We start from the raw sequence: 143734 nt of genomic DNA on the forward strand, positions 1-143734 counted from the left end.
TTTAGAAATTGTGGCATAGAAATAAAAGATGGAAGAAATTAGATTTGTTTGCTCCAGGATAAAGAAGACTGAAGAGACTTCAGGAAAGAAGTCTGGTAATAACCTTCATAAAAGATGTAAAAGACTAACGCGGTATGTTTGAGCTTTTCTTAATGCAAGGGGCCTGAAGTTGATAATCCCTTGAGATGTGTCAGTTTTGCATTTCTATGCTTTTGTCTCAAGGCAGAAAGTCATTACCAACGTCACCAACAGACATTTTGGGCCTGGCGATTTTAGGATCAGTGCCATTGAACATTAAGATGGTTGTTTTCATGCATATATCTCTATATAAACCATTTTATTTTGCTTTTCTTGAGTAGTTCTTTGCAGGATACAGAGATAAAGATGGCCTATAGCCAAAGAGGGGGCAACTGTCTACCCTGTTACATCTATTCATTCACAAATTACAGGTGAACATACATAGAATTGTGACTTTGCGTGTGTGCATCTTTTATGAAGTCTTTGACTGCTGTATGTCCTTATTATTCCTTTGGAGATGAACAGAAATCAGTTTTGCTGACACTGGACATATTATTAAAACATTATGTATATTACCCTTTTTCTTTGGTGTTACAATGTCAGGTAAGGGCATTACCTTCCCTTTACAGGGTAAGGGTATCACCTGCCCTTCACAGGAAGAGGGAGTAGGTAGAGTGAAGATCAGCCAACTACTTCCAGCTCTGTTCTTACACCAGGGTCACAACCGTAGGCAAATGGCTTGAGCAATGTGTCTAGTGTTCTGAGACTGGAAACTGTGATGAAAGGATTGTGGGAGGCAGTGAAAGGACTAACGGTAACTGCCGTGTCAGTCTTCTTTCTGCATGGTTTATTGCTTCTTAAACAGAGGGCTATACTTCTTGTCTTATGCAATGTACCAGCATTAAAGCAAAAGACAGTCCTGCTCTGAAAAGCTGAATAGAGAAGGGTAACTTTGTTTTGCGGAAGACTGTGTTATTTCAGAATATGTTTCTTTCTGTTGGGAACAATCCCCTATTTAGAAAAAAAGGCGTGAAACTGCGGCTCCAGGGAACTGGAGGTGGACTGCCCCAGAGCCATGAGCAATGGGAGTCCCCACGCAGCAGGCTGCCCCACAGCTGTGGACACTGAGAGCTCCAGCTATCAAGGAAGAACGAGCCTGGAAGCCCTGAGAGCCACGGCTCCCGGCACTTCCCAGATCTCTGCCAAGGAACCAGGTCAGCAAGCTGTCAGGAAGCTGGGTAGGGTTCTCATTGAAACACTAGATTTTGATGAGTCAGCAAATGCTCAATTAAAAACATGTCTGAATTTTTCCAACCAGCTCTACTCAGAACCTAAACAAATAAAGGGTGTGGGGAGGAAATACTGTCCTTATTTTACACCAGAGGGACTGAGGCACAGAGATATGAAGTAATTTATGCCAGGTGCTATAGAAAGTCTGCAGACAGGAGGCAAACTTAGATTCCATGCTGTCCCTTAATCACAAGAGTATCCTTCCTCTAAGCTTAATTAATTTGCCATTACAATGAGATAAGTATTACTTTCATTTTATAAAGTAAGAAACCAAAATAACTTGTACAACAGCAGATAGGAAGCCTGTATCTGAGCCAGGACTTGAACCCAATGTTCCTAAAGCTGCTAAGCTCGAGGAGCAAGCCTACCTGTTTCTTTCATGGACAAGGTACACAGACAACATACAGTCAATCTTGGATGACCTTACTTACCTAACCATGCTAATTGCAGCGATGGTGTAGATTCCTACAGCAAAATACTTCCGTGCTACTGTCTTGTTATACTGAAGCCATACTGTCCATACAAAAAAGCTGTTTTACTATCAATAAAGGCCTTGTATGTGGTTGTGGGCAGTACAGAACTAAAACTTTAGATAGAAGGAGGTAACTAATGCTTCCCTAAACACTCATATATACAGTTCAGCTGGCTTTCCTGGTTCTGCTAAATGTGAGCAGCTATATCTATACCTAGCACACCACATAAGCTCTTTTCCCATGCCTTTTATGATCCCAGGTTTCTTAGGTTTCTGTATGTAAATATTAAGTTGTGCTTCAGCTGGATTTCCACTTTGAACAGAGCCCTAATTGTAGGCAAGAACTGTAGCATCACCTGATATTAAAGTCAGTTCAGTTTTTATCAATAGGCTTTGATTTCAAATGTCAGGGCTTTTCTTTGTTGTCTTATCTTTGCCTGTTTTAAAATTTGGGATTGAAATTTCCTAAACTGTCTTCTTTTAGGGAACATAGCTATAGAAAATACGCTATTTTGCTGGTGTTAGCATCCTTGTAACCTTTTTCTTTTCCACTACTTTTGGCTTTTGAAGAGGAATTTGAAATTTGGTAAGGTAGTGAGTAGCATTTAAGCTATGGACATGTCTTCTGCTGCTACTGTGAAAATCTGCACAAATTTGGCAAAGTCACAGACCAGACCTTTGATAAATCTGTTTGCAAGTACATAATAGAGCCCTCAGAGTTTACCAACTAAAATGCACAAATCCTGTTCTCACTGAACAGGCTGTATAGATGCTGTCCTTTCTGAGAGATGGCATGCTCTGTCTCCTTTGGGCTGTCCAAGGACCAGCTGGAGGGCCATGGTACCTTATTTCTGCCTTTCTCTCAGTGCTCTCTCTGCTGGCACTCGAGTGCCACAGAAGAGGCCACCCGAGTTACATACAAAGGGAATGAGAGCTTGACCAAAGGAGGGGAAAAAGGCAAAACAAAAACTGCTGGTCGAGGGTGAAGCTGTGGCTGAGAATTGTTGAGGAAAGACTGGACTGTGACCAAGTAGGCAGGAAGTAAAAATTAGAATTGCTCAAGCAAGGAGACTTTTACATACAGAAGAGAGGATAACAGGATTAGGAGCTCTCAAGGGAAATTAAGAGCAAACTAGGATTCACTAGGAAAAAGAGACTGACATTATGTGAGAAATCTGAATGGGATGCACAGGAGTCATGGGAGTAGAATTAGCTAGGTTTTCCTGGGAAGGAGATTGGAAAAAAACATGTAGAGACAGAGCAGAGCTGAGAACAAAAGATGCATTTTGGAAGAGAGACTGAGGGTTTGATGGGTGAAGGCTGGAAACAGGGTAAAGACTCTAACAAGAGGAAGGAGAAAACTTGGAGGCAGATGAACGGTGATAGGGATCCAGCTTGATGCAAAAGAGTCTGTTCATTAAAACATTCTTTCCTCCATGATCTGTAAAGAGTCTTGAGAATCACCATTTCTCTAGGGTCATCAAATATGTTTTAGAACCATTGGCAAAGTATGTTTCTCCTCCTTTACTAGTTTGGTTTATTAAATGGTGACATATTATACTAGACCTGTAGCAGAGAATCTGAAAGTTATTTTTATGGATAAATCCTATGAGACTGAACATAATGTCTCACATGGAATTTCAGGATTTATTTTTGGGAAAAGAAGAATCACTTGCAAAGTGAAACCTTAAAAGTTAGCAAATGCCATAGATAATGCTGGCTATGCTTGCAAGATAGAAGTTATAGAACAACTTTCATATGGGGCACAACTGAGTAAAAGTCAGTCTGAAAAACAGACAGCCTAGAGGGGATATTATAGAGATCTGTAAAAATCATGAGTGGCACAAATAAGAGAGTGGAAAGGGATTTTGTGTCTCCTTCAATGCAAGCTCCAAGGTATATAAAATGAAACTACAATGAGGCAGGTTCGAAAAAAAAGGAGATGATTCTACTGCTTGCCAAAGGTTGTTGTGGAGGCTAAAGGCCAATACAGGTAAAGGGAAGAATGGATAGGTACATGTAGGATACAAATCTGTTGGTGATTACTGCTGTATATATAGAAGTTGTATCTGTCTCTACACCTTGAACCACAAATGGGAGGCTCAGAGAAGGCTGGGAGAGCATGGGAGATATTTGCCCCATCCTTACTTCTTCTGTATCTGCCATTCTTATTGACTTGTAGAGGGGAAAAGTATAACCAGATCCTCAAGAAGAGATTTCATAGGAGGCAGAGAAGGACAGAAACCTGCCTCACTTAATGTAGAGCTGAACTTGAGTTTCCCTTTCACTGCAAGGGCATGATGCAAAAGACTGTGTAAATCACACCGTGAACACAACCATGCCCGCTGCCACCCAGGGACATAAGGTGGAAAATCCTCTTGTGGGCCGTGGAATTCTCTCAGAACACAAGCTGGCCCACTGGGCTTCCTCACCATTTTCTGGTGGTAAAAGACATAGTCTCTGCGTAGGACATGAGGGTGAGGAATGGAATGAGTAGAGCACAGGCATGTAGAGGTTTTTCTGAGGTGGACCAGCTAGATGTTGTACAGCCTTATCACGTTCTGTGTGAGGGGGAGCCAAGGAGTCCCCTGGGACAGAGGCACAAGAAGGAGCCGTGCAAGGCCAGAGTCATGGAGGGACAGGAACTACTACAAGTCTCACCTGAGACTGGAGAGTATTGCAGGATTCAAGGAAGCCTTCATCTCCTAGAGCAAACATGGAGAGATGCAGAAGGTTATGGCCACTCTTAGAGAAAAGGCACACATCTAGAGGACCTGTAATCTAAACTAGTCTACTTGTCTAAACTAGTCTAACTGTAATCTAAACTAGTCTACCAGTAATCTAATCCAATTATTTTTATGTGTTACATTAAACAATTGCTAAGTAAATGCATCTTCAACATGAGAGATGCTCATTATTCTTACCCTGCAGGTCACCCTCCTTGGTGATGGGAGGTATGAGTTTGATACCCTCAACAAACTGAATCCATGTCTAATCCAGTTCTCTATCCATGCGGGTGGAAAAAGGAGGTGATGTTGGCATCTCCTCTGGCCACACTTTAAAAAGTGTGTTACCAAACTCTTTGAGAGAATTCTGTGGGTTGTGGATCTCAAGTTGACAGAGGTGTTTCTGAAATCCAGAATGAGGTCCTGTGAGGCCATACTTAGGCCACAACGCCGTCTTCAGCATGTCCTTTTACTTGACTTTACACAAATACACACCAAACCTGCTAATTTTAATCAACTTCCTGCTCAGCCTGATGATTGCTGTGGATCCTGTTCTGCACTGCTTAGCTCTCTGCGTGACATGTACTGCATAGAAAGGCTAGGTGCCCACTCAGAGTCCTGGACTCCAGGAATTCAGGTGCTTAAATCCTTATTTGGATCTAGTCCTTTGGCCTTAATATCTGTGCCTCATTTCTCAATACATATAAAGAGAGGTAATACCAATAAATCATCTCCCAGGATATTGTTGAAGATCATCTGTGAAGGTTTAAATTCTAAACCTCGAGGCAGTTTGATTTGTATCTAATGTTATCTGGCTTTGCTTAGTCTAATTGATAATTGCAGTGAGTGGGTGACAGAATTGTGAAACACTGTTGTGTGACTGGCACTATGAGAAAATCTGTTAACGTTCAGAGTTGGAGCTTAGCGACACAGTTTATGGTTCCTTCTAGAGGTATAGTCACTGGTATTTTTCACTATAAGATGAAAGTCTGGTATTTTTCCACAATTTGGTGAGTTTGGCCACTTTAGAGGTGACAACCACTGGCAGAAGAACGTAACACTAAAATAATCAGGTTCAAATAATTATGCTCACACCAAACAGACTGAGCTCCTTAGGAATAGCAGACTGATGTTTTTTTCCAAAATTGCAGGCTTTTTTAGTCTTTTGGTTGTTCTACAGAAGAAAATAATACCTTAACAGGTTTGAAGTCTTACTTTCCTAAATGGACTCCTAATCACCCTAAAAGGGGTGATTTTGTTTCTTCCAGGTGAAAGTAAAATCACTAGGAATTAATTCTGCTGATAGACTGGCATTTTGGTTAAAGGAGGTGTAATTAGGGCCTATGCTTTCATAGGACTAGAAATTACAAATTGTAGCAAGGATCAGAACATTTTTCTTATTTTGCCTCTGTAGTCTAGAATGTGAAAGAACACTATTCAAATTCCTGCGGCACAATTCAGAATGATCTAGGATAAAAAGCGCCTATGAATCAAGTGAAGCGAGGACTTGGTGGCAGTGTCCCATATCTAATCATTGTGGCATACTCATTTCTTGAATTGAAAAGTTTGCGTTTCATTCAGTTGCAGACATTTCAACACCATATTACCATATCATACTGATATAATTATACTAGGAAATTAAACAAGCCCTAAGCCTTAGTACAAGAGACTATACTTTTTGTGTGACTAAAAACTAAAACAGTATCTATACATTTGATAACATATACTTGATAAACAGAGGAAACTGTACTAAAAGAGTCTGTTGAAAATATCAAATGATCAAAAGCAGAAACGAAGTGTGTCAACATGTGTGGGGGGGTGTGGGATGGTGATAGATTAAGAATGTGAAACAGCATCAAATGGAAGAAAAAAATCAAATATTAGTGTAACAAAAAAGGAAAAAGAAGGGGCATGTTAAAAACATGCGAAATACAAAATGTCGCAAAGAAAAGACAGGTAGTCTTATTTACTTATTGGTACTATAGGGGGAAAAAACATTCAAAGGAATTGAGGGCAACCATTCTAAAACTGGTAAAGACTACCTTTTTATATATAAGCCTAATGAATTAAAGGATCTCAGTGCTCATTTTTATCACTGGGGCAAAGGACTGAGTCAGATTCAAGATAGAAATAGCCATCTATGTAGAATAGCTATGTATATAAACACATATACCAAAGGGCCCCACAAATCCTAAACTGAAAGAATATTATTAAGGTTGCAAAGTCAACCACTTAAACATATCAAGAAATGCCAGATTAAGACTGCTTGTCTGAGTTGTCAAACTATGAGATTAGATACTACTTTTCCACTAGACTTCTATTGCATTTGGTGCATAGAATGTGCATTATTTCTTGATGAGCTTGATATTGTATTTTCCTTGTCATTCAAGGTGTGTCTTCAGTTCTTATTTATCACAATAGCCAAACCATCCTCCAGAAGCAGAATTGTTCATTTCTCCAGATTTTGTAATCATTATAATATCCAAGTTCTTCAAAAGTATGAATGAACTTATAGTCCTGTAAGGAAAGATATGATTTTACATATATGGAATCAGAGGCCCCAGATTAATTCCTTAATAGGAAGATTATTTTTATTCCTTTCACATTTTCACTGCAACTCATCTCTTCAGGCTGTTCACTGAGTCTTTAACCCCATCTCACAAGCTCACACTCTGCCTTAAGCCCAGCCAGCTGAATTTCCCTGTATTTTCCCAATACTCCACCATTTCCCAGTCCCAGTTCACTGTTTATTTTACAGACTGCTAATCTAAATTTTCCACTCCTGATTGCAGTCTCATTAGCCAAACACCCCTACCTGCTCGGAACCCTAGTCTCTCTCTGCAGTGGCCTTTGTGAAGCAGCAGGTCTGGATCCACTCTCCAACGCATCCTGCCGGTCCAGCCACACCAGACCACTCATTCCTGCATACCTAGCTCTGCTCTGCTGGCATCAGCTTTACCTTCTCTGTGTTGTGCTGGATTACTTTCTCCTCCCTGTATCGTGGTGAATTACTTTCTCTTCCACGTGGTCATGTCATAGGCATCACAAAACAGAAGCTTCCTCCTCAATTTTCTGTCCTATCTAGGTTTGCTTGGTTTAGAGCAGAAAAATTCCCTGCCAAAAGAGGCTATGATGGGGAAAGTGCCTCCGTTCTGGTAGTCCTGAGCCGAGGGTAGCATATGCGGTTACTCAGTGAGGACAGAAAACGTACACACTGATCAGGATGGGGGGCCCTGACAGAGAAGCTGCCATGACCCCTCCAGCCCCCCCTTTCTGGAGGGGGGAAGGAAATAAAGACCGTGTAGTCTCATTAGGGACACAGAAGCTATTATGCATGTCAAATACGAGTTCTCACTGCGGAGCTCAGGACCCCTGAGGCAGTTCGAAGAGAACATTGCCACAGTACTTCAACCTAGTATCGTTCCCCCAGTCTTATTTTACGGAACTATTCAGGACACAATTTTCAACACACATTAAAAAACAGCTAGCATGAGGTAAACAGCAAAGGACAAAGCTTGTCCCAGTTAAAGCCTGGCAAAGGAAGCAGAATCTTAGCAGAAGGTATTGAGCATCCACTTCTTTTGAAACAATGAGATCTTCACAAGCTTCAGGATAGAATGCACTTCTTTAAAAACAAGGAATAAATATTTCACTACGTGCTACGGCTTATTAAGAAACTCCTTCTCTGGGAGGGTTATTACACCATTGCTTTCTACAAGACTTACTGCATTTTCTTCAAAGGCAGCTGGTGCATCTGGCTGCTGCTGTCAGCAGGTTATTGGGGGCCAGAGGGGAGAGGACGCGGGGCGGGCAGCTGCCTGCTTCTGTGGGAACCCGGGGGAGTCAAAATGCAAACTGGTAGGCACGAAATGCGTACAAAGCCCTGACCATCACCGTGGTGGTAGCTGGCAACAGTAATAAGCACGGTTTTCTTAGTGCTCCGCTCACGGCAGTGCTCCACTCGGTGCTCTACTCACGGCGGAAAGTGTGTGTGCGGGAAATACATTTTCTTCTAACTTGCACTATGCTAGGTTAAAATTAATGCTAATTACAGCTAATCAATTATAAGCCTCACTTCACATGGTACCAAGTAGCCCTCCACCACACCATGAGGGAGCAGCCCGGCACCCCCCGCCCCGCAGGGCTGCTGTAGCCATTCACTGCGCGCCGGGGCCCGAGTGAGGAGGGACGGGGACGCAGCCCTGGGCCGGCCCCTGGGCACCCCCCACGGAAAGCCAGCACTGCCGGGTCGGCAGCGGCTGCGGGGCACGTCCCCCCAGGTCGCGGCCGAGGCGGAGCCACGGCACCGCCCGCCCATGCCGGAAGTCCCCCCGCAGCCGCCGAGGGGCCACCTTCCTGCCGGCGCCGCTCCTCCTCCGGCCGGGCAATATGGTGGCGGAGGCGGCGCGGGGAGAGCCGTGAGCCGGAGCCGGTGCCGGTGCCTGCTCCCGCGCCTCCCTCCCCTCCCTCCCTCCCGGCGGCCGCCGCTGCTGCTTCCCCGCCCGCCTGGCGGGTCTGCTCGGCGCGGCGGGCGATGTGGTCGGCGGGGCTGCCGGGCTGTGTGTGAGCGCCCTGCCCATGTGGGTGTCCCGGTGAGGCCGGGGGGGCAGCGGGAAGATGCTGCTGTCGCTGGTGCTGCACACCTACTCCATGCGCTACGTCCTGCCTGCCGCCGTCATGATGGGCACGGCGCCCACCTACGTGCTGGCCTGGGGCGCCTGGCGCCTGCTCTCCGCCGTGCTGCCCGCCCGCTTCTACCGCGAGGTGGACGACCGCCTCTACACCATCTACCAGAGCATGGTGCTCTTCTTCTTCGAGAACTACACGGGCGTGCAGGTGAGCCGGGCGGGGAGGGGGGCTTCGGCCTGGCGGCCCCCCGGGAGCCGGCAGCCGTTGGGGAGCGGCCGGCGGTGGTGTCGGCCGCGGCTCTCGGCTCGCCTCCCGGCCGGCGCCTGCCCCCCTTTGCCGCTCCCCCTCAGGCCGCTCCGGCAGGCGGGACGCAGCTCGCCTCGCAGGGCCCGTCCGCGGGGAGGAAGCGGCCGCCGCTGCCCGCAGGTGCCGGCTGTGGCCTTTGCCCTCACCGGCGGGGCTCCGGATCCGCAGAGGAGAGCCTTGTTTCGCAGCCGTTCTTGCTCCTCTGGTGATGCTTTTCACGGAATATTGGTGTTGTGTTCGTTTTGCAGGTTGGGAAAACGGAAGGGATGCGACACCGGTCGTGCTCTGTCAGAACTCGAATGGCAGCCTCCTTTGCACACTTGAACCCTGTGGCCTGTGTTGCACATCTGTAGTATTAAATTGGTAGTAGATAAGAAAACTATAATCGACTATTACTGTATTTAATACACCTATGAGTTTTTAATAAATAGATTACTTAACCTTTAAATTATTGCAGCATCTCAGTTCTCATGCAGTCTGCCCACTGTCAGTCTCGGGCCCTTAAATTTTGGATCAGCCATGTGATTATTCAGTATATCAGAAACTGAAGTCCAGGGTTTCAGGTTAATAAGTCGGAGTTGGAGGCCTCTCTTGTGTGACCAGAGGGGTATTTGCGTTCAAATAATACTACTTCACTTATCTCACGAAGCATTAACTGTTTGAAAGGTTACATATTTGTCTGCAATTTGAAAAGTAAATAAGGAGACTTTTAATTCTACATAAAAAAAATAATTACGTAAATGACAGGTGCCTAAACCTGACTTTCAAAGTTGTCTGAATATACAAAAGTGTATTTGAAGTTCGTGTAAGCTGTGGGTGCTTGAGAGTAAAGAATAACAAGTGCTTACATGTTGATTGGCAGGTGACAGAGCTGGTACAAGTAGGCCCTTCTTCATATTTACAGCTAAAGCATTTGTCCACTCTCTTACAAAGCACTTATTTCAAAATCAGGCTGTCTCCCCTAATTTCCACTCCTGAGCTGCAGTTGTAGGCCTTGCTTCATACCAACTCTCGTGGAAACCCCCAAAGCCAGCTAAAGATAGAAGAATTGCACAGTTTTACATCAGCGTGAATAGAACAGATACAAAATGGAAGTGAGATCTTCTTTTAGTGGTAATTAGTTTTTGATTCACCTTGTAACTCATGTAGTTTCACCCTTGCGTCTTGTCCAAATTAGTTAACTTGCATTGTGATTTACATATCTGTTTAAAAAAAAAAAGGAAGAAAAAAGGGAAGAGGGAGCAGTAGTTCACAGATTAAGTACTTACTGTTATATCTGTCTTCCTTTTTATGTAGCATCTTTAATGCAGGTATCTTGATGTGTAGTAACACCTTGGTCATTAGCTGCTGAAAGTAGCAGTATAGTAGTTTGATTCAACCCATTCTAAGAATGAGAGACAAAAATCAAGATATAAATTGTATCAGAAAAATTACTCGAATTTCCTAAAAATAGTGTGCACAGAGTAGCAACCACTTTGAGCTTTTGATAAGAACTTTTATCAAAAAAATGCCTGTGACATAGAGGTACAGAAAGGAAAATACTAACCAAAAGAAACAAAAAGGCAGCCATTGTCTGTTGACCTTTTTTCTTTTATTGCACCGATAAAACTTCATCCACACCAAAAAAAAATGGTGGGAACTGGAAGATATCCTCCATTTCTTTAAGGAGGAGAAACAGGGTGTCCTTTCAGACTTACTCTTGCAAACACTGAACGTGTTTAACTTGAAACTCACAGTGGAAAGTTAAGCGTGTGGCTGAATGTTTGAGATTGGGATGGTAACCTGAGAGCTACTGTGAATTGGCTGTTTTAAGGCATGTAATGAGACGCAGAAGTGTAGCATCATTAAACTTAATCCTGAAAAACAATGCAAGAATAGTAACTTGTGTGGCTTCATAAAGGCAGCTGTAGGGCTTTACCAGCATTAAGGCATTGTAATAGCCATGGGAAGGAGGAATTCAGCATCTTTTTCAGGTCTATTAATTTATTCAATCAGTTGAAGTATGTTGGGATATTTTTTGTAACTAGATAAATGCGGATGCCAACAACATCATCCATCAGAATACTGGAACTTGTTGCGTAGTCTCACTGAAGTCATTAGGATTATATGGGTGCTTAAGTGACTTACTGAATCAAAGCCTTAAGTGACTTTTTCTTAGTACTGCTGCCGTCTTACCCTATAGAAAAAGTCTTTAACATTATGTACTGTTTAGCATTATTTGGTTTATTATGCTTAGAGTATTTGTGGGTTTTCAATATGATAACACTCCAAGGCAGTTGTGAATATTTGAGATGTCCAATCTTAAAATAATAATTTTGCTGAAATTCCCAGTAATGTGAGTGGGGCCTTAATAGAATAAAGTTGGTTTGGATCATAAAAGTAGATTATTTTTTGACTGAATGAAATACTAGTGTATCTTGATGTTTATTTTTTATTTATTTATCTGTCAGGAAGTGATGTTTCTATGTATCATCTGCTATTAGTCCATCAAGTATCTAAATCAGTCTCCCCTTCACGACCATATGCACAAACGTATTTTTCTTCTTTTTTTTAATTCTCCTTGACTTGGAAGTTTTTAGCCAAGTTTATTAAAACAAAAACTAGTTCATGCTAGGAAGGCATTTTATCTTTGTAGTAAATGCTTTTCAGTTGTGAAATGTAACTAAATAAGGTGATAACCTGAACTGCATGACAGAAAATCTTGAAAGGCTAATAATTCCCTTTCTCTTAAGTATTTGACTTGAGATCTAAAATAATTACAGAGCTATAATTGCTGTGAACCCTTACCAAGTATTTATGTTCTAGAGAGAGTCTCATGAAGTAACTGTAAAAGTTTCTTACTTTCTCATACTGTAAATACTTTCCCTTTTTAAATTTTGGGTCAGACCTGTTTTTTTCCACCAAAATGATTTGTTTTACAAAGCCTAAGAGAACTTGAGCTAAGATGGAATCAGTTTAGACTTTCCAATAATATTAGAATGCTGTTAATGAATTGCCAAAAATAGCCATTTTGCTGACTATCATGCAAGAATTGGCTGTACAAAATTGAAGAACAGTATTTAGAGTACAAAAAGCAACCCAGAACATACCAATCCTGTAAATGAGGTAAACTGGACAAAACCAGTATGACTATAAAGTGAAATACCATAATGCTGTGTAAGTTTGTCAGTGTAATTGTAGCTTAGCAGATATCCATGAATTTTATTAAGGAGCTATAAATATATAAAATTAATCTATACATGGCATTATGACAGAGCTCTTCAACAATCTCCAGGATTATAAACTCATAGTAATGAAAATCGGTAAATGCGGTCTGTTGGAAAGTGGCAGAGACAATGGCCCTGCTTTGTCCCTGTGTTGCTTTAGATGCAAATGCAGTTGTCTTGGTTCCCACCTGTCCTGCTGTAAGCTGCACAAGTGCTACAGTACTCTTTTCTAGCAAGAATATATACGAGATGCTTGAACTCTATGTAAAGTGAGTAGTAAGTCTTAGAGAGCAAAGGATGTTAATTTTATCAGCAACGAGCCAAAGCAGTCACTGACACAAACAGGTGCAATTCAAGTGCTTTGGAGGACTTGCATTTGCTTGTGCTAATAGTAGATTTGGCCCCAAGTTTCTAAATCATCAAGGAGTCTGTGAACTGTGGTTGTGTTACTGCTTTTGTCTTTACTCTGTTAGGAAAGTCTGGTCTCTTACATTTCATACAGACAATAAACAGTTGCATCTTACCATAGAATGTGAAAACCACAATGACTGCAAATATACCTGTGATTAGGACGTTTGGAGGGCTGGAAGGACTGGTAATTCAATATGATGAATGCTGTCATCTCTCTGTGACCCTTACCATCTTATCCCAGTTGCTGTCAGGGTGATGAAGTTAATGCCTGTTGTGTTTGTGCACATGTTTCAGATCAGGTGAGGACTAAATGTTCTCCAATTTTTTTTTTGTTGTAATTGTGTTTGATATTTTGTATTGAGTAGTGGTGAAGAGATAATAAAGAAATCATCACTCGGACTGCTTCCTAAAGGATCATTTTCCATCTGAAAGGTTTTGACAATTGAATAAAATCTGTGACTGAATTCATGTGCATGGATTTTGTTTAGTGCTTGTGTCAGCTCTCTTCCCTACCCCCACTTCCTGCTGAATAGGCGTTTTTGGAAGTGATGCTTTCGTTAAAGGCATTTTGAAATTCTGGTTCTCATTGTCATTACAGGACTCTGGAAGGGCTGTGAGAATCAGATGCTACCTCAGTGTTGTTTAGCAGAGCTGTAGTATTTCTAACAATTACTTTAGAAAATGTGGGAGATCTCTGTTAATGCAATGTGCTTTCTGGGTTGGTATTGAAACTTGGACTTGCTGTGTCTCAACAAGGTTGAAAACTACTTAGGAGTAGAGCAAATTAAAATTTTGCAGAGATGCTGTGCTGCTGGACTCTTGATGATGCTTTCCAGTCGAGTAGAGTCTGGGCTTTGTTTCATGTCTTGGCTTCCTAGGAAATCTGTGAGGAGAGCTCAGTGTCTGAGCTTGGGATGGATGCTTAGTCTTCTCACTATTGGCCAATTTGCATTGGAAGTGAGGGTTACGAGATCTGTGCCCATCTTTATTCGCAGGACAGCAGCCTTCCCAGACGAGGTTATCTTTCCTTACTCCCTGCTTTCCCTTTTGAAGTTGTTCAGCTGTCCAGCAGGTAATTTGGGAGGGCCCAAGGTGGAGGTGGGAAGCAAAAGAGGCAGAGCAAGTCTAATGGCCAGGTTGCAGAGTACTTGCGTCAGGGAGATGCTTCTGGTTGCTGTTGGCGAGGTGTGTTGTCATCTCTTAGGAACCTGGTTCTTCCCTCTCCACAGTGGGGGAGGCATTGTAATCAGGCTTTATCAAGGCAGGGTGAAGGTTTGTCTTCTAACTGCTTTCTGTCAGTAGAAGTGAGTGACAGGGTCTGACTCCCCTAAAGATGAGGACCCCTTTCCTGGGCAAATGCCGTAACCAGAAGGTCAAAAGGAGACGTCACTTTTCACCCTTCTCCAGTTGTGTTTGGAAAGGAAGTGCTGGCAATTGCATTTCGGCATGAGCCTGGTTTTATGAACCTGCTTGAGTTCCCTGAGCTCTCCTCCCAGTCTGGCAGTTCAGGAGTGGGAGAGTACTGGGATGGTATGGGAGCTGAGTGGGAAGGCGCAGAGCTGCAGGCAAGGCAAACCTCCAAGCTTAGGTGGTAGCTGAGCAGCGTCCGAGGGCTTGCACTTTCCTAGCCCATTCCATGTAGCTTGCAGCAGCAACTCTTGTTAGCACCTGCTCATGTTGCTGCTTTACAAAACTGTTAGCTGTTGCGAGGCATGTTGAAAGGTTAAGATAGTCATGACGTGTCATTTATTTGCGATGGTAGAAACAATGAAATAAAGGTCTTGGGGGAGTGATAGAAATTTGAGGATTGGTGCACTGCAAAGATTGAAAAGAACCTGGTGAACGTAGTGAAGTGAATCAGTTTTGTGTGGTAAACTTTTGAAAGACGCCCAGTGAAACTTTCCTGCTGTGATACTAGTTCCATGAAGATGGTTTATCCTGGCTCATCTCATTAGAGATTTCAGGGTGCAGCTGTCTCCAGGCATATATGTCTTTTATAGTATACAACAAAGTCCTGTGTGTTATTGTAGCAGAAGTTAAGTGATACCTGCTAAGTCTGAGGGATGCGGCTTTCAAATGGAGATGGATGTCTAATTTTAGACTCTTACATTCAACTGTGGTGTGAGGCAGCAAAAATAGATACATTAGGTATGTAAACTTTGTGCTCTTTCTTTTTTAGATATTGCAAAAGATATATTTGCATGTATCTTAATTTTTGTTCTGTCTACCTTTGGCCATTTTTCTGAAGGTGAAAATGAAGTTCTTCATGACTCCGGTTTGTCAGGATATCAGCTAGAGTTCTGGTGTGCTGCAGTTTTGGCTCTGGGGCAATCTGGACAGAATTTAGTATGGGGAGATTCCACATTCAGTGCTGGTCCTGATCATCCCGCACCTCCTGCCTGATATGTGAAAAATAAAATAAATAAAAACTGAGGTCTGTTAACATTTTTAGAAATTGAGTATCAGCTACCTGAACCAAAACTGCTGTTTGGGTTCATAAACTAGAAGCTTTGTGTGAAGATTTGCCTAGCATATGTTTTCTAATTGGCAAGTAACAACTGAATCTTAATTTTATATCACCCTTATCTAATACAGTCTGCAATTTAAAACTATTACGTGTGTTTACATTTTAAAGTTAGCTACATATATTTATGAAAATCCTAAAAAGTCAACTATTTGTCAGGTAGGAAAAGCTAAGGAGTCAAAGAGCAGGTTTGAATGCACTTATAAATTCTGATTCCAAGTATCTGGCCAGCAAGTTTTACAATCTCATGGTTTGATTTTAAAATTTTTTGTTGAAATATATTTTAATTTGAGTATCTTAAGATTTTTAGTATATTCAGTTCTTAATATGTTGTCCTGATTTTGTATAATTTGTTACATTTGAAAATACAAATGGTATTTATCACACTTTTAAAAATTCCACTTTTTTTTTTAAACCTGCATGAGTTTTATACACTTTCCTCTTTTTGCATTTATTTAACTGTGTTTTGGTAGATACTGGGCCATGGAGTCTTACAGTGCTCTTCCATGCCCTTTCCTTCTGCTTACATAATATGTCCAGATACTTTATGTAAGGATGATTGTTAATTGAGAAGTTTTTTCTTCTGGTACTCTCCCATCAGACACTGTTCTTGCTAAGAGAAGATTCTATTCGTAGTGAAACATTTGACTCCAGTTATTTCAAACTATTTACCTCAGGCTCACAGGGTATACTTTTTTCTCCGTTTTAGTTGTGTTAGATAATGTAGGCTCAGATGTCAGGGATTTTGACATTACGATTATGAGGAAGCGTATCTTCTCAGGGGAAAAATATTCTTTAATCTTTGTTCTGTCAGTTTGAATTTATGCTATGAAGAGATTTGGGATAAAAAAAACAGGGAAATTATTTTCTTTTGTTCATTTCATTTCTGTCACATATTACTTGTCATCTTCCCTGTTATAACTAGCTCCTCAGTGTGGAACTAGGAAATCATACAGTTTATGCTAGTTTGATTTTTAAATGTAAAATTAGCTACCCATGATTTGGTCGAATCTGTATTTGAGCACATAACTATATGTGAAAAAATATAATTATTTTGGATGACTTTGAACTGCATTGTGGTAGTTGCAATAATTTTTCCTCTGGAACTTATGGATTGACTTGAAGAGTTATCCCGTCCCATTTTCTAACACTACTTGGGAATCTGAGGGCATGCATGTTTCTTTTTACGTAAGCAAACATAGTGCACAGTCCCAAGCAAGCTGCAGGTGAACTGGCGGGTGAACTGGCGGTGGTGTGCAGATATTAGAGTGGTATTAACAGTGGCTATTTTTTGAGGCTGATTCAAGTTTACTGTGTTCAGCTTTGCAGCCAGATTAGTTGCAGCTAGCTCAGATACCTCCCTGCATGTTCTCTTTTGATGTGTAATGATTCTTTGCCTCACCTTTAAAGTCCATAGTGCTTAAATTCTAAATACGTACTGAAAATGATGTGTGGAGGAGCTTTCAAAAAATTTTATTCCACAGTCACAAGCAGAGGACCGTCCTGGTTTCAGTTGGATAGAGTTAATTTTCTTCCTAGTAGCTGGTATAGTGCTGTGTTTTGGATTTAGTATAAGAATAATTTTGATAACGCACTGATGTTTTAGTTGTTGCTAAGTTGTGCTCATACTAAGTCAAGGCCTTTTCAGCTTCTCATGCTCTACCGACTGAGAAGGCTGGAGTTACACAAGAAGCTGGGAGGGGACACAGCTGGGACAGCTGACCCCAACTGACCAAAAGGATATTCCATACCATATGATGTCATGCTCAGTATATAAACTAGGGGAAAGCTGGACGGGATGCCACTGCTCAGGGACAGGCTGGGCATCGGTCGGTTGGTGGTGAGCAATTGTTTTTCATTTGCATCACTTGTCTTTCTTGGGTTTTATTTCTCTCTCTTTTTGTTATTTTCCTTTTCATTACATAGTATTATTATTATTATTATATTTTTCAATTATTAAACTGTCCTTATCTCAACTCATGAGTTTTCTCACTTTTACTCTTCTGATTCTCTCCCCCATCCCAGCAGGGGGGAGTGAGCAAGTGGCTGTTTGGTGCTTAGTTGCTGGCTGGGGTTAAGCCATGACAAGGACGTAGAGGTTTCTTAATCATCGACTTTCCCATGTGTGTCGACTCATTGATAACTTCACACCAGTTCTGTCTGTACTTGATAAAAATGCTTGTACAAGTATTACAAATAAAGATACATCAACTCCTCCTTGGAGTCCTTGGCATTTAGAAGCAAAGTTCCTATTATAAAGAGCTGTAGCTAGAGGAACACTGCAAACTGCCACAAGGTTTCCTGCTTCTGGCTGGTGTGGGGTGCACAGAGGATAATATTTCCAGAATGTGCTTAATGTACCAAGGCACCGTAGCTGCTATTTTGGGGGGATGGATGGGACACAGACATTATGTATTTTCCATTACAATAGAGTAATAAAGTAAACAATAGCTACATTAAATGTGGGTCACTTTTTCCTTTGTTTTAAGGAAATTACAAAAATCTGTGGGAAGAAATCTTCAGAGGTACCAAAGGCTTATAAGAGAGACTTATTTCTCTCCTAATGAAACAGGTGGAATACTTCCTTCCAGTCTTGTGCTGGAAGGCATGTTCAGGTTTTCTGTAATACTAAGATGCCAGATATTCAGAAAACCCCTCCTATTGAAATCTCAGTTTATAAATAATCTCCTTTCACATGTGCTATATATATTTGAAATATGTGCATTACTTCTTAAAAAAAAAAGTAATTGCTGATGATTTATGATAAAAGTTATTTAGATGCTCTAACTTTGACTTTCCCAAATGGTCACTGATTGTAATTGTGGGCTGCTCCATGGTCCATGCCATAGAACTGCACTGTAATCAAAAGCAAGTCATTTGCAGAAAGATCCAGTAAATTATTTAGGCACTGAAAATATGATTTTTTTTCAGAATTTAGATGCCAAAATCTTAAAATTATGTTCATAAGTCCTTCTCTTTTCTGTCACCAAGACTGAAGCAGTTAAGTTATACAGATGCCTTTTTTTTAAGGTTCCTCAGATAGCTAAGGAGTCCAGGCAGGAATGAAGTAATTGTGTGTGCTTAAAGCAAAGTTCCCAACCCATGTATAGCCCTGATCAGAATCCAGAAGCAAAGCTCCTGAATCTAGAGTACTGTTAAGTGATATTTAACATTTGCTGGCAGGACTGGGAACCTCAAAAAAAGTTTTAGCTTTTTTTTTTCTATTTAAACAAACAAAAAACAAAAGGGAATAAATTATGCTACTTCTCTAACTTAATGAGTTAGAGCAGAAACTCAACTTACAGGATACATCAGTTCAGTTATCTCTATGTACACATATCCCCACCACTTCTTTGAAAAAGATGATTTAGCAGTTTGTTTTCAGATGAAAAAGATGATTTAGCAGTTTGTTTTCAGATAAGAGAATCCCTACTCCATAGATGTACCTTCTAACAGCAGTGAGCAGCATGTTAGGGCGGGATAGGATTTAGGATCTGCATCTGCTTTCAGTGGGCTAGATTCTGGCAATTCAAAGCTGGTAGGCTCAGTATCACAGATTTTGTGACTCCCCTTCTGCATTACCGAGCTCCCCCAGAAGCCAAGAGCTCCTGCTTCTGTTTGATGTGCCATGGGTAACTACTGGAGTGGTTTTGTTGAATCTAGTCTGGGACTATTGTTTAAATAAGCGTAAACTACCTGAAATTGCCCCAACGTACTTGGTATTGTGGCAACTTATTTTCTCTGAAATTAGCCTTTTGCTCAGATTGGATATTCCAGTTATTATGGATGTTTCCCAGAACTTCTTTGCTCTACCACGTGCCCGTTCTTTAAACAATAATCACCACCTGAATCACCCTCTGAATGAGAAGCTGTGAAACTATACGCATCACTATGTAGGCGATGTTGGACTGGTGTAAATAAAGTGGTTAGTAATGTTCTCCTCTAAATCACCATCTGAGGCTTTGGGGAGGACTTGCATCTCAGCCCTCTCTGCAGCATCTGTGAAAGTTGCAGGCAGGTGGGCATTGAAAACAAAACTAGTCTGGTTAAACACATGATACTGCTTATCTGTTGATCAGTGTCTCATTCCTTTTACAGGATTGTGGGGGTTTTGCAGGGTTTTTTTAGAATTACAGTTACCCTGTTGAGAGTATTCAGAATAACAGGGAATGTTGGCATCATTTAGCCTGCTGCTGTAGCTAGATGTTCTGAGTATATACTTTTTAGTTAACTTTTCTCTGTATGAAACTGTTTCAGCTTATGCTCTAATATGTGTGCTAGTTATTATTGTGGTTTATTTGATTTCCTTCAGTAAGCTGATGGCAGTGAAACTATCAAGATTTCTCTTCAGACTGTCTGCCTACAGTGAAAATTATTTAATTCGTTATAAAACTCTAGAAAATTAGGCAACTAATTTCTTATAGCCTAAATATTTGCAAGTCTTTTATGCCCAAATACAAAAAGTAGTCAAATATGCACAGAATAAGACTCTAAAGCTGTATTTTTACTGATACAGATATTAGAAATTTTATTATAAATATGTTTTCATTAGCTCACAAAGTAACTGCATTTCCTTTAAGGTTTTATTGATTCTGATTCTTCCAGAAGGAGCTTTCCCTTAATTCAGGGGTCAATTATCTTCAATCCAGCTGAGAAACTGTAAAGCCTTTACATTCAGCATCAGAACTAGACTTCTATACATGTAGCTAGTGCCATTGAATGAAGCATAACCACTCATGTTTATAATAGTTTGTCAATTTAGACCATAAGACTAAAAGCTAGTATGAAAGCAAAAATGTACAGATTTCATACTTAACATCAGATGGTATGATTCAGTCCTGTATATATATGTTGCTAATATAGTCTTCTTACAAAAAGGAAATAAAATGGCAGTAACTGTATTTTTTGAAGTTCTCTCCTTTCTGGTTCAATCAAATGAAAGATTAAAAAAAAAAAAATTATGTATAGGAATCTTCTCAATATTCCCCAGAGCTCAGTCTCTTGGCAATGGTTTTCTTCACTGAACCCCAGTAAAATACATAGCTGCAGAATATTTGAGTGAACTCTCTGCTTCAATAAAATGGATTGCATTGTGATTTTATGGTTTGATGCTGAGCCTGAGCAGCAGACTTCAGACTTGTGCAATTATGTATTGAGCAGATAGTCTCTTTAATTAAAGCGGTTATGAGGTGTAGCAATAATATGACCATTGCCTAAAAACTATATGTGACCTAAAGGTATTTTTAGAAAAATTGTACTTAAAGGTAAACTCCTTTTTGGTTTGTTGTTTTTTTTTTTCCAGAGCTAGAGAAAAAGCAACTATAAACTAAAACATGAAAGTGCTTTCTCCTTCTGTCCTATTCATATTCCTTACGCTGTAGGCAAGTGAAACCCATATCTGTTAAATGTGAATAAAAGTGCTTCTCTATCTTCTGTGAAGAAAAATAAACATTTGAAATTCTTATAGTAGGACATCTGAAAACCTGAGAAATTTGTTAGCACCAAATACGAGTTCCTCATTTGTATCCTGTTTTGAGCCTGCTTCTTGTCAAACAGGGTAAATAGATTCTGTGGTCTGAGGTACTTTCTCTAGAAGCTCAAAGGAGTGGTTGTGTCATCAGGCAGGTTTTTAGACTAAGAATTTAAACAACTTTCCATAAGATGCTTGCGGCAGTGCTGCAGAAGTCAGCTTGCACAGGGTTACAGGTTGACTTCAGAAGCCGTATCTGGTAGTTGCTTTTAGTGGTTTGTTAATGCAAGCCCCACCCTTTCACCACAAAATTATATCCAGGCTTTTTAACAAACAGATGAGAAATACATCCTAGCATACTGTTTATTTTAATAAGCACTTACGTTGTAGTAGCGCCCAGCTAACAAAGATGCTCTTGTCCCAAAGAGCATGCAATCCCCATTATAAAAGTAGTCAGAAAGAAATAGTGAAATGGAGAGAAGTGCATGTTGTGAGGATAGCACAGCTGAGTATATGAAGTTTGTATGGCTGGTTTTGAGTGAAGTGTTGATGTCTTGGATGTTCTGTTTCTCCTCTCTTCCTCCAGGTGAGGGAAGGAATGTTCTCCTGCTATTATCCTACTGTTTTTATCCATCTTTGCAGTTACTATTGCCTGTGCTTGAAGCTACATTTTTACTGATCAGAATACTCCACCTTTTCTGCAAAGTGCCCCGGTGCACATCAGTTTTGTTGAAGTAACAGCAAAGAAGGGAGCATCATTTTCCAATTCACACCTGGTTTCTTTGAATAGAGAAAGGAGGAGGTTTAAGAAGTCTGAGGAACCAGTGTGCTGGTAGACATGTGATAGGACATCAGATGAGATCTACTGAGTTTTTGCCACCAATAACCAGCTGTGTTGTCTTACTGCCACTGAAGCAGAAGTACCAGATCTGCTTGCAGGTCAGCTCCTGAACTGCTCCCATTATCAGCCACATCCAATTATCATATTAAGGTAATCTCTTTGCTAGGAGTTTGATGTGGTCACCAGTTGACCTGCAAGCAGGTCTTCTGATAGTGTGATTACTTTTACCTCTTGAGTTATTTTTGTCATGGCCCTGTTTACTTAGCTGATGTAGCTAGTATGTTATTAAATGATCTATTTAGTTTTCTTCGGTATGTGCAGATTTCATAAGCAAGAAATAAAACTAACTCTAAATTGGGAGTGTTCACCTTGTTGCAGTGAAACCCTATGCAAATTACGAGTTATTCAGGTCTGGCTGTGGTGCTGTTTTACATAGCTACGTGACCTACCACGTTAACATAGCCATAGTTGAGTATGTTGCACTGGAAGAAGCAGAGGCTGCTAGGGAAGCTGAAACTGGTGTCACCAGATGACCCAGGAGCTCCCATTTGCACGCCTAGATCAGCCTATCACTGAATTAGTAAATTCTTCCATCAGGACAACTTGTTGTAACCTCCTGCCAATGAATCAGAGCTTCCTCTGGCCACGACACTCTGAGGTGTGTCTTGTGCCCCCTGAGCGTGTGAACAGCTTGGTGTATGGCATCCAGGGAAGCTGGGTACCAGCCTTCCCACAGAAGGGAATCTGTTAGTGTTCAGTTTCCTTTATTTGAGACCTCACTGAATTGAGTTTGACAGCACTGCTATGTAAACAGATGTAAAAGACCCACATTAACAGTAACCATATTACCCGCTGTTGTGAACTGGGCTGTGAAACAACCAAAACATGGCTAAAAACACGCATTTTAGTGTTCTGTACCCAAGTAACATTTGCAATGTTAGACTGTAAATCTGCATTTTAAATATTTTCCCTCAAATCTCTGCTTACTTTGGCTTGCTGTGTTGCTCTTCCTTTTAACTTGTTTTCTTTGCTTGACTTCATTGTGCCTTGTTTTTTTTTTAACAAAGCAGCACCTATTCAAATGAATAGGTTCCTCACTTGCTTCATTGTGGCAGACAGGACATTTATCTTCTCAGTCTTTCAAGCTGATACATAGGTAGAATGTATGTATACTGTGGCATTTGGAGAACTGCGCGTAAAGTATCTGAAACACCAGGTCCTTTAGCTTCTGAAACTGAAAATTGCCTCTGAAGTATGTCCTGCACCACTTCCCTGGTGCTGGCTAGTGAGTGCCCTGCAGAGGGGAAGACCACTCCCTCTGGTGCTCCGCAGACCCTGGGAACCGCACTGTTCTTTTGAGGAGGACTAGGAGTCTCTTAGCTACTCTGATCTCTTCAGGTTGCTTCAAAGGGGGCATGCACACAGCCTGGCACTGTGGACACTTGTTTCTGCATTGCTGTCCCTGGTAAATCACTCAAGTGCTTGCCTTCCCTGTGGTCCCCAGATCTCTTCTGCACCAGCAGACTGAGAAGTAACTAGAGACTGCACAGTCTCTGCAGCAGGGAATTCTGCAAAGTTAGCTACAAAACACAGCAAGGAGTCAGAGGTTTTCTGGAGACCATGAAGAAGGAAGAGTACTGTATCATTTCCCTCTGCAGCTATAATATACATTAGGTGCTCTGGTTCACCTCAAAGCATCAGATTGCCAGAAATCGAAGGCTTGCCCTGAGGGGAGTCTTCCCCTGCTTATCCACAAGCAGGTGAGTTCTTCAAACATCATCTCAAAGGGAAAAGGGCAATGTTTCTGCAGGATTCAAAGCTCTTAACTGTTAGCCCTCTGTTGCGTAAGGTCTGTGAAAATTTCCAGACACACAACAATAAAACAAAAATGCTTCGTTCTCAGAGGGAGAGCTGTGTGGCTGCCCACAGAGTAGGTGTCTCCTATGAAATCTGAAGAAAGCTCTAGAGAATGCAGGTTGGAAGTTCCCATTCTTACCTGGTTGTAGTAACAGTTGTATCGTAAGTTTGTAGCTCTCAGTTCCTAGCCGTGAACATCTAATACTTGAATAGCTGTTTGCTGTCCTTTCATGAACTGTATAAACTTTTTATCGAGATTACTGAAATGGACAGTGCTGAAGTGAATGATGCTGCAGTTAAATCTGTTGCATCCTCTTAGGCTGAGCCAACTGAGCAAACAAAACAGAGTCTCCAGATTTTTCTCACTCCTTCCTTTGCTTTGAAATAAAATATTCAGGTTTTTGTGTTTAATGAGAACTAATTATAAATAGGAAAAGACAGATTTTTTTTTTTCTTTAGTTCTGTACAACAGTATGGCTATGTGTTTTATCATGAGTAAAAAATTTTGGTCCATTACATGTAAACACATGTAACTGTTACGGTAAGACATAATGTTGTACATAGAAATTGCTTACAGTCATAATGAGCAGGTGTTCCTCTGGGATTAAAAAGTGAACTGTGATCCAATCTTAGTGAAATAAAAAAAAATACAGATTAGCTGTTATATTTGGCAGACACAATCATACATGTTTTTTTAAGGGAATGATCTTTTATATTTGTTTTTACTCATGAAATAGTCACAAGTGAATGCTTTGAATTGTGGGTCTGATTACACTGAGATTTTGACTTTGTACATTAAAGTGGAAATTTTTACAAGTTAAAGTAATAAATTGTATATTTCAATCCCTGTTTCTTGAGTGGGGCAGCTCTTACAGTGTCAAGGGCAGATTTTGTTTTCCTCTTGTTCTTATTTTCTTACATTTTAAAAAAGCACAGATAGCATTCAGGACCTTCTGGTTTAGTGATTTGTTGTACTGGGCCTTTTCCCTTCCTCTACAACAGTCTTTTCCAGAAACTGCGTAGTGGAGTCTTAACTTGAAATTAGAGAAAACAGAAATTAGTATTTATGGACCTAGTGCGTAACTGCTGGAAAAGTGTACACTTGAAAAATGAAGCTTTAACTCCATAAGTGAGAGTAGGAAGATAATTTTTTATTTCAGTGGAATTTTTGCACCTGAACTGTAAGATTAGACCCTCTGACTGCTACCTTGCACTAAATAGTGTGTGGTACCTAGAGTGTCAGCAGTAAGGTTATAAATTCTGCTGGAACTTTAAGGAGAAAATTATACCTACAGCAAAATCTTGTTTTAATATCTTGGATACTGTTCAGAATAGACTTGTCAACTGACTTGTTACAAATATGTTCAGTTAAAATTTATTGTGCAAATTTATTTTTTTTTTTTTGGAAAAAAGTTAATTCAAATAAGTAATCTTGTCTTTACTGTATGCTGGATGATCTCTTGTTCACATATTTACTTGAAAATCTCAGTTTGCCAATATCTGGTTTCTTACCTTGAAAACAAAATTTGATCAACAGTGCAGTTGCATCTTCAAAGAAGAAGGAACAACATGAATGTAAAACATACGTCTTTGTGGGATTTTTGCCTAGCATTACGATACAAGGCATTACCCATCTGGTATCATGGGTTAACTGAGAGGTGGGCAGATTTTCCAGAGATACTCATAGAGACCAGAGACCTTCTGTAAGGATCAATATGAGGCTTGGCATACTAAATTATATTAATCAAGATCCGAATGTTAGATCTTCCTGATAAAATTCCCAGATGGTCCAGACTAGGGAAGTGGTGACAATAAGTGGGTAAACCTTCCAAATAGCACTTTGGTTTTTGGTGAATGGAGTCACTTTGAAGAAGAGTGGATGTTTAATACAGCTAACTTCTAGAAACAAGGAGTACAGCCATTGGTATCGGCAGAGCAAGGGCAGAATGCTACCTAGAATGTACTGGTTGGAAAAACTAAGCTTTGTTAGATAATGAAAATATTTATTAAAGATAATTAAACGGCTGCATGGATTCTTCAATTCAGAATTGAAATGGTTTAATTAATTTCTCATTTATATTTGAAATAAAAGTAATTGAATTAATCCATTTTAAAAGGTGACTTGGATTACTGCTTCAGCATCTTGCTTTGTAGTCATGCTCTCAGAAAGTTATTTCACTAGTAGGCAATTACCTTTCAGAGCCGGGGAAACCACAAGATTAAAGGGTGTCTTTAACGGAGAAAAAAACATAACAAAACCTGCTGGCTGGAAGCTGAAGACCAATTTAAAGACGCCCCTCAACTTCATGCTTTTTTTGTTCGTTCTTGATGGTTAATATCCTGGCAAAGGGTTGAGATTTTGTTCTTGATCTAATCCAGGAAAATTTACCATTTTAGATTGAATTATAATGAGTGTCTGGCTGAAGCATGTCTTATTCATTAGATGTGTAAAGTTCAATGGTGGTTTTGTACATGTCTGTGATTCCTCTTTACCTTTAATTATATTAATGTAGGGATCTTGTGGATGTAGGTCAGCTTCCATGGATCCAGTTCTAGAGCTGAAGCACCAGAACAGAATAGCTTTCTTAAGCCCTCATTAATTAATACTCACTGCTTTGTTGATAAGTCAGTTGTATGCATGATGGGTACTGATGCAGTGATGGGGTTTTTTTCTGTTAATGGTGCTAACTTGCTGGCAGTTTTCCTAGTAAATAGGTAATTACTGCATTGGATCTCATCATTGCCTAATGCAATGAAAACAAATCATAAAGTAATAGTACATTTCTTTTTTTTTTTTTTTTTAGGTAATAATCTATGGGGATTTGCCAAAAAATAAAGAAAATGTAATATATTTATCAAATCATCAGTGTACAGGTTTGTATTATTTTGTTTGCCTTAGCATTTTTATAGATTTTTAAAAACTGCTTGTCTGTTTACTGTGTCTCTTTCCAGCCTTGCCCTAATGAGCAAGAACTTCTAGTTCAGAAACCTTTAATGATATTTGTATGTACAACATGCACTTTTTGTTCCATCAAAGGCAATTAAAAACTAATTTAACTAAACATTTTTGGCTTTTGTCTTTGCAGTTGATTGGATTATTGCAGACATGCTGGCAATTAGGCAGAATGCTCTCGGGCATGTCCGGTATGTCTTGAAAGATGGGTTAAAATGGCTTCCGCTGTACGGGTGGTATTTTTCACAGGTAAGCCCATTCCCTTTTTCCTTGCTGTTTGTGGGTCAAATATGTAAGATGTACTTTCCTTCCATTTATCATACGTGCGGGGACGGTGTAGTTCTGAGCTGACACTTGTGTATTTGAACATGAAAATAGCTGGTTTTACTTGGTGTAGTTAGCTGTGTATCTTAGTTAAGAGACAGTTATTAAAGAATCAGTTTACTTTTCTAAATGAATACTTCTTATGGATGGTGTTTGTTACTAGAATGAAAACTGTAGAGTCTTTTAGAAGCATTTCATAATATTCTAGTATTTTGTTCTTTTTACAATCCAAAAACCCACTTAGCAGTAGGTGTAAACAGACTCTTTTTTTCTATGTATGGGGTTTTTTTATCATCCTACAAATTGGGAGTAAATTGGCATTGCTGTGGTGTACTTACTTATTTTTCAGTTGTTTGGTTTTAGCGCAATATAAAAGAGGAAAATTGGACCTTAGCATAGTGTGGAGGAAAAGCAGATCCCAGCTTCTGTGAAAGTGTTGATAGTTTTGCTTTGGACTTCAGTTAAGCAAAAATCTGAGTCTTGCAGTACTCCTATTACTACCTTTTACTTTCTCCTCTTCCTGCATAATGCTCCTTTTGTTCCTTTTAGTTTGAGGGCTCAACCTGATGTGACTCAAAATTATACAATTACTGAAGAAACAGTAGACCATGGTCACTGTACAGCCAACATACTGAGTGGATGTGATCTTTAATCTAAAATGGCCGAGAACAGTGTAGATGGCTTTACCTCCCTAAAATCCTCTCTGAATTTGTCATGTCTGTTCTTTGCTTTTTTTGAAAGCAGGACTGTTTCTATATACAAATGAAATAAAATGTAGAGGGGGATGTTTTTGGAAGTATTGGTATGTTTTGCTAGGTGATCAGAAATGGCTTCACAGTATTTATCTCAGGATTTCAATGGGTGCTTAGCTGTTAGAATAGAAATGGATTAAGTTTTGCGTAACTGTTCCAAAGTGCCTGTTTGATAAGATTTTTCTCATTTGGCTTTTGTCTTTGATCTTTACCTGTTCCCTGAACATTAATCTGCTTTCTGCCTGCCCCCAACCCCTGCCACCCAGGCAAAGAAAAGCAAAAAACACAGAAAAATACTTCTGATAGAATTAAACAGTTTGATTGAATTGACTGTCAGCCCTGTCCAAGAGGATGGGGAATATTGGGAGAAGTACTACACTGGGCATGATTTGAACTATATATTAGTTTGTAAAGGAATATATGAAGAGTAGGCAACTACAGATATATGTTCTAACAGGAGGCTTTACTCTCTCCCTCATCCTTGGCTGCACGTTCCTCTATCTCACCGCTTGCACTCTTGTATCCATAAGTCAGGTCAGATCAGTTGATTGCTAGAACCAGCAAAAGGAGGAAAGGTTTGAGTATACGGCCATGGGTGGGAAGAGGGGAGGAGGCAGTGTGGCCTTTGTGTGGCTGGTGATGCTGAAACTTGGCCTCCGAGAAGCTAATGTAAGTTGCATTGGGTTTAGAGAGCATTGGGTGAGGGGAGGTACAGATCCATGAACTGCCCAATTAATATGCTGAAGAATAGGAAATGCCTTAAACAGCGGCCTTTCCCAGCAATCAGATGTTGCCTTCTAGCTTGGGTGTAGGTACCTAATTTGAACAGAGGTTCAGAGTCTTGGATCATGTCACTTAAGATGCCCATTGCTAGGGTGTGAACTGCCTCACCAATTTATCTTAGAGCACAGGTAGTGGTTGAGGTTCCTACTGTCTGTTCAGTGTGTAAGAGGTTAGAGTGTCCCCTGAGATACTGGGAGATCCAGGTTCAATGTTTTCAGCTTGATGGTTGAAAATGGTTGTTGTCTTCTGGATGAGTGCCTTAGTGAGTAGGCTATAAATCTAGGTTGGAGCATGGGTCGTTGCCACCCTTTCTTCTAAAATTACTATGTTTAGAAAAGAATATGCTACAGAGAAAATGAGAAAACTGTTCACAATTTCTTGGTGTGTTTGCTGTCCCAGTCCCCTAAATAAGTATGGACTGTCACACCTTGTCATACCTCACTGAGGGTATCCATTGGGAGAAAATGGACTTCTCTGTTGTCTAGTGCTTGCCCCCACTAATGACTCTGGTTCTCTACATTTTTCTTCCACTAAAGTAACCTGTCTGCTGCATAGAAATGTTTTGCTCTTTGTCCTTGCCTGTAGTCATTACATTGGTAGTGATTTAAGTCTGCTTTAATTAAAATACATACAGGATATATATTCTATCCACTATCACTAGGTGTCCAGAACTGACTTTTTTCAAGATTTTGGAAAATGACTATTGCTATCTGGAATATCCGGCGTTCAGTTTCCTGACTGATATATTGACTGTTAAAAGAAGGTTCCTGTGGAAATTAATCTGAATGTCGCCTACATTTTTAATCAAAACATATATATTAAATAAAATCTGTTCAGTTTTGGATTCCTCAAAACATAAAACTTCTACAAGATTTAGTGGGGGATGATTATATATATATATATAAAATATATATAATATTTTTAATTCAGTGACACAAATGAAAGACAGCTTACTAACAGAGGTGATGCATGTGTGTTTAAATGACCGAGACGGGATGCAGCAGGACTGCAGTGCAAGCTAATAGGTATTTTTATTGTTTTTATCACACCAAACAGCGCAAAAACATAAAACACTTCCTGCCCTTCCTGTTGATGTTCTGTCAGTGATGTCACTTACACTCCACTAAAAGTTTCCAGAGCCACGTAATTACGCCATGCTCACGGAATTCATATTCCCTACCTCAGGTAAACATCCTGTTTGGAAATAAACGTGGTCTGGATGTCCAGGAGAGCGAAATTCAGGCACAAAGGAAGTATATTTGTAAACATAATCCATTGTTGACTGAGAGAGGGGCTTTTAAAGTACAGCGGAAAAAAATTATAACGTTAAAAACAGTACTTCCAGAAATCTGTTTTGAAAAGCATTCATATATTTGATCTCTTACTGAAAAGGAAATGCAATACAAATTGGGGAATTTGAGCTATATACAATTGCATAACTAGCATTCTTCTTTGGAGGCAGCTATCTAATAGCAAGAAAAGAAGAGAACCACTTAAATTAACCTGTTATGTTCCAGGTTTGATTTATTAGGTAGAGCTATTTCTTTTCATAAAACTGGCTTTATTATTTTTGGGTGGATCTGAAATTTTTTTTTTCTCTATCTTTCTCCACCAAAATGCAGTTAGCTCCTATTCATCTTATACCACCTGGTGAGGCTGGGATGTAATTTTGATAAATATTTTTGATATCCCAGAGTTTGCTTGACTTTTTAACATAGGAAGTATGTCTTTGTCTTTTCTGTTATTCAGCATCAGCTTGTGCACCCTTTTGGTTGTTACTGAATTTTAGCCAAATATTTAGCTAGAATGACATCGTGACTTTCTTTAGCTTTGTAATCCTGCGCCATAGGGAAGCTGACATATTTATGCAGTTGGGTTGTATGCAGCAAATGGTGATCTTACAATATGTGATTTGTCTGTTCTTACGTTACGTGACTGTATACTCGTATTTACTTGAGAAGTACAAATCTATTTCTGAGCATTAAAAAGTCTGAGGTGGGGACATCAAACCTGTCTTTGATGTTGTGGTGTCCCTAAGCAAACTGTACAATAGTAACTTGATTTTTCCAAGTTCACAAATTAAACAAGGAAAAGGTGGTTCAGTATTTTTCCAGTTTACTGCAGCTGGTTAGTAATTTGATAAATAAGGGAAGACTTTGATTCCAGCCTTCCCTCATTTATCAAAGCTTGACCTAGGTGAGCTCACACAGAATGATGACTTACCAATTACATGGAAGTCTTGTATGGTAGAGGTGTTACTTCTCATACCAAACTGAGTTTGCCCTTCCTGAAAGCAGTTGTTGTGGTGAGTGTCACTGTACAGAATAAGACTTCTACTTCCCTTTAGTGGTGTCAGATCTTAAAAACAGTTGTACATGTGGAGTGTGTAGATAACATGTGGCTCTGCTGCACAGCTGATGAAACGTTTTTATGTTCATGCCATTATCTGTCCAGGACTGGTAAACTGTTTGTGGGATGGTGCTGATACAATGCTCCAGCCTGCTAAAGGCCAAGCTTGGTGGACTGGGGGATTCTGTTCTTGGTTTGGTCCCCTGCCAGCCACAGCAGCACAGCTGAGTGTTGCAGCTGGCTACTTCACCTTGGAAGGGAACCACAGATAATAATGTTAAGACAGAATATTTAATACGGAGTTAATGCACCATTGTCTTGCTGTTCCTTTTCATGGCAGCTTTTGGAGAACAACATAAAAGTCATGTCAAATATCACTAGCTTAGCAGCTGCATGGCCATCTCTCCCCACTGTGAAAAGCAAAGGCTGAAAGCACTTTGCATAACCACCTCTTCTGCCTGCCTCCTCCTAACCCCTCAAACTTTATTCCTGTCCATGCCATGCAAATAAAATAAAAGCTCCCCGCACACACCCCACCACCCCTTTTTCTACAGTGTATTGTATCTTTTCCTGACATAAGGCATTTGAATGAGGTTCAGCTCTTAGTGGTTTTGATCTTACTGTCACCTTTCTGTTAAGAGTGTGTAAAACTGTAAATGGACAGAAATTATCTGACAAATCCTAATGCGAACAGTCAGGGTAGACAGAAAAGAGTATTACCAAGTTAGGGAATCAGTTAGAAAACCCATGAAAACAATGTACCTTAAAAATGAAATTCTGTTATTTGGAAGATATTCCCCCCCCCCCCCAAATTCATTGCATTAGTAGTTCATTTTGGAGCATGTTTGTTTACATCCCCTTGTAGCTATGCTGTAGATAAAACAAAGTGATGGAAGAGGGAAATGATGAGGCAAACTTTATTTCTTTATAACCCTCTTTCTTTGTGTGTACTTTACTGTAGTCCTTTCACTGAAGTTTTTGTGATAAATTGTGTGGAACAAGTTATAAAATTAATCTTTTCCAGGAAATGGTCTAACTTTTTATATATATAGTTATACTACATATAATGATTTTCAGTAAAAATACTTTTAGAAAATCCTTTGCCTTCTAAAGATTTTGTGCTACTTATTCAGTTATTATCTCGGTATATGACTTCTTTATTAAAAGTTTTATTCTCTAATAAAGTGCACAGAAGTTTTCAAGACCTATGCTAGTTACTTTTGTGCTGCTCATAAATTTTGTATGTATAGGTACAATACTTGTAATTCCAGTATTTGCATTGGTCACTACTTAAGAGCGGGCACATAAAATTGAAAACATTGGCCTATACGTACTTGTATGTGAGTAACTTCAGTTGTGTGATTTTTTTTTTTTTTCCCTTGATATACAACATAAGCTGCTTGTCAGTGTTGTCAGGAATAGATCGATCCTTGGGGTCAGTTCCAGTGCCATCTTCCAGTTAATTATTTAACACCTTTAAACAAGACACTTCAGGTGTCTTACAATTTTATTTTTTTTTCCGATCTGATCTTTATTTAAACTGATTTTGTGAACTTAAGTACATGCAAATGTAAAATGAGTTTCAGGTGCTTTCATCCCAGGAGAAAATGTCTTGTGGGCAATTTGCAGCATGAGTCATAAAGGTGACTTGTCACTATCATCTTATTTGTTCTTCTATCAACTATTCTACATTAAACTACTTAAATATTTAATATTTTTCTTTTTTTTCTCTGTTAGCATGGAGGAGTCTATGTAAAAAGAAGTGCCAAATTCAATGAAAAAGAAATGAGAGAGAAGTTGCGGGCCCAGATGAAAGCTGAGACTCCGGTAAGTTTATACCTTCCTTCCCCCCCTTCTCATTTCTTTGACTTTTTTAGTGGCAAAGGCTTATTGGAGGAATGAGCCATGCCTGATACCTACAAACTACAAGACAGTAATCATGGATTTGTTTTCTTTCTATATTTTTACAGTTACTTTCTGTGATTAGAATGATACCTCTAATTAAACTTAAAGGATTAGTCAAATTTTCTTATGAATGATATGAACTTTGTGATTCTGTCTGTAGAGGGCAGGGGGGATCTGGACTAAATCTTAGAACATGAGCTGTAGCACCTTCCTTGAGAAACCACTGTCAGTGTTCCCTGTGTTTCACGAGGCAACATTTTGACTACTGTATACTTGTCAGAGACTGGTATTTTTGTAGAATACCAGTTGTTTGATCTTCTGAAAGTCAAGAACCATTCTTACCAAATCTTCATTAGTCATCCCAATGATCAATCATTTTTAATGGCAGTGACATCTTAGAACTGAGTAACTTTGTCTGCTACGCCTGGAGGAAAAAAAAAACAAAACCAAAAACCCAAACTCCTGATAATTTTCTATTTGAAGAATGATTGTTAATGCCAAGTGACTTTTCTCATGACTCCCTGTATGGTTTGTGGCTCAGTGGTTAGAATCACTGTGCTTTGCTTCCATTACTTGCTGTGCATTAAAATGTTTTCTGCCTTTTTGGCTAGACTTAAAAAAACCAACTCAGCAAGCCTTGATAGAGAACAGTTATGCTTTCATTTTACTTAAAATGATGTGATTAGGACTTGCCACTCCAAATACTAAGTGGCAAACCTTTTATAAGCTGAGGCTTGGGTAAAAGGAATGCATAGGTTGTTTTGACCTTCATAATAGTCGTCTTTAATTTATTTTTTGGACATAGTGTGTTTGTGTTTGTGCATGTGTCTGTGTTGAAAAAGTAAACTGGCTTTACGCTTACTGAGAGGCTTAAATGAGTAAAGCGTCCCTGTTTAAGACAGCACTCAAACTAATTTTGTCTTGAACTAAGATTTAGCATGAACAGGGTTTTTTTTTGTTTTAATTAAGATAAGAAAGTGGATCTATTTCCAGTTTTTAGCATATAAGTTACGAAGGCCAGAAACACATTACAACTAAACTTTTCCTGTCCGGTGTTTAATCCAGTGATGTCCACGTGGAGAAGATGGCCGTATTCAGTAGTGGTAACTTGTGCTCGCGTTACCAGGGCGGGTCCTGGGATGTGAAAAGGCTGCATTGTGTCAAGTTATTTTCTGTATGTCAGTGGCAAAGATTGTACTTTCTGTAAAACTTGTGGTGTAATGGAATAAGCAAAGACAGACTGCAAGATGTATAAAACGTATTTGTAGTCATCCCCCTAAGCAATTGCTCCCCCTGCAGAGTGCTGGTTAACTTTGCTTTAGTTAGTCTGGATGAAATGTCCTAGCAGGGTGTTTTCCTGCGTACGCCCATGGATTTCTTGATAGCCAAAGAGGCAGCTTCTGGTTGATTCTGGCTTTCTGGCTTCCCTCTGCACCCCCTAAAATTCAGGGGTTTGTTGTAACCATAAGGGTTTGATTGCGATTACAGTCGTCATTTGAACTCTGCATTAAATTAGTCTGCTTTATAAAAGTGTGGATTTTTTTTTTTAATACAATCTTAGGAAGACGTGGCTAGAAACTCATCTAATTCTGCATGTCTTCGGAAACCTGCAAATGATGTTCAGTGTTGCTCCAGTGCTATGAATTGACTGGACAGGCTAGTGTATGATTTTAGCCCAATTGGAATGTAAGGGGTCTTTTAAGCATAAAGCTTTCCTTTAAAGCCACATCTGCCGTGGGTTCTGCTTTCCATGATGGATGTCTACATGTGATTAATAAATGAAATAAATCCAGAAGGCTCTTTTTCTGGAATTACCTTTCTTCTCCCACCTCAGTTGTGTGTGGATTAAAAACCTACGCCTAACCTGTCTAAGCTAATGCCAAATGAATTTGGGACCACTTGGGTACACTTGTTTTTGTGGCTATCTGGAATTTTGGTGGTATTGGAAATGGGCACAGAACCTGGATGTGCTTACCAGGCAGTTGTGCCATTTTCATCATATTGTCTAGGGTAGCAGAAGAGAAATAAGTGTAACTGCTGCAGAAACACATTCTGTTTTAAATATCTTTCAGTGAAACCATATAGGGAGTGACACTTAAGTTTTACAAAACCAAAGCTGTCAAAAGCCTATTTACTGAGACAAATGTTTGTGTCTGCTGGGGTAAAAGACACAGACCATAGAGTTGTCATTTGAGGGAAGACTAAATTGTCTATAATCCACTTTATCTGAGAATTTAAATGTAGATGCTATAAACGCTCTTTAACCTACAATTACTACTGGGAGAAGAACATGATAACCTGTGTCCTTACTGCATTATTCATGAAGAAACGCCACAGTTCTGCAACTTCGCGTGACATTCACAAGCAACCATATTGCTTTTAAAATGAAGACATTTTAATCAGTAAAGGAAGTATGCCCTGAACTCATCAGCTTCATGTGAAAATAATTAATTTACTACTCTGGAATTTTTATTAAAATTTATGCACTGGATGCTGCAGCTCAGCATGGGCTTTTCCTCAGTTTAGTGAGCAGCTGTTGTTGCTTGGTCATTCTGCGCGAAGGTGGTGGAGTTCTTTCTTTAACGTAGTGTTAGAGAAAAGCTTGCCTTTCAGCTGCTAAAGAAAAAATTATATGCCAATAGAGAGGAGGTGGACGGGAATCTGTGTTAAGGGTCGCTTTGTTATTTACAGTTTCCCTCCACATACAGTTTAAACAAAAGCATCTATATGATTAATGTTCAGTCTGTCTGGAGCCATCCCTGTTCCCATTAAGAAACTGAAGGCGTGAAGGAAGGCAGAAGCAGTTTTCTGTTCTCATTAGCGTAGCAAGGCCTTTAGTTGTTTTACTGCCTCATGTCATTGTGGTTTGTTTTTTTGGTTTTTTTAATGAAAAATAAATTGGAGGTGCAACATGGACAGGAAAAATAAGGCTGCCTTTTGACCTCTGCATTCACAGTAGAACTGGATTAATGATCTGGTATGCTTGATTTTGTGTAGGGATGGTGGACTGCATGATGCTCCTTGCTCGCCCTGTCTTACGACTTCTACCCACCTGCCTGCCTTAAACAGCCCCTTTTTCTGTCCTCCTGTTCGCAGTTGGTCCACCCTTCTTCCCAGATGCAGCGCAGCAATATTAGACAAGCGCAAAACTCTGATGCTAGACTGAAATGCTGTTGCACCTGTGTTTTCTTAGTGGAGATCTTGAACTAATAAATTTTCTTATTTCTCTCTGGAAATTATTTTGGTTCTCAAACTGTCATTGAACTATACACTCAAATTGTTCATTATTGGGTCTTTTGTTGGCAAAACTTGGTTGAAATGATGTGATTTTGTTTAAAATTAAATAAAATTTGGCTGATTGTTAACAAATTGCAATCTTATGTCTTGCTGTGAGAGCAGAGACTGTCACACGGTTTGAAGGACACTTTTGTGTTAATGTTGTTTTAATGCAAGCCATAACAAGATAAACACATTTCTCAGTGTAACAGCATATCCAGCTGACACTTGATATACTCCATCTGCTTGTTTTATAAAGAAAGTTAAGTCTTCTGAACAGCAAACTATTCAGTTTGATAACTTAAAATGTACATTTTACATTTCTTTTTATCATACATCGAGAGTAGGAAATCTGCATTCTCAGATGTGGGATTTAACCCACTACAGGCAATATTTAGCTGGTTACTATGTGTTTTGTTTTTGTTATTCATTCAGGCACAGAATAAATCTTTGTCATGTGAAGCAGTGCCAATCAAACAGTAGAATCCTGGAGGGGACAGATACATTAATACAACTGCTGTAAGGCTTAAAGTAATTATTTTGTCATATAGTTAGTAATTTGCAAATCCCTGACAACTTCTTTGTAAATCCTGGATGTCCTTGCCTGCTTTCCTCATATCACCTTTTGTATTTCATTCCAGTTATACCAGATATGCTTTCTCATACCATATCTTTTTCAGTTATTGATCTGAGTGTTAATGTTTCTCATCCAGTTCACCAGAAGCATATCTTCTAGGCAGTGGTCTAAATGGATTCAGATATTAATCTGTCTGCTTGTGCAAGATGCAATAATTTTATGCATTGCATCTTGCATATTATTGTGCAAGATGCAATGCACCTTATGCAAGATGCAATATGCATATTATTATTATTGCATCATAGATGCAATAATAATAATATTTAAACTAAGAAAATGCATTGTTTAATGTAATTTTGAACTTGTAAATAAAAATATGTACTTGTTTTCCACTTGTCACCCACCCAGGAACAGCAGAGTAAATGCAAGATATCTTTAGTCAATAGTTACCACTTCTTGACACCTTGTGTTCTTCTACAGTGGCAGCTACTCTCTGCAGGACACCCTCCAAAGCCCTGTCCTTGGTCAGGTTTTCTCGTTGTCGCCTCTTCTCGCTGTATGTTTGTGGTATCTGGGCTGACTTTGCTCTGTACTCCAGGGACTCGTGTGTTGCTTTGTGCTCCTTTCCCCTGCTCCACCCGTACCAGCTGCTTTTGTGGCACTCTGATCTATCTCAAGGACTTCCTCGGCTGCCCTGCTCCCCCCTCTGGAAGCATGGCCCCTCTCGGTGCCATTGCTATTTTTTGCCTGGGAGACCTTGACAACACTGGGGGAACGAATAGAGTTGCTATTTGGGTGAAAGCAGTTATCATCATCCATTCATTTCATTTGTGGATTGTGGCAAGTTTGCTGACATTACGTTGGGGACTCTGTGGGTAACCCCTGCCTCTTTTCTGGCTCCAACAAGAGCGAGTAGGATTCCACTAAATGAATCCTGATCCACTCCTTGAAGCTTTCAAATTGATGAGCGATGGCGAGTGTATTGACACCCACCCATTACACAGAAGCAGACATGAAAGTACCGTGTATCTGAACATAGGGACCTACTCTGTTTGCGTTGAAATTGATATATCAATGAATCAGGGACTATAGTAATGCAAAATTTGCTATTCCATTCTGAACATGAGCCCTGTATTTTGCCATCACTGCAATAAAGTGTGTAACTTCTATGAAGCTAATAGCCCTAAATGAAAAACTCTATATAAAAAATTGCCTTAGTTGCAGCTAGTGTTTCTAGGCAGTGAAAATGCTCCTACAACTCAACAGTTCTTAATCCAAGTTCAGGGATTCTAAAATCTTAGAGATTTGTAATTCTTATAATCTTTGGAAATAGTGCTTAAGGATTTAGCTTCTGCTGTCCATGGTGGGAGAAGAGAAAAGCCAGTCATACAAGTCGATTTGGTAGGCTGAATTGCACTGGCAAAATATCTTTGTCTTGTGCAGGACAGTACGTGAGTATAAGTAGGACATCTATTTGCATTCATGAATTTTACTCAGGTAAAGTAGTCCTAATGAGCTACATATTAGGTTTATATATGCTGAATTTAAAGCAAAGGCCACTTCTCTGTCTTGTTGGTATGCTTTCAATTCAGAGATATTAAGATTCTGGTCAACAAACCTGTTCAGCTGCTTGTGTTTTCGAGGTTTACAAGAATAATTAAAATATAATTTCAACCCCTGCTTTGGATTGCACACATAGGACTGGAGTAAGTAGATAGTCTTCTCTGTTGTGTAATCAGCTTTCAGTGGCTGATTATCTGCTTTGAAGACCAGTAATGTTGTTGCATGCTTTTAAGTGCTGACCTCTGTACCAAGAATGGTATTCCTATCCTGTGTGCTTCACTTTCTTTGCTCTGTTAATTATTAACTATTATGGCCACTGTATTACCCTTTGGAGCTGAGCATTCAGTCTTTAAAGAGGGGGGGGAGTAACCACATCTTGAATTACCATTTTAAGGATCCAAATTATGTGATTTGAATATAAGCACATTTATGGGAAAAAAAAAAATTGCTTCTGGATTTGAATATTATGCCCTTTCCAGCTAACTCTGAACAGTGTTACTTAGTCACTTAAGTATCCCAACAGTGTACTTCATAGGTGTTATGTATACCTGACTGGGGGAAGTGTGGACTGCAGCTGGGTCTAAGGATTCCTGTCCTCATCCCTGTGCTTATGCTACTATCATGTTATAAAAAAGTAAGCACCTTGCCTCTTAAACCCATTTTCTTTTGTTCTTTCCCCATCAAATTTGTATACATTTTGAGTTTCTGTTGGTCCTTGACCATTCTTGGACTTCACCTGCCTCTGCAATCTGCCAGTTCTCCTCCTCCCCAAACATGCCATGACAAGTACAGCCTTTCCTCTAGCTCTCTTTACTGACATTGGTTTTGCCATTCTTAATTACGCCCCCCCCCCCCCCCCCCCGCCAGATTCTAGGCTATGTATTCAGTTCTCCTCTTTCTTGGTCTCCTGCTGGCTTTACGGCTTAGCGCGGTTCCTAGGTTTCTAACCTCCTCTGCATTTTTGCACGCCTTTCAGCCTTGCTCGCTGTGGGGTGATTCTGGAGAGTTTGTTTGCTGGGTCCTGTCTTTCTGTGTTCAGCCTTTTCTCTAGCTGTTCTACAATCATTAAGTGCAAATACCAGCACACTCTGATGTTTTGTGGGCCAGAAGCATGAAGTTATATTCCTGTGTGTCTCTTCCTGAGTTTTTATTTAACTTTGCATCTTTTCATGATGTGCACTCCCACTTGTCAGTCTGTACTCACTGATAATCCTCCTTGGACTGTTTTGTAAATCCACTATCTCTTTTTCTTTCAAATATTTCTTGAGACTCATTTCTGCAAAGACAACAAATTAAGTAGTTAGTCTAGGCACAGTAGGCATGATTTTACTGTGAATCTGTCATGTTCAACTCCACGCTAGTTACCATTTGTGGCTGTAGCCTTTTCTTCTGCAGATGAGCCACCAATACGAAATTTTCACTGCTTAAGTGATGTTTTGCATCAACTTTGTATGTAGGAGATTATGCAAGACACACACACACACACACACACAAAAGAGATGGAAACCTCTGTTCCGTTTCAAACGCAAATGGAAAATTCATCAAATTTGACTGCTTCTATTTGGGTACATAATTTTACACTCAGATACGCAGATACTTAGGCAACCTTTACCTGTGTAATGATTTGAGAACCCATAGACAGTTGTTGCTGAATAAGCATGCAAGCTAATTTACTTGGGAAATCTAACCTTGCAGACATGCATGCTTAAAGGAATGTGACTTTAAAGTTCAAATTATGCTGAACTATGAGTTTAAGTTCATAATATACTCAGTATCTAATACAGTGAGATGCATAAAGGCACATAATTATGATTTGTCATAATTTAAATTAATAGTATTTCTGATTATGAATGGAATTAAGTGTATATTTCAGTATAAGGAAAGACAAGATGCAAGATCAGTATTAAAAAAATATATATAATTTAGGTCATCTGTGACATATTTGACTGTCTTTTCAAAATCTCCTCTTATCCCACGTAACAAAACTGATAGTCTTGTTGATATCAGCTGCTCCTGACTTGCTCACTTTTGTTGACACATGCTATCTCCCTTCCTAAATCACCTGGGCAACTTTCTATGGTGTACGTTGAAAGAAAATTATTTTGAACCTCCAACAGTAAGTTTCTTAGAGCTAGGAAATTTTAGCTCAAGTATTCTGATTTTCTTTGGATCCTTACAGTAATCGATGGTGTGAACTAAATACAAAATGGACCTATCAAGTGATGATAATTTCTGTAAAAGGAGTCGGCTTACATTCATGATAAGAACTTGTCTGCTTTGTTTCTTTTTAATCCCACAGATGTATTTAGTGATTTTTCCAGAGGGGACTCGTTACAATCCAGAAATACCGAAAGTCATTGCAGATAGTCAGTCATTTGCTGAAAAGGAAGGTAAGCAAAAAAAGTTTTGAAATCATTCTTTTGTTACAGTGTTACCATATGTTATATAAAATTGTTACATAATATGAAGAGGATCTCACCTTAACTGGACTATTAAGCCTGCCTGATTGATACTTAAGGGTTAGAATAGCATAAGCCAGTGTTTCTCTTACCACAGAGTAAGATGAGAGTAGCTTATATGCAGACATTTTGTGCATTTCACATTGTGCAAGAATATTAATTCTCAAGAAAGCTCTCTCTTGTTTCTGTCTATATCTGTGTATTTATGGACACTTCTTTTCTTGCTCCTTCAGGAACATAAGAATTACCTACACTGCATGAGGGCACTGTTCTAAGTTGACATTATAACTCCAATTACAGTTGTTACTCGATATAAAGAATATTCTGCATAGAGATTGGTGTGCCTTAAAAGAAAAAGTCTTCCATTACTTCATTTTTAATTACTGTTAGTACTACCATGGCTTCTTGGTTTTGTTCCTCTCTCACCTTCTAGTCTCACCCTTCCTTGGTTGAACTTTATTCTGTAGTCGCTTTGATTGTTGGCGTCGTGTCTATAACCACAGATGGAATTACTTCATCTTTGGAAAGGCTTGCAAAAAATCTAAGGGTCCTAAGCTTTTTCATCTTTTCTCACATCATATGCACAATACACATAAATTTTTAAGTCCAACAGTTCAGTGAACATGTTTCCTGGTTTTGTTTTTTCCTGTTGACCAAAAGTGAAATAATTCACTCTGAAGGTAAACAAAGAATACCAAATAGGTCTGGTAAATTCATTTCTGTGACACACTGAAATGAATTCACAAGTCTGTGAATCAGCCTGTTGATATCATCAAGCTATTAAGTATTGTTAGTTCTTGTCCAAAAGGATACATGCTTTTCTTCTCCTCCTTGGGAAGAACGGAATCTGCTTGCGTGTATGAGCAGGAGAGCTTAAGTCATAATGTATTTATTCATCACTTCAGTTTCCTGTCGGAAACGAAAGTCAAATGTTTCATTTAGGTTGCGGTTCTTTGAGAGTTCAGAGGCGGTGTTTGACAGTTTTTTCCTCTCTCCTCCTTTTTCAGGGAAAAGAAAGGGCTGTCACTGTCATTATTATTATTTTAATAAACCTCTTAATTATAGCTCTACAGTCTGCAAAACAGTAAAACACTGCTTTTGTACTTTCAGAGCACCTGTTTGTTTCTTCTAGTGCTCTGTCCAGTATTGGTCTGCTTTTATTTTGTAAGGGCTACTCCTTTTAAAAACTCTCAAGACAAATTGTTATTAAACAAGAAGCATCTCCAGTTCGAGTGCAGAATCCTCTTGATCTGCTTTTCCCCACTGCTAAATTCTTTTGTTGTTGGTCTCTCCTCAACTTTTTATATGGAGAGAATAGGAAGCAGTCTGCATGGGACCCTGCTCCCCTGCATGTTCATGCAAAGATTGATGTTCACTTGAATTAGAGCATGGCTCGTACAAGCATGGGATGGCTGACACTGAAAGCTGCGTACCAAACTACTCTGACAACTAAGAGCCACGAGTCACATACCAGTACATCGGGGAGCTGCGAGGACAGGGAACTCTGCACGGCTGCCGGCAGGAGATGACAATGACTCCCCGGGGTCCCCCCACGCTGCTGTGCAGTGCTGCTGGCACCGGCTTGCGGCTTCCACCCGGCAGCCCCAGTGCCACCACAGTCCTGGCCGCTGGCCGCGTGCTGGGGCTGCAGCATGGGAGCCATGACCAAACACCTCGCCAGTCGGTCGCATGTAGTTTGAGTGCTGGCCATGCTCCTTATAAGCATGTGAGGGCTGTTATGTGACCCTGCTGAGCTGAACTAAAAAACACACAATTGCATGCTTGTCTGAAAGATCCCAGAGGCTTCTTATTTCCTACAGTTTGAGGAAAGGTAGTAGTGCCCAGTAGTTCTGCCAGTCAGAGGAATGAGGGCTTACTGAAACTTATAATTTAAAATTTGCACTTCATTCCTCTTGGGGATATAAAAAGTCTAATAATTTAGTCTTGTCATCTTAGTATATTTGTTACAGAGCACAGTGCTTCAGTGTTGGCTTTACAGACATGTAGGGGAATTTTTTTGTTTGTTTTATACCTTGAAATATAAGCTTTATAGTAATTTTTTTCCTACATTTTTGCACAATTTTATGTTGAGAAAATAGCACAAGTGTAATATTGGAAAAAGTGAAGAATTAAAATTGGAAAAAGTGAAGAAGAATTAAACTTCAAATTGACGTTAGGACCAGAGATATTGTACCCAAAGATAACAAAGCTATTCCTAGAGCACAAGCATAACTCATGTTTATCATGCTGTCAGAAATACTGTTTTTGACATAAGTGTGTGTGTTTGTTTTAGTAGTTTTACAGAGAGGAAGTATGAAAAGATTTTGTGGGTTTTGTGCTTTTACTCTCCATGGGCTGGATTCTCTTCTAGAGAAGGTTCATTGGTTTAAGCAGAATTATTGAGCTGAACTTAATTACCTGGTCTTTGTGTGACCAGCTGATGATCTGCATCTCGTATCTTGATGTTCTTTTTAAGTAAACACCAGTTTTGGACACAGTTACTGCCTCTTTACAATTTGTCCTAGGACCAGTTCAACAAAAAGAAATTTAAAAAAAAAAAAAAGGCTTAGGTTGACATCCAAAGGAGTATTTTGGCATTGCTGATTTCAACTATTATGTCTTTCCTCATTGATATGAATATATAAATAAATCTTATCTGTCTATGAATAGGAGGGAAGGATATCAAACAGTAAAAAAATTTAACAGTGATTGAGGTCATCCTTGAAAGACAGGCAACTTTTTAAAATACTGATAATACATCATGTTACAGTTTGTTCTGCCATAAGACTTGGGTTCTAAACAAAATCTTGACTCCTAGAAAGAGCAGATGGTTTTCCTCTTTCTGAAACACAGGCAAATCAAACACACAGGGTAGATCAAATAGATCTGGGTATGAGTAAGTTGAGACTGAAGGCTATAAAGCACAGAGAAACTTCTAGGGAAGGAGTAGACTGTGTACTTTCGCACTATTTTTAGAAAGAATTACAGGATATTATACAGTAAAAAATTAAATCCATGGACTGGTCTTTCAAATTTGTCATTAGCTACTTTGCCAAGTTCAAGTTGAAGGTACTGCCAGTGTTTTGTTTATTAAAACCAAAGAATGCCAAAAACATGTAGAGGTAAAATTGATAAAATTAGGGCATTAATGTTCATGGTTTTCATGTTGGAGACTGACACATGCATATCAGCCTTCAGCACTGATAGATCTGACACAGCAAAACTCTATTCGAATTAATGTGAACTCTATTATAAGTTCTGTCCACAATTGTATTCAATGAGATACAGAAAGTTGCTTACTTCCAGGGATCGTGGTTTTATGGTGATGAACTGAGAACATTGTCATCTAAGGGTAATGCTAGTACCTTCAGAAACTGAAGATCACTCATTCTACACATTTTACAAGTGGCAGAAAATTGCAATCAGATCAGATTCTTACCCAGGATAGAACAGGAAGCATTTTAAACTCAAAATACATTTGTTTGATTGCGTTGGGGAAGGAAAAATGTGCTTCCCAAAGTTTAAAAACAAAAGCAAACATTACCTCTCTAAAACTACGTTGTTTGGTTATTTGTGGTAGGATTAATGCAGGAGTTACTCATAGAACAAGTTAAATCCTGTGGAGTTGAGAAAATTAAGCCAGTATTTATCTTTGTTGGCCAAAATATCAATATTTGCTGGGGTTTCACAGCCACAGCAAACCATGTAAGCAATGTTGCCAGAACATCAGTTGAATACATGTGTCAGGTTTTCTCATTTCTGTCAGAGGCAAATGAAAGCCCCCACTTCCCAGCAGACAGGGATATGTACCATGTAGCTGAATTTGAACCTGATACACCTAGCTGACATCTCTTGATGGGAAGTAGGTGGCTGTGTGAGATGATTCCAGCAATTGCTACCGTGATGGGCTCTCTCTTTCTCAATATTTCAGTATGGTTGGTGACTCCTGTGTTTCTAATGGGCCATCTTGTAAGATTCTCATAATCAAATTAAATATTTCTTCCTCTACTCTCTCAAAGATCTAAGAATGTGACAGCATGTGTGTTGCCCCTTGTCTCCTGAGCTTTTGCCTTCCAGTTTCCAATATTTAAATATATAGTCAGTAATCTTAGCTTAGAGTTCACTTTAGTTTTCCATTGTACAGGAGTAGTCAGCTAACGTGATTCCTGTCTTCAAAATCTGATGCGTTAATTCAGTTGACTTACACATTGGTGACCCCTTTTAGGCTCCGATGTATTAGTTTAGGCATCTTAAAAGTGCAGCGGTTCTTCCACACTAGTAAGTGGGCTTCAGTTGCTGAGTCCAGGGAATTATAATATGTAGGTGGCACTCATATTTTCATAGGGATATAGCTCTAATCTTGTCATAATGTTAGAAGGGATAATTTTTATTTTATGTATTTATTTCAAACTGTAAATCTTTTAACTCTGGGTCTTTTAAATGGTACTGGACTGTAGAACAAAATTTCTATAAAACCCACAAAATACATGATTATTATTTTGTACCATCTTCTAGTATAAATTTGTTCCATTTATATGTTCCCAAAATATATATGTATAGATTTCTGATAATTTTCTAGTAGTTAGACCTCTATAATGTTCCAAACAACCACAAATTTCTCAGGTTTAGTAGAATATGAATTCTACCCAAATGTTAAGAAATGGCATTTTAAAAATTTTAAAATAAATAGGAATAATCCAAAGCCCTCCTACTCCTAATGTTACTAACTCTGAAAAGTCAAAGAGAAAGGGGTAAGAAGCTTGTTGAATTTAACTTGGCTTGCTTTTGCTGAATGAAGACAAAACAATCTTCCCTGGTAAAAGGCATTTATGGAATTTTGTATTAATGTTTGATTTCTAACAAAGGTCATTTAATCAAGCAAACATTTCAGGTATTCATTTATTATCTCCCTTGTTTTTACGTAGAAAAGTTGCAAATGTAAATGTTTTTTAATGCTAAGTTTATCTTGAATAGTATCATGTTTTCTGCTAAGATGTTTGTACGTGCAGGATATGCTTATCTCAAAATTGCTTTTACAGGTCATGTAAAAAAGGTATTTCAACTGAGCTAATCGAAAATGTTTCCCTTCTAGATCTTGGCATTGGTTTTAGATTGTATTTTAAAGCAATCTGAAGTATTTAATATCCATAACTGTTATTTGGAACTGTCTCTAAAGAAAATACTTTTGGTGATACTTTTTCCACACACTTTCATGTAAGCAAGCTTGATGTAAAAGTGCACAGTGAGATGTGGAAAGGAGGATATAATCTTAAAAAAGGGGGGGGGGGGGGGTGCGGATACCTTGAGTAGCATTTGAGAGACGTATCATTAAGATGAAGAAAGGATTTCTGTTATTAAAAGTTGTCCTTAGGCAATTAAGTGTAGGAAAGCAAGAAGCTACTACATACTCTTCTTGAGGGGATTACTTGTATTTCTTGTACTTTAGTTCATGGTAACAGAAAACACCTTTTACAAGAGCATGCAATTTTTTAATACTGTCATCAGCTGAGTCCTGTTTATGTAAGTTGATGGAATACTAGCATACAAATGGATGAGCTCTCCCACCAGATGTCATTTTATAAGTCTAACTCTGGACTCTGGTTTCAATAAGTAAGGCTTCGGTCACTGAGGGCATTCCAGAAGGCTGGTGGGAGCTCTGTGTTGGGTGAGTACTTGGGACACCCCAGGTAACTGCAAAGCTTTCAGTCTAATATCACTCCTGCACACACATACACACAAAAAAGGAAAAATAAGGAAAGAAAGACCTAATTGGTATTGAAATCAATTAATTGTTTTTCACTCTGCTTTCAGTTTTTGTATTACTGTCAAATGACGTGGTTTTATAGCAGGGAAAAAACCCTCAAACTAATTCTGACATCCACTTTCACTGAGCATGTAACTTTTGTTGATGAAATGTGGTAATGCAAATGTAATACGTGTAGGGTATTCTTAATTTAGAGATGGTTTTTTTATTGTTGTCATTTAAAAATGTGGTGTGTGCACATGTCAGGGGTACAAATGTGACTAATGGAATCCAAGTCTGAAAATGTAGATGGCCTGCCTGAACTGAACAGCTCTGTGAGTTTTGGCTTGGATGAAGGGAAGAGGAAGAGAGATCTTCTCCATTGAGTTGTACTCAGCTATTATATATGTAATTTCACCCTGAGAGGTTAGATAAATGATGTTTTGTTTGGTGGTTTTTGTTCCTTTGTATTTAGATGAAAAATTCAGTACTATAGACGTTAATGATTTGGGTCTTTGTACTTCCCAAACTAAAACCTTACTTCATTTCCGTTCAGTTTTCTTACAGACTTTCTGAAGTGATTCTGCATCTTACATCTTACTGTAGTCTAGTAAACGGATGATATTTGAAGTAACATTGCTCACCGTATTTCTTCAGATTTTCACATTATTTTCATTTTTTTTTTAGTCTGTTTATCATTTAAAAGTTAGCTAACATAGAAGAGCAAAGCTATAGCATTTTAAGGTAGAGTATTACATATTAGACATCTAGTTAATTTTCTTTGGTATTTAAAATAAAATCTCATGACCTCAAATACTTTGACGGAGTCCTAACTTAGTATTGCACAACATTAAAAACAGTTTAAGCACACTTTTTGTGAATTGGATGCAGGCGGTTTGCCAAGGTAACTATACTGTAACTACTTGGGTCTAAATTCTGTTTTGTTGATTTTAGTAAAGATCAAGTAATTGCAAGAATGTGTGGTTAATGTTTTATATAAAACAGATTCTTTAAAAGGATGTGCTGAACTCCTGTTGTTGCTGCATGTTTGTCATGCACTGGAGTGTTTCTGAATAATGGATTATGGACTTTCTTTATTGATTTTAATTAGATGCATACTCATTTTGTACCTAAACCTTCAAGAGTTCACTGGTAGCACGTGGAGTAAGAGGGGCTTATTCTACAGTTGCATTTCACAGATTGTCACTGACCATCTTCATCACCAGAACTGGCCATGGATTCAAAAAACTCAGCGCCAAATAGTCTTAGATACCTAAATTAATTTGTCTAGAGGATTCAGTTCTCACTGAAGCCTGCTTTCCCTTTTTCTTCCCCACAGTAATAGTTTGGTTAAGGGGAAGATGAGTTGGGCAGGAAAGGAATGACTGTTTTTAGAATATGTTTGGGAATTTGGATCAGCAAGAGTTGTGTTGAGTGGAATGTCCACACTAATATCGTTGCTGACACAACACTAGAATATTCAGTGCTTCATTTACAGAGTAAACATTTGGAAACATAACATAATTAGCTGTTTGATGTAACAGTTCACAAGCTAAGAAAACACTACCACCATGTTATGCTTCAAAATATTTACATGATCCATATAACATTTTGCATAGACAGTTATCGCTATTGCCGGTAAAGCTTAGAACAATGACTTCAGAAGGAACGCTAGTAAATAACCTTTTATCTCTGTGTTCAGACAAGGAGATTCTTAGCAAATATTAAGAAATCAAGATAATTATTTATACTGAAATTTTCAACTATAAAAATGTTAGAGCTGTTTAGAAACTAGCATTATCTTACAGTGTTCAGTAAATATTTTCATAATTTAAGATCAAAGTATGCTTTGCCCACAAGGGAGAGAAGTTCAGTACAAAATCAGGACATAATGTAATATCTTTGGAATTGATTTTGCAAGCAGGGAGATACCAAAAGCAATACCACAATACTTTGGTTTAGAAGAATTTCTGCTTCATCTATCAGGAACCAATAGCACCAATGGATGGTTCTTTAAAACTGGACTGAAGAATAAGCCAATGAAAAATAAGGCTAGAAAGGAATAATTGCAATTTTATTCTGATACTTCTCTTTGAGAAAGATACACATCTTGTAGCAAGATAGTGAAAATTTTTTGCATAATATGCCTTTTTTTCCTAGAAGCACTTTCAAGTAAGTGTGGTAGAGCTGTGTTCAGATCATGGAAAGGTTTAGGAAGGTTTTTTGTTTGTTTGTTCTCATTTTGAAAGTAATTGTATATTAAAATTCTGGAAATAGAATAAAGTTTATACTTTCGAGCCCAGTGTATTTGTTTGTTCTTAAGTATGCTCTAGGTGGAAGTGGTCAGCTGAAGCAAACATGGATATAAAATACTGTTGTTAAGACTTGTGGAGTGGTATTAAACCTGACGTTCTTGTGTCCTTGACATACCAATCTCTGTGTCTTGACCTGGATGGTTAAGGACAACAGTTGATTTCTATGACTATGGATTTGTTAGTAGCCAAGCCAATTGTAATAGGTTGTTCACAGGGAAACAGAGAAGGTTTCCTCCTTGCTGTCGGTTCTTGGTGCTATATTTTTTCCCTCCCTGCTTAATTTTTTGCTGGGATGGTGAGTTGAATCAGCTGGTGGGAGGGGGGTGCCAGAGCAATGTAAGTTTAGCAGCAGGAACAAGCATGCAGAAAAGAGCAGTCATGGAAACAACTGCAAGGATAAAGTGGAATGTCTCATTTTCTGTAGCAGCAAGTCATTGCAGTGGGCTGAAGCTCTCTTGAGTCTAACTGCTTTCCCCTGTCCTTCCCCAAAGTGAGGACCCTCAGAGTAACCATATCCTATGCCCCAGAATGTGCCATTAGCAGAAGGAAGCAAAAGCAGGGAAAGTTAGAATCTATAGTAGAAAATAACATATATTGAAATTTCTGATAGCATGATAGCTTTGGAGAAATGTAGCATCCTGTTTAAGCATGTGTAGTTTAAGATAACCACTTTTTTGTTACCATTGGGCAGTATTAGGATCAGTATGCTGACAAAATTGGTTTGTCCTTTGGAAGTAAAATGCTGGATGAGCATTAGGCGTGCTTAAAATTATTTGTGCTTATGGCTCACCTACCAAATCTGTTTCTGATACACAATTTCAGGAGGCGATGTCCTGTGTGTTTAGTATTTCTCAGTTAATTTGCTCTTTTTTTTTACCTCAGTTGGACAAACGTAAAGAGAAGTGCTGTTTCATCACTTATGAGCCACATTAAAACCACCACTCTTTCTAGAGCAGGAGCTGTAAACAGGACTCTTTTGTTGAGCAGCCTTTTTGTCATCAATATCCTTTAGGATTTCTGTTTCATCTTCTACACGTGCTCAGCAGAGCATACGCAGTGGGCACATGCACATGCTCTCTCTCCTAATTGAGAATTGAGATTAAAAATAAACCTTTTGTGATTTTGAGTGGGGGTGCTGAAGTTCCTTGATGTGATGATCCTTTTGTGAATGTAGTCCAGTTTAGTTTCAAACACTATAATGATTTTTTTTCCCCTCCCCTCTAGGACTTGCTATCTTAAAGCATGTGCTAACGCCACGCGTGAAGGCAACTCATGTAGCCGTTGACACAATGAAAGACTATCTGGATGCAGTGTATGATGTGACTGTAGCTTATGAAGGTACTGTGGACCACAAAGGGCAAAGAAAACTGGCACCATCTATGACAGGTGAGTTGACGTATATTAGACATGCTACAGCCATATGCTTGTTAATATACAGAACCAACTTCAGGTGCTTTGTAATGCTCTGAAGATAATCTCCACAGTGCTTCAGTCATCTTACCATACCTTGGTAGGGCATCGTTCATCAGTGACTAGGCCTTACAATAGTTACCTGTGACATTCCTGCCCTCTCCTTCCCTATTCCACGCAGAGAATATTTCTGTAGTCAAATTTGCACACAAGTGCTTTTTGGAGTTAAAATGAACTTGGGACCATAGGCAGCAGGTGCCATTTACCTTCACGTTTCTTCTAGCACTGGGATTTGGCATCATCATAAATTCTCTCTTTTCCTCTGCTGTGCTCCATATGTGTACATGTGATCTAATTGCTGAAATGCATGTTTTTTAAAGGGAAAATGTGTAGTAATAGTATTTTACTGGCAATTTTCAAATTGCTACACATACCCAGTAACCTTACAAACATTTAACAGCATTTTATGCAAGTGGGTTCACTTCCTGTAGTATTTTAAACCATCTACAGCACCTTAAGAGAATGGAGTAAATTATTTGTATGTTCCTCCAGTGATCTAACCAGAAAATAAGTTCTGGGGTTTCTGTTGGGGAAAACTCTGGGACAGAGAGCTTCAGGGTTTGCTGGTTTTTGCTCATGCTTGGTGGTGGATTGATTTTTTTTTTTTTTAAGTAATTCATTTACCTGCACTGTCACTGGAGGGCCAGACATCATCTTTCTTTCCAGTTGTAGTTGATATGTTACTCAGCCATATCTGTGCATGACTGTCTGCTGCAAGCTGGCTCAAAGTGGTACTTCTGAGTCTTTGCACTGCTGATACCAAGTAGAAAAAAAAGCCACAGTAGTTCCACAGAGCTGTTCAAACTTTTGGGCAAGGAATCAGTGTTGGCTGAGGGACCTGCAGGGAACTTCTTGGCTAACTCCCTGGTCCTCAGCTGGCCCAGCATCACTGGGACTTCTTCCTTCTGCTGCTAGAAATAGTTTGTAATGCGGCTGTTTCCATGTCACTTTAGTAGGTGTAACTCCTTGAGGTGGTGTAAAGTTCACATGAACTCCTTCCAGGTGCTAGTTGCTTAGAAACTCTGGAATTGTCTATTTTTACATTTTCACCCTGTTTAAAATTCTTCTGGATAGTTGAGCAACAAAACTGTTAACACTGTGTATTAACACTTGTGTTGTACTGTAAGGTCTTAGGATGGTTTTATTTTATGTATGTTTTGTTCCCAACAGGCATTTTTTATGGCTAAATATCAAAAGTGCTTTTAATGATTTAACATTTTTTATTTATAATTTTCTTTTGAACTTGATTTTACAGATGTTATTATTTCAAGTTTTTAATTTTTTTTTTAAATACCTTATGACCCTCTTACAGACTCCTTTGAAGACTGGGCAGCCTCCCTCTTGTCCTGTCACCCAACCCTTTTCAAGACCCCCTTCAAAACAAATAGGATTGTTTCCCCTTCCCTGCAGCATATCTTGTTTCGTGACTTAATTATGAGGCAGTTTCAACCATTCTCATGCTGGACTTCTCACTGCCTGATGGTTAATTAAACTATTAAAATGTCATTACCTAATGATAACATGGCAAATGTTCAAATTCCTTGTAAGACCTCTTCACCTATTGAACCTTCCAGTTTGCATGAAGCATGATATAATTATGGAAAGGGAACCAACAAACTGAATTTCCCTGTTGGCTGTTTCGTGTGTCTGGTGTCAAGTGGTAATCAGATGGTTTGGGGTGGCTATTCCACATCCAACCTTTGGAGACTCTACAGCAGGCAGTCCAGGTGTATCTTTCAGCCACCCTTACTGTTAGGGCTGGGGTAGTTACTGTCTCAGCCTTGGCTAAAAACAAAGGCAGTAACACAGAATGAAGTGCAGCCAACCAGTTGTTATGCATTACAGAGCAGATAAATGAAATATCCATCCAGGGCATTCCATGCTATTATGGCAGTCACATGTATTCCATATAATATAAATTATGTAGATTAAGGACACTTTATAAATTACAGTGTGGAACATAGTTGTCATTCTTCTAGGCCCTCCAGACACAAAGTGGAAGAAAAACAATCTCTGTTCTAAAGGTCAAGATCATTTCACCATTTGTTATGCAGAAGTCCAACAATTGGTCTGTTCAGGAATATAACAACACGAATTGAATTACGCGTTGTTATGCATTTGAGATTTTTTAGCATTATTGCTCTTTTACAGTACTAAAATGAGTTATAAAATGTCATTTTCATGTGTGCATTTCATATGAACATTTCATATTTGTGTCAGTGCTGAATGAGAATTTTATTTTTCATTCTCATTGGAATAAAATGGCAGTGCAATCCTGGTAATTTTTAAAAGATAAGGTTGACGTGTCTTTTTCAATCCAGCAACTCTGATTGAAATTTATTGCATGGAAAACAAACTTCTGATAAACACAACTTTACATGAGGACTGTATTTCCCATAGTATGACATTTCCCATGCGAATGAAATCTGAATTCCACACAGATATAATGTGTTTCCTGAAATGCATTTTACTTTCAGTTCTATAAATCTCAATTCCTCAGAAGAGCCTGTGCCACTTCTGGAAAAACCCATACTTACCCAGGGATATGGTCAGCTCTTGGCTGCTGTCTCCAGTAGTAAACAGAGCAGGTTAAAAGGAACGTTTTAGTGACTGTGAGTAGTACTACCACGCTTTATCTGAGAAATTGTGTTAGTAAACTGTAAATGGGAAAAAAATTCTGAAGAAAAAAATGAATTGCATGTTAAATTTTGTAATATGGAACTCAGTGTAAATAGCCTTTCTTAGAAAAATTGGTTGTTTGTTGGTTTTTTTTTTTTCTTCAGTCCAGCAGGCTTAAATATCATAATGTTGACTTGCTTAACAGGATTAAAACAAAACATAGTATCCTAGCAACTGGAAAATAGACATTCACCATCCTTTCTGCATTAGTACTTTGAGAAAAACGTTGAATGCCAGGCACACCTGATAACATGGTACCTTTTTAGAGCAGGCAAATTATTATACTATATCCTTTCAAATGTGTTGAACTTTGCCACTATTTATGCATTTTAATGTTTTGTTGGCACTTTCCAGCTGCAAATTGTTTGTTTAGAAGACATCAAATTTGATTAGTCTTAGACGGGGACTAAGATTAGATTAGCTTTAGACAGGGATGTTGCTTTCCGCTATTGCTTCACGTCCAGTTGTGACCAATGGATGCAATTTTTTTTCCTACCATTTATTCGTTATTCATTCCTTTTCTTTCCAACAAGTTTGGATCTTGGTATGTTTCCAGTGGAAGCTTGTCCTGCACATGGCAGCCTTTCCAAAGAATAGCGATTTCTGACAGATTTCTCCCCTCTCACTACTGAAGGTGGTTTGTCCAGATCATTAATGACAGAATGTGATGGTCCTGCTAAGGGAGGATCATGCTGCTAGGCAATATTTATTTGTGGTCATTGGAATAAGATGCAAATAATCATATGGGCACTGCAGCACAGCTGAAGTGCATCTCAGGTACTGAATTTGGAATAACTATTTAGAAGGGGAAAAGGAGGGGGAGAAACTCTTGTGCTGGATTTGATGATATTGTTTTACTACACTGTCATTACATAAAAAGTAGAAATAAGCTTGGGAAGAAAGAATGAGAACCTATTTTTCCCCCCTTCTGAATGAATGTCCTAAGTGTTCACATCCAGCTTTGCCTGGTGTTAAGGGGCAGGTCTCATGGGACGTGGGAACTGTTGTCATTCTTGCACCTGAAAGACCATTATGTACACATCTATATCTTTATTATTCTGCCTGAAGGCTTTAACATAACCAGATGGTATTTATCTGGCCATTGTAGATGAAAGAGTGTGTGAAATAGCAGCATGTGACAATGATAAACACTGAATAAAAATAGCAAGTACATGTAGACTCTGTCTTAGAGAAGTCAGAGGAATTCCTGAGAATTATTGACTCTGCTGTATATCAATTCCAGAACAAACACTTTGAAAGCATGTGTATGTGTGCATTTCTGAAAATCTGTACATCACTTTGATCAGTATAATTTGAGGAGGTCAGACTGGCCTAACTTCCCTAGGGGAAATTACACTTTTCCAAGTGCTTGCACTTTTGTTAGGACCCAGTTAGACAGTGAAGTACAGGACAACAGAAGAGAAACTGGAGCAATAGAAACCAGTCTTTGTCTGGACTGTGGCCCAAATTTGATCACATCCATTGTCTTTCAAGGTCCAAAGAATGATCACAAGGAAATGGTTATAGATATGTTGAAAGAATTAAAAACTTAAATTAATAAACTGATAAACAGTAACAGGAATGTAAAACAGTCCTAAGTAAGATTTATAGTGATGAAATGACTAGTAATCTGTTCAGATCTCTGCTAGCTGTCATGTTCTTACTACGTGAAAGAATATTGAAAAGTAAATGGCAATTATTTTAGAGCAACTGAAGAAAGTATGTAGATTAGAACTGAGGCTGGACATCAGCATTGGTGAAATTTGCATCGTGTGGGATAGCTTTTTAACATGTATAGTAAATCTCACATCAAGAACTTGTCATTCCGCATCTGTTCAAGCAAAATTTAAGTAACTACCTTTCATATTTCAAAATATAAATTTTCCATTGAAATATTTGGAGGAATTTCGATAACACTAGTTGGCAACATAGTTCTGTGATATTCTAGCATATGTTTTTCCTTGAAAGGAAAACTCTGGTCTTATTTTGTGCAAAAATATTAAAATACAACTTTTTTAATAACATGATTTCACCAGGTACCACAAAGTAGGTAAACTATCTTTCAGTTTTAAACTGAATGCATTTTCACTTGTCTTCCATAGGACTAGATCTCTCATTTTGGAACCCCTGTAATTTCCCATTAAAAGTAGTTTGAGTAACATGAAAACCTATCTGTTAATTTGTGGATGACTTATTTGAAATGGCACTTTGAACACAGATGTGGATATATGCATCAATATTCTGCAGATAGGTTGGTCTGGGTGAATGCAAAGTATTTCCATACTGTAACAATTAAACATTGTACTTCTGCTCGAAAACAACATTTCACTGAAGAACAGTTTCTGGGAATGTGTGCAGGCCTTGCTGTAGTTCTTCATGGGACTCCAAAAATCAGAGAAAATGAAGATCAGTCTGAGCATGAGTAGCACCTCTGTTTCTTTACGTATCTCAAAACAAGGACATAAAGATTACTCTATTTGGAGTCCCTGTAACTCAGTTTCTTGTCTCCACCAACAACCAAACTCGGATGCCTAAGGAGGAGTGTAAGAATAAGGCAAGGAGAAATGATTCTTCCTTTTCCCAAATCAAAAACAACTGTGGGCACTGCCTCTGTGTGTTAATAACACCCCCTCGATGGGGGTAATAACCCCCTTCAGCTTCCCTTTGAGCCCAGAGTGTGTGTTCCTCTGACTGTAAAGTAGGACCTTGTGTATCTCAGTTATTCTCAAGCAGCTCCTACTGAAGGTAGGTATCTGTAGCTTCCCTTTGGGAATTTGTGATCAGAAAGCACACAGTCATCAGAAAACCTCTGCTACACAAAGAGGATTTTGAAAGTATTTACACTGGAGATCCATAAAATTACCCTGCACCCTGGGCCTCGTGCACATGTGAGAGGAAACATTCAGCTCCCTAGGCAGCATTTATGTACAACAGCTCGAGGAACTCCTGATCTTTATGCAAAAGTGTATCTAAACCCTGAGGATAACAAAAACAACTTTAATTTCTTCACACTGTCAGGTTTGGCCAGAAATATGTTGCTGCTTTGAGAGCCTGTGTTTGTTTATTTTTGCTTTTTTTGTGCATCAGTGTCCTTTTCTTCTACACTGTTTGTGGTACTGTTCTCTGTTTATCAAAACAGACTGTCTGAAGGAAAGGCAAAAACATCAATACTAGCAGTGCTGGCATAGTTCCTAACAGATCCTGTTTATTTTCTAGAGAGAGCATTGTTTTGAACTGGTCCAATCCTTGTATCCTTTCTTGCCCTTTTTTTAATTGCACAGTTCAACTTTTTTTTCCACTTCTGAAACTTTAAAAATGTTCCAAGGAAGACACAAATATCTCCTAAATTTGCTTCTTTTCAGTTACTGGCAGTGGAGGACCCTTTAGGTGTAATCCACAGACCTAACATGATCCAGGTTCTGTTGCTGGCAGCGTGTTGATCAAAACTGTTATGCTTTTGTAGGAAACCTTCTGCTAACTTGGCCAACATACAATATTCACAAATTGTTATAGAGCAGTACGAAGGCCAGAATGCATCTGTTAGAATAACAGATTAAAGCCACTTGAAGATTGTTTCAGTGAACTACAATGTGCAAGTACTATGGGTCTTCATCAAATACCATCTTGTTTCAGCAAGACAGCTTACAACGACACTCTGCTGCTCTCCACTGCTAATACCTGTATAGAAAAATATATGTACCATTTTCTAATAATAATTTTTAAAGATTCTTTAAATCTGGGCATCTTTAGGAAGGTACAGATATGTGATTATTTACCTTTGAATTTTCAGGATTTGTTGAGCTGTAGTTCTTACCTGCCATCTTCAGGATTTTTTTTTTTTAAGCTGTCATATCCTTCCCTCTGCTTCCCTTCTCCAAACTGAAAATTCGGCCTTTTTAATCCATCCTTGTTTATAATGCAGGTGCTTTTTCTCCGTAAATGTTTTAGTTGGCCTTTTCTAAGTCCACTACATTCTCCTTGAGATATAGAGACCAGAACTGTACATGGTATTTAAAATGTGGATTCACAATCTTTTTATATATCTGCAAAGTGACTCACTTTGCCCTGTTCTCAATGTCCTTGCTGATGCTGCCCAGTATTTGGGGGGATTTAGGACTGCTGCTGCACAATTGAGAGGACGGTTTCAGAGAAGGGTCAGCGACTCCCAAAATGTAACCACCAATTCCAAGTTAAGCATCGTGTAATCAAGGTTTCCGTTATTTTTCCCCATGTTTGTTTACGCTGAAGCTCAGCTGCCACATTTTCACCCTGTTGGCTCAGCTTTGAGGTCCTTTTGGAGTTCAGCCAGCATTTGACTACCCAAAAGAGCTTAGGAGCTTCTGAAAAAGATGTGAAAAACTGGAGGGTTCACTGTTTGCTGCCTTCTGCAGCTCTTCAGTCATGATACAGAATAAAACCAGTCCTAGTTTCGATTCCTGGAGGACCCCAATTGCTGGGTCTTTTCCATCCTGAAAAGTGACCATTAAGTCATTCCATTTGCTTCCTCTCCTTTAAGCAGCTTTCGGTCTATAAAACATCATTTCCTCTAATCCCATGGCAGCTTAATTTCTTTAATATCTTTCAGTGTGGAACCCTGTCAGAGGCTTTATGAAAATTCAAATATATCATGTTCAGTGAATCCCCTTTGCCTGCTCCTTGACACTGTTGTAGAAATCCAGTGAATTGGTGAGACAGGATTTCCCTTTACAGAATCCACACCAACTCTTTTCCAAAGGACTGTAATTATCTCTGTGCTTAGTGATCTTATTATAGACTGTGCTGTCTTACTCAGGGATGTAAGACTCTCTGGTTTATATTTCCCAGCATCAATTCTAAAGCCCTCGTATGTAGAAGGGAAACTCCCGGTTTTTCTGGCACAATGGCTGTTTGTGATGATAGGTTACACATCTTTGTTTTTAAATTCCACATTTGAGAGCTTTTGGATGAATGCTGTCTGGTTTTGGTGACTTCCTGACATCTAACTTGTTTATTTAGTCTAATACTTTCTGTCTGTTTACTTATTGATCTAGTTCCTTTGAGCAATCTGGTACAAAGAATGCAATGGGTGTAGGAATCAAACATTTTCAGCAAGAAAGAATAATGCAAACAAATATTTGAGCTTCTCTTGCATGGGCTTATACTTTACCATGAGTGCTGCTCTTCACACCTTTGTCATGTAGCAGTCCCACCAGTGCCTTAGCTGGTTTATTTCTTTTGATATATTCCAGAAAGTTAAAATTGTTAGAGCATCCTTTGCATTTTTCAAGTTCCTTTTTAGTCCTCTTAATTTTATGTTTACATTTGACATGAGCAGTTTTGTGGCTTTTCCTTATTTGGACAAGCTTTCCATTCCTCAAAGGAAAGAAGGTAGGAATATAGTGGTAGCCTCCTTAATTTTCCCATTAAGCCACACCAGGTGGGTTTCAGACCCACCCAGACTTTTTCTTTTGCAGAGCTACACATCTTTTACCTGGGTTTCTAATACAAGTTTTTCTGGGGTTTGGTATTTAGGGGTTTTTTAACAGCCTCTAGGCTGCCTCCTTTTGGACTGTTTCTTTTAGGGTGTTTTGACACCCCCCCCCCCCCCCCCCTTACATAGTTCCTTTAAGTGTGCGTTTGTGTGCTGTAGACTCTTTCTCTACAATGCTGAAATTAATTGTAGTGTGGTTGCAGAGCACTTCTCACTAACGCTGTGCACCACTCAAGACCACATCAGGAATGGCATCTTTTCTTGTGGGTTTTGAAACTAGTTGTTCCAGGAAACAATCTTTATTTTTCCTCTCTCCTCCCCATCCCCTCCTTCCCCCCCCCCCATCCTGATGGAAGCATTGATGCAGTTCAGTAAACGTAGCTGGAATCTCACACTCCTGCTACCAGTCCTGAACTTCCAGCTCTCAGTCTGGCTTCACAGTTTCTGATCACTATTATCAAACTTATCAGGAAGTCATTTAATATATCTATCTATTATACATTTTATTAGAGTCTGGGATTTCCATCCACAAGGATGTCATTGTGCTCTGTCTCTTTATTATATAAAGCTATTATACTTCATATAATCTTTCATGCACGCTACTATTTCCTCACCTGTACATCCTATTCTGTCATTCCTATAAATCTGGTAGCCCAGTAACATTGCACGCTACTTCAAGGTTACTGGGATACCTGCCTTACAGGGATTGTAATCTCTTGGTGCCAGTAATTCTTGTTTTCCTGTCTTCATGTTTAGGCTTCTCATGTTGGTACAGAGACACTTCTGAATTTTGCCCTCACATTGAATTTTAGCCACATCCACCTCATACGTTATGTCAGTCTGAACAGGTTGCTTTTCCTGACCTTTCACTTTCCCCAACTGCTAGTTGAAATGCTGTGTAAGACCTTTTCAGTTTTCATTGCTAGTACCTTAATGATTCAGGTGTGTCCCATTTCTCTTGTCTCAAAAGGTCCCCCAGCTCCTAAGGTGCTTACTCCCTATGCTGTGTCCCTCGTGGGTGCATGGAGGCTCTGATCTCTGCATGCATCTCAGGCCTTGCACAGGGGATTGGCAGTATTTCTGAGAGTGCTATTCCTCATGTCCCAGGCTTGTCTCCTGGCTGCAAGCTTGAATTTAGTCTGCAGAACATCCCTCCGTGCTTCCCTACATCAGCAGTACCAGCAGGTACCAGTGCCGCCCGCTCCTCCACTGCTCCCCAGATTAACCCGCCTAAACAACCTTCACCATACCCTGGATGTTTGCTTTCCCGTCTAGTGCTGCTTTGCTGTACCACTGCTCTATTTTGTTAGAGCAAGCTGTGAAATAGTTTCCTGTCAGCTCAACTTGAGGTGACGGAAAGCGTGAAGCAGAGAAACAACGTGGCACTTAAATTTATGTTTGTTTTGCCAATTGATTGTTAATTTGGTGTACGAAGTAAATTGGAGAGATAGGATTTATTTCTTTGAGGAGGAAATAGTTTACAAACTGCTTTGTTAGCTGAACACTTAAGTACAGACTAATGAAAATTTAAAAAGTGGAGAAGGCATCTACAGTTCAGAGAGGAATGTCTTTGCTATCATGGTTTTGCCTGTAAAACTATATGCACCACAACATGCAATCTTCTGTTACTGACAAGACCTATTCTTACATGTTTGAAATACTAGTTACTTAGAATAAATATACGTTATTCAGATTTCAGTTTCCTGTGATATCACTTTCAATTTATCACAAACATTACTGAAATCAGGAGAGAATTGGGGCTCTTTAAGTGGGCACAACTATGTCATGCTTCAGTTTGTCCTTTCTTAATTTTGAAGGACTTTGGCAATAATTACGTTGCAGTAAAAGAGCTGATGTAGGAGGATGAAATCTGAGCTACTTTATTGCTGTCGTATTTAAAGTGCATATAAAAATAGACTTCATTAGTAATTGAAAACTGGAATATCTGTTTAAGTGTAACGCCACTGTCACAACTTGCTTAAGGGGCAAGGCAAATAATTTGGAGTGGTGGAATGAACTTCTGTGGTAGCATTAAGGGGAAGGTGGTCTGAGGCCGTTTGGATGTCCCTTCTCAGTTAAAGGTATGTCTGTGCTTTGGAGCTTCTCTCCTTCACTCACTTTCCCTGGTAATGCTGATAATTCAAAACAATTATTTGGCTTTTGAAGGTGAGGAGTTGAAAACTAGTAGAATTTTGTGGAAGCCCCAGCAAGCAAAACACCCTCCCGATACATTTGTTTGCCATTAAAAACTCTGGATCCGATTCCTTTCCTGGAGACTGTTGCACCCTGTTCATTAATCCCAATTCTGCACTGAATCCTTCAGTTCTGTGTTAGTGTGAATCCTGTCCCGCAGAAGGAGGGCCACAATGTTACAGTTTAAGACCAAAAAATGCTCGATCCACCTTATTATTTTCAATTCCTTCCTTCTGCTGTGGTTGGTCACTAGAAGCATTATAAACATGCTGCACTTGTATCTCCTATTTAGCCAGATAGAAAGTTTTATTAGGAAATTATCTCCCACACAACCATCAGTCCACTTGGCTCTCACACAAGTTGTTAGTGTTCATTTACCCCAAATCATACTCAGTTCTTCATTGACTAATGCTGTCCCCAATATAATGTTTGAGTATAACGCATGATTTGCACTTACATTTTGTCTTTGGAAGGAAAGTTCAGGCTTGCTTGTTCCTGCTGTTAATTATAACAAATTCTGGCAAGTTTAGGGATCTGAAAAGCCTGTCAGATGTTGGCCTTAAGGGCTAGTGTCCCTGAAGTTGGATGTAATTTGCACATAATAAATTGCTTCAATAAGATTTTGTTTCTTAGCTTAATTACATAAGTCTTTTGAGAGTTAAGCTAATGTGAAATTAAGGGTCATGGGACCACCACAAACCTTTAGAGGTTGTGGTGATAAAATCCAGCTGTTTCTTCTCAAAAACAACCTCTCTGTATATTGTTCTTATCCACTGGTGTTCTTATGGGATTGCAGTGACACTGTGCATCTAAAAAAAAAAAAAAAAAAGGATTAGTGGCATTAAATCCTGACATGAATTGGATAATTAAAGACTAGTCAGATTCCCTGACTAGTTTGATTGCATGCATTACAATGTCATCTGCAGATGTCCTGGATGCCCAGGCTTTGGATAAAAAGGCCTTGAATCAATGGGTGGGAATCATGATCGTCTCTAGAGGAGCACCTGCAGTTGCAGATCACACAGCCTTCGGCAAGACTGTACTAGATCTTAGACTGCAAGGGAGGCTAAGGCTGTGGAGAAGGGCATTGGGATTTACAAAGGTGGGAAATTCAGATGAAGTTTTAGGATCGGCACATATGGAGACTCAGTTTAGACTGGCTGAAGAAGACAGTGTGGGAAATAATAAGAATCAGCTTGCTTTGGAACTTGGGCATAAGGTAGAAAACCAGCAGCAATGCTTAGATATTTGTGGAGGGTTTTTTGCTTTCTAAGCAGATTTGTAGAGTTGCTACTTTCAACTTTGGTGGGGGAAGGTCTTTCGAAATACTTAAGTCTTATTTTACTTAAAGTCTTGTTTTGTTAACATACTTAAGTCTTGTTAACATACTTAAGTATAGTTACATACATAAGTATGTATGTAACATACATAAGTATAGTTAACATACTTAAGTATGACTTAAGTCATACTTAAGTTAACATACTTAAGTCTTGTTTTGTTAACTAGAGCTTATTACTGATAATGTACTCTGTTGCTGTCTTTAAATGACTAAATATCAATATTTTTTTAAGCAGCATAACATTATTTTTTAAAATACCATATAGCTATTAATAATGCTATCTCATCTAACTTAGAATTTTGCTTGGTTTATAATTTTCCTAAATAACTTATAACTGAGATTATAAATAACATCAGGAAAGAGTTGTTTGTTCCTATACAGAACAACCTATGTGCTATGAAGCAAAAGAAACGTACACTATACAATGCACAGAATGTTTCAAATATCTTTTAAAGCTAGATCTTCAGCCCTAGCTGAATATGCATAGCATAGATGCTTTTATGGGAGTCTAGTACAAAAATGACCATATCATCTGGCTTCCGGGCATTTGTTTTCTAGATACAGTTTTGCATATTTTTAGAATGTTCCACTTAATAGGTAATGCCACTCAAAAAGAGGATTTGTACATCAGTGAACATTATAAGCATTTAAGACATGGATAATACGTCTGTCATTTTAAAATATTAATAGTATGTTTATAAGTGCTCATATAGTGAATGACCTTCATATAGGGACGTGGATACTACCCTCAGAGAAACAGATCTGGAAAATCCTTCCTTACCATTAAAACCAAGAGGAAAAACATGCTTTCAGATACATGAGCACTGATTTCTTCGTGGTTAGTAAAAATGTTGCACATAAACCTGAAGACAATATCTATACCAACCATCATTCTGGACCTCCAAGTGCTTAACTTGCCTGCCATCTAATAGCGGTAGCTAGGTGACTGTTTTACCAGAAACTTTTTAGCAACAGTTGTGTTTGCTACTCCATGGCTAAGAGGTGGACTTGTTTCTGGTTAGAGCCCTCAGCCGTTTCTTCAGTTGATGGTGCATGGGCCATGTTGCTCCCGTTACGCTACGGTGCGGTTCAGTGAAGGGCACTCTTTGCCTGAGATCAAAACAAAACTGCACACAGCACCTTACAAATTTCTGCATCAAAATGCTGTAAGACTTTACTGATCTCTTTATCTCTTCTCCTTCCCTCCCCCTGTACAAGCACGCAAACACATTTGCATGAACAAGCTTTTAAATTTATTTAAGGTAATTTTTAGTATATGATAAGGATTGCTTTCACAGCAAAGTCCTTAAAAATAAATAATCCTGTAAAGAAGAAAAACAAATAGGAGGATATCTGCTTTGGCAGACAGTAATAAAGATGTACATGCAGTGACAATTATTTTGCAGAGTCATTCCTCAAGATACCCCTGACAGTTATGGGTCAAAGTCTTCTGTACATCTGCACTGCTGCCCAAAAAATGTCAACAACCTAAAGGGACCACCCAGTCTGTGTTACATTTGTTGCCTGCCTGTATTGTAGGAAGGCACTTCTGGTCCCTTTTCAAAATATGAAGATTGTCCAAATTTCAAAGGATTTCCATCCTCACATCATGCATCTCTGTACAGGGACGCTGTGATTACTACGATACCCCTTGCTACTGATAAATGCAAATTATTATTAATAAACAAATACTGGTGGGTTTTTCATTGCATGTGCAGTATTTTTACCACTTGTTAGTTGTAAGAAATCCCACAAGGCTATTTGAGTAATGGAGTTTTGTTTGTAATTGGCTTAATGCTTGCTTGCTAAATTTTTCTAGGGACAAATTGAGGAAATGGGGGAGGGGGGTTGCAATAGGGCTGTCTCGAGCTTTGTAAGACAGAAGAAAAATGAAGGAATGCAAAATGGAAAGCAGCATTTTGTTCGGAGTCTTTTGCCCTATTGTACTTCTTAATTATAGGTTATTACTTAAACTGAAGCCCACTTCCTCCTGGAGCTGCTTTGGGAAATCACTGTAATTCTGATTTTGTCATCCAGGAGCAAACAAAATTTAGATTTCAAAAAGGACAATCAAAGAGCCTTGCTAACTTTAATCAAAACTGCAGGCTGGATAAAGTTATGACATCAAAGTTACTGCATCCCACACTACAGAATGAGTAGATTGCTGCTGAGGTAGAAGATTTTCAAGCACAGCATTTTACAGTTAGTAGGGTGCATTTTAGAACAATTTTCCCATGCTGCACATGATAATGGGCCACCATTTCAAAAGTGTGTAGGCTATATGGCTTCTAAGTTCAGTGAAGTGCTCAGGATCTAAACATAAAGAGGGGAGGCTTTTGAAAACTGAAGTTAGGCTTCCAAAGCACTTACAGCTATGAGGTCAGATTTTTGGTGTATAGTAGACAAATAAATGCCCCACAGTGTTTTTGTAACTCAGTCTTGTTGGTTTGCTCTCTTTTTAGAGTTTCTTTGCAAGGAATGCCCGAGAGTTCATATTTTCATTGATCGAATTGAACTGAAGGACATTCCAGAAGAGCAGATGTATATGAGAAGGTGGCTTCATGAACGTTTTGAAATAAAAGATAAGTAAGTAACAATGTGCAGAACTTTCTGGTTAAAGAAGCTGTCTTTTTATATTAACCGATATACCCGTGATTTCTGTGTTACCAGCAGTGCAAGCTGTAGGGCTCTCTGAAGAGAGGTGGTGTTGGTACTCCTGTGCATATTTTGAATAATACCCTTGTGGTTAAAGCTTTTGCTCAGGAGGTTGGGATTCATGGGTTTTAGACCTTAGACTGAAGAGCTGTGAATCCATGTTCCAGGCAAGACTCATATTCATCTGAATACTCTCCATTTATCTTCTTGAATCTGAGTTGTGCACAGCCAGAAATGTAAGATGCCCGCGGTAGGCAAGCAAGCAGAAAGCAGTTTGATTCTAGCCTCGTAATCAGCGTTAGGTTAGAGTTAAAAAGGAGCAGGTCTTGATCTAATCTTTTCTGCCAAAATCGTTTATGCATCTTCCACCAGACAGTGATTGGATAAAAACACAAGTAACCCCAAGATCCCTGCCTTCACTGGGGAAATTAGGTGAAGTAGAAGTTTCATCTGTCCATCTTTAAATCATGGCAGACCTAAAGTGCCTGGCTCTCTCCAGCATCTCCAGATAAGGTTGCTAGTGAGCATATGCAACAGATCCTGGGGGACCTTCTACCTAAATGTGGAGTTTAAGTGTTGTTAATTGTGGAGTTTAAGTATTGTTTGAGAGATGATGGTTTAGTTTGCCACATCTGAAGTCCAGCTTAAGGGAGCTGAATCTCTTTACTTTCTAAATCCTTGAATACATTGTGTGAGAGAGAAATTTCCCTGGTTCTTCAGGTATGTTCTGCTTTAAAATTGTTCTACCAGTCTCGCACTCCATGGAAGTAAAAAACAACTTAATTTGTGTGGTGATCTTTGAATCCATGTAAAAATTAACATGACTATCTGTAAACATGGCACTATTACTAAAGTGTCTTAGAAGTTTAGGATGGCTAAGTAATTTTTATTTTCTTCACTTCTGAGAGGCAAGAAAGTCTGAATTTCATTTTATAGACAAGTAACTGATAGATAAAATAAAAGGCTGCCCAGTGACCCAGCCCACAGGTAGTCTTCTGATGAAGACCAGCAAAACTGAACCCTGATCATCTATGTCTCATTGTAGACTCCTGTTGACTAGAACATCTTTCCTGGGACCAAAGCAGTCTGTCAGGTGAATTTAGAGATACTTAAAACAAAACCCTAGAATTTTCAAATCCATTTATTACTGGTTTTCAAAAATAGGAGAAAAAAATCACTACTAAACCTATGGTGTAGCATTTTACTCCTGCATGTTTGTTATTAGTTTATTTCATGATGATAATTCCCCCTGGCCTTCAGTGTTCAATGATTAACTGTGTGCTATTTTGTCCTACAATATTGCCCAGTACTCTGGGCTTATTTGCTAAATGCTGAATGAAAAGGATTCTTTTCAACTTTTATATTCCGTGTTAAAATTGGTCCCTCTGGAAAATCTGCTTTTATTGCTCACAAAGGTTCAGGTTGAGTACTCAGTGACATGCAATGTTACTTTGAATATCATATTCTTAAGGCATACTGATTGCTTAAACTTGTTATAGATGAGCTGCTATTGTTTGTTAAATAATGTGTGAAGCGGTTATTGGATGAAAGTAAGTTGCTTAAAACTTCTTACACTAATGCATAACTTTGACCATCTCCTTTTGTCTGCTTGTAGGTTACTAATAGAGTTTTATGATGCGAAGGATTCTAAAAGAAGAAATAAGTTCCCTGGAAAAAGTGTTCATTCCAAACTAAGCCTCAAGAAAACTTTGCCATCTTTGCTGTTTTTAGGTGGCCTGACTGCTAGTATGCTTCTGACAGAATCTGGAAGGAAACTTTATGTAAAAACATGGATATATGGGACTTTAATTGGCTGCCTGTGGGTTAGCATTAAACCGTAAGCAGATGTTAGTCTCCAATCAGTGAAATGTGCAGTCTTTTCTTGCACATTGCACCAAACTTTTTCCTGACTTTATAGTAAAAAAGTGTAAATAAAGCCTTATTGATCAAACATTGGAAATAATAGAATTTGTGACTTAAGCCTCTGTGTGGTTGGTCTGGGGAAAATAAATGTAGATTTTCAAATTTGCTACTGATTTTTGCTGGAATAATGACAGATAAACTGAGTCGTATGATAAATTGCTTTCCCCATGAACTAACATCCATCTCTATCTGCAGATTTGATGAAGTATGAGTTACGCATAAGGGTGTCTTAAGTGGACCTGTGAATGTATTTACAGAGATTAATTTAGGGTATATATTTATTCTTCTGATATTCATGTTGAATTTTTGTTACTCTTTGGTGCATTGCAGCAGCTCAGTTGCATCTATCCCAGCTGTATCGCAACTAAAATCAAAACTTTCTTTTTTTTTTAATTTTGCTTTTCAGTCTTAGCTAAATACTGTGTTCTTTAAAAGGGACTATGTAAGCTGGCAAATCATGAGATGTTACCTGAAGCAGAATAAAACGTTCCTGAGAACTACTGTTCATGGGGAAGAAGCTCTGTTTATCTAGTGCATGATTTTTTATTATATTGCAGTATTAGCTGATTATTTTACGTATGCAAAATGTTAAATTTTACAGAGCAAACAGCTTATTTTGCGCACCCTGTATTTGTGCATAAAAGGAATGAATGCAGTATAATGAAATGTTAAGTTTTTGTTTCTGGCCTAACCAGACTGTAGCCTACCTTGTTGTCTGCGTTATCCCTAGCGCCTCGAGAGTGTCAGCTGAGCTCACAGACCTTTCGTGTGTACGTGCCATAAGCAGAAGTTTCCTGTTACCTCACGATTTTCTGGAAGCAAACTCTGTCGTTTGGGTAATGCACAGAATTACTGTAACTTCAGGAGCGTAAGGGTATGGTAACGAGGAACCTTCAGATGTTCCTGCTAACTCCGAAGCATGTGCCTTTTCCTACTAATCTGATTTATCCTGATGTTTCATAATCTGGCAGTCATCTCTGTGCTGTAATATCACACTAGATTCTCAAATGATTCTACGCGATGCAGACTGCAGTTGGATGGAAGTTACAGGGTTGATGTATACTATTTGCACACTAGACTAGCAGTGAAAGAAATGCATATCCTACCAGTGTTTCACCTGCTTGAAAATATACTTTAAAAAGGCAAATCAACAAACCCTTACTTCCAGAAAGTCTGCGATTCCCATGGCTGGTATTTCTGTTGGGGAAGCACCATTTCCTGATATCAAGGGAATAGTCTATATGTACAGCGATGGGGTAGGAAAGAGGATGTACTTTATCTTCTTCCATTAGGGAATTGGACTCCCTGTATCAAAATGAAAGAACTAGAAAATATTTTTATATCACACTTGCAAGCTTTAAATGTGCATCTTTCTAGCTTCAGTGCGATTTGTCTTGCATTAGTCCATTGTGAGTTAAATGTCTCTTAAAATTGTAACTCAGTTTTTCAGATTCCACCATTGCCAGTTAATTAAAGATACTGCTTTTACTGTGTGGGGGGTTTTTTTGGTTTTGTTTTGTTTTGTTTGTTTTGTTTTGTTTTGGGGGTTTTTTTCAGAATTTTATAGAGTAATTACAGTTCCACCTTAAAATCATTGGGTACAACTTTCAGTTTGCAGCTCTGTGTCCTTCCATAATGGATTTTGTCACTGGAGTTATTTATATCGGTGATTGATTCAGGATATGTTGATGAACCATTTTAAAAACAATGACTGGGAACAATGTTGAAAAACAGTATTGTTATGAGGCTGTGAAACCAGGAAAAAAAAAGCCATTTTACGTAATAGCCAAATGTGCTCACATGTAGTTCTTCCTATTCTCAGCTGACTGTTTCCGGTGGGTATAACCAGAAAGCAGTGTTCCTATGTTAGTGTGATTTTCAATCATGGAATTAAATTTTACTCTGATATGACTAAATTTCTTTGTAACAGCTAAGAATAACATTTAATTATACATCAAAAATAAATGCAAACTGCTTAATTCATTTGTAGAAAAATAACTGCTATTTTGGAGAGCCTAATTACCACAAAATATTGGATCTCTCTTGCTGTTTAAGTACCAGGAATATAATTGACGCAGTGCAACAAACAAACAGGATGTTTATTTTGAACCTTATTCTCGATGTTAATCTTAATTATTTTTTTTCTTGCCATTAATTTATAAAGTTTTGAAACTGTAATTTGCTGATGTATTTGGCATTGGGAGTATCACATGCTATTTCTAAATATGCACTGATATTAACTTGAAATATTTCTTCATTAAAATAAGAAGAGCCAGTGCTCATTCAACTTTTCTGTCCTGTCTACTTGTTCAATTTTTTCCTCACTTTTATGTTTGTAACTTGGTTAACAGGGACTGCCTACAAAAAGGCTATGAGTGTGGTTTTAAGTTCTTGACAAAAGGATTTGTGTGAGAAACACTCAACGAAAAGAAAACAACTTGTCTTTTTTTTTTGGTGCGGCTAAAATGTGTTAGAATCGATTCGTGCTTGTTCCAACGCAACACACCACCAGCTCGGTTGGATCGCAGTAGCTTTTCACCCGTGAACACCTGCACCACTTGTTGCTTGTTAATAATGTTTGTTAATGTGCAGTACCACAGCTCTGGCCAGGAATCGGGCTCTGCTTCACGATAGGTCTTGCACAGACAACAGTGGCAGACAGGCTGGACAGACCCAGGGGGTGGGAAGAGGTATTGCAAACAAATACATGAAGTGGGTCTCGGAAGCAAACGCCACCAAAGTTTTAGTGAAGTATGAAATCTGAGAGGGGCCTGTATGCTCAAGAACTTATTTTTCCAGCTGTGTCAGTGCATCTGATAAAAGCAATTTCCCTCCACACAAGTACTGCTCTGTTCGTATGCATAAACTTTACGTAAACCTTTTATAGTCGGCACCACCACCGCTATGGGCTAGTTCCACAGTGGTGTTACTGTGTTTGCTGTTGTGGAAGGAATTGGGCTCGTGAGGAGGCATTAACTTAAATAATGGAGAACACAAAAAGTGAAGTGAGACAGAAAACTAAAGCACTGAGTGATGCTACAGTGAAGAAATGACTGAGGAGGACACGTGAGGGGCTGCAGCCTGCTGCAGTCTTTTGCTAACTCTGAAGCATTTTCTTAGTGTAATACTTTGTTCTTCTCCCTTCAGTAGAACGTAGCATACCTGTAAAACTGGTTTTTTAGTACTTAAAAATTAGCCCCTGATTATTTTGGCATTTTAGCATGCATAGAATATATGTACTCACTTTGGGGGAGAGAGAGGTAACTATTTTAGGATTGGATAATGAAGGGGACCAGGAGCAGGCTTGGGTTTTTTGGCTTAGTGTTAAAAATTAAGAAAGAGACTTCTCCCCCCACCACCTCCAAATAAAAAACCCCTTTTAATGGCAGAAATTTCAACCTGGCCCAGAAAGGCAATGGAAAACCAGTTAATAGGTTCAAGATCTTGGCACCTGCTTTATAAAGGGTTTTCCTTTATAAATTGGGAAACCACAGTTTGATCCTAACCTGCAGTTCTAAGTCACTTTTTAGCAGAGTGGCTCTGATGACAGGGCTTGAAGTGAACACGATGGCGTTTCTCTTATCCTCATTTTCATGTTCTTGCCTGTCTCATCAGTTTGGAGCTCTGTGGTCCCAGTGAAGCACATTGCACAATTTGCTAAGTATAAGACAAAAAAAAAAAATTGTTATTTTAAGTTTGTATAATGGCAAAATCGCCCAACTAAAACAAAACACAGAGCAAGTCCAGAGAACGAAAAGCAGCGATAATCTAATACAAAAAAAAGATGAGAAATGTCAGCTCCAGTCAGGCATGACCACATCTGATTGATTCCAGGGAAGATCTGTTTTCCGTGTGGGGACCAATTTCCCTGTCAGCGTGGTGAATATTTCTCCTACCTGTCCTCTTTCAGTCCCAGATTTGCATTCCTACGCTGGACTGACTGGTCTGTTATTTTCCTAACAAGGAGTCCCTCATCACTTTTCAGACACTGATGTGAATCTCAGGTTTCCTCCATTCTCCTCCTGGGCCCAAATTATTTCCCTGTTTGTATTCAGCCAGATAAACCACTGACACACAGACCACTGGGTGATGCCTGCCTCCTTCAAGCTACGCTCTCCTTTTGAGGACTGGCATTCAGTGGGCAAATGCCAGTGGAGAGGCTGGGGTCTGTTGCTCGTGGGCTGGACGGAGACGTTGCTGTTCAGAGAGGGGTTATTGGTAAGCCTGTACTGGACATCGGAGATGGATCTCCCTCCCGCCTCTGCCAGAGCGTGCTCTTCCACTGATGGGCAGTTCGCATGGCCGTAAGTAAATGTGAAGACTAGACGCTACCTTGAAAAATAATGACTTGTCCCTGGGCCGTATTTGTAGCGCGAAAACTTCATTAGTTGTGCTTGTACAAACTATTTCACAGCCATTCTGTCTCCCTTTCGTCTTGTGTTGGAACTTAGTTTTCGAAGGACGTTTTGATGCCTCTCTTCGTGTTCCCTGCGTGGCTAATTGGAACCAGAGACATTTCAACCTGTTTGCCCGACTGGCCCAGAGATGTTACAGAGGACGCAGATGTTTAAGGGCAGAAGTTGCTGTCAGTCGCGTGGCTGTGCAGCGGCAGCCGGAGCTGCTGGTCTGAGCCACCAGGCTCCCACAGAGCCTCTGCGGTAAATGGGCCCCTAAAATCCCAGTCCCACCACCGTACAAAGGGTTTTGGAGAGAGGTAGGTCCTAAAACCCACTTGGCTTGTTTGCAAAGTATCCAGGACCTGGTGTTCTCTCCAGAGGGTCCCTCTGAAAGGTGCGCTGGGGCTCATGCGTGCCTCAAAGCACAGCTGGGCGAGGAGTTGGAGGGTGATGCCCGCTTCAGGGCATCAAAGCCCAGTCACTGGAACGGGAAGTAGGGGATACGGTCTCAACATGTCCTGGCCTGAGGAAGACCAGAGCTGTGGTACTTCCCCCACCACCCCATCTCCTCAGGGAGCCATGCCAGTGCCACTTTTCACCTCTTTTGGGTGCTCTGGCAAGGGTCAGAAAAGATTTCAAAATCTGTAGGGCCAGCCTGACTGTAATCAGTGACGAAGGCGTAGGCTGGGTACGTGGACTTCTGCATTCAGCCCTGCGGCCTTTCTGCACCCAAAACTGAACCACCCTAGGGACAAGGTGGAACCAGAGGTTGCCCTGCACGCTCACACCAGCGTGCCCGCGGTCGTAGCCTCCAGGCTGCGGTTACAATATGAGGAAAAGGGGAAGGGTTCTGCTCTAAAAGTGCCATGTTTTTGAAGTGTCTGTCTTTGTTAGGAGTGAGCCTGGAGCGTCACGGGCGCTCGCAGACCTTGTTGCCATTATGCCCTACGCCTGTTTTGGTCCCACGCTCTCCACACCAAGACTCTCCTTCCCCGTCTTTTTCATTAAGGCTGAAACTTAGGCTGAAACTTTCATGAAGGTTGAAACTTCTTTTTCATGAAGGCTGAAACTGCCAAAGCAATTTTGAATTTCTGGATGCAGCCAGCCCCTGGCCTTACTCAGCTGTGCAACTATTTCATCCAGTTGGGACCACAGGGGAAACTGAGCCAGAGAGAATTTAATTTGCAGTTGGCCAAGATGGGATAGTTAACACTGTAATGATCCCAAAAAGTATCAAATGCTGTATAACATCGTTAGGCACAAATAAAAGAATATGTAGAGTTCTTAAGGCTGAAACCTGAACTGGAGGTATTAAGTTAAATTACTTTTCATGCTGTATGCATAACAGTCCCTGGTTAAGGTTTTCACTTATGGCTTAGCAGGCATTTATATCTCTTATAGTCTAACATTGCACTTTTAGCAGAAACATTGTCCAGAAAATGACATTGCCTTTATGTTAGTTTGCACCCAAGTCTTTTAAAGTCTTGTGTGACAAAGAGACTATAAAAATTTGCCTCTAATCTACATAATCTATGAGCATTTTTTGGCTGTTATAAACTAAGAAGTCTTCATTTCTTGTTGCATGAGGTATAAAAAAAGTTTGTTTGACATCAAGGTGCTTTAATAAATTCCTGTTGACCACAAAGGATTGCATTAGTATAGTCATGTACTGATGAATATTGAAAATACTTTTAGAAGCCCACACAGTTTTTTATAGCCAGGGAGGACAAATTACAATCCAGAATTACTTATTTCTGGAACCACGCACTTGTAGATAGGATTTGATTGCAGTCAAAGGCCACCTGCTTTTCTAACAAGAGAAAAATAAATGCAGGTGAATAATGTAATCCCCACTGCTGTCTAAAAAGACAGAAAAGTAGAAGTTGCTGAAGAAATGGTGTTTTTATCGTCCAGAAAAGGAAAGGTATTCCAAAGAGCTGAGAAATACTTTTGCATAGCTAATAGTACTTGTGCCAGTCCAGGATATGGTATTGTTTTCTATGTTTAAACAGTAATAAGAGATGGTATATACGTATCCTGATACTGTCAATTGTATTCCTGTTCTGTGACACGATAACGAGAGATTCAAGAAGTTGCAGTACTTAAAACACATCCCCTTTTGCACCACAGGGTTGGCAATGCCAAGTGGCTGCTGTCGCTAGCTTGTCCTCCGCATCCCTTTGGAAAGCCGGCTGATGCTTTCAGAGCCGGGTTAAAACTAACAATTACTCTTGGCAGCGCAACGTGTATAACAGCAAAGGTGTGAGCAGGGACACGTCCCGTTACCAAGAATGCTGGTCACAGTGATAAAAACTAAGTGACCCATCAACAAGCCCTGCAGAAGGTGGGAATGGGAACTCAAGCCAAACGATGGAGCTGCAGTCACGGTGAGATGACCAGGGAATCTCAGAGCAAGTGGCGAGCACTGGCAGCACCGCTGGGTTTACGCCGAGAGCAGGGCAGAGGCAGCGTCTCCGGAGGCCAGACCAGGCTCAGCTGAAGTAAATAGGAACTTTGCATTCCTTTTTCTTTTTTTTTTTTAATTAGGACAAATTTTAAGCTCTAGAAGAAAAACCCTCTCCAAATTTTATGACATCCTGGAAAGGAAGGAGTGCTCCCAAACCCTCAAAGTTTGGAGTAACTTTGATATCAAAGGATACCGTAGAACAATTGGATAAGGGTCTGCCAGGCTGCAGGTTCTCACCTCTTTCTTCCTTCTTCGTTAGCTCAGGCCAAGTTCTTTCACACACAGTGATGACTTTTGTGTCCCTTATTCCTTAGATGCCTGACTTAAGCCTAGTTTGCAGAAGAATTTAGGACTTGCATCTGCTGTAGAAGGCAACAGGAACATATAAAGTACATCCACACACCACTATACAGCAGTCTCCTGGTAGAGCAAATGTACTTCTTGGATTGAATAATCGGGAAATACTTCTAGGCTCTGATTTTCTGTTTGTAATATGATGGTAATGCCTTCCTTGCATTTTGGGGGTGTTCAACAAGTTTTTCGTTTTGTTTTGTGAACTTTTTGACCTTTTTTTATAACATTCACCATGATGGTATCAGGAGAAAAAGTGTAATTCTGTCTTCAGAACCAGGTTTATTTAACATACACTCAGTAAGGTATGGGAAGGCCTTCTGGGTGAGCTCAAGTGTTCTTAAGCGAGCTCAGAATAATGTGAAAGAGAGGCTGAAATGAGATCCCTCACATCCTTTCCCCATGCGCCATTTCCCAGTCGCCTTGCCAGACTCCGCAGTTTGCCGTGCCTCAGTCTCCTCTCCATCCTCTGATTTCCCCCCAGTGCACTTCGGGTCCCCCCAGCTCTCTGCCAGGGTCCATTTTGTCTGCTCCAAATCTAGTTTTCCAAACTGTCTCCTCCTCTTGCACAGCTCGCCTCCTCTGAATTCAGTTCAGCTGACATCCTTCATGTAGCCTGGAAACAAACAGGTGGGGAAAAAAAAAAAAAATCCATGCTTTCCACTCTGAGTATCTGGATTTAGAGCTGCTCTGGCCTGAAGCAGTTAGGAACTGCAATTGCTAGGGAAGTCCTGCTCCAGGCCCTGGAGCATGTCCCATGCTCATGAACTCACGAGAGAACGAAGCCTGCAAGCTCTAGCTGGCCTCTGGAGAGCACGTGTGAACTACAGCTGGCTTGGTTTTTTTCCAAAGCCTTATGAATCGGCCAAATTGAGACAGAATTTTCACTGAGATTAGAAAAAGTCCATCTCAGCAGTAAGGTTACTTTTTTGTGCAGTTCCAAGTCCCTCTTCCAACAAAAAGAGCACCGCAGCTTTTTGAAGAAGATTGCCACAGTATTGGGAGGGGGATGTGGGCTTTTGTTTGTCTTAAACCTGGCCATGCTTAAGTTAAGGAAAAAGGATGCTCTCAGAAATGTGGAACTGTTTTGGCTGAAAACTTTGAAGAAAACCCAGCCTTCAACACACACCTGGCAGGGAAAGGTTTGGCGTAAATATTTGCTGATTGGGCAAAGGTATACGCAAATAAACCCAGGACTGAGACAGCAAGAAGCGCTGGGCAGTCCTAACTATAGGTTGCGCTGCCAGCCGTGTATGTAACTTGCATCTTTCCCTCCCTCAGCCTTGAAGTCTGAGAAAATTTGGACTCAGGATCTATGTGGGATCACTTGTGGTTTGGACCAGATTTGGCTCAGTCTTTGTTTTTAACTGGGTGTCTTCAGTGAATCCATTTTATGGCTGCACGTATCTCAGATTCTGCTTTCTGTGTAATGAAGTTTGGCTACGACAATATGCCAAGAGAGCTTGGCTATACAAATGAGGTTATAAAGGTTTAACTAAACCAAAGGGCTGAAGCAGAGAGTAGCTAAGTCATGTACAGAATGTCTAAGTGTTTTGCTTCCTCGTGTAAGTAAATACTGTATTTTCTTCACTGAGTATTAATTGCCAACAGCTGTTCCTCAGTATACCTTCATCGTCCAGCACCGATGTGTCCCTGAAGTGCTCAGAATCAGCCCTCACCTGCCGCCCCGGTGAGGTCAGTGTTGCTATAACCAAGCTGGCTGGCTGATATTACTAACTTCTGCCTGTAGAAGAAGTTTGATAGCTTGATTATAAACTGCATTAGAAACATGAGACTTAAGGCTGGGGGAAGAACACAGCCCTTAATTAAAAAGAAAAAATATTTCTGTCATTAAGTGGACCCTGCAGCACACAGTTCCTCAGTCATACAGTATGCCAGTGCTACGTGTTCAGCAACAGCCACGTAGCTCGTATGTTCAGGCTCGTGGGGCTCTTTTTTGGGGTTTCAGCACCCTCCGTAGCCCCTAAGACAAGCAGCTGGCCTGCCAGGGCAGCTGGAGTTTGCATCTTTATGCTGTGCGAGTCAGTTGTGAGAGGCAGGGCTGTAAGACCCCAGCACTCTGCCAAGTCTCATGTCCTTCTCTTTTCTGGATCAAAGAGGTCCTCTTACACCACCTGCCATCTAAGTGACTCTGTTGAGTTTGCACGGGAGCAGAGCCAAGGAGCAGCTTCATGCAAACAGCAGAGGTCTCGGTCAGGAGGCAGCACATACGAGCCGAGAGGCTTGTCCGGTGTTTGTTAGGAGCTAATTTGTTCACAACAGCAGCGGCTCAGTCAGCATCTTGGATTAAACCCCAGAATCTGGGCCCAGCTGATGCACGCGGTGTGGATGCTGTCTTACAGGTTGCCTGACACGAGCCTCCCCTTGCTCATACCCACCCCGAGGCGCTCGGCTGGCACAGTCCTGTGGAGCTCCCTCCCTCCTTTCCTCTGCCGTGGGAAACTTGCCTGGTGTCACCTCTGAAGTCACCACTGACCAGGCTGCGGCAATGAGCACAGGGGTACCAGCTACTTTTCCCTGTGCAAATGAACTCAAACTTGCCTGTCCTCTCAGCAAGCCACCCACAGTCACCGGTGGGTGACACCCCGTCCCTGCAAGCTCAGCCTCCTCTGGAGGCAGGAACCTGGGGCTGGACGCCCCGTCTCATCCTACTCTCCATCCCCTGGGCCCCTGCAGTGATCTGGGCTGCCTGGGGTTTGTGAAACATTTCACACCAAATTCTTATGTGGGTGAAGCTCCTACATCAAGCTACGCAGAAGGACTGGAAGAGATATTACAGTTTATAAGCCAAGGGGTTAGAGCTGTAAGGGGGTATTTATTATTTGGCAGCAAGCACATGCCGATGCTGAGCACGCTGCGGGACTGCGGCAGTGCACCTTGTGGCATCTGCCCGTGGGACGCCGGCCAGCGCACGCCTCGCATGCCCACAGCAGGGCACACCGACACGCGGGGGACTGCACATGTGTTTGGGCGTAAGGACTGGGGTTTTTTCTTTCCATTCTTCCGTGGTTTTCCATGTTAAATTGCAAATGCAGAAGGGACACGCAGGGTTTCAAAAGTCAACCCTGGATCTTTGCGTGCAGTTTATAATGAAGCTTCATTACAAACTCGAGTTGTCTTGCCTGCACAGCTTTTGTAATGCGGCGGCTACTCTAAGGTAGTTGATGCACATTAAGAAGGCACTTTCGGTAAGGCAGATGTCCCCTAAGGAGTCCTGTGCCAGAGCACTGGGGAGCCCGGGCTGTGAGATGGACTCCCTTTGCCTGCCCTTCGCAGCTAATCCTGCTTTGCCCCCAACAAACCCCAGGCGTAGCCAGTGGTGACAGCTGCCATCGTTTCTTCCCTGCGTGGCGTGAGACAGCGTGTGTGCAAAACAAGGCGGGACGGGACTTCTGCAGCGAGCCCCTAACTCTAGTGGCAGGGAGCATGGCAGTACCGGTAACAAGGGGTAAATAGGGAGGGTAAGGCTGAACAGCCAGGGTAGGGACTATAACATAAGAAGGTACAGGAGTCAGAAGGAGAGAAAATTGGGCTATAATGACAATAGAGTGCCTTGCCAGCATTTGCGAACGCCAGTGCCAACGTGTCGCTCCGGCAGGGCTGTGCCAAGGGAGGGCAAGGGGCGCCGGGGCTCGCCGGAGACGCTGCGGCAGCAGCCCAGTGCGGGCACTGGCCTCCATCTCCTGGTGAGCGGCAGACAGCAGCTCGCTGCCGTTGGCACTCGGTCAGAAACAGCCCGGGGAAGGGGCAGGGAGCTGAGCCTCCCGTCTGACAGGCAGCCCTGGCCCTGGCCCCCCGGCGCAGAGGAGATGCAGGCAACGCACTGATGGGGACTGACCACGGGTGAGGGAAGCATCACTGCTTCATTCCCCGGAGACGACAGGCGACGTGCAATATGTGCCCAGCCCAGGATGAGCCCGAGACAGCCTATGCAACAGACCCGCGCTCCTCTACACTCACCAGGCTCACAAAACTCTAGTAAAAGAGACCTGCCTTCCAAGGAGCCCTCGGTCCTGAGGGGCCGTGCAAGAGGACACGATGCTTCTCCTCCAACGCTGGCATAAATGCTCTACGTTTGGAGGGAGTGAAAAAACAACCTAGCTGCTGCTTTTCCTGTGGGATGGTAAAATACATGAAACCAGCAACGGTAGCAAGTCAGATTCACAGTGAAAGAAATTATGGAAATCAGTTTAGAAAACAGAGTTTCATGGGAGGGCAGAGGAGGAAGACGGCTGCCAAAACGACAGGGCAGATTTACAATTTCCTACTGAAAATATGTGAAGCAATTTTGAGCTTCATTTTAGCTGTTTTCAGAAACCAGTGACACAGTAACAAGCCTTAATGCACCATGCTTTATGTAGGAAACTCACTTAATGCACAGTGGACTAATTTCTACATTTGAGATTCTCTCCAGCCTGATAATAAATCAGAAAAGGTCTCAGGTGTGTGTGGTGTGAGGGTTAGCCAGCTGCCATCTGAACCTGACGGAAGGGGGCTGAGGATTAAGGCAACGCAAACCCCGTGATGCTTACTGAGTGCCCTCAGAAAGCAAAGTACGTATATAAACAAATGGTCATCTCATGAGCTGGGTGTTTTACATCTGGCTTACCCATACAGAGCCTGGTCAGCTGGAGCTCAGGTTCAATGTATTGATTAACCTGTGGCCTACAGGAATAAACTACTTTTTTTTTCCCCCCTCCATCTCCTACTTTGCAGCAAAACCAGGGAGAGGAAGAGAGATCTCTGTGCTCTGACTTTCATCTCCTCCAGAAAAAAACCAAAGCCTTTCTCCTCCCATGTTTGAGGGATCCCCAGTGTGGACTGTTTTGCCTGTGGATCCTGTGCCAAGCTCCCTGCATTCCTTCCCTCACTTCTTGGCGGTCCCAGCTAGAAAGAGGGCGTCTGATTTAAATTTGTGGGTGGGAATCAGCAGGCCCGTGAGCTATAGCTGAGCAGACAAAGCATTTGGCATCACACTCATCTCAGATAACTTGAGACATCTACCATATACAGAGGAGCCCAGACATAAGCCCATACCTTACAGGAGACAGAGGAGCCCAGACCCTTTTACTTCTCTACACTGTTACTTGGGAGATAAATGCATGTCCAGTGTTTCTTTCATCTGAACAATTTTAGACATCGATTCCAGGACGAGATGAAGCGGGGCCTAGCCTGATTGGTTATATTGACTATACGTCTGCTGGCTGTAAGGAGAGCACAGCCTGAGCAGCTCAGGCCCAGATGTCGGTGCTGGCGGTTGCCTACGATGAGCCAGGTGGCCGCTCGCTGGTCCCTGTCCCGCTCCACCTGCAGTCCAGGGAAAGGGCTGTAGGCAGCGCAGCCACCACTGAGCAGAGGGGTCACCTCCCGCCGTCCCCTGCTCCTGGCCTGGGGCACAGAGGCCCATGTGGGGATGCCACCCTCCTGGGGGCTGTTGAAAATGATAGCTGAGCTGCCAAAGCACCGCACCTAAGCACCTGCAATGTGTCTGTGGTTTGGCTTCTGTGTCTTGACATCCTCACACAGGGTATCCCACCCTCCTCCCTTTTGGGGATGGGCCTGGGCAGAGATCTGCCCGCTCGTAGGGTCTGCTTTCTCTGCCTGTTTTCTTGATATCCAGCTGATACGGAGCTACTTGTATCGTACTGTGGAGAACGACAGAAGCTGAGTTATATTTAGCAATGTTCCCGTACAAAAGATCGGTCTTGTTAGGCAACGTTTGATGTACTGCATCTAGTGAAGTACATGGCTAAATGCCATGCTCTGATCCAGAAATTTCTATTGCCTAAGCAAACAGGAAGCCCAGAAAGTGCAATTATGTGCCTACTTTTAGAAGGAAAAATCTAAACCATGGTTAGATCTATTTCTACCTTACTTTGGAAACTTCTAAATGCCTTTCAGGGCACTCGGTGGTGCACTTACAGGATGACCAAGAAAAACCCCCAAAGCTTACCACCATTACCCAAGCTGAATGCTCAGCACAGTGAGACAGCTGGGGCCGCGGACTCTGCACAGTGTTCAGCTGTGGCACGTCATTCCCATTGGGTTCAGAGTAAATTGCTCCTATCCAGTTTTCAACAAACTTGCATTAAACCTTTGAGTCATTGGAGTTACAAGTTTTATTTCTCCTCTCAGGCAAGATCACTTGCTCTGTGGTGTTAATGACCTCCTAAGCATTCCTGTTGTTTAACTTTCCATGCAGAGCGATGCATGATGAGAGCAGGGCTGTATTATATTACATTATAATACTGTTTCTCAAACTGATATAATGAAATACCTGCAGCGGAGCCAGAATGTCCAAGGCATCCTGGTGTGTATTCAACAACATACTATACGCAGCTGTGCATATTTCTATCTGTGCAGCCCACAGTCAAAGAAAACCGAAGAGCAGAAAATGGAGGACTTTGTCCAGTCTCGCATTAGAGGACTGGGTGCTACGACAGAGCCAGGTTTATTTGCAGAGCACCTTGGGGCCTGTCTTCTCAAGTGAACTGTGGAAGGAGAGACAAACCGGAATCGCCTCTCTAGACACAGGCAATCATTCTAACTTCTGTCCTCGCTAATACACTTACTGCAACCTACAGCCTCCCTCGCCTCCACACTGTACCCCTTACCTTCAGGACCTAACACATGCTTTTACGGCTCACAGAGAACATGACTTACATTGCCAACAGCTCCGTTTATATTTAGTCATTATTAAAAGCTGGGGGAAGCAAATAAAAGACACTGTTGGCTCTGAGAAGCTTTCTGCTCTGCAGGCACTCAGATCAGATGACCTTGAGAGCTCCTCCATTGCTGGTCGCTGCGGTAATCACTGCTGCTGAGAAAATGAGCCTGAACAGGATGAATTCAGCACACGATTTCACTGCATTTTTCTGTACTTGTTTTTTTGTGGAAAAGCCTCCCACACGCTCAGCTTTCAACTTTGTTTCTCTGTTGTTCAGTTGTCCTAAAGGTTTCTGTCTTCCTCACTTCATGCTGTCTTCCCTCTTTTTGTTCCCTTCCTTGTGGTTTCTAGATCACTGCTCTCTTAGCCAGACACACTGTGTATTTCTTGGTGTGCTGTTTTCTTGTACCCTTGCTACTTCTGTTACTTTATCTTGCCCCTTCCCTTTGTCTTTTACCTCTCTTCACTTTGGGGTACTCTTTTCCCCATCTGTTTTTGCCTTGTGCTTTTTATATCCTGGCTTACATACTGTTACTTGGACTGGTTCTTTATTTTTGCATGTAAAATCCATTGCATTTCTTTAATCTTCTCTAGTACAGCCTCATCATCACTTATACTACATTGACTTCATTGATTTCAGGGGCACCGGAAAGAATAAGAGGATAATCCAATTTGGAAGAGATCAGGACCAGATAGTACAAAGTGGCAAAATGAGGAAGAAAAAGCTTACGACAATCCCTAAGCTAGATGCTCCTGTGTTGCAAAGGGAAAACTCTGCCAGCTGTATGGATTTGCTAGACCCAGGAGCAGCAGGAGACCTGCTGGCACGACTGCGACGTGCAGGCTGGGCGTGCTGTAAACTCACTTGAGCTTTCCAGAGCCAAGCAAATAAAGGGTCAGGTCACCTGCACGACTTCCCAGCATCCTTACAGAAGAGCAATGTATTCCTCCACCAGCCACAGTCCCACATTAGAAGTGAATTTGGGGCTACAGATGTCTGGGGAAACTCGTGTTATACAACCTGCGGTCGTATTGCCTTTTTCCCCCGTGGCCAATGATGGAGAGCTCTCCTTTTTCCCACGTTATGTGTCTCTGGGCTATGAAACACAACGAACATCTGTCCCTTTGTTCAAAGAATCTGCTGATGCAATTTGTTAAAGACAGAGAAGTATTGGGATGAGGGAGACGATTTCTATTTGTGAAAACAGCACTATCAGTCCCGTCCCTAGTGTGAGGCAGTTACGCAGCACAGCAGCACCTTACATTGCCTTAGTTTATTCCCTGGCTTGTACTTGGGTCAGCAGGACAGCAGCTTAATTGCCAGACTGTGCAAAAGAAAATGTGAGAGCAAAATTAAAGGACCAGACCTAATAACAATGAGTATCTGAGCCAGGCTGTCAGTTATTTCAGTCACCTTCCTGATGACTGAGCTAGCAGGGCTGGTAATGCTGCTAGCAGTGTGACTGCAAATAGGGTAAGGCTTCCAAACAGCAGTTTAGTAGTAGGCATTCATAAAAAGTTGCATCTAATCCATCCTTATTTAGTCGCAATGATTTAATATCTGAAACACGCTTATCCTATATAATTCCCATTAGATATGTTCAAAACCCCTTATGTCATTCAAAGCCCTTTCAAAGTCCCCAGGCCACCAGGATAAACATATCCCTTCACCGTTTCTGCAGTGTACGGCAGTTCTTTTGTGACTCCAGCTGAAGAACAATTTTCAAGTGTTCAAATGCTCTCTCCAATGTAATGAATTGAAATCAAAACCAAAAGCAAAAGAACAACACAAACTGGTAGGCAGGCCCTGTAAGGCTGACTTTGCAAAGCTGACCTGCTGAATGGCCTTTGGTGCTCAGCCCAATGGATGCTGGCCATGCCGTGGATCTTCACCAGCCTCTGAACACTGCAAATGCAGAGCACAGCCCTCCCCAGCGGTGACAGGAACTAGAGGGGATCGCACACTGCACTTCTGCACTTCGCATTGCTACTAACACACAATCAGAATTGCTGTCAACATTGAAATTGCTGTAAAGCTGAAATTGCTCTGTGACTGGCTAAAGGCCTTGAGGAAGAGGATACAATGTAGAAGTATATTAAATCATGTCTTTTTAAATTGCGTGGTATTACAAATTTCTCAGAACAGCTGCACTAGAAGTTGTCTTGACAACATTCCCAATGAAAACGCAGTGATTTCATCTTTTACCTAGAGCAGATTACAGCGGGGATATGAATATACCATCCCTTAAATAGAATTGCCAGCTCTTTCACTGAAATACACTGCTCCTTTGCAGTTTACAAAGGATATATTTTTCATAGCAGGAACATTTAAGAGTTAATTTTCCTAATGAACACAGACAGTAGCATGGCTTTCCCACACTGCCCTGGAGACGCAGTACTGACTTACGTTTTGTTGCCCAGAGCTGTCTGGATTGTATGTGCTGGCTGAACTGGAATTTTGCTTCCAGCTTTTCACCTGTCCCCATGCATGTCCTCGCCATTTCCCACCCCTCCATCAGTTCACGTGACTTCTCATGCCCCAGCCGGCAGTCCCCCAGCATCTCACTCCTGCCCAGCAGCCTAGGTCGCTGGGGGCTGTCCTTGGCCAAGCGGCTCAGGGAAGGTAATATTTTCTCCTGTCTGCCTTTTCTCAGAGGAAAAATATACCAAAGTTTGCACAGAGACTTCATTTAGGCAGCAAATATGCTCAAGTGGTTAAAAAACAGGCCTGGCACTCGCTGATGTAGTTCAACCTCCACCTTCATGACTCTGAACAAGGCAGTTCGTTTCATTTCCTTCCTCTTCCCTCTCTCATCATAGAGCTCAGTGCTTACAGACTCACAGAAAGGTTGAGGTGGGAAGGGACCTCAGGAGATCGTCTAGTCCAAGCCCAGGGTCACCTAGCAGGGTCACCTACAGCAGGTTTCCCAGGTCTCTGTCCAGTCAGGTTTTTAGTATCTCCAAGGCTGGTTCACAGGGTGCTACGGTTTAGTGTACCACTTTGGTGGCAACTCCTGTGTTGAGTTGCTGAGTTGCTTGGTGAGCCCCTGCATGCAGGCCAATGGTTGACAGACCCCTGTTCTCCACCCTGCTCCTGCGGCAGGAGCCCACCGACGCTGCGGCTGCGCACTGGCTCTGGCTGCAGGAGAAGGTACGAGGCAGAAAAAGTAGGAAATATGGACTGATGTGGCAAAATAAGGGTGAAGTGGAGAGAGGTGAGATAAGGGATCACAGCTGCTGAAGCGAGGGAGGGAGGTTGGGGTATGTTAGGGACCCCAGAGGAGCAGGTAGGAGAGCAGGATCCTGGACTGAGAGGGGGTTGTTAACAGGAGACGGGTACACGGGGTTGAGGTACTAGTGTAGTGGGATAAGATCATATCAAAGAAAAGGTGGAGTTGGAAGTGTGTCTTCTTCAGTGCTTGTGTACAGCCCATCCAAGGCATATTTGGAGAAAAGCCATTTTCTCTCCTCCCCTTGGTCTTCCTCTGAAGCCTGCGCAGGCCAGAACAACAGGGTCCCAAACTAGGACTCTTTTTGTGTTGCCTCGCTTTTCCTCCCTGGGATCTGTTTTTTTCTAAGCTTTGTGCTCTTAGATGCTTCAGCTGCAACAATTTTTATCACGCTCGTATCAGGCAGGAAGCCTGACGGTACATCAGCCTTTCAACCACCAGCTGTTTGATCAGGTGCACAGAGGTAGCAGCGAGAATTCAAATAACTCTCTATCTATACAATAGCTATTGTTTCCTCTATCTCCCAGCTCCAGAGCTAGAAAAGAACGATGTTGTTTCCCATCTTTGCTTCTAAAAGCCAGGGTTTTCAAACAGCCTTTTGACCTGACTTTCACTGACTGTCAAGGCAACCGGTTCCTGGCTTGCATACAAAGGGCGCTCGCCCTCCCTCTCCTACTCAGGTCATTAAACTTCAGGGCCTAATTCGCTGCTGTTGTTCGTTTCAAGTTGGGAAACTACTGCTGCCAGGTAGGTTTATAATGCTACTGTGCTATTTTTGTAAAGTTTCATTTCTGCTTTCCAAAGCAACATGTAAATCCATAGAGAGCTGTGCCTCTAGTATTAATTTCCTAATCAATGAATTGCACCAAGAAAACCATCTCTCAATCTTTTCAACGTGACATAAAGAACACCAGTCATGAGAGCAACAGACAAAGAGAAAGAGTGAACAGATAAACACCGTGGACTTGATGATTTAAAAGCTGCACGAATGTGAGAAGTCTGCATCTGATTACTTTAAATAAATCCATTCCTCTCATCTTGTCTCTCCTGTGCTCAGCCTATGGCAGGAGAGAAAATTCATCCCTGCTGTAAGCCCACTGAAGTCATTCTGATCTTGCTGTTTTTAATGCTTACTGCTGCGGGTTTTGTATTTATATGAAGAAATAGCATAAAGAAAGAAAAGCGAGAGAAAAATTAGGCAAAGTTACAATAACAAGTGAGATACCAAGCAAAGATTAAAGCGAGAAACAAAATATTACAGCTCAGCATGGGGTCAAACACACAGAAAAACAGCATTTTATCTTTAACTCTCCTCTTCCCTCTTTGTCTATACATCGTCTTGTTAGACTGTCATCAGCTTGCCATCTCACATAGGCCTGATATATTTTACATCTTAAAAATCGAAAATGGTGGAAGGATGAAACTTTGCTTTTAAATAAGGTGGATATATTTCACATAGAATACACAAATTCCAACTAACCTTAATGTGTTTGTGTAAAATACAGAAGGAGTTTCTCAAGGACAGAGCAGCTACTTCTCTTCGCTGCGAGAAGCTCACTCCATGCCAGGGAATGCCGTGAGCTGATGTGGAAGGGACGCTCGCCTTCCACTCCCACGCTCCATGAGCCAAATGCAAAGCTGCTTAAGTTTGTCAAGTCTTTGCATATGTATCTCTTTCTATAGAGACAGATATATATATATGTGTGTGTGCATGTTTGCAGGTACATATATGTAAATCTGCCTGTATATAGGTAATGCTTTGAAATTAATAAAGCTACCATCCTGTTGAATCTTCCAAATTTAGGGGCAGAGAAAGAATAATTTTCAGAATTGTAGCTTCCCATAGACACATCTAAATCTTGTCTATATCCTCTTTTTGTCTGGACCCTAATCTCTATGCCTTAGTATCCCAGCTATTTCTTTTATATGGTAACACTGCTTTGGGGTAAAGCCTGAGATAAAAGTGAGTTTTTCTCTCATCCTCCTGACTCTTTCTGTTTAGGGAAGAATAAAATTAAAAGGTTAACTGGCAACGGAAAATCTTACACAACGGACAATGCAAAATTGCAATGTTTCAGGGACTCATACTGTTAACGAGTAGCAATAAATAGTATCATTTGTCTTCCTATCTAGTTATTTTGGATAAGCCAGCATTACCATATACTCTTCCAACTGCAAAGCAGTGTCACTACTGTCCTGTAAAGCCCACCCTGGCCAGCAGTAAGGGCATGCTGTATGTACACCTGGGGATACCTGCTGTATGGATTAGAGTGTAATATGGAGGCATCCATGTAAACCTGGGTTTTAGAAGCAATCAATCAGGTGCAATAACTCTGTGTAAAAAAACTCAGGTTGCAAAACTCATGTATTAAGAAAGGTCAATTAGCAACACTGCACTCATGGCATGGGTATCATTGCAATTGCTAGTCAAGGTGTTTGCAGCGCAGACCTGCTCTGGGCAAGCACAAAGCAGCAGTCAGGGACAGGTGTGAACCAAGATGTCCACGGCTGGAGAACTGTCACCTACACACCAAACGCTTCTGTTTTTTCCCTGGGGTAAAATTCATATGTTGTCTGGTTACAGCTGTGTTTGTGAGCTCAGCCAAGGGCATCTGCCCTGATAAATGCATCAAAGCTGAACAAAGGCAAAGCTGCAAATACGGAAGTTGGTGGCAATACATAGATAGTGAAAGTAGCTGTGTGCCCAGCTTGCTGGGGAGGAAGATATGGTTGTAAAAACATGGCACTTGTGTTTGAACATGAGGTGGCCATCTAGTCATCTAACATACTTACATAGGAGTATTCCACCCTGCTGAGACATTTTAAAGAAGCCATTGGTGGATGGCAGTTATGGTTTCACCCACATGGACCTCAAGAAGCATCCAAATACAGTGCAAGACAATCCTCATAAAAGAGTAGGTTATGTAGGGTACTGCAATATTGGTCATATCAAAAACCATGGCTAAAAACTCCCTTTAAACAGAGAGCAGCTCCCCTTCTTTCTCAGGCACATTGCTGAACCTCCAGCCAGGTTCAATAGGTTAACATGAATAGTCCTAACATTTTAATTATATTTAATATTTACTAATATTGCTATTTCACAGAATTACAGAGTGTTTGAGGTTTGAAGGGACCTCTGGAGGTCATCTGGTCCAACCTGCCTGCTCAAGCAGGGTGACCTAGAGCCGGTTGCCCAGGAGCATGTCCAGCTGGCTTCTGAATATGTCCAATGATGAAGACTCCCCAGCCTCTCTGGGCAATCTGTGCCAGTGCTCAGTCACCTGCATAGTGAAAAAGTATTTCCTTATGTTCAGATGGCACTTCCTGTGTTTCATATTTACTAATATTTTAATGCTAATAACCCCCAGAGAAGATTCAAAAAGACAAATTTTATAGATGGGGATACTGTGGTAAAAAAGAAAAAAAGTAATTGCTAGTCTGGAGCTATCCAGCAGCCCAGGTCAATAACAACGGTGGTCTCCTAATTCCTGAGCCTTTCTCTCACATGGCTTCCTTTTCCTTCAGAACTTGTGGTATCTCTTCCTTTACCCGCCCATTTCATCCACCCTCAGCAGGGACCAGGAGCAGGCTATGGTCACTACTTGTGAGACTGTAATGAGAAGTGTCAGAACGGCCAATGTCCACCCAGCACAGGGCTCTCCTCTGTGGTGGACAGCAGCAGATGCACAGAGGCACAACCAAGGCCATGCACGGGCTGAACTTTCTCCTGACATGTCCTCTTGACCTCCAGCAAACAGCCATTTAGGAACTTCCTGAGTTTCATCCAAATCCCTGTGTACCAACGGATATATTTTCCATGAACTATCTAAACACTTCTTGAATCTACTTGTACTTTTGGTCTCTGCAAAATCTTTCACAATGTTGTTATATACTCATGAACAACTCTTGTTTGTTTTTAAACTCACTGCCTGATCATTTTGTTGAGTGCTCTCCACTTCTTCTATTCCAAGGAACAGTGACTAATCATTCCCTTTTTAGCATTGCCTCAGTACTCAGCACTTCCTAGGCCTGTAGTACATCCAGACCCAGCACCTCTCTTCAAGTTGCAGAACCTAGCTGATGTAGTCTTTCCTCACAGTGCTCTTTTCTGTATCTTTCCTGGTTCTCCTACATCTATTCTGTAGTGTGGCGAGTGGAACTAAGCAGAGCATTCAGTAACCCAGGGACAATGCAGATTGTGAGAGTGATGTAATGCTGTGTTCAGTTTTGTTCTCAGTTCCTCTCCTCATAACATCTGACATTGATGGCCTTGACAAGAAGAAAGGGCATGAAGAAGTCAGAGTGCATGGTCAGCTGAGAGTCGCAGTCTTGTTCAGGTTGGAAGGGACCCCAGGAGGCCTCTAGCCTGACCTTGTCCTCAAAGCTGGGACAGCTATTGGGTCAGACCAGGTTGCTCAGGCAGTTCTTGAAAATCTCCAAGGATGGAGACTACACAACCTCTCTGGCCAATCTGTTCCACTGCTGGGCTGTCCTTGTAGGGAAAAGGTTTCTCCTCATACTCAGTGTGAACCTCCCTTGTTTCAACTTGCAACGTAGTCCTTCGTTCTCCCACCATGCACCACTGTGAAGAACCTAGCTCCATCTCCTTGATGCCCTCCCTGTAGGCACTGAGGGCTGCTGTCAGGTCCCTCTGAAGCCATCTCTTCTGCACACTGAACAAGCCCAGCTCCCTCAGCGTCTCCTCATAGGGCATGTGCTCCAGCCCTGACCATCTTGGCAGCCTCCACTGAAGTTGCTCCAGTTTATCTATGTGTTGCAAGGGGAGCACTGGGAGCAAAACTGGACATCCTAATCTAGATCAGGTCTAATGAGTGTGAAGTAAAGGGGAATAAGCATCACCCCAAATCAACTGACCATACTCTTATTATTACAAGCCCAGATGCTGATGGCCATCCCTGCTGCTAGGGCTCACTGCTGGCTCAGGCTCAGGTCACTGCCCACCAGGACCCCCAGGCAGAGCTGCCCCCCAGGCAGTCAGACCCTGGCCTGAATTGCTGACAGGGCTTTGTCACAGAATCACAAAATGGTTGAGGTTCAAAGGGACCTCTGGATGTCACCTGGTCCAATCCCTCTGCTCAAGCAGAGTCACCTAACCAGGACCATGTCCAGATTGCTTTTGAGTACCTCCAGAGCTGGAGACTCCACAACCTTTCTTAGGCAACCTGTGCCAGTGATCAGTCACCTTTCTGTGTTTCAGTTTGTGCCCATTGCCTCTTGTCCTGTCACTGGGCACCACTGAAAAGAGCCTGGCTCCATCTTCTTTACACCCTCTCTCCAAGTATTTATACATATTGATGAGATCCCCCTGGGTCTTCTCCAGGCTGAACAGTCCCAGCTCTCTCAGCTCTTCTCATAGGAGAGATGCTCCAGTCCCTTATTCATCTTTGCGTCCCTTCATTAGATTTGCTCCAGTATGTCCATGTCTCTCGTGTACAGGGGAGCCCAGAACTGGACACAGCACTCCAGTGCGGCCTTACCAGTACTGCATAGAGAGGAAGGATCCCCTCCCCTGACCTGCTGGCAACACTCCTCCGAATGCAGCCCAGGATAACATTAGCGTTCTTTGCTTCAAGGGCACATTGCTGGCTCATGTTTGCCACCCCAGGTGTACAATTTTGCATCTGTTCTTGTTGAATGTCATATTGTCCCTGTTCGCCCATTTCTCCAGCCTGTCTAGGTCCTTCTGAACAGCAGTCCTGCCCTCAAGTGTACCAGCTGGTCACCCCCCTTCCCCACTTTGGTGTTGTCTGCAAACCTGATGAGAATGCCCTCCCTCACCTTCTCCAGGTCATTGACAAAGATGTTAAACAGGACAGGTCCCAGGACAGACCGCTGGGGTACTTCACTTGTTACTCACCTCCAGGTAGAGTTCAAACCATCAGCCACTACCTGCTGAGCCCAACCATCCAACCAGTTTCTTTCTGGACTAAAGAATGCTTAAAAATTTGCATCTGAAGGTTCAGAAAACCTTATAAGCAGAGGGTGGCCAATCTAAGACTAATCAAGACTGGTTCATGAAGATCTGGAGTTTCAGTTATGCTAGTTTTGATCATTACCACCAGTGGAGGAATTGGTTGGAGGAACTTTCAACTTTGGCTCCCCTTATAGTCAGTGGAGAGACAGAAAGAGCAAGAGCCTTATGCAAAGGATAACCCATTCAATCCACTCTAATATAGATTTTTAAGACAGACAGGATAAATCACTGTGGGCTGTATGACTCCAGTAAGGAAGGAGCTTAAGCAGCTAGTTCAGTATTAAACATCTAACTTGAATGCAGCTCAAGTCAGTGAGATGAGCCATACACTTGCCATCTTTGTATTTTAATTCCCTATCTGTAAAATGAGGATGCTAATGCTTCCTTGTTCCTCGCATCTATTTGAACTGTACATAACTACTAAGTTAGACTGAAAAGTATTTTGTCTGATGTCTAGAATAATGACAACTGACATTTTTTTGAGCTTCTCTTATCAGTTTCATGCTACCACTGTCGATGATGAGGGGACAGAAGATGGAGCTTCTAGAGCAAATAAATTTTGAGCATCTACACACAACCTAAAAAACTCACATGGAAGAGGCATGAAGGGAAAAATAAGCCAGTGAATTTCCACAATTTCTCATTCTCTCAACCTTTTGAACTGCTGCCAACTTCAAATCTAAACTGGCATATTTCTTATTTTGCTGTTTTTAACAGGAGATAATTATAGCTCATTGTTCCACAGCTTACTGTGTAAAATGCTGAGCAGTACTTCTGTCTATTCTTCTTAGCTCTGAGGAACTTTAACTACTTTTGATTCTTGTGTCCCAGATAACCACTATTTAGCTGTTAAAAGTTAATTAAAAATGAGGCCAAACATAGATGAAAATGCCAACAAAAACATGTCTGAAAAGATAGATGCATAACATGGCAGTGCCAATAGAAACAGGTTTTCTCACAGTATGTTTTTAAACATATTTAATGAACATTTTATAAACTTTAAGTAAATTTGATGAAACAGACTTTCTACAAAGTAATTGTCCTAAGGATGGGAAATTTAAAAATGTGAATCGTACTCTGAAGCAGCACCCAATGAGGACACCTTCTGCAAATATCCATGTGTATTTTTTTCATGACCTAGAGTTCAAATTTCTCTACTGTTCTGCACACTATGGAAATATGTCTGAACTATAATGCACGATTAAAATGAAGATGGAAAAAGCATGTTTGAGTTGCACTCCTGCACTTTTCCACAATTAGGAAGGCAACAGTTCCCTTGGGTTTTCCTTCTTTGGCTGTGAAGGAAAATGGCTGGTTAGTATTTCCAAAACATTTCTGTGCTATTCCACGACATCAATTAGCTCAACAAAAGAAGGTTCCTTCTCCCATTCTTTTAATCCAAACTCCAACTGAAAAACACATCATTAGAAAACATTTTTAGCAGTTCCTCAATTTTTCTTTTTTCAAGTTTTCTACATTGAAAGGATGCTCAGATCATCCCTTCTCTCAGCTTAAACTTTACTAATGAGAAGGTCCTCAGCTTTTTTCTTCTTTGTGGATGGGTAGGGAAAAAACAGTGCTTTTCTTGCTAGCAGAAAAACAGGGGGAATGAACAGGGCACCAGAATCTTAGATTAGGACGGAGATTCATCACTGACAGAGAGGACAAAGGTCAAATAATTCATTACTAGAAAATATCTAAAACAGTGAAGCACACTTGCAAGCACAAGTTGCAAGCTGAATTCCTGGCCAGGTCACAGCAATAAAATCTATTTTCCTACATTTAAAACTAACTCTAAAATACTAAACAATTATTAGTAACCTTTGTGTTTGTAGCACTGGTTGAAGAAGCCCAAGAAGCCGGCAGAGTCAGGGCTGACAAACAGGCAGCAAGGCGGGATGATATCAGGATGATAACCTGAACAGGGTAATAAAAGCGTGCCTCTGTGTCAGCCGGCACACTTCACAGGCCAGATGTTTGTGGAAACACACATTCACTAGAGCCTGAAATAATTGTTCAGAGCACAAAGTAGGGCAGTTCTAGTAGAGATACGGGCTCAGTAGCCAGCACCTCGGCGAGGGCACTGGCTGGCAGGAAGAGGATACAGATAACCAGCGATATGACTATCTGTTATGAGGGGAACAATTTTTTATTTGCCAGAGGCAGCAAATATCCCCAGGAAAACTGTTGCTCATCCATTCCTAACAGTTTACAGCATTGTTTGCAATGTATTCCAATGAGAACCTGATGGTCATTCAGAGAGACAAAATGAGCCTCTTTGTTCATGTTATACTATGGGCTGATAAAAAGAGACAAACATAAAGTTCTGGTTAAAGAATAAAAGAAAACCAGAACGTTTTCATCAACCCATCAGAGGCCTGACATCATTGTATCAAGGAACACTGCCTAAATTCATATTTGTTTTATAGGAATATGTTTTGGTGAGAAAAATATCTGGACTTAAATTGATTGATCCTTGTTTATGTTAAGAAAATTTTATGTAACAGGAATGGCTAGGCACTGCATGGAGAACCAAGCAGGGTACGATGCAAACCTTTAAGGAGATGGAAAATCACACATATGGTAATTATTTATTATGAAGATGTTCAAAAGCATACAACTTCCATTAAAAGTGCCAGGAGTTTTCATAAGTTCCCTGTACCTTCAAAGCTTCTTCTCTTCTAGTGTCATGGAAATTGAAACTGTTTCTACATTTTCTTCTTTCTAACTTCAACAAAGAGCCTTTCCAGATTGGTTTTGAGCCAACCTAGCACTTTTCTCTTATTTAATAACTTCAATGATTTGTAGTCCTGTTTGTATGCTATTTCCTCCTATTTTAATCTTCACAGGGTCAGTGAAATGTTAGCTCAGGGATACTTTCTGAAGCACAAGAGGCTTAGTCAACCTGTTCTGCATAAACATCTGAAAATACATACATCAATTGATTTACCAAAGGCAATACAGTATCTAGCCTGCCCATTCCTTCCCGTCCTGAGATAGTAAAGATTAGAGACATGAGACGCATGTATTATGTTTTCCCTGTGCTTCAACAATCATCATCAAAATGCAGTTCTGCTAAATTTGTAGACTAAGAACCAAGGACACTTTGACCTCCTGTGCTTTACCATCACAACAGGGCTTTAAAGTATGAAAGCTGATCAGGTAAGCAGTCAAATCCCACCAGGTTTTCTTCCTCTCATTTCTGAAGGACAGTCAGGTAGATGTGTAATGTGGGACTGAAATGAAAGGGATGGCTCCAAATTTGGTAAAGTGAGCCAGTCCTGTTCCTTTTTTAGGGCCTGAAATATATAGAAATAGGATAGGTAGCTCTTCTTGATACTTCTGAATGGCGCCTTCCATCCAAAAGAATTTTGGGGACAGGTGAATGCCTTCACATGCTGCTGAGAGCCCGAAGCTCCCCAGGTGGAGTTCTGGGGCCGTGATCCAAGACAGCCGTAAGGACTAACACACATAGCTGGAGCTGCAGGAAGCGGCAGCAGAAGCAGGCTGCTCTTAACTAGACCAGAGCTAGCTAAGTACCAAAGATCTACCCTTGATTTAAAACAAGGCCTGTGACATCTTGAACAACCACAGTTTGTCGGGATGATGGCCGAGCCAGCATTTCCAGTGCCACTTGGAAATCTGATGCGCTTCATGTACCAATTAAAGAATATTCTTTGGGCTCGTGTCCCAAACTGTGCAGCCTTGATAGTCTCCCAGCTCTACCTGGTTGGGCAAACTGCACCAGGAGCACACCCGATTTGAACCCGCCATTCAAAACATGTGTCTGCATCCTCTTTGTGCCTGGTCTCCCTTACACCTGATCACCACCAAGACCAACAAATTTGATCGCTCACAGGTGAATCAGACTGAGCAAAGAACTGACCTCCATCTGACAGTTTTAAAAGCTCTTGTTCAAGGAAGAGTACATGTCAACATTGATTTGAGCTTCTCTGGAGCAGCTGAAAGGAGATCTTCTGTCTTCCCATGGTGTCTATTCCAAAGCTGTGGAAAAAAACTGCAGACCATGAATGCAGCTGAAACAGGCAGATCTGTATCTCTGCCTGAACACTACACTGAGCCCCTATTTTTACCCACTGTTATAGCTAACATGGCTGAATTACAAGGTCACGTATTTTGCTGAAGGCCGTATCATGAGTCATTTGATTAAAACTCTGCCCTTCCTGGCTCTCAGTCCTTTGCTCTACTCATTAGTACACACAATGTAATGAAATGTTGGAATATCCCCAGAAGGGAGTCTTGCTTAGACCACTTCCTCTGTAGTTCACTACCACAGACCTCAATTCTTGGCTTGGGCAGCTTTCCAGCTGAACTACATGATGCAAAATAATATTTTAAGTCAAATTTCAAGTGGGATAATGAGCAGCTACAGAACTTCAACATTGTTCTAAATTTAAACAAAACAGCAAGAGGAATTTTAGAGAGTATTCAAGAGAGTAAACAGAATAGAGGCTAAGCAAATACATAGCGGACACTATTCGCCCTTCCTATTATCCATCTTGACAAGCGTTCTTTGATGCATTTAGTAACTTATGACCTCCTCTTCCTTGCCTTTTTTTTCAATTTTGAGCAAAAACCCTTTACCCAACTCTCTAACCTAGGATAATTGAAAACTGAAAAGCTGGTAAAATTAACCAGCTGCGCTGACTGATGAGAATGTTAGATACTTTATTAAAGTTGCATTAAAACTCTTCTATTTAATAACACAGTTTAAGGAAGGGTTCATTTTATAAACTCATAGGGTGTTGGAATGAAAGATGTGATAGTTCCCATGTAACCTCATAAATTCTCTTGCTAGTCAGTCTTGAGTCTATGAGCTCTAATAAAATTCTCATGAGAACACAGTATCCGTCCATAAAAACTCCTGAACCCCCCATGGGAATCAGCTGGTTTAGAAGGGTTCAGAGGTTCAAGCCTGTGGTTTATTTATTAAAATTTTCTCAGTAAATATATCATGGTATAATAGATAACAACCACACTGTTCTGTGCTAGTAACATCTATCTTCCATAAAATACATGAACAGTAAGCTTCAAAAATAGGAAGGAAGAAGAACCTTAAGTTACACTTAAATGTGGGTGCACTGAACTTTTTCTCAAAAAGAGGCTGCAATCATAAACAAGAGTGAGAATTTGTTTCCTTATTTTTCCCCTCACAAAACCACTGTCATCAGAAGCAGCTAAAATATTGCTCTATGCAAAGCTATAAAAAGGGAATTCAGATCACCTGAGTTTTTAATAGACTGGGCTGAGGTTAGACACTTATAGTCCCAAAAGACAATGGTAACTTAGAGATAACATAGCTGTAGCATTAGAAGTGTGAATCTGATCAGGAACACCATGTCCATGCTGGAAATACAAGCATTTTGTATAGTCTGTGGTTGAAGGTTCTAAACCAATTTTATCTCCTCCCTCTATAAAGCCTCCGAACCAACCCTAACAAAAAAAGAAAAGTGCAGTCCTTCCCTTGGAGCCAGTGAACAGCAATAGGAATGTGACAGACAGTGGTAGGCAGGCAATATTGTACCCAAGAATTGCTCAGATACTCTAGTGATGAGTTTGATAGCTAGCTGGTGTCAGACTAATTATTCTAAGACAGGATCCACACGGTCATTTCCACCATAAAAGGCTCCTTAGCAAGATCACTAAAATCCAGATAGATCTTTTTTTTCTGTTGGAAAGCAAAACCAGTTGGTATAAATCCTGGGTCTCTGGTGGTGTTGTCTTGAAGAACACTTCCACCCTAAGGAAGAGTAAGTCTTTCATAGATGCTTTATGGGGGGTCAGTTCAGGCCTTTAGAGGCAGGCTCTTGGGTGGCAGGAACAGGGAGGTGACAAAGTCACCCTCCTCCCAGCACTACAGCCAGCTGCCAGCTTCCAGCTCTGAAAACGAACAGACGGTCACAGCTCTCCTGGTCCAAAAGATGCTGCTTCATGCAGGTGTGCAGAGCACCGCAGCCCCAGCATGCTCCAGGACCCAGGACTGCCAAAACCACCATTACTCTAAGGTGCTGGGGCTGAGCATGCCATAGGCAGTCTCCACCTTCTCTATTCAGCAAATCCCATATCCTCTACTCTTCTCCTGGTACTTCTGTATTAAGAAAAAATGGGAGAGGAGGATGCTATGTGGAAAGAGCGGAATACCCTTGCATATTCCCCGCCTTGCCTCCCTGGGACACAAATGCACAGCTTGCAGACTCAGCTGCTCCGCGCTCCATATTGCATCCCATACTCATCTCCCCATTCCCTAACACCAATGCGGTGTTTGCCTATAAAGAGCACAAGGCTGTGCAGCAAATGAGCCATTAGTCTCACCTCTCTGTAGTCTGCATGCATGCAGATCCTGCTCAGAAAAATGGACTCTCTTCTGATTTCTGCCAACCATCCGCTGAAATGTAAATGTGTTTTACTTTTTATTCTCTTTCAAACAACTCCAAGCAACTTCACAGGCTTCCTTCACTTACCATAACAACACCTTGAATATGTTCAGAAAATTAGCTTAGCTTGGAGAATAAAGTTCTGGCTTTGTATTTCAAAGCAATGTACTTCAAATCCTGCTGGGACTGCATTTTTATTAAAAATTCTCTGTATCTTTCCTTTCTCTCCATGTGAGCTCGGCACATGTACAGTACTTGAATGCCTGGATTAGAAAGATAATTAACAAAAATATTCAAACAACCTTTTTTTTTTTCCCTGGAAGAAGCCAAACTTACTCTGTGTGTGTGTGTCTGTGTGTGTGTGCGCACACATGCTCATGCATGTGACAGAGCTGGTTTCCTTCACACTGACACACCCGATAAATGTTTAAATAGAATTGTGTATGTAAAATTCATCTGTTCAACATGTAAAGTAACCATTAAAAATCTTTCTTAATTTCTTGATGGAATCAAGAGTTTGATCCTACAAATAGTGTACATTATTATTTACTGTTAACCAGCTATAGCTGTGCACGTACAGGAAGTCTGCAGGCACAATACCTTCACACATCTATACATCTTTTCTCTGAAACAGAGCTGGCATTATTTACACCACAATGATAACAGAAAGCAAGGGAATATAGCATTCATTGACTTTTGCAACTAGATCTAGTTTGGAAACTAGATCTGAATTCCATTTTAGCCCACTCAAAATCCTAAGGCTTTAGAGAAAGCTTCTGCTTGCATTTTAACTCCAGCAATAACAGTGATGTGTAATTTACATGGCACATCTTTTGAAAAAATCTCAATCTTACAAAGATTTACAGGGGTTATTTCAGCCAACAGTGAACTGCAGAGATGGGGGGAAACAAGTTTGTGACAAAAAGAGATAGGCCACAGAAGTGAAAGACAAAAGACCAAGAATACTGTATTCCCTTGGCAAAGGTAGAGGATAATAGGTAGACACACTATAAATTATAACACTGGATTACCCTTCAGCTTGTAAAAAATGTCAGGGGACCTTAAATACCTACAGATGGTCAGTGCCTCCATTTTCAATTACCTCTGGCAGATGGCCCTTCCCTATGGCCCAGTGCTGATATGCCAAGAACAGCGATTAGAGATTGACGCAGAGGCAAGAACGGTGCCATACTTTGCAGCTGTATTTATAGTCAGACCCAGAGTTTTCCTTGCATGTCTATCTGCAATTCAAAAACACCGCCTGAAGACATATTGAAACAATAGCAGTCACATAGCTCTATCCCCCCTCCCTGATTTACCACCATAAATCATGCTGTATTGAGAGAAAAGGCTATTCATCAGTTACATTAAAACCCCACAACTTATCTGTGTCCTTTCTAGAAGCTAACAGCTCCGCGTACACTTAATGCATTAAATTATCAATGCAACTCTCTTCCATTCCCAAAAGTTGAGGATTCTGTTATAGATCAAATTATCAGTTAAACTATTGGCCAGTAATCACAAAACCTGAGCCAATTGCTGACAAACCAAATCCATAACTGGCATTTATACTAAATTAATCATGTAACACGTGGCATTTGTTAGCGCTTTACCACATTGTACACAGTCTGGTTATTTCCTGACTCTGGTTCCAGTTTCAATCATGGCTCTTCATTTTATGTAAAACATCCAAAAAATAAAATGATCCAAATGTTTTTATCACCTCGGAAAATGTAAACTGTGGGAGTGTAAAATGTAAATTCTTCACCATCCAGTAAAGCACCAGGCCCAGATGGCCTCTCTGCAGAGTTTTTCCAATGATCCAATTTGCTGCTTCCGTCCCATTTATGATCCCTTTATTGAGAATCATAATAGGTGTTCAAATGACATTTAGTAAAAAGCAACCATTAATTTTATTTTTGGATTTTGGAGCCTGAAGAGAGTCTGAAAATAGGTTTGCTTGCCCACTTATCATTAACTTCAACCATGCAGGGTGCATCCAGAACATCACAACTCTCTCTGGTCTGAGCAGTGTCAGTCACATGGCTGCCGGCAACTGCTTGGCCGTGCCCCGTGCTCTCCCTGCTCCTGTGGCCCATGTGCGTCCCAAGGATGGCTCTCCCTCACTATGGACCTGGAGGGAATGCACGTCCCCCCCCTTGACAAATGGCATAGATAATGTCACCTGTGAAGATAAAGATGTGTCCAAAGTGTGTATGTGTGTGTGTCTGTGGATCAAATACACCAAACTGCCTGGTCAGCATTTGCCCAAACTGATCACGTTACAGAAGATGACCATCAGCCAGATTAAACAGTTACCGAGGAATTACAAACAGACTTGACACAAAGCAGGAGTCGGACTGAAAAGAAGTATAAAAGACACGTGAAAACTCTTAACAGGAGGGAGACACCTTGAAGGGGGAACAGCTTTCTCAAGGGTGTGTGGTTCAGACAACAACTGGTAGGGAGCTGCAGGGGTCTGCATAAAGGTAAAGGACCCACATCTCCTGCAGGAGGCATGTGTAAACAGGGAGACCGGCAATCTTTGGGAAGGGGGGGGGGGGGAGGTGTAACCCATACTGCCCACGAATGAGGGGGTGCATATAACTCTGTGCGTGTGCGTGTCCATGTGTTCCTCTGTGTGTGTACGTGTACGCTAAGAAGGCTTTGGGATTCATTATAGGAGACTGTTTAGAAATTTCTAGTACGGTTTGCCTATTGTATTACTGATCTTGTATGCATAGTTCACTGATTGCTGGTTAATTACATTCTGTCAATAAAGCAATAAACTGCTTTGATTCATATTTATTTTAAACTATGTGAACTCAGCAGTTTTTCCCTGCAACATCTAACAAGTTGCTGAAGCAACCAGAGATCTCTGCAGCACAAGGATTTTATGTTTTCTTCCAGAGCACTGACACTGAATAAATTCATGTAAAGAATAAATTCATGTTCAGTGAATCACATCTAAATACAGGTGAGATCCCTTAAGTGCATGCAATATTTGTCTCAAAATAATTATTTTGAAGTAAGACATTACACATACGGTTATTTCAGACCTATTTCCCAGGAGTTTATATGCAGATGCTACATGGTTAGCATTTGTAATTAAACATGCTGTTATACTTCAGTTTGGGGATCAGCACTCACTGTTTGCACCACATTTTCCCTTTGAGTTGTCTGTGAAAAGAACAAACTGGGCTGGATTTAGATCTCAATTACCACAATCCAACAGAGAAGAGCCTTAGCTAAGCCCCACTAAAGAATCAAAATTGTAACTGTACAAGTGTTTTTTGCATGTTGCAGAGGTTCACTAATCCTATAGGTTTCTGGTTTGTTTTTTTGTTTTTGTAACATCAACTCAGAATTTCCTTTTTCTGTAAGACAGACAAATCTTTTTAATTTTACCCATTTAATTGGCCTGGCCAATTCTCCCTCCTTCCATGGCTGTAATAACATACTCTAGTATTCCCTAAAGCATGTTTTGCTGTGCATGCCTGGATATGCTAGTCAGTGCTAATTTGCTATAACCCTGCTGTCCTGACTTTCCCAGACCGCACTGATACAAATGTAGGCAGTTTGGTCCAAAGTGTGGGCTTTGCGACAGCCTCACAGCCCTGACTATTGCCCAGCATTGATGCACTACCAGTGACAGCACACTCTCCACACATCCTCGCAGCATGGATAGGGCATAAGCAGGCAATCAGTCAGGAAGGCTCTAACACTTACTAAACAATGAACTTTGAACAACTTGGTAAAGGAAACAACAACAACAAAAAAATCTATTTCTGGGCTGAGATTGTAGCTGGATATCCCAGCCAAAGATAATTGTATTTCACAAAATTGCGAACCTCACATGAGGGTTTATAGTGGAAAAACACTGACAGGCCATTGTCTGCAGCATTGTATTCACAATGCTGTAATTATAGCTTTACCATAACGAGTGTAACTGTGGTCAGAAAGATGGCGAGAATATGATATTTTTCCATGGAATACTTCTTCCTTCGTAGACGTTTGGCTTGAAATCTTGGAGTTTAAGTTGTAGTGTTGTTGGCATTATTTTTCTCACATTTTCATTTTTGGGGGCTGATCTATATAAGTGCTTTAACTTGGCTTCTCCTTTTAGGTGTACAAATAAAAATTACTTCATTTTTTCCAAGCTTGATTAATTGCACGTAAAAGTAGACATGTAAACACTTTCTAACATTTGATGTTTATAATCCTCCCTTTGCACCCACAGTGGTACTCCTTTGGGTACTATCAATCAGCCACAAAAAATGAAGATAGCTTTTTTCTCTTTTTTCAAATTACGTCACTGCTGTTATTAGGCGAGATCCCTGAGGTCCCACTGAGCAGTGCTCCTCCAGGCTGGCTTGGCAGGAGACATATCCTAACCCACGCTGCCTGATGACAACCGCCATGAGATACCAGTCTCACACCCACCGGGGGCTCCTTTACCACATGGTTGTGGAAGGTTTCTGGCTCATCTGCACTGGAGGAGCAGCAAAAAAACCTCAGCAGAGACCAAAGATCTGGCTCCATAATCAACCAAGCATGAAATACACTACTGTCTAATATACCCTCGAGTATCTAAGTATGGGATGAGCTTTGGAAGGGGAAGGAAAACATCATCTGAACTGTTAAAAAATGTTACTTCTGATAGGTCCAAAAGATGGATTGGTAATCATTACTGGAGGCTGCTGAGTAGAGTGGGTGGTCCTCCTTACTGGATATCCTAACTCTAATGTGCTCGGAAGAGGAAACAAGGTCAGAATCTCACTGGGAAAGTGCTGGAACAAGAACATTGTTTTGAGGGCCCAAGCCTGTTCACCACTTTTTCTCAGTAGTACTTGTGTAAGCAATACTCCTGATGTTAATGTGATTATCTAAAGGCAGAAGGAATACTCATACAAATAAGGGTTGGGATTCATGCCTAGTAATCTCTAATCTGGCACTCTCTCTCCTTCAGCTGCACTAGATGTTTTCCAGCAGAAGACTCTCAAATAACATATCCAAAATACACCAATATCCTGGGGGAAAACTTTATCATAGCTTACAAAATCTCTCCTGGGACATGAGTATTCATCAAGTTCTGTGCAGACAGAGCAGAAGGATCCCAGGCGAAAAGTGCAACATCAGGAGGACTATAATTTAGTCTAAGGGTCCCTTTCTAAGTGCTAATACTATGTGGATTGTCCTAAAACTGCATGTTTCCTCAATAGGGTACAACGCAGTGTTAGTGACCTAAGCATGAGGTTTCACTGAGGTAAGAGAACCTTGAGATATCACCTTCAAAAAATAAAATACAAACTCCTACCAACATCACATTTGTCCTCACATACCTGTGGACGCAAAACCAGGGCCCTGAAAATAACATGAGGGATGCCCTGGTGGGTCAGACTAACTTCGACCTATCCCCAGTATCCTTTCTCCAAAAACAAGAGATGCTACCTAAAGAGAACATGCAAGCTGGGCATACACATTGCCTTTGTTCTCCTCCAGCATCCACAATCATTGTATTAGGGATGTTAGGGAGCACACCCCTACTCATTCCTTTTAGTATCTCTTTATGAACCTGTAGTCCATTTCATCGTTTAGTCTCCTTTTCAGTCTGCTGACCTATCTACTTCCAAAACCTCCGCTGGCAGCAAATTCCACAAGTTCACTATACCTGCTACATAAAAAAAGTATTCCTTTCATCTTTTCTAAACCAATCTCCTATCAGTTTCAATGAGTGCCCCCTAGTTCCAGTACTGCAGGATTTGGAGAACAATCATCTGCATTCAGTCTATCCACTGCCTTGATTTTATAAATCCTGATCATATCCACTCTCTCCAAATTGAAGCTCATGCTGTGGATAGCCTCCCTCCCTTCTATTTGCCCCCTGAGAGTATGGCATGTGGGTTTGAGCAGGACTGTCCCTCCGCCTTTCACTCCCCTCTTCAATACGTGAGCAAGGATCAGCTCTCTAAGACTGCAGTTCCCGAACAGAAATGTCAACAGCGAACTACATTTTCTGATGATTTATCATCATGGCTCGGCACAGAGTTCACTGAATGCCAGAGGTGGTTCAAGGAAGGGACTGAGAATGGGGAAGCCAGCAATTGAAATGTGTTACTGCAAAATCACAGCTTGAGCCACTCTCTGTGCACCCCATAAAAGCTAGGATCTCGCAGACCTCTTCCTTCTGGGAGGGATGTTGTATTTTACTTTCCTTCCTTTTTTTGTGTGGGAATGATCTGAAGGATGCTTATGATTTGGATACTCCTGTCCATAAGCTTGCCCATATTGGACCTGAACAAAGGTCCAATATGGAGCTGCCTGGACCTGAACAAAGGCCAGTCAATGGCCACAGGTAGGAGAGAAACAGCAAGAACAGTGGGCATGAACTGATGTCTAGGAGAGAGTAAAGACAGGGCATGCATATATGAACTTTCATCCTAAAACTTTCCTAGCTTCAAACTATTTTTCAGCCCAGGAAGCTGCCTTGAGGCATATACAGGTTTCAGGTATGCCTCGGTGTATCTGCTAGAATTTGGAGAGGGGAAGGGATCCTGTGCCTCTGTCCTTCAGTGAGCTGTTGTCTGGAAAACTCTTGTCTCTCAGTGTGCGCAGCTGAAAACAGACCCCTCTGTACCAAGCATATAGTGGTGACAGATATCAGAGATCGGATGTCTATCATAGGATGACAAATATTAGGGAAAGGGTCTGAAAACATACACACACACAAAAATCCCTCCTCCGTCCCAATAAACTTTCATCTTCATGAGTTCTTTTCAATCAGCTGAAAACATCACACAATAACAAAAAAGCCACTTCAAATGTCTCTGAAATCCCTTGGGGCTTCACTCTGACTTCCTAAACCACTTTAAAATCCACATACTTATTGAAAAAGATGGGAAATTTGGAATATCTCAGCAGCAGAGCACAGCTAGTGGTCCTAATCTGGATTTATTTACACCAAAGAGTCCTGAGATACTGAAGAGAAAAACCTTCATTTCTTCAGGAGATGGAGTCTATCAGCTTTTGAGAACTCAGCTAGGAAAACCAAATTGCTATGCTGATCAGAACCCAAGGCAGTTTAATCGCTTGTTTTTAACATCCACTACAGCCCTTTGATCACACCTGATAAGCAGAAACAGTTTTACATATGCTCTCCCAAATCACTGCATATCATAATCGCATCCTTGCATTTTGCTGCCATTAATGTCTCCAATATTATGTAGCTAGAACCTAATTTTGCTGGAGACCTCACACTAAAAGCATGGATATTGTCAGTTCCCAGGGCCCACAGGTAGGTTTCTGTGGGCAAGTACCTTATTTCAGTGTTTGCTAGCTTCCAGAAATACTAGTTTGTTGGATTCGGCATCTGGGAAGATTCCTGAGATACCACTGACCAGCCATAATTCTGAGTTGCATTTCACTGAATTTACCAAGAATTTCAGTGGGTGCCATACCATAATGCTTTCTCACAGGCAAAGTTCCCTGAAAAGCCAGAGGAAATGCACAGTTTCAGGTTATCTCACTCTTTCTTGCTGATGCCTGCAGAGCCCCTCCCCAGCCTCCCACCCTGTCATGCAGTCCCAGCTCTTTCTTTGTGCCCTCCTGACATGCTTGATAGACCCTCCTGACTTAACTAATTGAAACAAATGACTGACTGAACTAATTCAGCAGAAAGCTAAGTATTTTTTTCAACCTGGTTATGTTTCTGCTGGGCTACTGAGTTGACTCAGCCATTGAGGACTGGGAGAGAAGGAGCAAAACTCATCAATTAGCGCACAAAATAAGGGACTGGAAAGCAGAATTGGAAAAGAAGAGGCCCCTTTGGCAGCAGTGAGCTGTTAAATTTGAGCACCGTCTCCTGTGAAATCACTGCCCAAGAACCCATGTCTTTTTCCTTTGCAGGCTTTAGTCCATATTCGTATACATTTAGTTCATAGACAAGGCCTTAGTTTGTGTGGCTGTTTATTAATGTATACGTTCTGCCAGATTACTTCATGGTTATTATAAAGAGCAGTATCTCTGCTTTTTACCATTTGATTGAATTGCCAGGGATCTAAACTTTCATACTAAATTTTCCAGGAAGTGACCCCTCAGGACTGAAGGGTAATGACCCATAAAGGCAGCCCAATGAGGCTGTAGATCAGTCTCCTCAGCCTTTTAAAACAACCTATTACTTTAACACCACCGTCCCTCTCACTGCTTATATACATGTGTGTGCATGTATATGAAAGCTTACAGAACTTTTTTCTAACAGCCACCTTTTTGTACCCCAACATGGTAACTGACTTCTTCTTTAACTACAGATTATTAAACCTGAAGCCTCTGAATCTGCATTTTAAAAACTGTATTTTGCTCCTCGTCCTTTTCCATAGTCCCACCTGATGAAGAGAATGATCTTTAGCACAAAAAGTCTTCCAGAATTACAGCTGTCTCAGGGTGCTTAGCTGCTCCCTTTTCCTCCACTCAGGACCTTTTCTTCTGTCTCTGGTATTTCAGAGGCACTCTTCCATTCTACAGAACCCTTCTGGTATCACATTATGTTCTGGGATAGCAGTTAGCATTAAATCTTACTTGGAGCTTTCAACTATGAATAGCCTTTAGTGTTAATACAGGAAGACCAACAAAAACCGCAAACAGCTTACAGGAGGAGACAGGTCTTATGTGATTCATCCTGCCAACACCCTCCCTAACAACAGGTAGCCCTAATAAAATGTTCAACGGGAGGGAGAGGGGCTGCTTTACACAAGCCCTGTAGAGGCTTCTTGTTTTATACAGAACATTAGCAAAGCAAGGGACAAGCTCAGCCTTTCTCTGGAGAGAGTGCATACATTCAGATGTGAATGTAGGTGGGCGTAAAAAAAGGTCACACATGATCAACACGGGTGGAACTTTCTGGGGACTGGGCTGTGCAATTTGAAGAAGCCTCCACTCAACACTTTTAACCCTTTTTCTCTTCAGGTCACATTTTCATGGAGATGGGAAAATATATTCCTGAAACTAAAGCAATTTACTTGCCAAATTTGAAAGCTGGTTTTCTAAACCAGAGAGATGCTAGAGGCTGTTCAGTGAAATGGTTATGTTTATAATGGACAAAACCGTGTATTTTCCCCTAAATTAATCCTTGTAGTTGGCTCCGTTGTTGTAAATGGAACTTTCCAAAAACAAAGCAAACAAATCATAATACAAAACAAAAAAACCAAAACAAGCTAAAATAAAACAGTTGGAAGCAGACACCCAACAGGAGGAATTTCAGCTCAGACTGGCAGTGATAACAACTGAAAACTAGAATAGAAAGCACTTAGCAACATTAACACTAGCTTTGCTGCTAACTCTGTTGCACCTCACTGTTAGGACTGAGGAATTTGATTTATCATGCTACCAACAAACTAATTTAATGAATTCTCCTCCCATTAAAAACCTCCCACAGGAGACTACCTGTGCTGTAAAATACAGCAACCATTTCACATCAGACAATAGTTTAAGTAACAGCTTAGGGAAAACAATACCAAATACTTTTCGTAATTGAAAATGGAAGGGAACATAACAAGCAGCATATAATTACGTGAATTTAAATTTAGCCAGACTTCAGGGTTATCCAGTCTACTTTAGTGAGGAGTATCACTGAATCAGTAACCACAACTGGTCATTATCCTAGAGGTGCCAAAAGACACTGTATTTGTTCCACTTTGGAGCCCCTTCAAATAGAATTGCATGGTTTTGCTCCATTTAATCCACTGTTTATTTTACTGTGCTTTTCAAGAGTCGCAAGTCTCAGAATACTTCATAAAGAAATCCAAGATTTCTGGATGACAGCTTATGAATCTGCTTTTGGTTTGCATTTTGGAGCGGTCCTGCCCTCAAGTGTCTTGTGCTTGTTTTCCAAAGTTGCTGTACCTTCAGTCTTCCTTCCCACAGACACTGGTGAGATAAGGAGAGCGGTTCTGTTTTCCACTGAGCAGACAGACTTGGACAGCTCACACGGAGTGGGTTTGTGTCACAGCGGTTAAATGCTAACAGAAAAAACAAACGGAACGTTAGGAGTGGAAATTAAATACGTTAACCCTAATGAGAATACAGCAAGCTCTTTGGAGCGGAAAACTCCCACACCTTTAAGCAAAGAAATCTAAAGGAAACACAAGATTTTGGCAGGGATTTTCAAATGACCCCTGAAGAAGGCAGGTATCCAAGTCTCATCCCATGGCATTGTCCGTCTCTCCCTGTTGTGGCCACGTTTATGCTCAGCCTGTTTGTGGGAACAAGGGAAACGTGGGGAATGCCACAGGCAGGCACCCCCGAATTACTGCTGAAGGACACATCCTGTGCTGGTCAAGAATGGCTCACCTGAGAGAAAGCTTAAGAAATACTGTGGAGGGTGACAAAATACGGACAAAAATAGCTTGTAGTGGAACAGCTCCAGCAAACAGGGCTAGCAGACAAGAAGTCAAGGTGTTAAAATAACCATGTCAAGCAGTTTCATAAATTAGCTATGTGTGTAGTATCAGAGTCTTGGGTTTTGCACTCGTTGGTTTCCCCCAACAAATAGATAACATCAGTGCTCGGTCTCTGTGACTGCTCACCTGACTTCATGCAGGCAACCCTCAAAGTTTCAAAGATGCAGGCAAGGAGAAGAGGAACGGCCCCGTGTGAGGGGCAGTGGGCAGCAGGGCGCCTGGCACAGCAATGAGCGCCTGTCGCTGGCTCGCAGGGTGTCTCTGGGGTGCCGCTGGCAGCAGACCTTCGCCCCAGCCCCTGCCCAGGTCTCCATGCGATGCGTGCCCTTTGGGGACAAGCGGCTCTGCAGACATGACTCTGGTTCGTGAGTTCTTCATCCCCAACATGGCAGGGCAAGGGTTTTTAGGCTTAAAAGGCTAAAATAAGCCACGGATGTTTCCGCTGCTCGTGGGGCCCAGGCAGACGCGCCGCCTGAGGGCAGGACGAGGAGCCGCAAGAAGCGGGAGACGCCAACCCCGGAGCTGGGCCCTGCCGCTGAGGGGCCCCGACAAACACGGTGCAAAGCCCCGCTGCCCTGCACCAGCACGGGCATGTCTCCCCGCCTCCCGTCTCGGCCAAGTGCCACAAAACGCCGCTCCCCCGCGCAAGGAGCTCGGCAAGCGGCAGTGCGGCCAGGCCCCAGCGCGGCGCCGCCATGACGGGGGCAGGCGCCCTCCTTCCCCCTCGCCCGGGCGCAGGCCCGCCGAGGGGCAGAAGCCGGGGAGGGGGCGGCTCGGCGGCCGCCAGAGCCCGCGAGACCGCGGTGCCAGCCCCGCGACGCCTCACGGTGCCCGCCGGGCGCGGGAGGCGGGGCCGGGGGAGGTCGGAGGGCGGCGGGGCGGGCGCGGCGGGACGAGGTACGGCGGGGCGGCGGAGGGGCCCGTGTCCAGCGGGGCTGAGCCGCGGCGGGGGGGCGGCTGAGGGCGAGCGGGCCGCAGGCAGGGCGGTGAGGCTCCCTCCGCAGCCACCTGCCTTCTGGCAGGGGCTCCGCCGCGGAGGGCGGGGGAAGCAAGCGCGGGCCTGCGCGGAGCGGAGGCGGGGGAAGCGTGGCGAGGGGCGGGCTGCGGGGGGCGCGGGCCCGGCGGGCCCGGGGCAGGAGGTGGAAGTCCCCGCCCGAGGGGGAGCGGCCGGCCGCGCCCGGCCTCGGCCCGCCTGCCTAGGCCACGAAGGCCGTTTGGATCAAGGGCCGGGCTTTGAGCCTGGCCTCTACCTCTGCAGACCTCGTTTTAGGGTGCCATGGCCCCCTAAAACCACCTGTCTTCCTGAGGGGGTTACAGCTGGGGGGGGGCTCGCTGTGAGTTGCTCAATTTTTAATATTAAAGGCTTGACATGAAGCGATGAGTGTGTGCTCTTTCCTGCTACCCCTTTAACACTGTGATTGAGGACACACCTGCTTAGGTAAAAAGAAGGATGCACTTAATTAAGTATACACTTAATTTGGGAGAAGGAGAGGAAAGGTGTATCCCACCAGCTGGTGGGAGAGAGGCCATAGTGCTGCTGGGGCTGTCGGGCTGCAAACCGCTGCCACTTGTGCCTTTACAAAGCACAGACGGGGAAGTAGGGATCAGTCTTACAACAGTAACTTAAATGCTTTTTGGACGACAGAAGCCTAACTTCGGACAATGCATCAAAATCTAAAGGTGGAGCAAAAGGGGCATAGACAGAGAGAGGATAAAGCTTCCGTATGTATAGCTTCCTGAAGACGGCCTAGATTTCTGTCTGGAAGCTTTGGGTAGACTCTGAATATTCCTGGTTTTGCCTGGTGTTGTAGGGCCTGTGACATTCTGCTTGAAGTACACCAAGTACAGCCTGGTTGAAAGGGCACTAAGCTGTGCGCTCAGAAGATCTGTGTGTACCCATAGCATATGCCCAGATCAGCCATATGCACAAGTGCAACAAAACTGATGCTTTGGGTGATGTCAAGCTTTTTGCTTGCATACATGTATTTTTGACTGGGAAAAATGCATGCTACATAGATCTCAAAAATACCAGTTTCCCCTAATGGAAATATGGTATACCTAGATACTGAGGTGTAAGGAAGGGCAGCAGTTAGTGAAAAGATGATACAATAGACACACCTTCACCTTTTCAATGTTTTGACACAGTAGTCAAACACGACTTAGGAGAGTGTAGTGTTATTTAGAACACTTTAAGTAATGATTTTTTTTTTTTTTACCAGGAGGAACTTGTTTGTTTTCACTTGCAATGTGTTTTCTTCTCCAGAGTTGGGACCATGGCTATTGACTGGATTGGTTTTGCATATGCTGCATTGCTGGCTGTTGGAGGTGTTGTAGGATACACTCGTAAAGGTAAATACTGGGACAGCAGAATTTGGAAATGAAGCATTTGAGTTTCCTCTTTGCTACGCTTTATGAAACAAAATTGATGCAAGACATGAAAACTTTGCTATAACGAACACGACTGCATCTTAAATCCATCCTGTACTGCTATAAATGAGCTGCATCTCATGAGATTTACTTGGGTCAACTTAAGCATTTAAGTGGTCACTTTTTTCTGTTAATCTGATGAGTTTGTTTTCAGGGCAAAAAGGAGCTGTCATGTTATTTTTGACCTTCAGTGTATTTTGGGCCTTCTCATTTCCTTTAATCATTCCTGCGCTGAGCACAGTAGATGATCTTTGGTTAAAGTTTATTTTCTACAGAGGCATCCTGGCTTGATTTTGAGATTTCCAGATGCACACTTGACAGAAAACCCTTTACTTGCGTATTCTGACCTGGTGGTGGTTAATTATCTCTTAGATGCTAACTCTAAGATAGTCAGGTTTTAGGTTATTGTGTACTGTAAAGCGCATTTTCCATATTTCAGTCACTTTTGCAGTCCTTTCCAGCTGAGCACAGCATCCCGGCAGAGGTCGCAGCGGTACCGCGGGGGGGAAGGCGACATCTCCAGGCTGGTCCCTGTTAGCTCTCCCACAAAGTGCACGTCCCAGCAGCACATCAGCCTTCTTCGCCGTGGCCATTATCCATCCTGATTCTCGTGATTTAGGGTCACTGTTTCCCTGCGTAGCACACACATGCTTTCCTCTTTAGAGACATGGTTTTATATCTGACTTTCTGAAAACGCTGTATTTTTTGGTTCGCACCTACCTGCACTTGCTGACTATACCATTCGCTTGTTCTCTTCACTCTTTTAATAGTTGGTCAGTCCTTGTGGCAAATCTAGATTTTTTTTTATTATTATTATTCTTGGTAATGATTTCTGTTTTCTTGCAAATTCTCAATTAAAAATACTCAGTATAACAGAACTGGGAGCTACATGACATCTGGGGGTCTGGATTCTTTATTTATAAACATTTGGGGATCAGCTTAATCCAGATAATGCCTGCTGTGCTGATTCTACGCTTTTATCATATGGTACCAAGTCAAACGCCTGTTCAGAAACCTAAGTATATTACTGAAACTCTGGGCTTTATGAAACAGTTTTGTAATAGCACTGAAAGAAGATGTCAAGTTACTTTTAAAAGCCATATTTTCATCCTTGTTGCCATCTAATTGTTTTTTAATTCTTTATTAATTAAATGTGATGTTGGTGATAGCATTTCTTTGTCCACGACTGATGTCAGACTGAAAGCCTTATGACTACGTCTTGTCCAATTTACTCTTTATATATATTGACACATTTCTACCATTTTTGGAGACTCCCAAGTGCTGTAAGATATAGTTAAAATCAACAGACAGTCCAGAGAAATTACAAAAATGCTTCTAAAGGTATGTATGGTAGGGAAAATAGCCAAATTTAGGTTTGTGCTTCCAACCAAAAAAAGATTATTTTTCCCAAATTGCAAGTATTACTAAGTCAACTTTGCCCCTAATGCCATGCAAGAGAATGACCCAGTTACAGAAATACTACCTCTCTATTCACACTGGGAGAGCTAGCTGCACTGTGGCAAAATCGGTTCTATTTTTTAAATATTTGGATAATACTGTGTAGAGAGAGAACTACTGTGTAAAGATTGAGCTTAAATACATTGTATTGAGAAATAACACTTGAATGGTTTCTTGCAGGTAGTAAAACCTCTTTAGCTGCTGGTCTCACCTTTGGTTCTGTGGCTGGTTATGGAGCTTACTGCATAACACGTGATCCGAGAAATGTGAAGATATCATTGTGTAAGTGTTTTACTACAGTAAACAAACAAATGAACAACCCCTCCCCCCAAAAAAAAGCAGTTTCCTGATCTGCATGTAAAATTCTCTCTTTTATTAAATTTGGAGTACTGCTTTGGTTTCAATGTTAGTTTTTAAATAGAGTTTGACACTTCAACTTAGCTTGCAAAATTCAAGAGCTTAACTGTGGAACCATTTGCAAGGTAAGGCAGATGGTTCACACAAAGCCAGCAGGTGTGTGTTACCACCTGGCAGTGCCTCCTTTTATTAGATGGTTACCTAACATTGAAAATATTGTGAAATCCAGCTGAGAAACATGGGAGAGTACTGGAATAAAATCAGCGCTACAGATTAGAATGTAATTTGAGAAGTAAAGTAGGTATGGGATCCAGTCTTGCATAATGTAACGTATCCTCACCTCCCAGTGAAACAAATAGTTCGGCTTAGTGTTTTTCCTTTGCCTCTAAGAAAGACAGGATACAAACTATGCAATAATTGTCATGTTAGCTAGTTTGCCTTGAAACCCTCATGGAGGCAAGGAACTACAGTCTCTAAGGGGGACTTTAACCTCACAAAACTGATTTGCAATAAGCTATTGGGAGCTTGTCTCACTCATGGTTTTAGCAAAGGTGTCTTAGGCGCGGTTTCACATGCAGAAATGCATTTAAAATACATTTAATCCAGATTGTGTGAGTACACAGTCACTTTTTCTGAACTTACTTAGAATTTATGGTATACTGTTCATGCTGGCTTTGTGCTTTACACCAGCCACAGTTGTAAAAATTTCCATTTCAAAAAAATGTTGAATAGCATTGTTAGCAAAGTATGTTCCCACCAAGTTCTTTAGTAAAGGTAGTAATGGCATACCTGATCTGCTCCTAGATGGCCTAAAATTGGATATTCCAGTTTTGCCGCCATGACCTTGCTCAGATTAAGTTATTCCACTGTTAAAAAAACCCCTCATTTTTGGAACGAAGACATAGCCTTAAGTATATGTAAATTTGTAATCATTAAGTGTGAGGTGCTTTTAAGTAGCATACGGTATTGTACTTTTATGGGTCTTAAATCACTAATTTGGATACAGAGTTTGTGGAAGAGAAGACTAATTAAAACTTACTAAATGTTGCCTGTTTCCCAGTTCTCTGCTTTTGAAAGGACTAATACAAAATTTCCACTAATCTGCTTGTGAATGTCGGATATACTAAAATATTGTCAGTGTTGTGTATTTCGTGTAGCTGTAGGCATGTGAGGACTTTCTCTCAACTGGAGAAATGTATATTACTAATTTAATAGAAATTATAGCAATACAGATGAGATAGAGTTCGCTACACCTGCCTTAGAAAGTTCTTATTATGTAGAGTAAAAGGAACAAAGATGTTTTAAAGCAGTCTTAGTTTAGAATGTTTAGAAAGTAATGTTCTAATTGCTTCAAACCTGGACATATACTTAACCTTGGCTATGAATGGGTGGCCTCTTCAAGATCCACCTGTCCTGAATGAAACAAAGAAGGTGGTCTGAACTGACTGTGGTAATTTTTGCCTGAAATGAGTTAGGAAGTATTCGTACAAAGTACTCTGCCAGGGCCAACCATTCAGACTGGTTTTATTCTCTTCCAGGCTGATGTATCTCAGTCTGGAAGAGGGTGCCTTCTAGCTTCTATATACATAGATATCTCAAATGAATAAAGAACTCAGTAGGAAGACTTCAGAGGAAGGGAGAATTAGACATGCTTGGAAACATCTACAGGTCCACACCTTAAAAACCTTCGGTGGCTACTGTACCTGCTACTTTGAGAATATAAGGGCTTTCCGTAATGTGTATTACTTTTGTAGAAAATCAGCATGTTTTCACTTATGCCTAACCTCGCAAGTGCCAAGAGCACAAATGAAAGAAGGACATGAAGTGCATGGAAGAAAGTGACTGCTCTGAACTTAGAAACCAGTAGAGTAAATTGCAATGTAAAATGAAACAAGTGTCCAAACCTTTAAAAGGTTAGGAAATTAAAAAAAAAATCGCCTTCCAAACCCATAATTATCTATAGTATTTATCACCTACGCCAGAGTCTCCTACAATAATAATGAAGGTAATGTTTTAGTATAAGACCTTAATAGTAGAGTTCTTGTAACTTGTCCTATATACAAAGAGTATGTAGCAGACACGTACCCCAGGCAAATTTTCTTAGTTGTTGTTGTTTTATAAATTATTCTTTCAGGCATTTTCCCACTCCCCCTGAAATTAACTCTGCGCTTTCTTGAATATTTTAATGCAATTTTATGTGTTTGGAGTAGGTGTAGAAATTCAGACTTCAGTATGCAACAGTTAGTGCTATTCAGAGTGCAAGTTGATGCATCTGATTTATTGAATTTCTGATCTGAATCTGATTTACTGAATTGAATTTGGCTTGGTTTATTGAATTCCTTTGACTGATTTAAGGTGAAACAGTGAATATCTAGCAGTTTTGAAAATCAAGTCTAAAAGTTGAACATCTTAAAAACTCACTGGCACATGTGGAAAGTCAGATACTAGTAACTGGAAAAAAGAACATTACAGAGTGAACATGCTTTGTAGCTTGTAATTAATTGTAAATATACTTGGGGCTCTGGCAAGATGCATACTGTGGAATAGTCCACTCTTCAGACATTCCTGAGAGGATCAAGACTAGAGGACCAGAAAATAAGAGCAATGGGTAATGGAGCATAATAGTTTTTTTGCAAGGTATCTTTAATGAGTGCACATGCATAGCTGGTAGAGTTTTGTAAGATGCTTGTAACTGTCAGAACTTGTTTTATAATGCTGGAGTAAGTTTAAAACTAATTCTTGACACCTGTGAGCACAGGACTGTCCACAGGAATAGACAGTGGAGTTTGAAGAGAATTAGCCAGATGGTTTATCTGCTCCATAAAAAAGGGAAGAGATTTGTGTAACTGCCATTACTTTGGCTGCAAGAGTGATAAAGCCCAGCTGCCTGTGAGAAGTCCTGCCTCTCTGCCCACTTCTAGGAAGCATTTCAGGTGACAGTTCTTTAACAACGGTAGCCATCTTTGCAGTTTTAGGTATTCTCATCAATCTTCTCATTTGTGTAGTGCTCTGCAGCCATAGTTCGATATGAAATCCCCATGCATGATCAGTTCATTGCTACCTCCATTTTTAGGTAAAAATGCTCCAGGAGGAAGATGCAGTTCCTTTCATGATGTTTGTTCTCTGCTGCTTGTGCTGCATTGGTTGCCCTCTTGGGCTGCCCACCCTGTCACAGACAAGGGTGGTTCCCTCGTAGCAAAAGCAAACAAGGGAACTTGTGGTCATGATGAAGGAGATGTTGATAGCCATATTCTGTAGCGAAAACAAATGGCAAACCTTCCAATCTAGTTTTTAAGGCTCAGCAAATAAAGAGCTAGCATTCTAAAAAGAAAACAAAGTTGGATGCTCTAGCTCCTTGAATAGTTAGAAAAGAGCTGCACTGATCTAGGGTGGTGGGATTTATGAGGCACTATTCCTGTAATTCAGCATACATGTTACTGTTATGAAGATTCTTCCTACTTTATTTGTATCCCCGTAAATGTAGATATTGGGGAGTAGAATTCATTGTCTGACAAACTTACTTAGTGTCTGTGGAATAGGATTTAGCATTCTTCTGCACGTGGAAACCTTATTTGTAGCTGAAAGAAATCATAGCAGTGTATTTTGGACAAACCAAGAATGTTTTTATAGACCCTGTCTCTGATCTAATGTTTTATTAAATTACAGTTCATAGCAAACATAGCAAAGACCTTTGATAACTCTCCATGTTCCTGAACGGTCCACTGGGAGGAGTGAGAACATAAATATATTGAATTGTCTTTTACAGTTTCAGCTTTTCTTTTGACCATTATAATGGGAATGAGGTTCAAGAGGTCCAAGAAATTAATGCCAGCCGGACTAGTAGCATGCCTGAGGTAAACATATATTGAGGATCTTAATGTAAAGATTTCAATGATTTTCAAGTAGTTGCCATTTGACATCTGATTTAAGCCAGTATCAGTGGAAGTTACTATCATCCAGGTTTAAGTGAAATTAGTTTGGAAGTCAGAGTCCTGTTTCCAGTGAACAGCTTTTTCATCTCACTAGGCAGATACATCTGATATGGACTGACTTCCTCAGCACAGAAAGGAGAGATCTGCAATTAAATATTAATGCATATTGATAAGGCTCTTGGAATAACCTGAGGTAAGCCTCAGTGTTTTCAAACACATATGCATAAAATTAGTCATCTAATTTCAGACAACACAGTCATCTTAAAAAAAGACCAACACTTTGATTTAGAAATGCTACATTCAAAACTACTGGAAGCGCAGCACCTTTGAAAACTAGGACATTTTTGACCTGACCAAAGAACTTTGTTCAGTATTACTGCAAATTACGATGTTTCTAACCATTCTAACTGCTTTATTGCTGCTGTTTATTTTGGCATTCTGGAAAACATAATTTTCTGTACTTATTATTTGGAATTAAATTATGGAGTAAGTCGAAACTTTTTTTTCCCCAGTGAGTCTGTAGCAACATTTTTCAACTGTAAGTCAGAATCTCCATCTTCTGAAGGAATAATAACTGTTACTTCATTGTTACCAGGTTTAATATAACGCCATTAACTCTTTTACTCCGATTACATACAGGGAGGAAAAGATCAGATGCAAATTGTCAAGATGCAAAATTTAAGAATCGGGACTTAAACTGGAAAATGTTCTTTTCCATTGTGGATCGCTTTTCAAGCCTAGGTGGACTGTGTGTTTCAACAGACACTGAGGCTGTAGATTCAGACATTTTAAAAGATTGCTTACTAGAGGCTTTAGTGTCAGGTACTTATGAATGTGCTGTTATTTAATTATGACTTTCACTGGTTTTGTTCATGCACCACCATATTTATGGTTTTTGTTCTGTTTTTTTTGCAGCCTTTTGATGATTTTGAGGCTTGTTTTTATGCTGCTGTAGGAGAATTCAGCAATTTAGGAACGAAGTATGACTGCCACGCCCACCAAACAGGCAAGCTCTCCATACTTGAAAGACAAGCTTGAACACAAGTCTTACATTGCATTTATCTTTTCTGTAAAAGATCTGTATCTGTTATTTGATTATTGAGAACTGCTGATATTTTACAAGCTTTTTTTTTAAACTGTTTTCTTGATGATATATTTTGATCTACTTTTGTTTAAGCAGTCTGTTAACTCAAGGGATCTTTCTCTGTAAGTTTGATGTCTTTCAGGGGTGCTGAGCGCCCCAAGAAATTGAGTATCTCTGTATCTCTGAGAGAAGAATATATAGAAATACATGTTTATGCTAAAAAAGTATATTGTATTGAACTATAATTTTGTAGCCTCTGAGATTCAGTAATCAATTCTAATCATATTGTCAATTACTAATCAATAAAGGTTCGGGCCTGTACTGTGTTGCACTAGAAAACCCACCTTCCCTTCAAACACACGTTCTTGTTCTACTGGTTCTAAATGTAAAAACTATAATCAGTGTTCAAATAAAATGTAAAATGTTCAAAGCTTCTCAGTTTTTTATACAGACTAGTGAGCCATTTTGTCAATGGAAGAGTCTGGTGATCTGCTTTGTATTCGGTACTGGTTTAAAACATGTACCATGCTGTAAATGAACCACAGCTGAGGAAGGTTCACTATCTTGCACAAATAGGTTCTAAACTCTCAGTCTCAATACCCTTTAACACGTTTGCCATTGTGGTCTTACAGAGGTTATCTTGCTGAAGTGCTCCCCATAAGCAAAGGAGACGTGGACTACTCAGGGACTGAAGTTGCTTTGGTTTGCATAGAAAATAATTAAATATTCCCTGTGTCTGAAAGCTTGGCTAAGACTACCTTCTGGTGCACAGGAAAGTGCAGCCAAATCATTAGAAACTGAATATGGGCGAGTGCACTATGGAAGACAAAGAGAAATTTTGCTTCTTTTCATTGTTTTCATACAGAGCTTGCTTATTTGCTCTGCAAATCCATCAGCAGAATACCAAGCTTATTATTCTTAGCAGGGGCTTAGGTGGTGACAAGGTGTTGTAAGCAACCTAAAGCACAACTGACAAAAAAAAAGGCAATTTCCCTGAACCACAGCCCCCAGCTCTGGAATCTTTTGCTAACAAATGTTGGTATTGGTCATCTCCAGGTGTCTCCAGGCTTACAGGTGATTGAGCTGGTATGTTATGGATGTCAGGTTGGGATCTTGGTACCTTAAATGATGGCTGGACACATAAGATGTGGTTCATTTTATCCCGAAGTAGAACTTCAAGGCAGGTTAGAGGAATTGAACTGCCATGTACCATAACAGGCTTGGGTGACCAATGCTGATTTGGGTATTTGTACTGTAGACAAGGTGAATCCTGCCTTAGATTAAGCTCCAATAAAACGTTTAGGCAACCTAGTGCTGAAATGCAGAAGCCATCCTGCAGTTGCTGCTAGCCCAGACCCTAAATGCAGTATGATTTTGTATTTTTGAGCATGTCCAGAGTTGAGTCTTCTATGCATTTGCTGAATTAGCCCATGGGGGCAGGGGGTTAGAGCTAGCCTCCAAGCCCAGCTGTAATCCAGAAGCTTTTGCTTCAATTCCTGAGCAGCCCAAAGAAGTAGTGTTCTGAGCAAGTCCAACATATCCCTATAGGACTGAGCACTCGCAAAATGCAAAGGTGATGTTTTCTGCCAGTCTCTGTGATGGTTCAGCGATTGTAGCACTTGTTTGGAATAGAGGTGTAGCTCAATGAAACTTGAGTACTACGGTGGGCATTGCAAACTACTGCTTCCAGCTACCTAGGTAATTTTCATGTAAAACTCTTAGGAGCTCATCTGGGCATGCTTAGGTGATGGGGCATATCCGGTTTGTACCTCTGAGATGATACATTATGTGGCGGCTCGTATGCACAAGTCGGGAAAGGAGTTAACTTTGCTGGGCAGCAATTCTGTAAATACACTGGTTGACTATTTTCTGTGCCTAATCAGTTCGAGTCCTACTGAGAAAAAGAACTGCAAGGAAGAATAGTTTATGGCACTGTTCTTAAAGGGGACAGTGATGGTTTCCATGAAATGAGGGTAAAGAATCTGAAATAGTAGTGAATACTTTAAGCACTGTTGAGATAAAACTAACTCTTGTACTGAAAAGGTAAGCAGCCAGTGCAGTTCTCTTTACAACTACTTACAAAACCTTACAAAAAAAACAAAGTGGCATTTTCCTCACTGGGACCATCTAGCCCAGCAGCAAAAAGAGCAAGGGAATAGGTGGTTTCAATGGATGAAAACCATATCAAGCTAATTAAACACATGTACTTTGATCTTTCAGTGAATAAAATATCTTCTAATAGATCAACTTTTGCCCATAAACATGCGGATCATGAGTTTTCATTTTTTTATTATTATTATGTATTTATTTTTTAAACTGCAGCTCTGAAAGTACAGAGACATCAGTGAAATACAGCAGGGGGACAGTGAAGTTTGATCTAGGAGAGCACCTAGAGAGCAAAACCAAAAGATTCGAGGCCTGAATTTACATGACTTCCCCATATTTATGGAATGGCTTTTCCTCCTGCAGTTTATTAAAATGGAGAGAGGAAGGGGAAGAGGGCTTGCTTTCTACAGCACTCCGAAAGCTACAGCTGAAACTTTTTACCCTACCACGAATGTACTGTAATTAAAAAAAAAAGCAAAACACAAAGTATCAGCATATCTTATTTCATAGAATTGCTACATGAAATACCACTTTCTGGACTCAACAGGTCCAAATTAGCCTTCTACTCTTAAAAGTGTATTCTGTTTCAACACTTATCATGTGACTGGCTATATGATGCAAGCTACAGAATACATCTATGCAGTTTACACTTATAAGGCACAGCTCTGGCAATATACTACAGTTGTATTATCTTCAGCAGCCACATGATTAGATATTGAATATTTCCTTCACAATGGCAACAAACTTCTCATCTGTTGGTGGCTTCCTCTGGCTGCCAGGCTGCAAGAATTTTTTTATTGTTGGAATGTTGCTTGTTCTTCCTTTAAAAGCCTGTAAAAAGCAGCAGTAAAGCCAATGAGCATCAGGAAATTGTAATTCCATCCTTTATAGCTTAAAAATCAGGTGACTTGGATTTTTACTTCTCAGACATACATTAAACAGAGAAAGGCAGTAGCTCCTTAGAGCCAACTCAGCACTCAGCATTTTCCATTAAAAAAAAAAAAAGCAAACTCACACCTACAACATATTAGTCTTTTTAGAAAATCCAGGTGTGAATATTCTGATCTGCAATGCTGGTGCTATAAAGTTTACCTTAGTTTCCCAGATGGGGATGGGAGAAATTAATATTAAAAAGTTACAATTCATCTGGTAAAGGTGGAAGAAAAAAGGAAAAAAAGAAAAGCAAAAACCACAGCCTGAATCCAAATCCTGCAGATATATTTGGGCAAAACAAGAGGCAAGGACAGGAATACCTCAGTGCAAAGCACCATGGAAGACAAGACATAAGAAACTTAACAGCTCTTGTATATTTCTTCCAAATATAATTTTGCTAGCAAAAAGAGAAGGACAGGAACTGCAGACACAACAGGCCGCAGACTTCCCCTCCTGATGCTCACTGCTGCGTTTGAAGACATGGAAGTAGCAGTTACAGGACCAAACTGGTAGCGTTAGTAAGTGAATTCCTGCTAGCTGAGAACAGCTGGGAGAAGTAGAGCTGGAGAAAGGTGAGCCCCCAGCAGCTCTGGGGGAAAGGCAGTGCGCATGTGTTCAGGTTGTTGTAGTCAACAGAAGTAGACCAGAGAACTGTCAGCACCATAGTACAATGGTTCAAAAGATTTAAACATCAATTAGCTTTTAAAACTGGGCAGGGACATTTGTATGTTACATTCCATATTGAGATCAGATGATTACTAACCTGTAGCAGAGGGAAGGCAGACAGTATATCAGGCTTCCATTCTTCTGCCATTAAAATGGCTTCCAGCAGATGGATGTCTGCCCAGCTTAATTTGTTGCCAACAAGATAATCATGCCCATGGTCTTTTAAGGCCTACAAAATACGAACGAAGAAAAAAAGTCATAGGATGTAACAATTTTATCTAGATATTTAATTACAGACAGATTTCTATAAAATTACAGCAGAGCAGATCCATGCAAGAATCTATAAAGTTAGAAAGTGATAGGTATTCTCACAACAAAAAATGAAATCAGAACTCATGTTTCAGTGTGCGTGGACCTATCACTCACTCACTCTGACCTACTGCATCAGGTAGCTGTAGCAAGTCCAGTCCCACATGAAAGACTTAAATCATAGAAAAGAAACAGGGCCAAAGTAACTGTAAGAAATAGTCAAGACAGTTTACCTGTACCGTAAGTCAAGTGAATTCCCAGATGTTTCAGCAAAATTTGAGATTGCTGATTATAGTTTGAAACAGGTCAGGAATGAAGGAACACACCCTTCATCCTGTATGGAAGGATTCTTTCATGGCAAACTACTGATGCAAGAATCACAGCCCACCAACGCTACTACTAGCTGTCATAGACAAGTTGTGGTGAATGTTGCAGCACAGCTTCAGAGTAGTTACCAGATCTCCAGCCTACCTTCTTCCTGAATGCTATCCCCCTTGTAGCAGAAGCAGGAGAAGGAAACGTGTCTGTGCCTAATATACGCTAATGCTACACTTACTTAAACAACTAACAAATATGCACTAAAACTAGGACATCAGTCTGTGACTTTGGAAGCCGATTCCTTCTCCAGTCCCATCTGCCAATTTTACTGTAAGAGAGGCAGTAACCTCTGACAAGGTCCACCACAGCTTGTCTAGGAAAGCCATACGGAAACTCCCAAACACAGCATCGCAACCAGATTGCCTGCAGTGCTTTATATTACCTTTGGCTGCTCTATCTGGCTGCTGAGTGTTTAAGGTGAACACTCATAGCTATGGGTATTTTCTGTCAGGACTGCATAACACATGGACTGCAAACCCTGCTAAGCTGAATCAATGGACAACTTAAACAGCTGGTACAGAAGGAAAATTATTAATCATTCTAACAAAATTAACTAGGCTAAAAATCATGGAAAAGTTTGTCTGTGTCTTTACCATAAGTGAACAAGGATTATTTTAAAGACTTTCCTCCAGTGAGCATACATACTAAAACATGTCATAACAGCAGTTTATGCCACCTAGGCACAGGTTCGGGGAATACTGGTGTCTAAATTTGCTCTTTTATTTTTTAATAATTTAAGTAATTATGTTATCAGACTTCAAATCTTGGAAAGATTAATGCGTGCAATCAATATCTTTCAGCGCAGCCTCCCATTGGTATGGCAGTGGAGCTATACGAACTCTGATTACAGGAGTGCTGGCTTATGTCATTTATGTGCAATTTTTTTTTCACAGGGCAGCCTCTGTGGGTTTCACTTGTGCAATTTAAGGCTCTGATAAAGAGGCATATGAAATTGCATCAAGTCCTGTATTTCTTGAATGGACTTCAGCTGCCTGTGAACCAAGGATTCAAGCTAGAAACCTGGCTCAGCTCTGAAACAACACAGCTTTGTACGCTTGGCACAGACTTCCGAGGAGGCTGCTACGCTCTGAAAAGGTGCTGTGAGAAAGCCTGTATAGTACAACCATACAAGGTACAAAAGGTAAAGTTACAAACAGAAGTAGGCTAGTGAGATGAGGATCACAGCTAGCTCAATCCAAACAGGAAAATGTTAACACCAAAAAACATTAAAACACCCTAATGGGAAAAACAAAACCACAGAACAAACAGCAAGTTGGTAGAAAATGGCAACTCACTAACATCCAGGCTACGTGCCAGGGAGAAGCAAAGAACAACCCGTCCCCTCCTGACCAACTCTTGCCTAGCCAAGAAAGACTCTTGGTGTGCTCTATGGGGGTGGCAGGCATACCAATGCCTGACCTCCTAGGTCATTAGAGGCTAACTCTTTAGTGCATGCTAGCCAGTAAATAGTTGCTTTATGCTTTTAAGCTAGATACATCCTGTTTGCAGAGCCTCTTTGTGCACACCTAAGGATGCCCAAATAGCAATTCAGAAAAAGACAGTAATAGTCTGTAAGTATAACATATTTAAGCAATGGGTTTGAGAAAGATCACAGAATTAGGTCCTTAATTATAAAGCACAATTATATTTAACTTTGAACGGCAAGAGTATATTACACTTTCAGGTAATACGTTCTGAAGGCTGGCACAGGTATTTAAATGGTGCATTTATGCAAAATGCTAGGAGCTATCAGCCACTAAGCTAGGTTTAAACAGTAGGATCTGCTCTTTGAGGAGTCTTAAAGAAAACAGCAAAGATACTCAGTAGTGAAACCGGCCCAATATTATTTTGTGGCCCTCTTTTCACATTGCTGAATACTGGCTCCCTTATACAGTTCCAGAGTGGTACTGTCACCTGCCTTCCAGAAAGTAGGTGTGTGGGGACAGGGGAGTGGGGTGGCGGGGAACCTGTACCCCACTTTACTGTCTTTGTGGACTGCTGGTGATTTATCACTTACCTTTTCATAAACGGGAAAGTACCTGGTTGTAGCTCGTTCAATGATTAAGGCAAGATTCTTTTCTTTTGTGTCAGCTGGTTGAAAAGGGAGATACATGATCATTCCCATCAGGTCTGTTGTTCCCTCCACGTACATATCAATCCTGAAACAAATATTTTAATTTCACATTTAACATTTGAACATTCCATTTTGGTTATTTTCCTGAAATACAATGCTGAAGTGATCACTGAGTAAAATGCTTATTAGTGAATGTAACATAAGACATTAGCATGTTTTCTCGTTCTTCCACTTTGATTCCAGGTCAGTTTTTTTCAGAGCACAGTTTTTTATAAACAGGCTCACAGTGTCTGCAACAAGCAAGGTATAGACAAGAGTCTGCAACTAATGTATTTAAAGTGGAGTTCACAGTTTTCCATTGATAATCTATTCATCTATGCTGTGGGAGAAAAGACCACATATGCAAACCATGCTAGAGGAGAAAAAAATAGTTTTGAGGTCTAATCATGAAAGGATCCCAGTTACCAATGCCAGTTCAGACATGCCAGTCCATAATAATCCCCACAATCTCTGGAGCTGCCCGTCCATTATCACAGAATAAACCTTTGACAGTAAGTGGTAGTCAGTTAGGTTAAGGACTTAACTGAACTTATGCGTGATTTTTTTTTTTTTTTTTAAGAAAGAGTAAATAAGGATTTTTGCTTTTGCATTAGCCCTTTAATTATAGCAATGGAAAGTGTCCACAGCTTACATGGTAAAGTAATATTAGGAAAATATTGGTTTAACTTTCAGTAGCATTAACCAACTGAACATGTCTTTTTTAAAATCAGCTGTGAAAGATTCTTTACATTTTGAAAAAAGGAAACTAGAACACTTAAAGACACTTCATTTTTTGCAGGCAGCTGTAGTTTTTCCTACTGTTTTCCCATTTCAACAGAAAAAAAGGCATACTTAGCCTTTATTATTGTATTAAGGTCCTGCAGTTGCCCAGGAACTTAATGCACTTCTGGTCTCTGAGAAATCAAATGAGCCTGAAGGTGGCCATAACATTCTTGCTATGTTGACAATTAACAATCAATCACAAAGTCCATTCACCCAATCCCTGGGTCTGAGGAGACAAAGCACTGGCAGATGTATATGCACCTTTACATGCAGATATTTCACAGCAATATTCTTCTCATAAATATTAAAAATCATGGAAGAATATTTGTAAAGATAGTATGCACTGTTACCGCACCAGGCTCTCTCCTTCAGGTCCTTCCCGTAGAGGTTGTACTTTGCTGCTATGTAGCTGAGGATGGCTCTAGTCTGCACCATCTTCATCCCATCGATCTCCACCATGGGCACTTGCTGAAATAGCAGGGATCCATCTTGGGAAGAAAAAGCAGCAAACTACTCAGACTGCTGCAGTACTACACTGAACTGGAGACAGAAACCTGCTAACACACCAAGACATTTCAAATTCTGAGGGATGAAAGCATCTGCAAGCAAGCAGGTCTCTCAAATCTTCTCTTTACAGGTCACATCGTATTGGAGGTCTTACAAAAATATCACCTGTTGTCCTTTTGTTATAGTGGTGTGAATTTATGTTTAGGGTACAGTTTACAGACTCACCATTGCGTAATTTTTCTAGGTCTTCCCTCGTTTCTATGAATTCTTCCTCAAACTGAAAAGCAACGATAGAAAACAACACTGTGTCACTCCAAAGGCAATGGAGAAGTGGAAGGAAGTCTGGAAGTTAGACTCTGCCTCTCCACACTATTCCCCATACTTCTCATGATTGTGTTGACCCCCTACTCATATTCTTCATCTCTGCTCCCGCAAATAACCCAGGACTATAGTGTCCCCAACCCCACAGTAATGTACAATGCTTTACACTTCAAAAAAAGCTTCCTCATTATAAAGACCAGTCTACTTGCCTGCACAAACAATTAACAGACACCAAATCATTCACTTAAAAGCAGCTGATGTCATGTGAAATATCGATAAATTTTTAATAAGTTATGCCTCTGTTTACACAGCATTTATCTCCCTCTTTCCCCCTGCTGGAATTTTTTTTTTTAATGAGAAGGACATTTGAATGAGAGCTAGATCTGTTTCCTCAGCACCCGTGCTCTGCAGCTTCTCTGTCAGCAACATTTACAAGTGAGCACCATTAAAAAAGCCTTTTATTTCCAATGGAGCATAAATAGTTTCTGATAAAATAGTTTCAAAGTACTGTATTCAAACAAAAAACTTAATGTAGAAATCAAGATGCCTTAGGATGGTTTTTACCTGATGTGAATCTAGATAGCTCCCCTACTGCCTTCAGGGCAGCTCTGCTGATTTATCCTACTCAGGTGCTGATCCAAAGAACAAAAAGCACTTTGAGATAATTTTCTGAAGTTTTTCCTGTGGTACACATGGTCTTTTAGTGGAGAACAATCATGAGACACAGGGAAGTAATGAGCATTCAGAAAAAGTCAGAGATACACAGTTTTGATCTGTAGCAACAATTTAAGATCTCAGCTTAAAGTATGTTTCAAAAACGACACTTAACAATTCTCTTTGTATGTTAAAAACCTTTTACTGCACAACTATTGCTCAAGAAATACATTAAATACAACATGAGAGAGTGTATCACTGAATCTAAGCATTCTGCATCACAATATATGATGTTGTGCATATCTCTAAGCACAGACGTAATTGGGAAACCTTTCCAAAGAATATCTATTTTAATCACAGATTAATCTGATCACTTTATTAAAAAAGGTACAAACCTCAACCCCGGCTGCTGCTAACAGCCATCGGATTGACTCCATCTTCCCCCTTCCCTTGGTGTAGTGCAGCTTGGGTTTCCCCACCATGATTTCAGAGTTCTTGTTTCCTGATAAAAATTCAATGTGATGATCTTACAGGAAGCATTTTTTAATTTAGCATTTAAAATGTTCCACTCCAAACTACTAAATACAGTTGGATGAATGTGAAAGTAGAAGGGCAATCAAGGCCTAGATACTTGGGCCTGATGCAACCAAGTTTCCCGTGGATTAGTGGAAAAAAAGAAAAAGTACACACTACCAGAATATGCAGCAATTCAAAAAAGAATCATGACAGAATGTAATAAACATCTACTAAATCTATATACAGATATACTATATAAAGATGTACATATCTTTAAAAATATTAATATAGCTTTAAGAGCTCATGAGAGTTTTACAGCCAAAGCAGAACTGTAGGGTATTCCTGAATAAATACATTTTTAACCTTGTAGTGATACAATCTCTTCAGTAGGTGTTGGGTGTTGTGACAGCATCCATGTCATACCAGACTTGAAAATGTACTATGTCAAATGAATTGCTTCACAAGAACATCAACCCAGAGACACCAGTGTTGTTTTCACCTCTCTCATTATGACATTTCAGAGCCCCGTGCTCCTGTGCCTGTCAAACATGAGCTTATAACAGCAATATATATTGCAGCATATATTTCACCAGGCTTGCTGACTTCCATATCTAGCTAGTTCTGTTTTGACCATTAGCCAAATCACAACATATCCATTATAAAGAATGTGGACTGACTTAAGACCCCTTCCAATTTTATGAACAACAGTTAAACTGTAACAGGGACTTATATCCTATTTGCCCTGAAAACTTAACTTTAAAATCAAAACCAAACAAACGAGACCGTGACCTCTGTTGGGCAGATAAAGCCTAGTCTATGCCCCCAGAGGCAGGGAGCTGAAGTCAGCCCACCGGATGATGGCACTGGGAGGAAACACTTCCTTTCAAATTTTGCTAACAAGTGCAGTCACATGCCATAGTATGAACTCAGCAGCTGATGTGAGCTTGCCTGGTGCTGGAAACAAAGCTAACACTGTACTCTTATCACTAATGGGTCCCAGAAGAATGAAGCAGATTTAATCAGACAGAGTCACAGACTAACAGAGTGCTTCATCATTAAGCCAAAGTTTTATCTGTTTACAGGCAGGCTTATTTAGTCTTGCATAGACTTCACAGTATGTAATTGAGCCACAAAGTGGAAACTTCAGCCATAATCCCAAAGGCAGCAATGAAGAGGCACAAACAAATAGTACAACAGTGAGAGGGGAGACTGCATCCCTGGCCTTCTCCACTGAAGTCCTTTGTGTTGGGTGGTATCTCCAACAGGCCCTATAGCAAACAGCCATTGCTCTACTAGGGGCTGGACTCACAGGAGAAACCTGGTGCCCCAGTCCAAAATACAGGTCTTCAAAACCGCTGCTCAGCTTCCACTTAGCCCTGGCAATGCCTTTATCCCCAGACACCTCAGTCTCCTGCAACAAACTTCTCCTTATACATAAATATGTGCTCTTTAATAAAGACTTGATTATGTCTTGCCAGTTTAGAGTTGGCATCTAGTCTAGACCTGCCAGTATACCTAGCTAGATTCCTAATACATGAACAGCAATAGGGCACATCATAAACAAGGCATTTAAAGACATGCCTTATCACAGCTACCCTACCAGGCCCTACACACGGAAGACCATGACCTACGCTCCATTTCGAGTTCCCATAAGTGAGTTACACTATACCAAGTTAAAGAGCTCTCAACCTTCCATACTTGAAAAATACTTCATTCCCTGGCGCTCAGGAAGTAGATGACTGTCTCAACTCCACTCCATCAGAGAGGAGAACTCCACTTGGGTCCTCGGACTGGACAAACACTCTAACCTCCAGCACATGGGATTAAGGCTGGGAAACACACTACAAGGACAGGCTAGCGTAAGCAGAAAGAGCAAACTTCCCTGACCTCTCCCCGAAGCCGAGGTAGAGCTGATAAAACTCAGCCCAGCCAGAGCCCTGCTTGCCAGTGTCAGCTCAGTGCTCCACTCCAAACAGCTGGGAAAGCTGAAGAGCAGAACAAGTGTCAGTGGAAAAAAGTCCAGGTATCAACATAACCTGCACTTGTTTGTCACAGTTCCTTGTGGGGACTGGCCAAGTGTTGAGGCTTTTTGTGCAGGTAAGAAAAAACTTACATTTTCCTGGAACTGCACCGCTTAAGGACTGACTTTGGGGTTTAGGCTGAAGGTTGCAAAGTACTTTGGTGACTCTGTTACTGCTCTGCAATGAATACCCCTTTGTAAAGCAGTGAGTCATGAAAGAGTAGCAAAGTTGGTAAATTACCTTTCTTGAATAGCAATAATGGACCTGAAAAGAAATCACAAACCTTCTTAATGTTCTAGTGCATCGGACCTTCCTTGGACCTCAGCCAGGCAGTTGTCAGAGTGACAGCTACCGCTGTGATTGCTGTATTAAAAAATCACAGTATTTTGTCCAAAACAATTCAGGCACCAGCCTTCCAGTGAGAAACAAGTACGTGAATTTAACAGCAAGCTCACAATCTGCTGCAAGATCTTAAACTTTCTTCCTAATTGTATGTGGACCCCAAAGTAGTTCTCTGCAATGCTTTGTTCCTTGAACACAGCTTGCACAGGGCTGCTCAAGCAGAATGACCTTACAGCACAGGGCCCATACTGCATTGAGCCCAGTTCGGTCTTGAGACCATCTTAAGACTGTAATTGCTCACCAGCGTGTGCTTTCTACTGGGACTCAGGCCAAGTCTGGATTCAAAAAGCGTTACTTCTGCCACCCGAGCTAGGAGGAGCGTTTAAACGAGCTGCAAGGCAAATAATCCTGAGAGATTTTAAAACTTTAACTCCAAACATCAATTCCTCTTCAGGTTCCCTGCTGATCCTACCCAAAGCCAGACACAAACCCCCCCTCTACACACACCCACCCCACCCGGCGTGGGTCCCTGCTGCCGGAGAGAGAGTGGGGAGCAACCCCTGGACAAACACCCTCGAGCAGCACCGCAGGACACTCAAGCATGTTCCTGAAGTAAAAACCGGTCTGTCACGCACCTCGCCTTTCGCCCTCCTGGCAGGGGCCCCGGCTGGCCGCCTCCAGCCCCCGCAGGCGGGCTCCTTCCCCCCTGCGCGGGTGGCCTGGAGAGGGCAGGCAGCCCTCCCCTGCCCTCCGCACCTAGCCGCGGCGGGAAACGCGCTCCTGCGGCTCTGCCGAGCAACGCGCGACCCGCCAGTGCTCGGCGGCAGAGGGGCCGGGCACACGCTCCCGCGGCCGGCGGGCCGGAGTTCTGCCCGGGGAGCAGCTGCCAGCCCCTGCACCCCGCCGCCACACGCCGTGCTTCGCAGCAAAATTCACACCCTCCGCCGGGCCGGGACCGGCCGCCCCCCGCACCCCCGCGGGGCCGCCGACTCCCGCAACGGCACCCCAACCCACGGCCGCCGCCGCCAGTACCCTCCGTCCGGGCCTCACCGCCGACTAAACCACTTGCCCAGCCAGCTCGGCGCAGACCGCCCTCACCGCCCACCCCGCCAAGAGGCGGCCGCTCCTCCCCTCAGCAGCCGCGCCGGGCGCCCTGCCTACTGCCTGCCTCCCCGCCCGACCTCCCTCTCTCAGGCCTCTCTCTCAGGCCTGGCGGTGGCTGCTTCGCCGCACTGGGGCACCGACCCCCGGCTTCCCGCAGTTAAACCGCATTCCTAAGCCCTGCAAGCGTAGCTGAGGGAAAAGCCACCTCGGCCTTGTCCCCGAAGTGTCGTGAAGCCACTTTTTCCACTGGGCTGGCTTCGAGGTCGGCGGGGTGCTGCAGCTGCACCTCAGAGGGACATGGCGGCCGGGGCACTAGCAGGTGGGAGAAAGGCTTTGAGGCCCCCGAGGCAGCAGTGGGGTCACAGCGATGGCGTGACTGGGGGAGAGGCCTGGGTCGCAGCCCCTGTGAGAGGGGTGCCAAGCTGTCGGCATGCCAGGGGCTCTGGCTCTGTGTGGCCGAAGCCTGGGGTGTGTGCAGGCTCCTAAAACCGCCTGGCTATGCAGGGGAGCTTGCACGGCAGAGAGTTGGCAGCCACGGCCAAAGTTTCCAGCTCAAGTTTCTGACAGCGCTCAGCAGCTGCAAGTGCTGCCCGAAGGCTTTGGTGAGGTGGGAGGGAAACAGCTCTTGCAACAACTCTCATTAATACATGCTCTGCTGCAGAAAACCATTGGGTTTTTTCCTTTCTTGATGCTAAAAACTGGTTCCAGCCACATGGCATTCCTTATAAATCAACTATTGGTATTAGCAAGAGTTTTAGTACCCTGACTTTGCCCAGCTTAAAACTGACGGTACTAGAGCATTAGTTGGTTTTAGGGCACTGGCTGTTGCATTTACATACTTAGTTGATTTGGTGTTTAAATAATATATATATTTCTGTGTTCAGCTGTCTTGCTAGCCTCTCAGTAGTAGAGCTTGATTTAAGTGATTATAATGGACAACTTAGGGATAACTTACATTTAACTGGGTATAATATAAAGTGACATAAGTCGACATGAAGTCCTACGTTTCAAGGTCTCACTAGCACCTGACACCAATCTGACTCCTGCTTCCTCAAACAGTAAGTTTTCAACTTTACAGTTGTCGATAAGCATTTGTTTCTCAGTCAAGTCTGCAAAGTGCTTTTAGCTGCTACAGTAGACCTTTTGTTAAGGGAGATATTGGTGAAGCTACAGTACAAGAGTTTAAATGTCTAGTGACAAAACAGAGGTGCAGTAGGACCTCTGGTCCCAGCATACTCCAAGTTCAGAGGAAAGCTGTCATCCCCTTCAAACCAGAACCTGCAGGCTTTTCCTGGCATTTCCCAGAATAGATACGTCGCCCACTGTTTGGGCTAAGCTCTCTTCATTTTCCAGCTACTCTTGGGAATGCCAGAAAGACAGAACCAGAGAGCCCTTAGGTATTTAAGTAGCAGCAAGAAGTCATTGAACAAACTGGTTTTGAGTGTCAATAGTAAGACTTTATTTCAGGTATTCTCCTAAGTAAGTAATTTAAGACATCCTGTGTTGTCCAGTGTACCCCCTATTTCAGTGAACTATTTCATTTGCTGGTATGCTCATGTAGATTTGCCTTGGAAGTGTCTGCAGTAGGCTAAAACCAGTCCTGTAGCTAAGGAAAGAGAGACCAAAAACCTTTTCACTATTTTCATTTATTTCACTTTGCCACTATCGGCAAACACAAAGACAATGAAATAGAGTTTCTGTGGGTTTAGGTTGCTGCTCAGTGGAATATTTTCATCAGTTTTGGTACATCTTTTTCTTGTAGTGGTGGTTTCCTCTGGCTGCCAGGCTGCAGGAATTTCTTTATTGTGGGGATATTGCTTATTCTTGCTTTAAAACTCTACAAAAAAAACCAAAACAGCACTGTGCTTAAGAACCATGGTAACTGTCAGACATTTAGATGTTATCCATGTTCCAAAAGTAACATTAGGGGTTGATCCTGCAGAACAATCTATATGCTTCATCCTGTTATGCTTTTGTGGCTATGGTGACAGAACGTGGCAATAACCATCAGTATTTGAGGCTGGCTAAAAGTACTTAGGATATTTGATTTGTCTTTCATGTCTTTCCTCACCCTCCCGCTCTCCCATAGTTCTCAGCCAGTTTAAATCAGTGGTCCTGCTTTGATTCTTTGTCCATTAAAACTGTCCATTCAATTACCTGCAAGAGAGGAAATTTGGCAAGTATATCAGGCTTGCACTCTTCTGCCATTAAAAGGGTCTCAAGTAATTGCACATCTGCCCTGCTAAACCGGTTGCCAACAAGAAAGTCTTGTCCATGGTCTTTCAAAACCTAAAAACAGAGAACCAGAAGCAGATGTGATTTTTTTTTCCTCTGTGTGATTTAATATGATATCTTCAAAGCAAGGTCATACACTGCATGGAGTTATCCTTGAAAGAAGGAAATGCAGTAAGAACATCTGTAGTACATACGAATGATCTGACCACACCGTCATCCTAGGCGTAATTTATCAGTCCCTTCTCTTCTGCATTTCTTTCTGGCAGCTCAGTTGTACCCCTCTTGCCTTCACTTCTGTGGCTCATGTAACCAGTGCTGCTGTGTTAAAGGCTAAGCTTTATCGGATACAACCATCACTGCAAAAGCCTATACAAAATTTGCAAGAGGCTTAAGTTCAGCCCAGGGCATAGTAAGAGTATCTTGGACTCTTTCAAATTATGGGCAGCTCCCTTACTTCTCACCTGTTTCCTCTCCAATTTTGGGAATATTGCGTTGGGACCTCTCCACATGTAACCTGTGCCTCGTGGTCTTGACACCCAGCTAATTCATCCTCCCTTTTGTTACAGAAGGAGCTGTAATGCTTTTACATAGCATGTATGGTAGAGGGGGTTCCGCACTTCAGGAGGAAACTTTATGTAAAAGCTGATGCTATAGTGTCTTTTGTCTGAAACAACATACAGGCTGAAACATGGACATTTGGGGAGCTCAGTGTGTCCTGGGTTCTTGCAGCTCTGCATCTCTCCCAGATTTGTAGTGCCTTCTGTCCCCTCTGTAGTGTCCTGTCTCCATCTTCGTCCCAGCCCCACCAAAACCATAGCATTTATATTTACGTAGTAATTTTTCTTCTCTGTTTTCCTCAATAAAAATTGTTTGTGTAGATCCAGGATGGAGTTTCAGGAAAACAATATTAATTAGGCTACTACGTCTTTGCCACGTACCTTCTCATAGACTGGGAAGTATCTGTTTGTGGCCTTGTCCACAATAGTAGCAAAATGTTGCTCCTTTTTATCCGCTGGTTGGAAAGCATGGGTCATGAGTAACTCGTTCAGATCTGTTATTGCTTCCACATACATATCAATTCTGAAAGGAAGAGATCCAGGTGGTCAGGTCAAACACAGTAGGTCTGAATAGCATGATAGCTACTGGCATAACCCCACTGAGATGTTGGGAACTCTCCACCTCTTCTATCCAGCGTGCATAGCTTGGAGCAGTTCCCCCCGGAGTGCAGTAGCTTCGGGGAGGGGAGCGTGGGTGAGACAAGTGCAAAGTGCCTAACCACAAACTAAAAGACTGTAGCCCTTCCATTTTTCACTAGGGGTGATACTTCTCTGTATTAAGTTTTTTTGAACCTGAATACAAAATTGGCATGTGTGTCATCCAAACTTGTGTTAAAAATCCAATCAGACACGGTAAGTTAAAACAGTGGGTCTGTACATTTCCTAACAAATATCTTGACGTGTGTTTACCAGTGCTAGTTAACTTGAAGCATTTAAAAATACTTCAGGTCAAACCATGTGCCCTAAGGGCCCTGTCCTTTAATAACCAGTTATTAATTCTAATTCTAATTCCTGGTTATTAGAGAGAGAAGGTTTTTTTTCCATCAAAGACATTTCCCTGAATTTGATGTGGTGAAAATGCCTGCTGCTGACAACTGCAGGAGAAAATGAAAAGCAGCATCAGTAAGACAGTCTGCCCTCTGCGCTCCTGACTGCTTGCTTCTGATAACTGTATTGACCTTTGATCTTCCTTGCACCTTGCTGCCTGCCTAATCTAGCTGGTTATTACTGTTGTAGACATCACCCGCAGTCACAGTCAACACATGCTACATGAAAAGCTGTTGTTTCACCCCGAATCGAACTGTGAGCTGGAATATTCTTGCGTCACACAGAGAGGTAGTATGAACTGTAGTCTAACAAACAAAGGTGGTACTGTTACAGTACAGGGCTCTCTCCTTCAGGTCCTTCCCGCAGAGGTTGTACTTTGCTGCTATGTAGTTGCCAATGGCTCTAGTCTGCACCATCTTCATCCCATCGATCTCCACCATGGGCACTTGCTGAAACAGCAGGGATCCATCTAGGGAAAAGGGGACAAGATAAGGAGACATGCAGTCTCTGAGAACCATTAGTGGGTGTTTGGCTAAGTAACCACATGTATTATTTTTTATTTAGAATCATAGAATCGTTTAGGTTGGAAAAGACCCTTAAGATCATCGAGTCCAACCATAAACCTAACACTGCCAAGTCCACCGCTAAACCATGTCCCTAAGCACCACATCTACACATCTTTTAAATACCTCCAGGGATGGTGACTCAACCGCTTCTCTGGGCAGCCTGTTCAAGTGCTTGATAACCCTTTCAGTGGCAGTGTTCCTCATTCTCACAACAAGGTATGGAAAACACTTACCATGAAACCAAGAACCATTTCTTAGTGACATGTTAATAACTTAATACTATAGCAATCATCTTCTTGAGGTTTCTTCAAATCTGAGGAAGCACCTGCAGAACTTTTAGCACTCATAGACTAAAAAAGACAAGTCCTGCACTGCATGGCCCTAACTCAGATGATTTTCATGGAGGTTAATACAGATGAGAAGGACTGAAGGATCTGACCCAGCCAGTTTCTGTCATGCTTTCATAAGTATTATGGAAATCTGGACTATTTACGGGCTTGTCAACATATAATGTGAATGTAAATGCATATAATATCTTTGTGACTACTATATTGACTTTATACAATGGCATACATCTGTATGAGCGTGAAGCAGGGAATAATGGGTGGGTTTCATGAAATCCCTGCAAGAGCCAAATATTTGGTGTGAAACTGTAGCCATGTAAATCCCTTACAAGTCTGCAGAAGCCTTATTCTAGCAAGGAAGAAGTCAAAATACCTCCAGGAACCGATCAGAGAAGCAAGTCAGAGTATTTGATTTATGGAATCATATTTCTTGACTCAGGTAACTGATCAGCTACTGATCAGCTAGTCTTTGTATCCACTAGAAGGCAATCATGCAGAGAAACTGTCTGCTGTTCAGGGCACATTCTCATTTATGCTGGTGTCTCAAAATACTTCTTGAAAGCTGGCAGGTGGCAGGGGGATCAAGTTATTGTTCCTAAGGGAGAGCAGGACTGCAAATGCCAACCTAGCTCAGACTTCTTTGAAAAGCCACGTGAACTGGAAGAGCACAGATGTGTAATTTGGTTTGGAGGAAATGTGAATATCATGTTCACAAAGATGGAAGCTAAAGATAGCAAGGTGAGTAGTTGCCTTGGGAAACAGGAAGGCATCAGAGGTGCAGGTTAAACTCAGAAATCTGGAACTCTGGTTTCATACCGGTTATAAAACAACAACTTTGTAGGCAACCTAAAATGCTAATGAATTTCAAGATGATCTGATGACAAAAACCTGTATTGTCGTAGGACAGGAGGCAATGGGCACAAACTGAAACAAAGGAGTGTCAATCATCTGAACTCAGGGAAAGGCTTTTTTACTGTGAGAGTGACTGAGTGACTGGCACGGGTCGCCCAGAGAGGCTGTGGTGTCTCCATCCTTGGAGATACTCAAAACCCAACTGGACCCTGTCCTGGGCAACTGGCTCTAGGTGGCCTTGCTTGAGGAGGAGAGGTGGAGCAGATGATCTCAAGAGGTCCCTTCTGAGCTCAGCCCTTCTGTGATTCAGTGAACACTGAAGCAACTGGGTGCATGATACCCTCTAACACACTGCAGTGTGCATCTGTGACACCTCATGTACAATCCAGTCTAGATTTTCTTTTTAAGAGACATAAGACTTTTTAGGTGTTCTAAGACAAACAATTCTAATAATTATTACTATTTAATTATTAAAAAGTGAAGGAAACTTACCCTTCTGTAACTTTGTCAGATCATCCTTTGTTTCCAGAAAACATTCTTCAAACTGCGGGAAATACAGAAGAAAAGTTGTGTTGTCACTGCATGTTTTAGCTTCTGCTTTGCATGAGACAATGAGAGCACAAAGAGCTGTGTTTTGGGGAATTCTATTTTTAAACAAAAAATCAGATTTGGAAGTGATAGCTTTAAAAATGTATTTTGCCTCTGTAACATCCTCTCCTCTTCCCTCTCACATATGATTCATATTTTTGTGCAGGTAAGATTTTGTCTAAAGCTGAGGTGACTGAAAGGCACAAAACCCGGCCTGCTGAGCAAACGATGACCATGCTGCTTCTGTTGTCAGTGCTGGCAAGAGATGGTGCAGGGAGAGAGGAGGATAGGTAAATTCACACTGCAGCAGCAGAACCTTGGTATAGCTCCTTTGCCACAGGCTGGCAAAAGGAGGGACGAAGAGAAGAGATCATGTGCCCCGTGCAGCGTTCTGGCACATTGCCCATCACCATGACAAAAATTCACAACTCTTAAAACACAGATCCCCACGCTCCCTCTCCAGTTTAATATCAGAAACCTTTAGAGGTAAAAACAATTACTCTATGTTTTATAATATACAGTACCTTCAGGGGTAAGCTACATTGTAGTAGGCATAATAATTTTATGCTATTTTGGACACTGGGAGTTAACTGAAGGTCTTCAGAATTGAAAGTGCTCAACCCCTGTGATCAGAAGATAAGAAGCCAGGTTCTGCTGCTGTGGTTTTAAATTTTTTCTTTCACTAGCTACAGTGGAGAGGTATTTGTGGTGCTACCAGTAGGGTTGGCACATGATGCTTGGAAGTGAAATGGGAACTTGCCCCCCTGCTTAGCATAAGCTAGTGGTCATTATTGGCTTGGTCAGCAATACACTAAATGCAGAACTTGAAACTGCTGGTCAGTCACATTTTTTATAAGGAACAGTAAAAATACATATTCGTCACATGCTCTTAGTATAAAAAACAGAGGCAAACCTCAACCCCGGCTGCTGCTAGTAGCCACCGTATTGATTCCATTCGGCCTCGTCCATTGAAGTAGTGCAGCTTGGGTTTCCCAGACATGTTTCCACGTGCCTGATTTCCTCCTATCTGGAATAAAGAAGTAAGTTTTGCAAAATAAAGATTCAGAATGCTGGGTTTGAGTGTCTAACTGGTTCTCAAGCATTGTTCGAAGTTGTCTTGTCTGAAACCAATGATTTATGGCCCAACACCCTCATCAAATTAGTAGAGGAGGTAAAAGACTATATTGAGAGACTGCATTGTATCATTTTGCCTTAAGACGTCTTTTAGATGTGCAGGTTAGTTAAGGAGAACTCTGTACTGAGAGCAATTGGCCCATGTCAGAGAACAAGCAGATCAAACCCCATTTGCATCCCAGTGTTCTGCTCTGACCACAAAGCAGGGTGTGCAAGATACACTGCTCTGTTTATTTTGGCATTATCTAAGGATACGGTTTACTGTTTAATCAGATACACAATATAAACTCAGCAATTGCTTTCTCTAGCAGCCATTATGCTCCTTTATAAAGTGACAGGAAGGAATTTTTTCTCCCCCATTGTAAGCATTTGATCTCATTTACAACACTCCCCACTCTTCTCATTTCTTTAGGCAAGCACCCGCAGACATGGAATTTAACTTTGTCTCTGGTAACTTTAGATTTTCCTTTACCACAGACAGAGCCAAAGTGGGATACCTGCTTGGTCCAATTCCAACTCTGCTGGAATTTAAAGCGATACCAGTTTCTAGACAGACTGTCATCCACCCCATTCAGAACCAGTGCGTGCACATCAGCAGCAAACATGTAGACGGTGCCTAGTTTATACTAGCTTCACAGTTATTAACACCGTGTCAACAATAAAGCTGAAGCATTAACAGCGGCAAAAAGAAAATGGTTAAAACCCCCCCATATTCCCCTTGTAAATAACATGTCATCTTCTCTACAATAGGAAGAAGGGGGTGAGAAGAAGCACTCCACACTTCTGAGATCTACATTTCTTTTTCTTAAATCTGTACACCTAGAAAGCAGTTGATTAATTCAACATTTGATGCACATAACCATGTTAGTAAAGAAAGTACATACAAGTATTTAATCCACAACACCCATTCCCTTAGTTTCAAGTACACTAATTCCCTATGCACATCCAACATCCAAAAAGCTTACCTCGTACACAGTATAACTGCTCTGAGCTCTCAGTAGCTTTGCCTTGAGATTATATAGGTCTGTAGCCCCTCCTACAAAGAGAATTGCAAACAGTTCTCTGCTGATGGGAAACTTCCATTTCTTATACAAATAAAAATAATTAGGTCTGTTTAGTCACTTCTCCCCTACAGGAAATACATTCCTGACTAATGCTGACTCTGTACAAATGTAAGATTCAGGAGGGGTCATGACCATTTGCAACATCTGTGCCAGCAGAAAATGGTATGCTTCCTATTTTCACTGTTTAGCAACCTGCTAGTTAAAAATAATCGGAACAGCTGAAAAGCTCCCACGATTTAAAAAAATACTGTGATAGCAATCAAAATCTTATTTTACTATTTTATAGTTTTTTACTTTTAACAGATTGCCGCTTTACCTAAGTCACATCGACTAATTCAGCTTGAATCCTTCGTAAGCTTCCTTCCCTTCCTTAGTTATGGGGGATATTCCTTCAGGACATTTTTTCTGCTGAATTTCATTCCTGGACATATGAGGTTTTTTTCTGTTTCTGTCAAAAATGTTTCCCTGAATTTGACCCGCTGAAAATGCACGCCAAAGACTACTAGGAGACAGTGAATGAAGACTGGCATCAGAAGACAAACTGCCCTCTGCACTCGTGAGTGCTTTCCTCTGATAACTCTGTTGACTTGAAAGAGTCAATACAGCATAAACTCCCATGCACCGTCCTGCCTGTCTAATCTAGCTGGTTAATGCTGGTGTAGACACCACCTGCAGGCAAGGTCAATGTGTTATATAAAAATCTGCTGAATCACTCTGAACGTAACTGTGAGCTGGGATATTTTTCATGTATTACACAGGGAGGTTGTATGAATTGTAGTCTATCAAACAAAAAAATGAGTTGTTACATTACAGGGGGCTCTCTCCTTCAGGTCCTTCCTGTAGACGCACTTTGCTGCTACATAGCTGAAAATGATCCTCATCCCATCAGTCTCCACCACTGGTGCCTGTTAGACCAATGTGTTCCATGCATGACAATAAAATAAGCTTAATTATTTATTTAGAGCTAGAACCACAGAAGGACAAGGCATCAAACTGGTCACCACTGCAACATCTTGTCTTTTAGGAGGTGCCTAGTCCCCAGATGAAACACTCTGAACCCTATATACAGCATGTGAGGAGAGCCAGGTGTCACAGAAGGGGACTCCTCACTGAGAGCACATCCTATAGCCTCTGCCTTCTGGTTCGGGCTCTTTCCTTTCTTATCCCCTCTGTCCCCTGCTTACATTTTGGGAGGTTCTTCTCTCCAGCCTCTGAAAGTTTGCAGCAGGGCTCAGTCACCTACACAGAGGTGTCCACGCCACTGTGCGTGTTCCAGGGTGTCCGGCGGCCTCCAGGTGCTCTTCCACAGAGCCCGGCTCTGCGGCGTGTGCCATGGCACGATGGCCAGCCCTGCAGGGGTGTCACGGAGAGCCCCAGGTGTCTGTGCTAAGTGCAGCAGAAGCTGACTCTTGGTATTGCTGTAGAAGAACGAGCTGCCCATAGTTTGTTTTCTGTTAACATCCAGCTCGAAATAATTTGTTCATATTTTATAATGAAACAGAACTCTGCATAAGAATGTTTTGTTTTCTTGCTTGAGAAGTGACTGCTTTCCCCTCTAGGCTTCTGGGAGTGCTGAGTTTTGCTGTTAACACAGGTTTTTTTAAGAGTAAAAGGTCAAACTACACTGCTGGAAACAGTGTTTCCGGCATTGTTGGACAGACACGACTTATGAGCCAGAATCTGGGATAATGTGGGAGACTGAAGCTTTCCCTGCATAGACATGTGCACTGAGATGCGTCTGCTAGTGTTTCACAAATCCAAACTCACTCTCAGGTAGCTTGGCTGGATTAATCATATGTAGGCCTGGCCATGATAAACTCTTGGAGATATCCCAGATCTAGTGACTACTCCTACAAGGACTTGACATCCACTGTGTCAGAGGACTGCAAGGGAAGAAAGCAGGAGTGCAAGCATGACAGTTAATCACAGTGTAGACAACTTGGGAAAACTCATCTCAGCTAACTTTGTAGACACCTACATCTAGTCTAGCTGTCTAGTCTCCTTTAAATAGGTCCAAATTCAGGTCTGAATTCAGGAGGAATCCCTCACCATGCACTTGAGCTACAGCTGATATCCAAACTGCTCCAAAGGATGCTGTCTCAACTTAGACAGTTAAAAGTTTAGATTAAGCCAGTCCCCTCAGCCTTCCCTTAGGGGTAGGGGAGAGGAGTAGAAGTCTTCAGAGGGTGATTTATCCCAACACTGACATTTCTTACCCTATCAGAGGTATCCATCAAGATTTCAGGCAAGTCCTCTTCAACACAGTTACTAGCCTAAATGAAAGTAAAAAAATACAATACAGACTGTCTCCTAACTTACCAGGACTTTTGGAAATGTCCCTTCACTGAGCTTGTAAAGTATTTTTTGGGAAAATGCTGTAGAAGCGTTGTTTGTATCTTGCAAGCCTGAAGACATCTGAGCTCTTAAGAATGTCTAGGTTCAGATTGACCATCCAGGAGTTAAAACTAGGGGAAATATCAAAGATACCCTAATAACTTAGGAGTGAATATTCACCCCAGCTGCTGCTGTTGCCCACCAGCTTGTTTCCATTTAGCCTCTTCCTTTAAAACAATAAGGTATAATTTTTTTTTAATTTGTTTTTTCAGACATGATTCTGATTTCTTGACAAAGCATTGGAAAATGTTTTGTGTCATCAGGCTTCGTGAACTTTCTGTGTAAAACATCAGAATTATGTTAATTTGGGTTGGAGCTGTGTTCAAAATTATGAGCCAATATTTAAAATGTACTTGCAAGGGAAATAGGTGCACACAAACTGTTGTGCCTTATTGTATTAGGCCTTATCGCTGCAGAAATAAAGTGCAGCTCGGGTGTTTCATATTATTTAAAACAAATGTCCCATTTGTTGTTGTTTTTCCAAACTGGTGCTGCCTGTGTTCAGCACACTTGGAAAGTGCAGCTCACACATTATGTCCCATGAAACATTTCTCCACACTGAATTACACCCTCTGAACTTGGCAGGGTGAGCGTGCAATGTAACCGTCTTAGAAACCCAGGAATATGTTTACAAAGGATAGCCTTGCAGAGGGAAGAGAGAAATTAAAAGAAAGAAAATGTCCTTTTCTCCAGTGACCCTCGTGCTGACTTAACACTTGGCTTCAGGTATGTGAAGGGCATTAGGTGTTTTCCCAAACATTTTGAAGAGCAAGCGTGTTACCTAGAAGCCAGCAGGTGTTCTCAGTGCTGAGCTTGAATTTTTTTTACCATGATGTATTTTTGCCAGCAGTTCCTTACATGACAGTTTGAATAACAAATGCAAGACCTTGCCTAAGCAAAACCAAAACAACGCTGTCATATTCAGTGAAAAGTAGTGACCATCTTTCTTTGGCTAGCATCAGCAGCTCCTGCCATCTCCATGTGAGGCAGATAAAGAGAAGGTTGTGAATGGGGTGTTACCTGCTCAACTGCTGCTTTTAGAGCTCTCTCCCCACATAACAGCATGATAAGCTTTCAGATTTCCTTCTAGTTCCCTCTAGCTGGCTCCCTTTCTCTCTCTCTCTCTCTTAATCTCCTGCTTAGTTTGTAATCTTAGTTTGTGTCCTCTTGGCAAATTCCAAACTGTCTCAGTTACCTGTGATTATTCCCTACGTTCCCCTGCACAATTCCAGCCCCTGGACCTTCCTCCTTTCTGGAAGTGATTCTCTCCCCATGGAGACAGTCAGTATGTAAGAATTAAAAGCAGCATGCCATTGACAGGCAGGCAATATCAGGACTTCCAGAGCATTTCACACCTAAAACCCTTCTCTTTAGCATCTATCTTCTTCTTTTCTCAGCTTTCCATCAGGTAGCACAGAAAGGATCCTAATATTTATAGAAATTCAAGGGTTTCTTAGATCACTACTAGTGGGTTTCTTAAATCACTACTAGTCATGATTTCAGACTCCTCCTCTCTGAAACCAGGGTTAAGGGATTAACTTCCTCTGCAAGTATCCCTCCAAGCCCACCCAAGCAATAACGTGATACAAAACAGCACGACTCCACTCCGAGATCACTTGTGGCCTAATGTGAAGGTGCATTGACCATTTCAACATCTGACCTGCAGGTCCTCACTATCCTAGAGTGAGAGATGCCAGCCACTTAACTCTGCTAGCTGTTCCTCCAGCAGTTGTTGGGAATTTAAGAGTGGAAAACCAATGGGAAATACAACTTCTGTTTTGAAACCCAAGGCGGGCATGGAAAGGAAGACTTATGCACCAAGTACCAGAAGTCTATATTTATCTGCCTTCTCCCGACAGTGACCTCCAGCCCTCTTGCTCCATGGAGCCCGGAACGTGCCATATGGCTTGTTAAGCTGCTTGTGCTCTCTGCCCCTATAGTTTAAGCCAACTTATGTCCTATACCAGTGGGAAATGCAATTGTTTTTAACAGTTTTTTGTACCTCTTACAGGATTAAGCTGCAAATAGCGTATGCTAGCATTTTTCCAGCACCCTTATTTTCAGATTTACTCTCTTGTTTACCTTGCCTAAAAGCTTGACAACACTAAGGGACGCACTTTTTTAAAAAAAAAATCTGGTTACAAAAGTAATAAAATCTTACAGGAGGGCCCTAACTTACACACACATGTGAATAACTCACTTAAGTATTTTTTCTACTTCAGTTCTATTTATGCTTAAAGCATAAAGGTGCACTTGAGTACACAGTTCGCTAGCACTCACTATTTATGTGCATAAGCACACACTTGCCCTCAGATGAACAAAGATGAGTTTCAGCGTTTGCCGGTCATAGCCAAAAAGCTACACAATTGTATCAGACATAGTAGTAAAAGAATAAATTTCCACTGACAAAATGCAGAGCATATTCAGTTAAAAAACCCCACTCCATCTAGTTGCATCCTAACAGAAATAAATAATTAATTGTCCTTTGTAGTCTGCTGCGTGGGAGAGGCGTGGGGGAACGCTGGAGAGTGAGCAATCTGGAAAGGAAGTTCATTCTTGTGTTTTCTCCCTACCAGGTTCATTTTCTAATATTTTTTTATAATTTCCTTTTTTCTACACTTTTGTCTGGGCAATATCAAGCACCAGATTTGGTTACTGACATCTGCTGGAGCAAAGTGTCCTTCTACGCAGATGCTGCTCTGCTGCATCAGGCCTCTTCACAAGGTACTTATTGTCTGCTGTAAATGTATATAAGCACACATATTTTTTATTTTAAAATCAATAGAAGCTGAACCTCTGTTGCTCTGTGTTCTGTCCTACAGCTGTAGAAATAAACCACCTCTGCCTTACCTGAATCTGCAAAACAGATTGCATGTTTCTTCCACGACACTTCATTGTCAAGAGATAATATATTTGTAACCTGCATGTGAAATGCTGGTAAGATCATACACAAGGTTTGAAGTAATTGATTTATGAAGAAAAATAAGCAGTTTTGCAAGGAAAACCTTGCAGAGAGATCTTTAAAAATCCAATTCACCCACAAGCCTTAATTTAAAGACGGTAACATTGACTACATTTGGACCTTTTACAGGTGTGTAAGCAAGTGATGTACCAACCAGCTCACAGTAATTCCACTTTCACCTTCAAAGCTCATCCTGTTGCTCAGCGTGGAGAGGCAGCAGCCACAAGGATTGCATGGAGATGTACCTCGCTGCGGCAGCAGCTGCTAGGGAGGCAACGTCCCTGCACGGGCAGGTATGCAGCGGCTTTCTTCTTGGGACAGCACAGAGGTGCCTGGTGACACAAGGTGGTGGGATGCACCAGAGCACCGCAGCCACATGGACAGTTAGCCTATGGCATTGCCAGCTGTTAACAAATAAGTTCAGTTGCTTTCCCCGTAAAATCCAGCCTTCTGGCTTTTATGGGAAAAGCAACTTCTTCCAGCAACTGCTTGAGACCTGCTGCTTTCTCTTACTAGGGAACCAGGAGACAAAGCACCGGCAGTGAGGGTGACACAGGGAGGCTGGTATCACAAAGCTGAGCACTTGGGTGGCCTGGGGAATCACGGCTCAGAGCGCCTGGCGAGGGTGAGGCAGGCCAGCACGGACCCCACGTGGCTAAGTGAGGAGCCATCCCCAGAGGAGGTCTTTCCAAGACCTCCTGTGACTCCCAGAGGGTTAGGTAGTCACCACCAAATAGGATGGACAGTCTTGTGGAGCAAGGTGCCGATGCCAGCCACAACAGCTGCCACTGCTGTGCCCAGTGGCTCAGTATTTGGAGCAGAGATCCAGGGTGAAAGCAATGCAGGTCCATTCCTCCCTTCAGCCTGAGCTGACCCTGACATCAGACCTGGGACTCTTTTGGGTGGCACATTCTTCATAGCTCACATTGGAACAAAGTCACTTTCCAAGAAACCTTAAATAGATTTTTAGGGTAGAGATAATATGCACAACTCACTAAATATTAGTGAACTTACCTGCACGAGGAGAGATTGATAAGAGAAATTTAGGCAACTTTATTACACCTTTAATGCACCTGAGCTGTCCTAGCCATGAAACCAGTGCTGCTCTGTGCCTCCCTTCCCCATTGCCACTCTGTGAATCGCCTCCACCATTGCAGTCAGGCCTCGCTGGGAGGAGCTGTGACCACCTTGGTGTCACTGGTCCCACCACATTGCCACAAGGACGGGTGGTGGCCCACAGTGCCGCGAAGCAGCGGCACCCCGAGGCTGCCCGCATTTCGCTCTGTGCAAAGTGGCAGTTCAGGCTCAGGCTTTGCCCTCTGGAGTTCTCCGAAGATCACCTCAAACACGAGGCAGTGCCAGGGCACGGGTGCTGGAAGACGCTGTCTGTATGACTGAACTGATGGTGGCTCGCTCAGGGGTTATCGGTCTGTGCCCGCTGCTCTCACCCAGGTGGCTCCCAGCCACAGTCAGTCCACAGCAGGGCCCAGCCGCAACAGGCTGTTTGGATGTGGTTACACAGCTT

General features: G+C 41.4%; 4 protein-coding genes across 16 annotated transcripts; 2 read left to right on the forward strand and 2 right to left on the reverse strand.

The window, feature by feature from the left end:
* The first annotated feature begins 8824 nt into the window (after window positions 1–8824).
* Window positions 8825–68765, forward strand: AGPAT5 (1-acylglycerol-3-phosphate O-acyltransferase 5). Of its 2 annotated transcripts, XM_072855151.1 has the most exons (9): window positions 8825–9342; window positions 26555–26624; window positions 26837–26952; window positions 32649–32738; window positions 40532–40622; window positions 49974–50135; window positions 64363–64486; window positions 65601–65648; window positions 66171–68765. In XM_072855151.1, exons 1-9 carry the CDS (start codon window positions 9124–9126, stop codon window positions 66394–66396), a joined length of 1146 nt encoding a protein of 381 aa, XP_072711252.1. In that variant the 5' UTR covers window positions 8825–9123; the 3' UTR covers window positions 66397–68765. The 2 variants fall into 2 exon arrangements, with proteins under 2 accessions (XP_072711252.1, XP_072711253.1); XM_072855152.1 differs by lacking the exon at window positions 65601–65648 and having other exon boundaries at window positions 8827–9342.
* A 38179-nt stretch (window positions 68766–106944) lies between these two features.
* On the forward strand, window positions 106945–116137 carry TMEM14A (transmembrane protein 14A). 5 transcript variants are annotated; one of them, XM_072857802.1, is made up of 5 exons: window positions 106945–107012; window positions 108719–108804; window positions 110521–110622; window positions 114464–114551; window positions 115545–116137. In XM_072857802.1, exons 2-5 carry the CDS (start codon window positions 108729–108731, stop codon window positions 115582–115584), a joined length of 306 nt encoding a protein of 101 aa, XP_072713903.1. In that variant the 5' UTR covers window positions 106945–107012; window positions 108719–108728; the 3' UTR covers window positions 115585–116137. The 5 variants fall into 5 exon arrangements, with proteins under 5 accessions (XP_072713903.1, XP_072713907.1, XP_072713904.1 ...); XM_072857806.1 differs by lacking the exon at window positions 106945–107012 and adding an exon at window positions 107249–107352; XM_072857803.1 differs by lacking the exon at window positions 106945–107012 and adding an exon at window positions 107423–107441.
* A 1885-nt stretch (window positions 116138–118022) lies between these two features.
* Window positions 118023–128470, reverse strand: LOC140648824 (glutathione S-transferase). Of its 8 annotated transcripts, none has more exons than XM_072855156.1 (8): window positions 128413–128431; window positions 127664–127753; window positions 124879–124985; window positions 123734–123785; window positions 123357–123489; window positions 122123–122264; window positions 119516–119647; window positions 118023–118650 (listed from the first exon to the last, which is right to left on the reverse strand). In XM_072855156.1, exons 3-8 carry the CDS (start codon window positions 124963–124965, stop codon window positions 118528–118530), a joined length of 669 nt encoding a protein of 222 aa, XP_072711257.1. In that variant the 5' UTR covers window positions 124966–124985; window positions 127664–127753; window positions 128413–128431; the 3' UTR covers window positions 118023–118527. The 8 variants fall into 8 exon arrangements, with proteins under 8 accessions (XP_072711257.1, XP_072711256.1, XP_072711255.1 ...); XM_072855155.1 differs by lacking the exon at window positions 128413–128431 and adding an exon at window positions 128395–128412; XM_072855154.1 differs by lacking the exon at window positions 128413–128431 and adding an exon at window positions 128395–128410 and having other exon boundaries at window positions 127664–127770.
* Window positions 128471–129936: 1466 nt separating this feature from the next.
* On the reverse strand, window positions 129937–136886 carry LOC140648825 (glutathione S-transferase-like). The gene is made up of 7 exons (XM_072855162.1): window positions 136755–136886; window positions 135569–135682; window positions 134560–134611; window positions 132642–132774; window positions 131640–131781; window positions 130624–130755; window positions 129937–130303 (listed from the first exon to the last, which is right to left on the reverse strand). Exons 2-7 carry the CDS (start codon window positions 135653–135655, stop codon window positions 130184–130186), a joined length of 666 nt encoding a protein of 221 aa, XP_072711263.1. The 5' UTR covers window positions 135656–135682; window positions 136755–136886; the 3' UTR covers window positions 129937–130183.
* Window positions 136887–143734: the final 6848 nt, after the last annotated feature.

Source organism: Ciconia boyciana, chromosome 3 (genome assembly GCF_034638445.1).
Source record: "Ciconia boyciana chromosome 3, ASM3463844v1, whole genome shotgun sequence".
Lineage (NCBI taxonomy): Eukaryota > Metazoa > Chordata > Aves > Ciconiiformes > Ciconiidae > Ciconia > Ciconia boyciana.

Coding starts and splice junctions, on each gene's coding strand:
- AGPAT5 (XM_072855151.1), top strand. CDS start 9,124: ATGCTGCTGTCGCTGGTGCTGCACACCTACTCCATGCGCTACGTCCTG. Junction 40,623..49,973: donor GTCATTTGCTGAAAAGGAAG/GTAAGCAAAAAA, acceptor CCTCCCCTCTAG/GACTTGCTATCTTAAAGCAT. Junction 64,487..65,600: donor CGTTTTGAAATAAAAGATAA/GTAAGTAACAAT, acceptor GTCTCATTGTAG/ACTCCTGTTGACTAGAACAT.
- TMEM14A (XM_072857802.1), top strand. CDS start 108,729: ATGGCTATTGACTGGATTGGTTTTGCATATGCTGCATTGCTGGCTGTT. Junction 110,623..114,463: donor AAATGTGAAGATATCATTGT/GTAAGTGTTTTA, acceptor TGTCTTTTACAG/TTTCAGCTTTTCTTTTGACC. Junction 114,552..115,544: donor GGACTAGTAGCATGCCTGAG/GTAAACATATAT, acceptor TTTTTTTTGCAG/CCTTTTGATGATTTTGAGGC.
- LOC140648824 (XM_072855158.1), bottom strand. CDS start 124,965: ATGGTGGGGAAACCCAAGCTGCACTACACCAAGGGAAGGGGGAAGATG. Junction 123,490..123,733: donor CCTAGAAAAATTACGCAATG/GTGAGTCTGTAA, acceptor TTTCTTCCCAAG/ATGGATCCCTGCTATTTCAG. Junction 122,265..123,356: donor GACCTGAAGGAGAGAGCCTG/GTGCGGTAACAG, acceptor TATTTGTTTCAG/GATTGATATGTACGTGGAGG.
- LOC140648825 (XM_072855162.1), bottom strand. CDS start 135,655: ATGTCTGGGAAACCCAAGCTGCACTACTTCAATGGACGAGGCCGAATG. Junction 132,775..134,559: donor TCTGACAAAGTTACAGAAGG/GTAAGTTTCCTT, acceptor CCTTTTCCCTAG/ATGGATCCCTGCTGTTTCAG. Junction 130,304..130,623: donor CCAAATTTCCTCTCTTGCAG/GTAATTGAATGG, acceptor TTTTTTTTGTAG/AGTTTTAAAGCAAGAATAAG.